Raw genomic sequence first — 103,770 nt, forward strand, 5'->3', positions numbered from 1 at the left:
TTGGCAAATTTGCAAGTGGCTTGGATGAACAGGTCTGGCTTAGATTTCCTCCTCTTGTAAGACTACAAGACAAGTGGACAGGAGTTTTTATTGCAGTTTCCACAAGAAGGAACAGGCAGCTAAGGTAAGCAGGCTTACCTGTGACATGCCCTACGTACCAGTCCTGATTCAGGGTAAGAGAAGATTACACAAAGGTGTGAACACCCAAGACGTGAGGATCATCTGGACCATCCTCGAGGCTGGTTAGTTGCGACATGATTCAGAAGTAGATTAACCTCCGTATCTCAGTTTCTTTAGCTGAAAAAGATGGTAATAATGTATTAGTCACACTTCTTGGTTGCAAGTGTTAGAAGATGACTCTGCTTTACTTAGGCAAAAGGGGGAATTTATTGGATGAATTTGGGGGCAACTCACATAATAGAAAGGAGGCTGACATACTGAGGCTCATAAAATGTGCAGAAATAAAGGGAGGTCAGGGAACAAGCAACATCAAGCAAGACTGAAGTCTCAGGATGTGTTTGGTTGGGAAATGGATTGACATCATCTCCACTGCACTCTGGGCGTTGCTATCAGAGCTGAATTCTCAGCACCACCACTGCTGCTCTGGGCTTCCCAGGTTGTGCTGATGATAAAGAACCCTCCTGCCAGTCAGGAGACATAAGAGATGCAGCTCCCATCCCTGGGTCAGGAAGATCCCCCGGAGGAGAGCATGACCCCTATATTCTTGCCTGGAGAATCTCCATGGACAGAGAAGCCTGGCGGGCTACAGTCCACGGGCTTGTAATGAGTCAGATGTGACTGAAGAGACTTAGCCCACTGCCACTCTGAGTAACTCTCAATAACTTCTGCGTCCTGAAAGTCCCACACACGGGGACTTCCTGTCCCCTCTGCTTCCAAGAATTCAACAAACGTCCACAATAAAGATCAGCCTCCCGAGATTCTCATTAAACAAGAGTATGCGTCTTTGGAAAACTGAGAGTGATCAGTATTGTTGGTTATTTAACTGAAGGGGGAAAGCAGGCACAGAGTGGGTTTAGAGATTTCAAGTTTAGAGTGATCTCATCTTAGATCCTGAAGCATCCTGGTGACATTTCCAGACACACTGATCATTTCTAATCACACCTTCCTCCCACCCCTGCTCTCATATACATATGCAAATTTTAAATTGCTGAGCTTGATGGTGAAGGACAGAGAAGCCTGGCGTGCTGCAGTCCATGGGGTTGCATTGCAAAGAGTCAGACACGATTGAGCGACTGAACAACAACAGCAATGTAAATCCTATCTCCCCTCTGATCTGGTTGCCCTGTGACCATAGCTGGAAGCAAGAGAACAAACTGTGACCAACTGAAGAAAGTAAGGTGAAGGTTTCCTGTCCAGATTGCAACTGGGCTCCGTGGAGCCTTGACAGGAACCACGATTAACCTCACTCTCAAGTGGGGGCGCTTTCTCTTGTTATTATCTTTGCTTCTATCTCAGTTTGAGTTGTCAGGGCACGCAAGACACCTCTTCCCAGAGAGCTTTGTTAGTTGTTGGCATGGCTCTTACTGTTCAGACTCAACTATTTTGTTCAGAGTGTTTCCTGCCTTGGGTTTGAAGTCACTGAAGTTATCATATTTAACTTGTCAGTGACTCTTGCGACCCCGTGGACTCTAGGCTGCCACGCTCCTCTGTCCATGGAATTTCCCAGGCAAGACTACTGAAGTGGGTTGCCATTTCCTTCTCCTGGGGATCTTCTCAACCTAGGGGTCAAATCTGGGTCTTCTGCATTTCAGGTGGCGTTCTTTACTGACTGAACCACCAGGGAATCATTAAGAGGGCTTGCTAAACATAGATTGCTGGGCCCTGTCCCCAGAGTCTCTGACTCAATAGGTCTGGGGTGGGGCCTAAGAATGTGCATGGTTAGTAAGAGGTCAAGTGGGGCCAACGCTGCCCATCTGGGCTGCACTTTGAGAACCACTGACTTGGGTGACTTGACACTGGTGCTGGACTGCTTTGTAAGCTTCTTATACTCTCCTCAGTAATTAATTGCCTTTCATAAAGAAAGCCAACACAACACTCACAGAGCAAAATTCTATGAGACTCAGAGATAAATATTGAAACCTGATTTCAGTTAGAAAGACACTTGACTACATGGAAGAGAAACTTGACCACAGAAGCTTAACCCGGTAACAGTTTCTTATTTTCTCACATTCTCCAGTAGGCCAGAAGCTGTCCAAAGCTGGTGAGATGATTCCACATGATCAGGGGCTCAGGTTCTTGCTAACTTTCTTCTTTGCCACCCTTGGTAAATGGCTATTGACTTCATGGTCACAAGATGGCTGCTGGAACTCCAGGTATTGCCTCTATACTCTAAGCAGGAAGAAGATGAAAGATAAAGAGAATACGCATGTGGTAGATTTTCTGGCAGTCTCTCTATAGACTCTGTTTCCATCTCATTGGCTGGAACTGTGTCTATGGTCACACTTAACTTCAAAGGAGTTTGAGAAATCAAATAGTTTTAGTTCAATACTTGTTGACCCCAATAAAATGAGGAAAAAGGTAATCAGCAGTCTGTTTCAGCATTCACTTGCTTGACTCCCAAAGGATCCCACACTGTGTATTCAGGCCATTTCCACATACTGAGTTAAACCAACTATGCAATAGCTGAAGGGCCAAAGGCAGGTGTCCCTACATGAGAATTTCTCATTGCAGGTAAACAGTGTGATGTGAAAGGGTAAACTGGTTAGATATGAAAGGGTTAGAACTGATTTCTTTTTACAACACTCTGTGAAGTTTTATTATGTTTATGCATATTGATTTTCCAAGACAAGGCTAAACATGCTGGGCTTCCCAACCTATTTGACAAGAGAAGCTTTAAAACAATTTTCCTGGAGTATTTCCCTGACCCAATTTCCATGAGTCTTTTGCCAGGAAACCGTGATCTATACAGTATCAATTGTAGGTTTATTTTTAGAGCCTCCCTATGCAGAAGTAGCAAGCATGCTCTTCTCGAACCAATGGAATAGTTTTATTTTTTCTAAGGGGAAGGAAATGAAAATAAGAGCAGTTGGTGAGTCAGGACGTGGGATGTGGTGTTCGTCTGGAAACTGTGTGAACTTGACAAGAGCTTGCCCTCACTGAAGTTCCTGCTCTTATGTGCAAAATGCGACCTGTAGGCTGTCAATAGGCTGCATCCCAACAAACTAAAAATCTGCAACTTCACAGCTCTTAGAAACATTAGGGAGGGATGTCTAAATTAATCTTTGCTAATGGGAGATGAAGGCTTAAGAAAGAAAAAGGCTTAAGCTAGAAAAGTCTTTTAAAAGTCAAGAATAGTTTTAAGAGGAAAAAAATACCTTAATGAGTGTGAAGGATGGCAAATGTTTCCCATGACTGCCTAAAAATTGCCAGAAACTTGGCGGCTTAAAAACAACAACAAGGAACTTCTCTTGTGGTCCAATGGCTAAGGCTCTGTTCTCCCAGCGCAGTGGGCCTAGGTTTCATCCCTGGTCAGGGAACTAGATCCCACATGCCTAACTCAGCCAAATAAATAAAATAAATTTAAAAATAATAACAAACTTAATTATCTTCTAGTCCTGGAGGTCATAGCTCTGACGTGGGTCTTACTGGACTCAGCAAGGTTGTCAGCAAGATCGTGTCCCTTTCTGGAGGCCCTGGAAAAGAATTCACTTTGTGCATTTTCCAGTTTCTAAAGGCTGCCCACATTCCTTGGCTTGTGGCCCCCTTCCTCCATTTTCAAAACAAGAAACACTGCATCTCAGTGACTATGCTCTCTGTCACATCTTCCTCTCTGACCACAACTGGGAGAGGGTCTCCCCTTTTAAAGAACTGTGTGATTACTACATGTGTCTAGGTTGGGCCCAGCTAGACACTCCAGGATTACTCCCCCTCTCAGTGTCCCTAACTTAACCACATTTGTTGAGTCCCCTTTGCCATGTAAGGTAATGCATTACAAGTTCCGGGGATGAGGATATGGACATTTTTGGGAGTGGAGGGTGGGCATTTTTCTGCCTACCACATGGTTGAAATCTATTGTTTAAAGAAGTGTATGGGTTGAGAAACTAAAGGAGGTCACAAAAAAATTGAAATTAAGCTTAATTTGTGGGGTACAAAGAAGTAAGGAGAATTGATGTGAAAAAAAAAAAATCCAAGAATGAAGATAAGTTACAACGTTAACCAAAATAGGACAATGCCAGTTACCAGTGTTAGAAGCATTGAGCAGAGGGGAGGCTTAGTGTAGGATTATTTTTCCTCTATTGTGAATCACCCTTTTACAAAACGGAACTAAATATCTAAAACTCACACCATTTACAAAGCAAGCCTGTATTATTAATAGCATTAAGTTAGTCTTGCAGAGCCTGGCTTGGCTTTTAGGGGTGGAAGGTCACTGAGGAGGGTCTGAAGTCATCACAAAGCCCCAGACAGCATTTGACAGAATTTATAGGAAACCCGGGAGATGAGGGCAGCCTCGACTGTGTTTATTGGCTTCAGGCTTTGGAATGGAAAGGTACATGGCATTTACTTCCAAGCTGAGAGTGGGCTTTTGACTAAGGGTGGCTAAGTCATGTCAGGTGTCAGGGTGGCTGACATGTCAGTCCATCAGGGATCAGTAATATGGGAAGAACAGAACTCCAGTAGAGGGATCCAAGTGCAGGGTGTACAAGGAGGCTCGCTCAGCCTTGGCACTGTTGGCATTTGGATCTGTGTGCTGTAGGAAGGTTGTCTGCATCCTTGCATCCTACTCACCTGATGCTAGCAGCACCCTTTCCTCAGGTTAACCAAGAGTCCCCAGGCATTGCCAAATGTCCCTCAGTGGGGCAACAACGCCCTCGTGGAGAAACACTGGTGCAGACTGGGAAAGGGAGAAGAAGTGGTAAGCCAGTAGGTGAAGCCCAAGCTGCGAATGTACAATGAAATATTCTTGCTGTTGTTTAGTCGCTCACTCACGTCCCATTCTTTGTGACCCCATGGACTGCAACCCACCAGGCTCCTCTGCCCATGTAATTTTCCAGGCAAGAATACTGGAGTGGATTGCCTTGTCCTCCTCCAGGGCATCTTCCCAACCCAAGGATCAAACCTGCATCCCCTGCATCAGCAGGCAGACTCTTTACCCCTGAGCCACCAGAGAAGCCTACAGTGAAATATTATTCAGCTATAGAAAAAGAATAAAATAATGCCATTTGTAGCAACATGAATGGACCTAAAGATTATCATACTAACTGAAGTAAGCCAGACAGAGAAAGACAAATATCATATGACATCACTTACTTGTTGACTCTAACAGAAAGGGCCCAAATGAACTTATCTACTAAACAGAAATAGATTTACAGATATAGAAAATAAACTTATAGTTACCAGAGGGTAAGTGGGGAGGAATAAATTGGAAGATTGGGATTGACATATACACATTACTATACATAAAAGTAGCTAACTAATAAGGACCTACGGTATAGCCCAGGGAACTCTACTCAATATGCTGTAAAGGCCTATATGGGAAAATTATCTAAAAAGAGTGGATATCTGTATATGCATAACTGATTCACTTTGCTGTAGACCTGAAACTAACACAACATTGGAAATCAACTCTACTCCAATGAAAGATTATTAAAAAAAAATGCATTTTGAGAACTTAGGCTGCCAGTACACTCTGCGAGGGAGTCTTTCCCACGACCTCTGGCTGGAGCTTGTGGGCTGGTAGGAGCCTCCAGGAGCGTCCAGCTGGTGTGCATATTGGTCTCTAAGTTGGCCTCCAGGTCAGGAGAGTTTAGAATCATTTGTTCAGGGGTGGCACTCTGGCTGTTGTTCATTCGCTATGGAAGCACAGGCTTCAAAAGGCAACTCACCTGGGAAGGTAACAGGCTTGTTTGCAGTATAAACAGCTTGGGAGCTATTATCTTATTTTACTTCATCTAGGCTAAATGCCAGCCCCTTCTGACCCCAGGTTTGTAGAGGAGGGAGAGGAGGACCATGGAGGCTCTAGATGGAAGCAGGGCTGCCTCACGTAGACACAGATGAGTTTGTCAAGATCGAAAAGAATGCATCCTTGGTGGGTGAATTAGAAAAGAGTTTCCCTCTGGGCTGGTCAGGAGCAGGGCTAGGAGACCAGCTGGTATATGATCTGCAGCCCTGGCCCCTCTCAGCAGGGGGCCCAGCCAAAAGCTGCCCATCATGGGGAAGCCAAGCTCCACCTCCCACTCTGCATCCCACATGTCCCAGGAGACTGACCTTCACACATAAAACCTTGGGACTCAGATGGGACACTGGGGAGCCTCCAACTAGGAGAGATCCTCAACTGTATACCAGCAGAATTAGAATTTCAAACAATACATGGTCAGAAACTAAGGCAATGATTCTGTAGGAATGAGTTAAAGGTAGTTTAGAAATAAGAGCTAGAAGGGGCTATATATGAACCTGTCCATTTATAACTTTAGGACCTAGATGATGAGGAGGCTGCAGAGGTGAATGAAAGCGGTGCACTTTTTTTTTTATTAATTATTTTAATTGAAGCCTAATTACAATATTGTGGTGGTTTTTGCCATACATTGACATGAATCAGCCACGGATATACATGTGTCCCCCATCCTGATCCTCCCTCTCACCTTCCTCCCCATCCCATCCCTCTGGATTGTCCTAGTTCACTGCCTTTATTGCCCTCTTTCATGCATCAAACTTGAACTGGTCATCTATTTCACATACGGTAATGTACATGTTTCAATGCTAGTCTCTCAAATCATCCCACCCTCGCTTTCTCCCACAGAGTCCAAAATTCTGTTCTTTATATCTATGTCTCTTTTGTGGTCTCGCGTATAGGGTTGTTGTTACCATTTTTCTAAATTACATATATGCGTTAATATACTGTATTGGTGTTTTTCTTTCTGACTTAATACACTCTGTATAATACGGTGCACTTTTATGAGTGAGGGCAGACCACTGAGGGTACTCCTGAGTTTCAAGCTCCGATGGTCCGAGTTTAAGAGATGATGTTCCCCAAAGCTACCCATGGTCAGCTGTGTGCATTCTGTGAACTTCCTTCGATAAGCCTGGAAAACCAGAAGTGCTAATCCTCTTCTTGGATGAGTGAGGTATCATTCTGACAAAGGTCCAGAGAAAGACATTCTAAATCAAGAAAACTCTCAGTAAGTGCAGAGGCTTCCCCGTGTTATAGATGGAGACTCAGAAGCACAGTCAGGCCAGCTGCCAACACTTGTAGGGCCTGGGGTGAGAGAGGACAAGGGTCCTTACAAGACAAACAGAGGAGACAGAGGGAGGAGATGGGGAGGCCAGAGGCTAGAGTGATGCAACCACAAGCCAAGGAAAGCTGGCAGCCATCGGGAGCTGGTTGAGCAAGAAAGAACTCTCCCCTGGAGACTTCAGAGGCAGCACCGCCCTGCCCATACCTGACTCCAGACTTCTGGCCCCAGCACTGGGAGAGAATGCTTCCTATAGTTTAAAGTCACCACATTTGTATTAATTTGTCATGACAGCCCCAGGAAATCAGGGCTTATTACAACAATTACTAATAATGTTGAACATTTATTAGGCCTGATTATGTGCCAGGCACTCTGCTAAAGAGACATTTATTTTTTATTAAAAAAAATTTTTTTTTTATTAGTTGGAGGCTAATTACTTCACAACATTTCAGTGGGTTTTGTCATACATTGATATGAATCAGCCATAGAGTTACACTTATTCCCCATCCCGATTCCCCCTCCCACCTCCCTCTCCACCCGATTCCTCTGGGTCTTCCCGGTGCACCAGGCCCGAGCACTTGTCTCATGCATCCCACCTGGGCTGGTGATGTTTCACCATAGATAATATACATGCTGTTCTTTTGAAACATCCCACCCTCACCTTCTCCCACAGAGTTCAAAAGTCTGTTCTGTACTTCTGTGTCTCTTTTTCTGTTTTGCATATAGGGTTATTGTTACCATCTTTCTAAATTCCATATATATGTGTTAGTATGCTGTAATGTTCTTTATCTTTCTGGCTTACTTCACTCTGTATAATGGGCTCCAGTTTCATCCATCTCATTAGAACTGATTCAAATGAATTCTTTTTAACGGCTGAGTAATATTCCATGGTGTATATGTACCACAGCTTCCTTATCCATTCATCTGCTGATGGGCATCTAGGTTGCTTCCATGTCCTGGCTATTATAAACAGTGCTGCGATGAACACTGGGGTGCACATGTCTTAAAGAGACATTTATTTTTTTAAACCAGCACTACCTCATTTAAGCCTCATAAGATATGTGCTTTTATTATCCCCATTTTACAGATGAGGAAAGTGAGGTTCAAACAGGCAAAGTAGCTTGCCGAAGGCTGCATGGCTTATAAGCTAGGTTTGGACCCAGTTCTGTCTGACTCCAAAGTCCTCCTTTAAGCACTCAGAGAAGTCTCCTTGCCTGGTTCATCCAGCTGTCCTGGAGACAAGCCCTGTGTCTGGTGGCTTCTGGTTGAGTGTCATGTATTCTCCCCCACCACCCACCCTGACTCCTTACTTAAAAAGAGGCCCAATTCTTTTAGCGCCCTCTCCCCGAACCCTAACCCTCTCCCCGAACCCTAACCCTCTCCGGAAGCTCTTTGTTGCCACCTCAAAGTGGGGTGTAAATTACAGCCAGCTATCATGCTAACTCAGTGGATCATGGGAACACCGTTTCCTGTTATAAAGAAACATTTCAGGCACACACATAGCTCTTTGTACCTCTTTAACTGCAAGGTCATTGGGGTTCATTCGCAGATGTTGCCAACATGAATCAGAGATCTGGAGGAACTAGCTGTCCTTGGAGAAGGACAGCCGTCAGGATGGTTTCTTGTTGGTTTCTTTTTGCTGATTTTGAATTCATGCGAAGACTATTTCCATGTCCCAGGAGACATAGTTAGAGAAGTTTATTTTCTTAAGACTTAAAATATATTCTTTGAGCTCGCCATGCTATCAGAATGTCAACACTGGACACTGCTGATGGCATGATTTAGAAAGTATTTCTTTCCTTTTCTGCTTTTGCCCTATCTTTTGGGAATTAAACAAGGTTTTTCCCTCTATCAGCTGATGACCCCAATATCTGTGTGTGTGTGTATGAGTGGGTATATGTGGTGGTGGTGCTTGGGGGAAGGGAATCTGGATGAAGTGGTCATTTTTATTTTGTTGCCTTTTATTTCTTTTCTTTCATACAAAGCTATCCCATTTTACAGGTGGAAACATTGAATCTCGGTGAACCAAAAGAGTTTTCTCCCGGATGATTCCTCCAGACAGACTTCATTACAAACACGGTGCTTATCCTCGCAAGAAGCCTTCTGTTTAGTGACAATGGGAGCTGTTGTACAATGAGTTTTGAGGTTAATTTTAAAGCAAGTCATGTGCCCCTCCTGGTGCTCTGACCCAAATATGAGGCAGAGACTCTAAGTCGTGCACAGAGGAAACTGCTATCTATCAGGAGGCCCCACAGGAGCAGGTTGCTTGATTATGGGAACTTGAGCCTTGGTCTCAGCCTCTGTAAGCCTCTATCCTTTGGGATTCCTGTGGTGTCCACTTAGGGCCCTGCCTGGGGAAGAGTGCAGAGGGGACCCCAGTCCAGAGCCAGGCCCAGAGACTGAGCCTGGGTCACTTCTGTACCCAGATACTCAGAGCCATAAAGAAATGCTCGCCTAGCCTCTTCTGTGCTCACCAACAATGTCTTCTTGACGCATTTGAGGGATTGAGGGTGAAAGGGAAGGACAGAGCTGGGGCTGCCCACACTCTTTAAGCCAACCAGGAGATGAGATGCATTAGTTCAGACAGAAGCTCTGGTTTCGTAAAATGAAAGCTTACTCTTGATCCTACCTTTCTGAACCCCCTTTTTTTTTTTTTCTGTTTGAGGTTCTTGTACACAATCACCAGCCCCAGGACCTTCCGTCCTCTTTTGTTTCTCTAAACTGAAGCCTGCTTCCAGGAAAGCATCTGATAAATTCACTTGCATTAAGCAGGATGTTTTTGTTCAGTTGCTAAGTCAAGTCTGACTGTGACCCCATAAACTGCAGCACTCCAGGCTTCCCTGTCCTTCACCATCTCCTGGAGTTTGCTCAAATTCATGTCCATTGAGTCAGTGATGCCATCCAACCATCTTATCCTCTGTTGCCCCCTTCTCCTCTTGCCCTAAATCCTTCCCAGCATCAGGGTCTATTCCAATGATCTGGTTCTTCACATCAGGTGGCCAATGTATTGGAGTTTCAGCTTCAGCATCAGTCCTTGCAATGAATATTCAGGGTTGATTTCCTTTAGGATGGACTGGTTTGATCTTCTTGCAGTCTGAGGGACTCTCAAGAGTCTTCTCCACCACCACAATTCAAAAACATCAGTTCTTCAGCCCTCAGCCATCTTTAATGGTCCAAATCTCACATCCGTACATGACTACTGGAAAAACCACAGCTTTGACTATATGGACCTTTGTTGGCAAAGTGATGACTCTGCTTTTAAATACATTGTCTAGGTTTGTCATTGTCTTTCTTCCAATGAACAAGTGTCTTTAAATTTCATGGCTGCAGTCACCATCTCCAGTGATTTTGGAGCCCAAGAAAATAACATCTCCCACTGTTTCCACTTTCCACCCATCTATTTGCTATGAAATGATGTGAGTAGATGCCATAACCTTAGTTTTTGAATGTTGAGTTTTAAGGCAGCTTTTTCACTCTCCTCTTTCACCCTCATAAAGAAGCTCTTTAGTTTCTCTTTGCTTTCTGCCATAAGAGTGGTATCATCTACGTATCTGAGGTTATTGATATGTCTCCCAGCAATCTTGATTCCAGCTTGTGATTCATCCAGCCAGGCATTTTTGCATGATTTCCTCTGCATATAAGTAAGCAGGGTGACGATATACAGCCTTGACATACTCCTCCTCCAATTTTGCACTAGTCAGTTGTTCCATGTAAGGTTCTAACTGTTGCTTCTTGACCTGCATACTGGTTTCTCAAGAGGCAGGTAAGGTGGTCTGGTATTCCCATTTCTAAGAATTTTTCACAGTTTATTGTGATCCACACAGTCAAAGGATTTAGTGTAAACAATGAAGCAGAAGTAGATTTTTTTTTTTAATTCCCTTGCTTTTTCCATGATCCAACTGATGTTGGCCATTTGATCTCTGATTCCTCTGCCTTTTCTGAATCCAACTTGTACATCTATAAGTTTTTGGTTCTCGTATTGTTGAAACCTAGCTTGAAGGATTTTCAGCATTATCTTGTTAGCATGTGAAATGAACACAATTGTATGGTAGTTTGAGCATTCTTTGGCATTGATTTTCTTTGGGATTGGAATGAAAACTAACCTTTTCCAGTCCTGTGGCCACTGCTGAATTTTCCAAATTTGCTATCATATTGAGTATCTTTTCAGATTTGAAATAGCTTATTTGGAATTCCATCATCTCTACTAGCTTTGTTCATTGTAATGCTTCCTAAGGCCCACTTGCCTTCACCCTCCAGAATATTTGGCTCTAGGTGAGTGATCATACCATCATGATTATCCAGATCACTAAGACTTTTTTTGTATAGTTCTTCTGTGTATTATTACCACCCTCAAGCAGAATGAACAGCTGTTTTCTTCTGGAGAACATTTGCATTGGGAAGACTTCAAGCAAAAGTGATGGGTCTTTGTGCAACTTCAGAGAGAAGTTAGGTAAGAGGGAAGGGACATGCCTGGGGGCAGCCAGGGCTGGGGGGAGGAGGGAAGGTAGGCAGGAATGTGGACAGGAAAGCTGGGCAGACGGAGAAAGCAGACAGGTCAAGGGAAGATGGGGAAAGAATAAAGGCAGGAAATTTGAGGGTGCTGGTGTCAGGTGGTGGTGGCTTGACCAGTTTGTGTATCTGTGACCCTGAACCTGAGTGTGGGCTGAGCAGAACCTCAAAGCAATTCACTCCTTCTTTGTTGAGATGGCCAAGAATCTCTCAGAAGAGATGTTCAGAACCAGGCTGGCTGAGAACTGATACTGCCAGATGGTACAGCAGCCAAAATATTTACTGTGAGTCCCACGCTGTTTGGGAAGAGGCCGAACTTACATTTCTGCCTCAGACCTTGGTGGGTCCTGCCTCCTCTGCTGCTGGCCTCTGTGACTCACCGGTGACTCACGGCTTATCTCCGCAGGGATTTCTCTCTCTGAACCAGCCTCCTCTCTGGCATTCCAGTGAGAGATGCCCTGTGTCGAAAGAAGTCCTGACTGCATTTCTGGGAGAATGGCCCTGTCTTACTTTCCCTGTAATGTGAGGAGTTTGGACTCAAAAATAATCTTGTGAGGTGAACAGAAAAGCAAGCATGCTCTCTGTTTATATGTGGGGAAGCTACGAAGGACCATCATGTCCCAGGTTTCCAGGGGCCCAGCAGGAATCTGGACCTTGAACTCGGGTCTTTCTAACACAGTAGGGACTGTCAATTCACCTGGAAATTATCTAATGACTCATGCAAGATCACATAGTTTCTTGCTGCCTCTAAAATCAAAATGTTGTTTTTCTATAAAATCACAATTTAAATATCAAAAGAAGTATCCTCAAGGGGAAAGAGTATTTCTCCCCCTCCACCCCCACCTTTTTTTTTGTTGTTGCAAAGCACTCATTTTAGTTAGAAGTTTAATCTCTGGGTGATAGACTGATTCTGTCAAAAAAAAAAATTAATGACTTTCTCATTTTACAAATAATGTTTATTGCAGAAACTCTGGAAATTTTAGAAAAACACCAAGGGGAAGATAAAAATCACCTGTAATTTCCCATTCAGGTGTAATTGTTATATACTTGTTATAACAATTATAACAGTATAATTGCTATTGACATTTTGATATCCTTCCTGTCTTTTTTTTCAGGCACCTAGAACCATCTTTTAAGAAACTGAAAAAAATGTGGTATAAACTGATGAATAACTTGCTTTTTCATTTAGCATTTCCGTGACCATTTTTCTCACATGATTCAGTTTTTTTCAAAGCACATTTGATCCACTGCATACTATCCTATGAATGGATAGTACCTAATTCATTTAACCCATTGGAGGGACTTTTAGATTGTTACCTTTTTTTTCTTTTCCTTTTAAAAAACTTCCACAATGGGCATCCTTGATCTTATAAAAAATTTAGTGATGTTTCCACCCAGTGATTTGTCTGAGTGTTGGTTTGCAAAAAATTTAAAATGGGGGCAGATAGAGAGGTATTAGGCATTAGCTTGATTTTTGTTGGTTGGAGAGGGAGAGAATTGAGGCCACTGGTTTCAAGTGTCTCCTCTGTAAAGGTCCCCTCCTTGTGATGTGCTCTCAATTCTGCTCCTCTAACGTGGCCTTCACACTATTCATCACGTCAGCCTCCTCTGTAGCTGCCACTGCTTTCAGCTGTCATCCTCTGCTCCCCCCTGGTCCCTGCCTGGTGGGGATGACTCTCATCGCAGCCCTCCTGGTCTCTCCGGCTGTTGATGAATGTTTTCTGTGTCCCAACTCAGTGCTTGAAAAGTTATTTCTAAGAGCAGCACGTCCTTGAGGGATCCTTGTCACGGTATCTAAAGTCAGGTGCTCAAAACTCTTTGGCAAATCACTGTACGGTTGGTTTTCCTGTGGGTGCAGCCCACTGCTCTGCCAGAGACACTCTGGCAAGTGGCGGGAAGCCCAGGGGTAATTGACAATGGTGACCTCGGGGTTTCCTCTCATTCCCTCGCTGGACCAGGCTAACATCTTCTCATCAGGCACTATTAGTTGGTGAGTTCTAATAACAAGGTTGTAATTCAAGAAACAGCTGAAGAGAGGTCATAAAATCAAATAAGGCCTAACTAAGCACTTTTTTTTTTTTTTTTACTGAGCACCTTTCAAAATTAAAAAAAAAAAAAAAAAGAATCTCTTGGGTTGCAGGCTTCTAAAAATAATTTCCAGCGCTGTCCTTCACCTTCACAATTATTTTTGTCTTCACTTCTAAATCTGAACAGCACTGAGCAGCAGAATTTATCCATTAAGTTCATAAGAGAACAGACAGCTCATTTATTCTTAACAGTGGTGGGATTTGACTGTTTACCATCATATGTTCGATTCTGAAATACATATGGGCCCACTTTGCTGAGATGACATTGATATCTTATTGATAACCACAATGCCTTTTTTTTTTCTGAACTTTTTCTTTTTTTGCATTTGTTTAGTTCAGGGACCTCCCCCTTTATTTACTTTTATTTATTTTAAAAATTTATTTTTTAATTGAAGGATAATTGCTTTACAGAATTTTGTAGTTTTCTGTCAAACATGAACAAGAATCAGCCATAGGCACACCCGTGTCCCCTCCCTCCGGAACCTGCCTCTCGTCTCCCTCCCCATTCCACCCCTCTAGGTTGTAACGGAGCCCTGTTTGAGTTCCTCGAGTCACAGAGCAATTCCCATTGGCTATCTGTTTTACATATGGTATTGTAAGTTTCCATATTGCTTTCTCCATACATCTCATGCTCTCCCCCCTCCCCTCCCCCCGTGTCCACAGGCTGGTTCTCTATGTCTGTTTCTCATTGCTGCCCTGAAAATAAATTCATCAGTGCCATCTTTCTAGATTCCATGCATACGTGTTAGTGCCTTTTTAAATTTTTTTATTGAAATATAGTTGATTTACAATGTCATGTTAGTTTCAGGTATATAGCATAGTGGTTCAGTTACACATATACATAAATATAGACATTCTTCTTTTACATTCTCTTCCAGGACGGTGTCCTTCTTGTGAAGGACAAGATTACTGCAGGCCCCCACCCCACTCAGAGACGGTGTGAGCGACCTCCATGCTAATCATCTCCTGTCCATTCACTCACAAAATCATTTATTCAAACATCTGAGACTCTCCTATGTGCCAGGCAAGAGAAAAAGCCCTCAGTCTTCCAGGTGGGAGACAAATAAATACATAACAATGAAACTCTTACAAGGGAAAATAAAGCCAAGTAAGAGACAGGCGTGTGTGAGGAGGGTCTGGGGGAGATATTTTAGATCTGCTACTTAGGGAAGGGGACGTCCCTGGTGGCTTAGTGGTAAAGAATCTGCCTGCCAATGCACAAGACCTGGGTTTGATCCCTGGGTTGGAAAGATTTCCTGGAGAAGAGATGGCTACCCACTCCAGTATTCTTGCCTGGGAAATCCCATGGACAGAGGAGCCTGGTGGGCTACAGTCCATGGGGCCAAAAAGAGTCGGATACGACTGAGTGACTAAACAATTACTACTTAGAGAAGGCCTCCAAATTTAGGGAAGTGGCATTTAAGGTGGCAAGATCAAGTCACGGAAATAGCTTATCTGGGGATGAAGAAGCAAGGACGAGGCCTCAGGATGGTAAGGGCTCTGAGAGGGAACCAGTGGAGTGTGGCCGAAGCCCTGAGCAAGAGTGTGGCGGGAGGTCTGAGGGAGTTTGGCAGGTCAGAAAGATCCTACAGGCGATGGGAAAGATCTAGGTTTTTATTGTTGGCGAGCAATTGTTTGGAGGTGGCCCTGAGGCAGGGGGAAGATGGTGACCCTGAGGGGACCTTGGTCAGCTCTACTATGCCATATTCCAAATGCCATTCACTGCAGACTCTGGAGTCCCTGAACCCAGCCGTGATAACCTTGGGTCCCAACAAGCTGGGAGCATTTAGCGATTATTTTTTTAAATTGACCTGTACAGTTGTTAACAATGTTGCTACTTTCTAGTGTACTGCAAAGCGATCCAGTTAAACATACACATGTGTCTATTCTTTTCCATTACAGGTTATTACAAGGTATTGAATATAGTTTCCTGTGCTATACAGTAAGTCCTTGTTATCTATTTTACATATAGTAATGTGTATACTGGAGAAGGCAATGGCACCCCACCCCAGTACTCTTGCCTGGAAAATCCCACAGATGGAGGAGCCTGGTAGGCTGCGGTCCATGGGATCACTAAGAGTCAGACACGACTGAGTGACTTCACTTTCACTTTTCACTTTCATGCATTGGAGAAGGAAATGGCAACCCACTCCAGTGTTCTTGCCTGGAGAATCCCAGGGACAGGGGAGCCTGGTGGGCTGCCGTCTATGGGGTCTCACAGAGTCGGACACGACTGAAGCGACTTAGCAGCAGCAGCAGAGGCAATGTGTGTACAGAAAAACATCTATTTCTGCTTTATTGACTATGCCAAAGCCTTTGACTGTGTGGATCACAATAAACTGTGGAAAATTCTGAAGGAGATAGGAATACCAGACCACCTGACCTGCCTCTTGGGAAATCTGTATGCAGGTCAGGAAGCAACAGTTAGAAGTGGACATGGAACAACAGACTGGTTCCAAATGGGGAAAGGAATATGTCAAGGCTGTATACTGTCACCCTGCTTATGTAACTTATATCAGAGTACATCAGTATATCAGAGTATATCATGTATACTGATATACAGTATATCAGTATATCAGAGTACATCATGAGAAATGCTGGAATCAAGATTGCCAGGAGAAATATCAGTAACCTCAGACACCCTTATGGCATAAAGTGTAGAAGAGCTAAAGAGCCTCTTGATGAAAGTAAAAGAAGAGTGTGGAAAAAGTTGGCTTAAAGCTCAACATTCAGAAAACGAAGATTATGGCATCCAGACCCATCAATTCATGGCAAATAGATGGGGAAACAGTGGAAACAGTGGCAGATTTTATTTTTGGGGCTCCAAAATCACTGCAGATGGTGATTGAAGCCATGAAATTAAAAGACTCTTACTCTTTGGAAGGAAAGTTATGACCAACCTAGACAGCATATTAAAAAGTAGAGACATTACTTTGCCAATAAGGCCCATAGAGTCACGACTATGGTTTTTTCAGTAGTCATGTATGGATGTAAGAAAGCTGAGCGCCAAATTGATGCTTTTGAACTGTGGTTTTGGAGAAGACTCTTGAGAGTCCCTTGGACTGCAAGGATATCAAACCAGTCCATTCTAAAGATCAGTCCTGAGTGTTCATTGGGAGGACTGATGTTGAAGCTGAATACTTTGGCTGCCTGATGTGAAGAACTGACTCATTTGAAAAGGCTCTGATGCTGAGAAAGATTGAAGGCGAGAGAAGGGGATGACAGAGGATGAGATGGTTGGATGGCATCACAGACTCAATGGACAGGAGTTTGGGTAAGCTCTGCGAGTTAGTGATGGACAGGGAAGCCTGGCATGCTGCAGTCCATGGGGTCACAAAGCGACTGAGCAACTAAACTGAACTGAGTGTGTATCTGCTAATCCCAACCTCCTAATTTACCCTCCCCCACCTCTTTTCCTTCCTGATAAACAAGTTTGCTTTCTATGTCTATGCCTCTGTCCCTGTTTTGTAAGTAAGCTCATTTGTATCAGTGTTGCCCTGCAGACCATGTGATCTGTGTGATTTCCCCAATCCCGGACTGCCACACTGAGTTATATGAAGTTACGTAATTGGACAAGGTCATAGGGTGCTCTGACACCACCATAGACTAGGTGGCACATGTATTTCTCACAGTTCTGGAAGCTGGAAGTCTGAGATCAGGTGCCAGCATGGTCGGGTTCTGGTGAGACCCTCTTTGGGGCTGCAGACTGCCAACTTCTTCTAGCATCCTCATATGATGGAAGGCAGAGAAGCAAGCTCTCCTGTGACTCTTAGAAGGGCATGAACCCCATAAATGGGGATTTCCCCCTCAGGATCTCATCTTATCTTAATTGCCTCCCAAAGCCCATCTCCTAAAACCATCACATGGGGTAGGGGGAATAGGGTTTCAACATATGCATTTTTCAGGGTCACACATTCAGTCCATGACACATGATATAATGTAAACTCAGATCTAATTGACTGGAAAGCCTGTTTTTCTTACTATACACCATGATGTCTAGTCCTTTCTGATTCCTCCATTCATTCATCAAAACACTGGTTGAACATTTGCTGTGCCTGGTGCCATGCTAGGCACACACTAGGGATTGGACACAAGTAAGAGACAATTCCTGTCCTCAAGTGTCTTACAATCAAATGGGCTGTTCAGAATCCATACTGCATCTCCCAGAAAGGAGTGAGATTATAACACAACCTGTACCACCCATATATGCACCCACATACACCATTTTAGATTTTCTGAAATGGAGATTTGTTTTATTCTTCTCATTTAAAGGATGCTGGCAGCTGCCAGGCAGGATGGGCCACTGCCAGGCATGAAAATCACCCATTGCCCCATTTGTCCTCAGATGACCTTGGTACTACCAATTCAGTTGGATATCGCTTAAATTTGGATCCTTGTCACTTAAAAAAATCTTCCAAGAGCTCACTGTATGGTGCAGGGCTGAAATGATAAGGTATCAGTGTGGAAGCCTGCCAATCACATGGAGAGCAGCAGGAACCCCGGGTGTTCAGTGAAGTGTCAGAGCCCAGTACGAGGCTCACTCATCCTCCGCCAAGGGCCACCATTCAGGTGGAGGACAGCTCTGTCAAGACCTTCCAGATGGCTCCTGAGAGAATGCGGGAAACTTCCAGTGATATCTTATTCCGCTCAGGAAAATAAGAACCACCAATTTAAACACATAAGCAGACACCCCAACATCCTTCCATATGCCTCAAAACCATCTCAAGTATGATAGCACCCGAGATATTCTCAGCATCAGTACTCTGCTTGTGTCCTTCAGAACAGTCACGATAATATGTAATTATTCGGTTTGCTTGTTTTTGTCTTTCCTCCAAAATGAGGTTATCTTTTCATTGCTGTTTCCCCAGCAACTGGCAAAATGCCCGGAGCAGAGCTGGATCATCACTAAGGGTGGGGGGAAGGGCATATTTCTGAGATGGCATTTACTTATTACCAGGGACTAAAGCAATTTGGAATGGTCTTCAGTGTTTGGGAAACTGACTCAAAAGTTTTACGGTAATGCTGATGAAATAAGTGTTGTGTTGATATCTAAGTAAATATATGCTATGGTCAGTTCTTTAAAAAACAGTAATAATGCAAAATGTAATTTTTTTCTGACTTTTATTAAAAATTATAGGTATGATTTGCTATTATCTTTTAGGACTTGGCAGTTTTCTTTACTCAATGGCATCACAGAAGGAAGAAATATACATAAAAAGCATAAATCAGATAGTTTTAAATCAGATAGTTTAATATTTGGGGATCTTTGTACAACTCTCCCAGCATCTCTAATCCATTAACTGAAACCTCTCACTAGACAATGTGCAGGTTCCGAACAATTTAAAGTCACACCAACATAGCGTGGAGCTAAATGATCACCCTGGTGGGAAGGGAAGCAGCTGTAATCCTGTGCTTTAGGAGCAGGTCCGAGGGGCTGCCTTCCGGGCAGCTCCCTGCAGGGTGAGTGCACCAGCCTGGAACAGGCGGGTCCATTAGAGCTCTGATGTCATGCTTACCTGGGCAGGTCACAGAGGCTCTCTGGGTCTGAGCTTCCTCGTTTGTAAAAAGGGGCTGACAGACGCCACTACCTGACACGAGGAGGAAAACACGTGTGTCTTATGCTCAGTGGAGCCAAGGTACACGACGCAAGTTTCAGGTGGTTGGTGCTGCCATGACATCGCCATAGACCAGGAGGCTTAGGACAACAAACATTTATTGCTGGCAGTTCTGTAGGTTGGAAAGGCTGAGACCAAGGTGCAGATTTGGTCATCTTCTCCCTATAACCTCACCTGGCAGAAGGGATGCTCAAGCTCTCTGGGGCCTCTTTCCTTCATAAAAGGCGCTCATCCCAATCACAAGGGGTCCACCCTCATGACCTCATCCCCTCCCAATCCCACCGCCTTAGGTTTCAACACATGAACTTTACAGGGACACAGACATGCAGACCACAGCAGGGCTCCCCACCTGACTCCCTTCTAGAACATCTGAACCAAGCTGTGTGCCTTCAGTGATTTGGAAGCATCAGGGCTGCTCGGCTCCGATGGGAAGACAGACTGCTGCCTCTAGAACAGCACTCCTTCTCTGGTGCTTTTATTCCATCAACGAGTCTTTTTCTTTTTAATCTGAACTTTGTACTTTCCTCTTCTCCTGCCTCTGAATCTACAGAAACCTCATCACTGATCCCACCACAGGTCTTGGGACACAAAACACATGCACTTTGATCTTGGGTTTCAGTGTGGACACTTGGCAGGTACTTGAATCCTTGACCTCTTTTCATAAAGGGCCACATTTAAACCACTGCCTATCTATTCTTTTCTGTACTGAGATATATTTAAAACATACTGCTAGTTCTTTCTCAAATATAGTCTCCAAACATCAGGCCCATGACCTAAGTTTTAAGACTCTAAAGCCCTGTCTTTAGTTTGGAGGAATTTTTCAGAAGGTCCAAGTCCTCTTTGAGTCTGCTCCCTCTGATGATTTCCTTCAGGTTTTTTTTTTTTTTTTTTTATATTTATTTATTTGGCTGCACTGGGTCTTAGTTGTGGATTTTTTTTTTTTTTTTTTAGTTGTGGCATGTGGGATCTAGCTCCCTGACCAGGGATTGAACCTGGGCCCCATGCATTGAGAGCAGAGTCTTAGCCACTGGACCACCGGAGAGGTCCCATGACTCCCTTCATTTTATGACATGAGTGCCAATTCTTGTAACCACCCTCCTGTCCTCCTTAGCTCTGCTCGAAAGGGAGAAGAGGAGGTGGGCATCTGGGCAGGAGGCATGGCTACCGATGGTTCTTTTAAGGCTGATTACTAGCAAGGAAGGAAGGAGTAATTCCAGAGAAAGAGCCCTGGGAACTCTGAGCAACATTCTGCACATTTTATCAATGGGAACACCCAAATTTTTACACTCTCCTCCCACTTTACCTCTTACTTTAAAAATAAGCTGTTTCTCCCACACATCCAATGGTTCTGTGAAATGTGTTGTGTCTCTTCCGTACTTGTTTCCTGAACTTGGAATGCTGTCTCCCTAGCAACTTTCAGCCACCATCTACTGAAATCTAGGTCATCTTTGAAGACTCAGATTGAACGAGCTTTTCTTAGTCACCTTGCTAGAAGGATTCTCTCTCCCTGGACTCCTATGGTTCTTGTCAACGTCATGCTCCCACCACAAACCATCCTGTGCGGGAGTCATCTGTGTGTATGTTTGATCCCAGTCCAGAAACGGCTCCTCTGGGGACTGGCATTTCTCACACATCCCTGTTTGCCCAATACCCCTCAGTCCTCTGCACCAGACACTCTCCCGGTGAACCACCTGGTCAACACGAAACACACACGCGGGAGACACACGGGATGGTGAGCACGGGCAGGAGTGTGGATGATCGAGAAGTGGATGCCCACTGACCACCACGTCACCAGTCACGAGGTCCCACTCTGCCCGTTCCTACAACTTCTGTCCCGGAGCCCAAGATGTCTTCATAAGCTGGGTGCAACATCCCACACCAACTATGGCAAAAGTCAGCCTGGGAACTTTCTCGCTTTGGTTAAGTGCCATAAGTATGTTGGGAAAGAGAGAAAATGAAGCTCATAAAAATACCAAGGACAACATGGATGAGTTTTAAATCTATGCCTGGAATGAGAATTAGTGAGAGCAGAGAGCAAACTAAGGCAAACACTATTCTGCTGCCATCTCCATCGAGGGCACTATTCTCCAAATTGATGCTGAAGAGGAGAAGCTATTAGTATTTGAAATCCTGGACTGATAAGGGAAGAGTGTGAGATATCTGTTTAAAATCAGTTCACGTGAAATATACCCATGTCTGTGGATGGATCACAGAACTACCGGCAGGGCTCTGCAGGAATGATGCGACAGACCAGAGGTTGAAGAACCTGCTGTTTTCCCAAGAGGGAATAAAGCAGATTCCAGAAATTCCGAAATAGTGGTGTAATGTAAAACTGGCACAAAATTTGGAATAATAGTCATACTCCTAACAATTGCTGGTTTCTTTTCAACTTTTAAAAATAAAAAAAAAAAAATTGTTTTTATTTGGCTGCATCAGATCTTCATTGCGGGCATGCAGACCTATTGGAATCTTCCTACACCAGGGATTGAACCCATGTCCCCTGCATTGCAAGGCAGATTCTTCACCACTGAGCCACCAGGGAAGTCTACTTTTCAACTCTTTTGATTCAACAAAGTATCCTACCCAAGAACTTCCTCTCCTTTGTGATAGGATTGTCAGAACAACTAGTCAAGGAACTAACAGTAAAACAACAGCTGATCTTTAGAGCGATCAGTGGTATGGACTGAAGGTAACAGATAACACAGCGTTCACGCTTTGCTGGATTTGGCTCCAAGAGCTTTGTATACTTTGTTCATCTATTTGACCCTTGTAATGAGCCTGTAGGGTAGGTACTGACATCATCCCAATTGGTAGATGGGAACACCGAGGCCAAGTTAAAGCAATTTGCCTAAAGGTCATAGTGATAGGATACCAACCAGCAGTGTGGCCTCTGAGCTGTGCTTCCCACATTAGGCTACACTGCCTTACCTGTAAATGGCAAGGCTGCTCAGAAGGGGAAGTGGGAATCCTCCCTTTTCCATACAGGTGTGTGAACTTGCCCTTCCACTTCCATACAGACAAGAGGAAAGGGTGGAAACCATCTGGCCTGCTCTGCCCTCTGACCCACTCACTTCTCTAAAAGGCGGAGGGTGACTTTCTGGTTGCCAAAGTTGGAGATACTATTGAGCATCATAGGCATCCGGGCACAAAACTTGACACAGAAAGGGAGCTTGTAGCTAAAGCTGGGTAAATTCCAGAGCTGATATTCAAAATATCTTAATCATCAGTTCATCACCAGACCAACAGACTAGGGCAGCCACAACAGCAGTGAGCTGGAGCTGACCGTGGTATGTCAACAGGGTATTTGGAGAGCCCTGGTGCTGTCTGTGTGTCCCCAGCCAGCCTCCTCAGTGACAGATAAGCTATGCTGATTTCCATCAGTCTGGTTTTGATGTCTTTTCAATTTGTTCTGGTCTGAGGGGAAGGACAAGGATGTAAGTAACCATCACCACCAAACCCCAACAGTCCTCTGCACTTTTCAAGTGATATTCCCAATACTAAATTCAGTTTCTGATGACATTTTGAAGGTGATATTAACAAACGAGAACATACTCAAAGCCAGGGTTAGGTCTGCACTAGGAACCGTGTGGTATGAAGTGGAGGAAGGGACAAGGGGCTGTTCATTTCCTCACTTCTATTGTGGGTACGGACGGACCCAGTAAGTCAGACTGGGGAAGGCGTGGGGGGTGGGGGGGGTGCGGTGCGGGGCAGGACCTGGGATGTGAAATGGTCTTTGGCAAAGAAACTGACAGAGCTGGACCCTTGTTACTCTAGACTAGGGGTCACAGAACTGCAGCCATAGGTCTTCTGTTTTGCAAATAAAGTTCTACTGGAACACAGCCAGGGCCAACCATTTACATATTATCTGTGTAATTACCTGTGTAATAGGCTGCTTTTGAGCTCTACCAAAGGTGGTTGAGCAGTGTGGACAGCAAAGCCTAAAACAGGCAGTAGCTGACTCTTTACAGAAAAAATGTGCAAACCTCTGGTCTAGATCTAGGGAAGTAATTCTAACAGCTTGGGGAGAGGAAGGGGGAGAGGAGGGAAGAAAAAGGAGTGGGCTCAGAGCTGGGGTCTTTAGTATGGAAACCAGGGAAGGCTTAGAGGAAGGAAGTGGGGTGCAGCCACCACCATGCCTAACGATGTGGGGATCCCTCCTAATAAGAGCTGAGCCACAGTATAACCTTCCAAACTGAATTATTTACATCATTTTTTCGGGTGACTTCCTAGATGGTGAAGAAAACAGACTTTTCTCCAGTCTTTCAGAATTAGTAGCATATTAACAATGTGAAACCAAGCACAGGTAATCAAAAATGTTTTAATGATTAATTTTAGAGATTATTTAACATTGTGGGTATATCTAGATGAGCTTAAGCACACTTTGACAGCACACTATTGAATGTTATAGTTTCTGTGTTGAAATATGTAAAGACATTCTCAAACTAGTACCTAGGAAGACATACATTTACAAATATACACATTCTAGATTTGATAAGGTAAATGTAAACAGATGCCGTGATTCCTTCCAAACAGAAAACCCACAAGACTAATTAAGAGAACCCAACTGGCTCCCTGTAACATGAATGTGCAAAATTAAAGCATGATAAACTGATATTTACATAAATATCAAACCATTCATTTATACATTGTCAATGACCTTCTCAGATGTGTCACGAGTGGTTCAATGAATGTTTTTTTCCTCCAGTGGAGAAGGTATTCAGAGGCTAAATTTCAACACTTTAAAATGACACACACACAACAGTCTTTATCTGTTTGACCACTGCTTCTAGGGTATGAGACATGATTTTAGGATAAGCAGTCTTATTTTTAAACAAGCATTTCTAAACAAATCTTTATAGAGTCGGAGCAGGAAAAAAAAACCTTACAGGTGCTATTAGATTCACATTAACCAAATCATCTCTACTCAGCTCTCCAGTTCTCTCATGCTGCAGCTATCTGCTTAATTTTACCTTGAATTTTTCTAAGGTCCTTCCCACCCCACCCCTCCCCATTCATTATGGTAAGCTAGGCACATTTTCAAAGGAAGTTTGTGTCAAAACAGATAGATAGCAGTATAGAAATCAATCCAAATTTGGACCCTGGCAACCAGTCCCCCCACTGCTCATCTACGGGCCTCTGTCAAATGGTTAACTGTTTAGTCATGTCTCTTGAAAAGTATACATCTTCTCTAAGTGGAAAGCAAAATGGGCTTTGTTTCCTGTATAAAAACACTTACACTTTGGAAATTTAAAATGGCCTACTCATCCTACACACTTCCTGAAATTTTGAAGACAAAGAATATATATTTAAGTTTCATCAAGACTGCTTTAGCTCCTCCCTCCCTTTTTACATTATTAACAGTGGCACTCAAAATAAAAAAATAAGATCTGTTAAAAAGTTAAACTGACTGTTCCACTAGATCTGAACCTGCCTGATTTAAAGCCACATTACAAAAACTGAAGGTGCCGATTTCACACGGACAAGTCACCTGAAGTTCTGTGTCACACGTTAAGTTTCATAATCACGGTTGTTGACTTTTCTGAACGGAGCTATTAGAAATGAATAAAAACTTGAAACATACCCTAATTGAACTAATAAGCTTTGGGCCCTGCTTTTTCAATTTTAAGGCATGTGTGTTTCTCTACTGTAACAACATTATACAAATTTACAATCACATGCATGATCTACAGTAAAAAAACAAAAAAAAGAAAAGTTTGGATTACAGTGTTATTAAATTGTGAATCACAATTCAGCACCTATCATGTTATAACTAATAAGGCAACAGCAGTGTCGTGTACTACAATAACACGCCCTCCACAGTCTAGCGCAGGGGTCGGTGAGAGCCCAGAAATGTTAAAAAATCTTACGTCTAATTGGATAATCTGTCTACGTTTTCTAGGGGTTTGGAACTGATGGAAGAGGTCCTACGTGAGTCACTATTGTAGGCTGACTAGTTACAGCAGCTGTTAACGAGCATCGGGCACAACTCAGATGTGCTTACAATCAGATGATGCGGTTCAGAGGCTGCCAACCCTCGGACCTCAGTCCTCCCGCTGCTTCCGTTGTTTCACATTGTTCTCCAGGGAAGAAAAGCTGCTGGTGTGGCCGTTCACGGCGGCCACAGAGCCGTTCTGGTGGTCCTTTTGGTGCTCTCTCCTCCGGGAGACCCCCTTCTTGTTGTAGGTCTGCAACACATAAGGGCAGATGGGGGCCACAGCAGGGATGGGGGTCGGGGTGGGGCCCAGCCACATCCCTACTGCCGGGGTTAGAGCCTCTGGGGACCGGTGTCACCATATTAAGAAGCAATGTCTGTGGTCAAGTGATCTGGAAAATGTGTGTTTTTTTTTTTTTGCCACTGGTTTCAATCATTCTTTCATTTTCTGAGGTTCAGCCTGGGTATGTTCACTGAGTCATGGGCAGAGGTATGGATGCTATTTGACAATTAGGTTGAAAATACAATTTACACTTCACTCGGCTCTGCCCTGCTGTCTCCTGCTGTCACTCACATCCTCTGCCTTCAAAACTGTCTCATGGCTTCAGCAACTGTCTTGGCCCCTTACTTACAAAGCACTCTGCCATGAATGGCAGTCAAAACAGGTGTGACTTCAGCTTCACTGGACCCCATCTTTTCTTTAACCTCCCTTGTATCTGTCACTGCCCTGAAGTGTAGCATGAGCTACCAGCCAGGCAGGAGGAAGATGCAACTCAGAGCCGCCACCCCAGATATGTCTGGGAAAAGTTGTCTGTCTGGAGGGGGCGCAGGGAGGGGCAAGTGTGCTGGGCACCCCTCGGCCGGGCATGGAGGGGGGTGGTGCTGCTGCATGTGAGCTGGCTTTCCTGCCTCTGCTCAGGGCCTCTTATTTTGCTCCTGTTCAGCCCCTGTGCCTGCCCGGAGCCAGGCCCTGCTGAGCAGACACACACGAGACCCAGGGGTAACGGGACGTAGGAGAGCCAACAGTGACCACACAAGGTCAGGGTATCAGCCCTAAACAGACCCTTCTGTGGGCAGAAACCTATACCACATCATGCACTTGGGAATGATTTGCGCCCCCAAGCCTGAGCAGTGGGGAGAGGAAGTGTAAGAAAACTGGGGAAAAGGGCTGATTTCTATCTGTAGCTGGGTACTGTAATGGAAAATTCTTCAGATATTTAATTTAGCCCTGGGGTTTAGGGCAGTGGGGCTGAGAGACTGAGATTGAGACTCACTATGCCATGTCTGCAGCAGCCCCAGGGAAGCAGAATGGGACAGCTCTGCTTTCCCACAGGGCCCCGGAGCCTCTTGTGCCAAAGCCCCAGAACTCCAAGGTCTGGCCAGACTTCAGCACCTTCCACAGTGGCAGTGACCCCACCTCCACCCCGCTCCCGCCAAGGCAGGGGCTCCTCAATAAAGGAATGAATGAGGGCCTTGGCTGCAAGGACCCCAAATCCCAACCACCACAGAAGAGTGAGATTTACCTGAATGTAGAAGTTTGTGAAGAGGGCGATCAGAGAAATCATGTATCCGATCTGGAAATACAACCAACCGAGAGGGAAGGTGCACGGCCAGACGACCCCACAGCTGGTCTGGATGATGGTCAGCACGAACTGAAGCTGGGTGGGGAGCAGACATAGCTGAATATGCGGCCATGGCCCACGGTCAAGGTGTCTGCCAAATGGGTGCTCTACCCTGCACCCCTGAGTTTGGGAATGGACACTTACTAACCTTTCTGTAGGTACAGAGGTCATTTCAAAATCAGGAGGCATATGCTAAACGTATCCCAAAGCTGTTATGCATCTGTATTTGTCTTACGTATACACTCCTCCCTTTCCAACTGCTTAAGTCACCTTCTCTAAAGCTCGGGGAATAGCCAGCAACACTTTCATTGTATATTTGGAAGTGCTAGGAGTAGATTTACAACATACACACATCAAAATCCTTATGTTGTACATTGTAAACTTATACCGTATTATATGTGAATTAGCTTTCAATGAAGCTGGAAGGAGGAAAAAAGGAAACATGTTTAAAAAACCCAACACACACACACACTTCAGGAATGCAGTACAGGAGATGTTTATTCTTCACAAAGGAAGGATGGGCATGGGGTGTATGTTTAGAGGGACCAGGAACCTCACTGCAGGATGTGCAATCTCATGGGACCCTTTCCCCATCCTTATCCGTGGACCTTCTGATTTGGTGAAGGCTGGGGTTGGGAGACAGACTTACTCTCTTCCTAGGATATAATGCTAATTCCATAGATTGTTTCTGACTGGTACATCTTGGGAAGCAGGGAAACAGCAAGAAGGGGTTAAGATAAGCAACAGCTGCTGGACGGGCATCTTTAAGGGGTGACAGTGAAGGGCCAGGCTCTGCCCCCTGGATTTCGGGCCACCTTCCAGTGTTTCTATGCAGGGAACTGGTTTTTTTTTGTTGTTGTTTCCTTTTTTTAAGGTAAGTATTCTAGACTGAGAAGTAACTGTAGTGGCGCATAGAATAAATACCGGCAAACCGGCTGCAATCTTCCACTTCAAAGGGCAGAGGCCAACAGGAGACCGGCTCTCCAGCCTGCTCTAAATGTGGCTTCAGCAGAACCACACTACGGGCAGCAAGTCAACCCTGGCATCACTTCTCATGTGTAAGGAGGAGGCTGATGAACAGTGACCCTTCCTCACAGGTGGGTGAGGGGACATAACAAGGACTGTCCAGAAGCCGGCAAAGAGGTGCTAATGAAACACCAAACACATAAGCAGCTCAGAAGGTCTTCTCAAATTTTCTTTTTTCCCCAGATGGTTATTTTTCAATATTGAAGACTGACAACTGACACAGAGGGATCTGAATCAGCTTGGTTTCCTTAGAAAAGAATGTGTTAAGAAGGCAAGACCAGGGCTAACAGTTTAACATCTAATGTCAACAAGTCAGCTAGCCCTAGACTATCGCCTCCGCATCCTCCTCTATAAAGTAGGGATAGTAACATGAAATTAGGCTACTAGAACAATTCCTGTAAAACTGCTCACTTGACATGAGCACGTGGTAAGCTCAAGGAAGGTCAGCATTTGAACAGTAATGATAGTATTATTAATCAGTTTATGAAAGAAATCACAAGAGGAGGAAAAGGCTGTATAGTATACTGACAACCAAGGAAAGCTTTAACAAGGACGGTGGGAAATAACCATCAAGTACAAACAGCTGCTGGGACATGGGCCCAGGAAGGGGGCTGTCACCTGGGGCACTGCAGTGCCATCCCCGCCACTACACGGGCTGAACGGTCACCCAGCACCTGCATCCTTGCTGCCTAGTAACCTACTAGCACCCTGGGCTCGTCTGGTGGGCTACAGTCCACAGGGTTGCAAAAAGTCAATTCATGACTGAATCGACTTAGCAAACCCTGGACTTGTGCTTCTCCCAGCAAATCCTGGCACTCCTGGAAACACAGGTACACAGATTGCACCTTGGATTTAGATTATAATTAGAAAACACGGACACACATGGATGTTCTGTGCACAAACTAAGAAGAAAGGGCTGAACTTAAAGTCAGAGAATTAAGTTTAGTCTTTGTTCTCCAATTCAACCAGATGCCTGCCCACCGGCGTGGTGTCTCCATCGACTGAAATGGATGGAATTCCCCGCTCTGCTTACTTCAAGGTGTTTAACTGGATCGAGAGAGAGGGAGGATGGGAAGGGCACCTCTCAGGAGCTAGTCAACAACACTGAAGCCAGGAGGGCAGCAAGGGCAGCCCAGGAAGAGCTGGGTGTACCCCAGGCAGCAAGTCCTGGCGGAAAGAGGCCGCATTACTCACCAGCTGCCCCTGCGTGATGTACTTCTTCCACCAGAGGTACGGCCGCATGGACGGGATGGACGACAGGCCATAGTACGAATACATGAGGACATGGATGAAGCTGTTAAGTGTGGCGCCAAAGTAAGCTGTAGGAACAGAGGGAATTGGCGAGGAGGATACATCAGTGTTCCGTATGTGACAGGTAACAAAACCCAAGATTCTTTTTAAATTCAAAAATGGAAAAAAAAAAAAAAAAGAATGTTTTTGAACAGGCAAACACTGCACCAGCAAGCTGGCACTGCATGGGCGTGTGATCAGAAATCAATTTCCATCTGGGCTGGCAGCCTTCAAGAGGCTTTAAGCCCAGGGTCAGCTACCAGGTGGGCATTCAGCCAGGAGTCAGGAACCACCCATCCCGCTGTGGCAGCTAAAGGCTTTGCCGCCAGGCTCCCACCTACTCCCAGAGGATGCTGCCCAAGTGCCTCCGATACGGCAGTGAAGCCTTTGGGAAAGATGGCCGCAAAGGGTGGGATGCTCAAAGCTGGCCGTCTCTACACATTTGCTGAGGTCTGGGGAGGAGGGCTGTGGTGCAGAGGCCATATATTCTTATCAGTAAGAGAGAGTCTAGAGCCCAGTTCCTTAGAGATGAGAGACCCGTTATTTACGTCACAATTTGTCATTTCCAGTAGAACCACCCGGTCTTTTTTCAGACTCTCCGTCCTCTGCCCCCATAGCCAGCAACCAAGCAAAGCAACCAGCTTTCCCCTCCCTCTGTGGTCAGGCTGGGTTATGACAGTAACTGGGGGTGTGACCCTGGATGAGTCACATCCATTCTCTGCTTGTTTCTCATTTGTCATCCTGTGGGATCTGACAGTTAAAGCCTTCTTCCAGTGGGGCTTTCCAGGTAGCTCGGATGGTAAAGAATCTGTCTGCAATGCAGGAGACCCGGGTTCAGTCCCTGGGCCAGGAAGATCGCCCTGGGAAAGGGAACGGCTACCCACTCCAGTATTCTTGCCTGGGAAACTCCACGGACAGAGGAACCTGGCAGGCTACAGTCCTTGGGGTTACAAGCAGTCGGATAAAACTGGGTGACTAACACACTTTAAAATGTGGGCAGGTGCCGTTTCTATTAGAAAGTTAAGGCAGGTAACCTACAGCCAGGGGGCGTGAGCTCTACCAACCGTTCTACTGTCTCAGGGTTCTCCCAAAGTGGAAGGAGCTGTACTTGGAAAGCCCTTGCTGGTTCTAGATTCCTCTGACTATGTGCATCCTGGTGGGCTAAGTTAATCAAGGGTGGTGCTATCCTGCGGGAAAACATGTGAGCAGACTGAGAGGATCAAGTTTGTCGGTGATGGACATCAGGAACTCTGACTGGGCCATATTAGCCCTCCTGGGTTGAACTCGACGGGGACAACTTAATCATAGGCAACTATGGGACACTTCCAGATCACAAGCTTTCCACATCCTTCTTAGAGAATTTACTTCAAATGTTGGTGTTTGTCCCAGAAGCTGCCCAGCTAAACACGTTTCAGAAACGTGAGGGTCACTATGTCAGAGGATGTGCAGACGCCCTGAGGTACTGCAGCAAAAGTTTGTTCTCTGGAACCCACTCCTTGGCGCGATTCCATCTTCCTGGTCTGTCCCTGCCGTGTCAAACACCTTCCAAATGTGTACACAAACAAGGATGAACATCCTGGAACAGAGAATTCTGTCCAGATTTGTTCAAGTGCCCCAGGTTGGGAATCTGGTCTTTCCTCATCCTGCCACATCAGCAAAGGATGTGCCTCAAATCAGAGAAAGGATCTGTTGGCTTGCTGAGTGCACAGGCCACGTGGAGTGTCATTAAAGGCAATCTGGACACCACAGTCAAATCTGGACACCACAGCCTGACCTAGAAACCTGCAGAAGCAGCACCTTTCCTCTCAGAGCCTTAGTTTCAACTCAGCCTCTCTGCTCACACCTGTCCCCAAAGCCGTTCAGACTCACAGTGGCCGCAGGGGACCCAGTTCATCACGAACCACCAGATGTTCAGCATGCTGGCGTGGTGGTACACGTGCAGGACGGTGATCTGGTGGTTGTTCTTGCGGAGGATGAAGAAGAAGGTATCCATGAACTCGATGAGCTTGGAGAAGTAGTACCACCACAGCACGCGGATGATCTAGGACGAAGGGGCCGTCAGTGTCTCTGCTGGGTTGTGCGCCCACCCTAGGACCTCACCGCACCACTGGCCCCGCTGAAGCTAGTCTCTCTGCAGGGCCTTCGACCAGAACACCTGGGGGGTTGGGGGGGTTGTGAAGGCAGGGCAAGCTCTACAAGGGCTTCATGCCCTTCACGACTTTTAACAAATTCCTGTAGGCTGCCTGTTCTCTCTGGAGCCATCAGGAGGAGGAAAACCATGAGAAAGGTACTTCCGATTTCAGGGGCTGGCGTGGAGCAGGTGACAGGACACACGGCAGAATCGGAAAGAAATCTAGATATCCAGTGCTGTGTTTTGCCCAGTTAAATGCCATACAGGGGGTTCTTCACGGGGGCTCTGAGGAAGTGACTGCCAGGCTGAGGGTAGACTGCAACCTTTTATTAAAAACAAAACCCTGAAAAATACTCCAGTATGGAAGCTGGACTCTACAGATCACACTCAGGTGATGATTAAAGACGTCACCCCGATGAACCTGTTTGTGTAAACAGAGAGCAAATACTGGTAAGCGCATGCACGCTGTCTTCCCTGGAAGCTGTTAACAGGACTCACTTTTGCAGACAGGGAGATTTTAGTTCCCCTCCTATACTTTCCAGGCTGCTTAATTTCCCTTACCACAGGCACACACCGCTTTTAAAATTCTTTCTAAAATATGTCCACAGGGATTACCTGGACGGCCATCTTGTCTCTTGTACAATTTCTTTATTAAGAAAACTAAGAGCCAGTACCTTCATGTCGGCTTCTCCTCCACTGCGTGTGCCCTGACAGAAGAAGTTGTACTGGCCTTCCCATATTCCCGTCACTAACTGGGGAAAAAAGGAAAAAAGAGAGAAAAAGCCAATCACCAACAAAATCAGAACCAGAAGACGCCCTGTTCAATTAGACTTCATAGGTTGAGAGTCTGTGCAGACTGTGGGCTGTGCGGAGTCAAGGGTGCTCTGGGCAAGAAAACCGTGCTGACAGGAGGGTGAGCCGGGGCGAGTCCACTAGGGACTCAGTTTCCTGAGGGGCGGGCCCAGAGCCCCGGCAGCCGCCTCCACAGGCCCTGCTTGGCCAGGCCGCCTTTCTTCAGAACCCTCCGTCACAAGCACCTCCCCGGTCCTGAGGCCCAAGGGATCCAGACATCTGTGGGCTCCTCTCTGATCAGATCAGGGTCTTGCCCTGCCAAAGCCTCGGGGGAAACCACTGGCTTTCTCAAACCTGAATGTGTAGGCCCAGAATGAAGTCAAGGGCATGTCGAAAGGCAGATGGGATGGGCGTCCAGCAGGTCTGGGGTGGGGCCCAAGAATTCCCATTTCTCGTAGGTTCCCAGGTGAACCTCAGGCTGGACTGGAGCCCTCACTTAAGACAGGCACTGCTGCCAGCCTGGGGCAGCTGAGCCCAGCCTCAGCCTCTTCCCTGTTTCCTGCGTCACCTGCAGATTCATGGCTCAGACCTCCGAGAACTGAGCTGTGCCCACAATGCAGAATTCACCTGCAGCAGAGTGGGCACTGTGGGGCCACAGAGAGGACCCTGACCTGGGGGGGCAGAGTGCAGGGCCACCAGCTCTCCGCGGGGGCCTCAGCTGCCACACCAGGTCATTACCTGCTGGGCGAGACCTAAGGACCTGTTCCAGAGGGAACGTGTGATCCGAGCCCCTGTGCATGTCCACACTGTCTATCCACTACGTTCCAGCCAGCCAGACACCCATGAGATGTGCCTCTTTCTCCACGTAGACTGCAGCTCACCACCTCCTTCTGAAGCTTTGGCGTCCTCAAGTGTTCCTGGCGGCCCTCCCTCTGGTGGTCAACAGGGCAGGGGAGGAGAAATTAGAGGTGGTCTACCTCACGCCTGAGCTCATCCGTGGATCCCACATGAGGAACCGGCCCCGGGGCCTCAGTGTGTGGTTCTTAGCATGTTCCCCAGTCCAGCTGCATGAGCATCACAAGGGAACTCAAGTGACATGCAAATGCCAGGGCCCCAGCTGGACCGTCAGAACCAAAACCCCAGAGAATCTAACAGTGTGGTTTATAAAATGTGGTTCCCACCCAACAGCAGCCTCTCCCAGGAGTACCCAGGAATTTGCTAGAAATATAGAATCTTGGGCCCAACCCTAGACCTACCAAATCAGACATTGTTCGGTGTGAAATTCCATGGTGTAAAAACAGGCTGTTTAGGTGATTTTCAATGCAACTGATATTTCACAACCACTGGCTTTAAACAGTGGTTCCCATCCCAGCTGTATGATAGGCTCACCGGGGGAACTTTTAAAAATGACTAATGCCTGGCCTCCTCCAGGCCACTGTGGGGCCTTTCACAACACACTCAAGGCAACTGGAATGTGCAACTAGGAGTGGGAGCCACTGGTTCCATGTTATCTGATTCCAGTAAGAAACAGTTCGCCTACCAGTGTTGTGAGAAAGAGTAACTGAGACACAAGAGAACCTCAAGGTTCTCCCACAGAGCATGACTTGGGGCAGGGGTTGCATACAGGGAACATCAGCTGATCACAAGGGTCTGAGGACAAACAGTTCAACTTCCATCCAGTCTGACCTCCAAGATAGAAGCTAGCAGTGGTTGTAGCCACTGTGCTCACTCTCAACACCCTGCCTCAATCTGACTTTCCTTCTACTAACTTCCTTTCTGTTATTTTTGCTTTGCATTGTCACCTTCTGCACCTGAAAAAAGCACGAGTTATGTGGCCAAAGACAAGCACAGTGATTCAGAACACACCATTTTATAATGGAAATAATCCAGGAGTAGGGAGCAGAATTTAGCAAGTCACCTAAATCCCCCTAGACCTTGATCATGTTTTACTCTAAGAGGAGGAGGCTGGATTAAATTATTTTCAAAGGTTCTGTTTTAATTTTTTACAGTACTATGTTAAGATTTTTTGAAAACAGGTCACATGTAAGCTATACTCTACTATCTTCGAAAAACCAGACCCACAGAGAATTTATTGGAAGGTGTAGTATCTTTCTGGTCTTTCCCTTTCTAAAGTCGTATCAGTTAAGCATACTGCATACAGACCTATTACAAGTCCCAGCAATCATGAAATAAAGCCTGAGTCTAAAGCAGAGACAGAGAGAGAGTGTGTGTGTGTGTGTGTGTGTGTGTGTAGCACTTGTGCTAGGCTGGAAACCTGAGGGGAGACAGAACTCAGTGTTCTTTGCTGCCCTTCCTTCTATCCTATGAGGGAACTGATAAATTATCTTCTGTGCTGGAGGGTACGGAAAAAGAACTTTTTGGAACTCCACTGGATTAAAGGATGGAGACAAAGAAGCCCAGGTCACAGGTGTGATCCTCTCCAGGTGGGACACGTTCTCCAACGGCAAAATCTGTTTCTCTTCTATAAAAGTGCACCGCACCCCCACCTCCGCCGCACCTTGAGCCCAGTGGGCTGTTTCCTGAATTGACGTTTCTGATCACAGGAGCAGAGAGTAGACAGTGTAGAAACTTCAAAGCGAACTCAACACCACTTCTGGGCATCTGCTCTTAGTACGTGCATTTTTTCCCCTTGACAGTAAGAAGGGGCAAATGTTTGCAAATACACCAGAAGAGAATGTAAAGTCTTTGTTCACAGATGCCTTCTCTTAAAAACAGAAACTTGAAGGACCTCCCTGGTGGTCTAGTGGTTAAGACTCCTTCCAAAGCTGGGGACATGGTTCAATCCCTGGTCCAGGAATTAAGATCCCACATGCTGTGGGGCAACTAAGCCCTCAAGTTACAATGAAGAGCTCTCCCAGCCAAAGAAATTTTAAGGAACAACAATAATAAGTTAGTTAGTGCTTGGGCTCAGTAGTGTTCGACTCTTTGCAACCCCAAGGTCTGTAGCCTGCTAGGCTCCCTGTCCATGGGGTTATCCAGGCAAGAATACTGGAGTGGGTTGCCATTTCCTCCTCCAGGGGATCTTCCCGACCCAGGGATCAAACTTGAGTCTCCTGAATTGGCAGATTCTTTCACTGCACCACCTGGGAAGCCCCCCAAATAAAGGTAGGCTTAAAGAAAAAAGAAACTTGTAGTTCTTTTATATCACGAATGGCGGTGGCGGTGGGGGTGGGGGGCGCACGCACTTAAAATACCATAAAACAGGAAACCAATAAAACTTTATTTACAAAAACAGACAGCAGTTCTTTAGGTCTTCGTTTCCTCACTCCTCAAATAGGATAAAGACTGTCTCCTGTTCCGCCTGTCATGGGAAGTTAATGAGATGAAGTGTGGAAGGCTTATATCACCCAGCCTGGCAGAAAAGATAACCACAGTAACTGCTGGAAACCATTACTTTATCCTTTTCAACTGCAATGCTCTCTGGCTCCAGCTCTCAAAATTTTCTCTATCCTTCAAAGGTCTGCTAAAATTCTATTTTCTTCATGACTGCTCCCGTGAGCACTCCAGCTCAAGCCTGGTCTCCTGCCTCCGGGCCTACCCTTCCAAGACTTACACCTACCTGCTTATATGATCTTTAAGCCCTGTGTCACTGGCTCTGTCTTACGCCATGCTGTCTTAAGCTCTTGGCGGCACTGGCTGCAGCTCCCTCAGCCACAAAATCCAGCACAGGGGGTACTCATACTTAGGAGATGCTGAACAAATATCTGCCCAACTAATCACAGAGTTCAAGGTGCTGCTTCTTGTTCCTTAAATCTAGACCTGATGCTTTATTTGCAGGAAAAAAAAAAAAGTCTTCTGTTCACAAGGTGAAAATCAGTCCTCATCAGATGTCCTACGGGGACATGGAAAGTTTTAATTCTTGAATATCCCTGGCTTCAAAAGAGATAGGATAAAAAAAGGAGCGGTGGGGGGCAGGGGGCAGGATAACTTAACACATGGGGATCGAGCACCGGAGTTTGAGTTGACTTGTCTAAGTGTCTCTGCCACCTTTTGTAAAAGTGGCCGGTATCAGGACCCTGGTGTCTCTGTTCCCATCAGAAGAAAACAGTGTGTCTGAGTAACAGCCCAGAGGCTCTCAGAGCCAAGGCCTGGCCTCCCCTCCAGCCTGCGAGGAGTGCTTCGGAGGAGACAATGCTCTCGCCAGGCCTGGCTTCCTCCCAAGAGTGGCTCTGGTCCGCCCCTGAAGGTTCAGCACACTGCAGCCTGGGGGAGGGCCCAGGGGGCGGGGCCAGCGGTGCGCACCGGAAGTGAGGGCAGCGGGGCTCAGCCTTGACTTCTGAGGATCACCCTGAGAGGGCAGGGCTGTGCTCCAATGGAGAAGCAGGCCACAGCGAGCAGCTGGCCACCACCCTCCGCAGCCCTTGATCCCGCCGGCCACTCCAAGAGCAACCGAGGCAGCTCCAGGTACCCTACACCTGGCTTTTCCCAATTAACCAAGACACACACAGCACTGCGGAGAAGCATCACGCCCCTTCTCTGGAGTAAAGCAAACTTCAGTCAGGCCAGGAGCATGTGCAGAGCGATAATTAAAGCCCAGCTAGAAGCGTTCTTCTCTCCTTATGAGGCAAATTCAATAAGCAAAGTGGTTTCATGCATCTTTTCAAAGAAGAAAACTGAGGGGAACATCACCACTGGGTCTGGATGATGCAGTTCATGGAGTGAACCACCTCGAGTTGATTTTCTAGGAGAGAGATGACTTTTCTCATCTAATACCACAATTTAACCACAAACAGGGCACATACCCTGTACTACGATAACCACTTCCATGGCACTTACTGAAATACTACCACAGCATCTCAAGAAAACAAGGTCATCCGAAACACTTTAAGCAGAAAACTGTCATCCTGTGTGGCCCTCATCAGTCACTCACTTGACATCCCAAGATCTCAGAGCAACAAGATGATCCCTTTTGAAAAGGGGCTAATGGTTTTAGTGATGAGAGTTTGATGAGCTGTGTGGTTATATCCATCTAAGCAGAAACGGAATGAAAGGTAAAGAGAACAGACACTAACCATGCTGAAATTCAACCATCCCAGGACCCGAGGGACTTTGCTAAAATAAGCAACACCACCGATAGTGTGTGAGGCTGACTTCTTCACAGATTTGACTGTCCCTGTGGGCGTGTACAAGCGTGTACTTGTTAGACCTGGAACAAGTTCATGTTTTTACTAAGGAAACAGATGAATACCGAAGTGTGTGGTCTGAAGTCACACAGCTTCTCGATGGCGCTGGTGGGATCAGCACCTGAGAAATCCTGACTCTGGGTTCAAATGTAATCTCCAACAGCACTTCCAAGCTCCTCTGACCTTCTTTGTCTGTTCTGAGTTCTTAATGAAAACGCAACAGAGATACGCTAACCATGAATAATTTTATGAAAAAGCAGACCTTTCACTGGATCTTTACCTTCAGCAGATGCTTGGTTTAAAATGAACCATAAGACCTAGAGACTGTCATACTGAGTAAAGTAAGTCAGACAGAAGGAGAAATATCATATGACATCCCTTACATGTGGAATCTAAAATGAAATGATACAAATCAACTTAGAAAGAGACTCACAGACTTAGAGAATGAACTTAGGGTTGCTGGAGGGGGGAAGGAGGGGGGGAAAGAGATAGTCAGGGAGTTTGGGATGGACATATACACACTGCTATATTTAAAATGGATAACCACAACGACCTCCGGTACAGCACATGGAACTCTGCTCAATGTTATGTGGCAGCCTAGACGGAAAGGGAGTTTGGGGAGGAATGGATGCATGTATATGGATGGCTGAGTCCCTTCGCTGTTCATCTGAAACTATCACAACATTGTTAATCAACTATACCCCAATACAAAAAGTCTAAAAAAATTAAAAAAATAAAATGAACCATCAGCTACTCCCAACGGAAAAGTACCTTTTCTCTAGGGTTTAGCTAGTCAATCTTGACAGTGCTATTATGGAAAAGGGTCAAATCAAAGCATGTGGGTGTGAATTTCACATCTCTCCTGTCCAGAGCAGAAGGATGCCCACTAAGATAATTTCATACCCATGACCTCCAAATGTGCTTTTTTCCACTTAGGACCAGGAACACCCCTGGGTTACAGCTGATTGCAATACTCTTGGTTACGTCATAAGGACAGGCTCTGTGCACTAGAGGCGGCTTCAGAACAAAGCACGAAGAAACAGCTTGTCCCCAGACCAGCCTGACACAGGTATGTCTGGCACTCATCCTTCAGCCTCGGGCCCTGTTTTATGCTGCAGTTTCTTTCTCTCACTGTTCAGTCTCCTGAGCGGTGGTTTCTGGTAGGCTGCTTCCACACGTCCCACAAAAAACACTCATTATTTTATGGGGCTGCTGGGGGCTGGGAGAGAAAACCCAAGCTGAGACAGTGTTCTGAGAAGGTGATGCACAATGGCCTGAATCTCAGACTCGAATCCCAGGTCCACCCAGGACTTTGCCTCTGCAGGATGGGGTCAGTAACCGTGTGATGAACACCGAGTGAGTGGGACCAGTACCAGGCACAAGGCAGGTACTGTATATGTCTTTGCTGTGATTCCAGACAAGCGTCTGCTCTTCCTGCCCAAATACTAGAAGGCTCGTGACTAGGTCTGCTCCTGCTGTATACAGAAGCCCCAGCAGAGCATCCTCTGTGTAATTTAAAGAGAGATCTCCAGCTTACCTACTGACTCCTGCTTTGCAAACTGAGTCTGCTTTAGCTGAGCATTTGTAGACTGGTACCTTGTTATACTTTATTTTTAGGGCTCCAAAATCACTGCAGATGGTGACTGCAGCCATGAAATTAAAAGACGCTCACTGCTTGGAAGGAAAGTTATGACCAACCTAGATAGCATATTAAAAAGCAGAGACATTATTTTGCCAACAAAGGTCCGTCTAGTCAAGGCTATGGTTTTTCCAGTGGTCATGTATAGATGTGAGAGTTGTACTGTGAAGAAAGCTGAGTGCCGAAAAATTGATGCTTTTGAACTATGGTGTTGGAGAAGACCCTTGAGAGTCCCTTGGACTGCAAGGAGATCCAACCAGTCCATCCTAAAGGAGATAAGTCCTGGGTGTTCACTGGAAGGACTAATGCTGAAGCTGAAACTCCAATACTTTGGCCACCCCATGCGAAGAGTCGACTCATTGGAAAAGACCCTGATGCTGGGAGGCGCTGGGGGCAGGAGGAGAAGGGGACGACAGAGGATGGGATGGCTGGATAGCATCACCGACTCAATGGACATGAGTTTGAGTGGACTCTGGGAGTTGGTGATGGACAGGGAGGCCTGGTGTGCTGCAATTCATGGGGTCGCCAAGAGTCAGACACGACTGAGCGACTGAACTGAACTGAACCTTGTTATACCGGGCTTCCCTGGTGGGTCAACAGTAAAGAATCTGCCTGCAATGCAGGAGATGTGGGTTCGATCCCTGGGTCAGGAAGATCCCTTGGAGAAGGAAATGGCAACCCTAAAGAAGGAAATGACAACCCACTGCAGGATTCATGGAAATCCCATGGACAGAGGAGCCTGCCGGGCTACAGTCCATGGGGTCGCAGAGAGATGGAAACGACTGGGTGCCTGAACAGCCTACCACCATCTTGTTAACACCAGCTGCAAGGCCGGGTTACCAAGGTCTGCAGGTCAGTTAAGAAGAGTCTAGCCTGGCTCTGGACCAACGCCAAAGCTTCGTTTCTACTGAAAGGCCTTCCCTCCCTGTCCCCTGGGTGTGCGGCTCAGGCAGAGGCTGTCTGGGCTGCATCCTTCTCTCTGAGTGCCCACTGCAGGCGTTCTCTAGGGCAGTGCCAGGTGAATGGATGGGCAAGTAACTGAGGCGATGCTTCCCCCCGAGAGAGGTTTCTTTCTGAGCAAGGAATTTCAGCTGTCAGGGAACTGTGTGTGAGAAGTGTTTGAGGCAACAGTCAGGCCTTTCTTGTAAGTATTAACATCACCAACATTTCAGCCTCTCTATACCTCTGTTCAATAGGCAAAAGCAGAAGAGTACTAAATGTCTTTTTCAAAATATTTTTGTAAACAAAATCATTTTAAAATAAAATGCAATAATTACTTGCCCAGGTCTTTTAAGTGTTTTTCCAAATCCGGTTTTTCCCACAATAACCTATCTATTTTAGGAAAGCCTGAAGGGAAAGAAAAACAAGGTTGTTTAGAATATAATGTTTCCAGAGCAACTGCTCTGCAGCTCTATTGAGGACCTTCAAAGCCAGAGGCGGGGAGGCAGGGCTGCCAGGTGCCTGGGGAGATGTGTCGACAGCACTGCCTCCAAAATTACAGACAGGCTGGAAAATAAAACACCTGTCCCATCAAATGCTCGATGTCTTTCATCTTCCCTGTAAAGAAGTCCCGGACGTTTTGATGAGAAGATTCAAATTAAAAAATGACTTCTGTTCTCGCAGTGCAGCCAACTGGACTAAAGCACAACCATCACCCCCACTGTGAGCACAACGCACAAATGCCATGGGGACCAGCAGAGGAGCTCCAGCACCACTGATGCCTAACTGCAAGGGGAGTCTAGTGTCAGCGGCTCAGTCGTGTCTGAATCTTTGCGACCCCATGGACTGCGGCCCGCCAGGCTCCTCTGTCCATGGAATTCTCCAGTCAAGAATACTGGAGTGAGTAGCCATTCCCTTCTCCAGGGCATCTTGCCAATTCAAGGATGGAACCTGCGTCTCCCACATTGCAGGCAGGTTCTTTACTGTCTGAGCCACCAAGGAAGCCCTGATATAAAGGTGCTGCTTCCCTGAGAAAGAACTCAGAAAAGAGGAAGTGAGCTTATATTCAAGTCCTTTTAAAAAAATCTCTCTTCTCTGGGGCAGATACATTTACCTGAGATGACCCCACCGATATCGGCTTCAGATGCTTACACAGGACACCCAACAAACCGTCCAGTTTTTGTTTTTAAAAAGAAGGTCAACATAGATATAATAATTGTCCCAGAGGCATGACCTCACAGATACAGCTGAAAGAACACTTTTTAAAGACTATTTTTAAAAGCAACACCAGCAAATGGTTAAGTTTGAGACCCAGTCACCTCCAACCACGGATAAAAAAGAAAAGTTTCCAGGTTATGGAGTGGAAAAAAGAACAAGCAGTGAATTTTTAGAGATATAAGATGCATAGTAACTGAAGCTAGAAATGGATGAAATAGCAGATTAGACATGGTTGAGAGTACAAGTGAATTAGAGGAATGCAGAAGAGAAAGAAAGATGCAAAAAACTCGAGAGAGAGTACACAGGTGTGAGAACGTCCAGCATACGTCTAACAGGAGCTCCAGATGGAGCTGATGGAGGAGGAGAGGGAAGTATGGAGAAGACAATGCCTGAGGACTTTCCAAAATTAAGAAATATATGAATCCTTGGCTTGGATGCACACCATCCTGAGACAAGTAAGAGTGAACTACTATTTAGATACATTTTGTTTTTATTCTTAAACACAAGTTTAGAAACATCTTGAAAGAAAAAGGTTACCTACAAAACAAACAAAAATGGGACTGCGGCAGACTTCTCTGGAATAAATGTGCAATGTGCTGGGGGAAAATAACTGCCAACTTAGAATTCTATGTCCTGCTAAAATATATTCAAGTATATATACACAGACATGATACTCAAGGACTAAGAGTTTACCTTTCACAGAAAAGGAACTATTTCAGAAGAAAACTGAAGCTCAAAGCAAAGAAGAGGTTTCACAGATGAACTGTGTACAAAAAAAAAAAAAATCAGTAAGCACGGACTGTAATGATGACTGTTTAGGGTCTCAGAAAGAGGTGGAATGAAACCCTGACAACAATATCATGGATGATGGGGGCTCAAAGCCCAAATCATCTATGATCCTTGCATTGTTCAGGAGTAGAAACAGCAATTCACTTTAGAATTTATTAAGTCAAAGGTGCATGTTGAAAACTTACAAATAACTACTAAATAGTAAGTAACTTTTAAATCAGCAAAATGAAAAAAAAGTTCAACAGAAAGCAGGAAAGAAAGCAAAAGAGCAAAGAAAACTTACACACAGAAGGTGAGAGAAATCATTCTAAAAATAATAATGAGCATACTAAGTGAAAATGGATTAAAATTTCCCCACTACAAGTGTCAAGATTCAATCATTAACTCCTAAGTGTATGCCTGGTGAAAATCACTCACTCCACTCATATCGGCACAGGGGACACATTCAAGAACATTCAATGCAGCATTGTTTTTTTTTGGGGGGGAGGTTTCTGATCAGAGAGAAAAAAAGTACTTTTTAGTTCCTTCTTAACTGCAAAAGCCCTTTACCTCAAATGCCAACATATAATTTCTAGCTAGTAAAGCACATGAGAACCGCAGCCTAGGAGAATAAATAGAAAATAACAAAACTCTGCTTATGTACTATATCAAAAAAATACAAAATGCAAAATAAGAATGAAGTTTCTGTGAAGGAGAAAGATAGTGTTGGGAGATGATTCTTCAAGGATCTCAACTCAACATTGTTAAACTGGAAACAACCTACATGTCCGCCCAAAGAAGAATGGATCAAATGACTTAATAAATTCTAACAGTTAAGTAATAAAGAGGAGTTAAAACTAATGAATGAAATCCCTAAGAGTCAACATATCGTCTCAAAACATAATGCTGACTGAAAAAAGCTACTTGAAAAAGAGTATATATAAAGCCATATACCACTCATGTAAGTTTAAAAAAAAACTGTCTCCGAATATCCTATAAGTTGTCACATATATATACATACATATGTGGAAAATGTACAGAAACATAGCCAGGAAAGAAATATGCACTTCGGAAGAAAGTTACATCTGTGAAGGGGCTACACTTCTGATACCTTTTTGTTATGTTTTCTTTTTAAACAAAAAATTCAAACCCGTAATGTCAATATTTGTTAGGTACCTAGATAAATATTTCTGTGATTTTATTTTCCATATTCTGAAGTAGTTTCAAACTTACAATTCTAAGTAGATTGAAAAAGGAAAGAAAAAAAATTAGTTGTGAATCTATGCCAATTCAGATCACCGATCCAGTTAGCGACCAATCATTTTCTAAAATTACATTTTAAATGTTCTGAATCTTTGATTCATGTCATTGAATTTTCTCACACTACTTCACCAACACACAGTTCTCACTGCAAGGGAATAAACACTGAAAAAACAATCGTGCTTTTAGTCTGTGATTTATCTTTGTTACAGTATTAATAAAACATGGTTCCAACATTTGCTTTTTTCTGTCTCAATGCTGGAGCCATGCTAACAATGGGACACAAAAGATGCGGAAGGAACACTGTAACCACAGTCAGTGAGGTGCATGTGAAGGACACAGGCTGGAGGGCACATCCCCAGGACACCGTGATGGGGAGAAGGCGTCCGGCTCCTTGGGACCGTGAGGAGGCAGGAGAGGCTGGGATCACTGCTTCAGAGCCAAGCCCTCAAGAGGACACAGAGGAACTGACCTTGAGACAGGTCCTCAGAATGAGACAAGGACTGTCAAACTGAGGCGGGCTTGGGTCTGAAGAAACTGGGAGTTTCTAGGGGGCAGAGACCCAAAGAAAGGAAGAACCTGGTCTTGGGGGTTTGAGTGGACAGGATACAGGAAGGCAGCCAGCAGTTCTCTTCATTCAAGTTCAAGGTCTACGCGCTGACTCTGCTTCCCACTGCTAGTGCCGAGTCCAATTCCTGCACGGGACGCTCCCCTCTGGACTGTGACAAACCAAGCAATTAGATCCTCCCTGCGTTGGTGACAAGAGCCCAGAGCCCAGGAGAGCATGGCAGACACACCAGAAAAGTCCCAGGTCAGGACAGAGCAGCCACCTGAGTGTTTGAGATGTTAACTAAGGAGTTATTCTGCTGGCTGAGAACAACAGGGGAAACCCGAGTCCAGTGCAGCCCTGAATAATGAGAGAAAAGTCACAGTCTGGCAGGTGGGGATTCTCTGATCTTGTGGATGAGGGAGGGGAAAGACATATGGATGATCTGAAAACACAGTGGGGCTTTCATTCAGATGAAACATGCCCTGCCCCTCGGGGGTAGGGTGGGTAGAAAGGCTTGCAAGATTTTTATGTCTGCTATGAGCACACAGTTTTACAAAGCTGAGTAAGTAATGCAAAATTAGTTGTTTCTCTTTTGTAACTTGACACTTTATTTTCAAGCCTTTACCACTGACTGTGATCTCAGACAACACCTAATCCCAATCTAAAACATATCATTGTTCAAACATACAATACTTCTAATTCAGAGATCTGTGACCTTTTTTCCTGGAAATGAACATCAAGTTCATGAGGTAATTAGAAGTAAAGCCATAGGTATACCTATGGCTGACTAATGTTGATGCTTGGCAGAAACAAACACAATTATCCTTCAATTAAAAATAAATAAATTTAATTACTAAAAAAAAGGTAAGCCATGTCTCTCCTTTTGATTTTCTTTCTACCAAATGCATAAACTATATCTTAAACTGAATTTCACGGTTTTAAGATAGTCATTTGGTTATTTTCCTTCTTCAGGTCATTTTAAAGCTTCAATGACTCCCCTTTCATTTTCTTTTTATCTCCCTCTTTCAAATAAGATTTCTCTTGTCTACTTGCAACAGTTAACTTTATTTATATTAACCCAGAACTTTGCCAAGCAGGTATGAATTCATACCACAGGATTAAACAAACAAAAATATCAATGGTTACATATTTATTTTTAAAATTCTTTACAAACCCAAAAACACAGATAAGCAGGAGAGTAAATAAAGACTAATGGTCATGACCACACCAATGGTGTGACCACAGGCAATGGCTCCAACTCTTGGCACATTTCCCTGAAGTGAGGGGCCAGCTGGGATCCCTTTTATTTGTTCGGTTATAAAACTCCATAATTGTCCTATGTTTCAGTATTCACTGGACTAAGTGCTAAGAAAAGAAAAAAGGGAAAAACCAGTAGCTACGATCAAATTTAGAAGTTGACAAAAGATATGTTATCAGGATATTCCTGATATGTAAGTACAGGAAAAAAAAAAGTCAGACAAAATCCAAAGTAAATATCATCTAATGTGGATACTAGGGTTAATTTTCAACTCGAGAATATCTGCTCTGGCTCTATTTTTATAAACTTGATTTAGGGATTATTGTCCCCTTATCCATTACCTCTCTATGTATTCTAAGTTGTGAGCTAAACACATTTAACCTCCTTTGTATATTTCCTACATCTCCACATTCAGAGCTTAGATACTGCTCAACGTTTTCTAATGTTCCCACCAAGCTGTCTCGGAGGAAAAATTGGTCCTTCCTATTACAACACTCTTATTAACAGATCCCCAAATTTAGTCACATGCACTTGGCATGTGACCCAGCACTTTCTTCCCCTCTTTACCAGCCAATTAGGGAGCTTAAATTATGAAGTTGTGATTATATCTCTAGGGTTTGAGAAATATATAAGGCAGATAACTTAAGTTCTATAAGATTTAGCAGTCTTAAATACTTTTTCTCTAGAATATTGCTATGTGTAATAATTAACTCTATAAGAGCCTTCATAAGGAAATGGCTCTCTTATCTATCAAGTATGGGAAAGCATGCGGTTCGCTCTGAGACACCTGACTGCTCACTGCGGCTTTGTTCCTGGAACAGAGAGATGAGCACAGGGCTGGGCCCAGGCCTGTCACTGCCCCTGCCTCCAGGCCCGCAATCTCCATCTCGGAGGCTAATTAAACTGCTTTCGCTCTAGAACAGGACAGAAAAGAAGCAAAAAAAGGGAGTTGTAAGCATTTCACAGACTGTTGGCATAAAAGCAATGAGAATAGCATCTATAAACTCTTCATCATAAAACCTTTACCTTGCCTTATGAAATTCACGTGGGGGAACCTGACCCAGGCCTTCCTCTGTGGCAGCGTCTCTAACCATCAGACACTTTGCTTCCCCCTAGCTCCTGCATCACAGACCCCCGCCCATCCCCACACAGTCAGGCAGACCCCCCATCACAGCTCGAGGCTAGTGGGGAAATCACTGCAAGATTCATATTAATTTCTCTCCTTTTCCTCTCCTTGGAGAATTGAAAGGTTAAAAATCTAAACAGGAGTACTTGTAAGTGTTTGTTTTATGTATGGCATCATTCTCTGCCCCAGAGATTTAGGAGTCGTTTTGTGCTGTAAACCTAAACAGTGTAGTTCTGCTTCTAAAATGCATATAAATCGTGCTTATCCCAGAGAGAGCTTTCCTCTCCTTCTACTTTAAAGCCTCACTGTGCTGTCAAAACAGCAGGCCTAAGTGCTGATTCTGATGTTATCTCTCACTCTTACTTAAGCCTTTGAGATCATCAAATCTGGTTTTCAACATCTTTGTTTTATAGAAGCAACAATCTGGCCTGAACTTACACAGACCATTCAAACCCTAAACACCAACTTCACTATCTACTCTTCTCAGCTCTTTATAAAAATAACTTATCCAATCTCCAAGCTGTTGACAGTGATCAGATCAAGATGGAGAGAGGCGGGCTGACCACAATTACACCAGACGCAGACTCTCCCCACTTCCTCCCCCCATTGCCTCCCAATAAGAATCAGGCATTTACTAAATGCTTCCTAATAAAATGCTCACAGATCTGTTTTTGTGCATTCTCTTCAATTTCTACTCTGTATTTTGCTTGCATGAGAGCGTTTCTGAAAATGTTTAATTCTGAGTATAACACAAAACATACATAACAAAAGAATCAGTAGCAAAGGCTTCTATTTTAGATATTTCAGAAGGCACATCTGTACAAATAACTCTAGTGTTTTGAAAAACTGATTTTAGAACATCCTCAAAATGCATTCCTGTACCTGTCCTCCACTCCCCCACCCCACCGCTGGCCTTCTCCAGTTAGGACTGAGATTCAGGCAGTGACACAGCTACCCTGAAGCAAGAGGAAGCCGTGCCGGCCTCTGCCTTACCTCACAGAACATATAGAGAGACAGCAGAGTGAGTCCGAGGTTGTACACCACTAAAATCCCCCGGCAGGAGAACGGTTGCCTCGTCTTCATATATTTTGGTCCCAGCCACACGATTAGCAAGTACAGAATGGAGCATACCAAGGTGGGGACATAATTGTCCAGAAGAAACCATCCTTTTACTCGAGTATCTGGAAAGTTGTAAAAGAAAAAATATTCAGTGATAATAAGGTAGATATAAAAATAATAAACAATGTGCTTTGAACATGAAAAAATTCTCTCTAACCGCAATGTTCCCAAGCCAAAAAAGCAACTCGAAGAGGAACTGAGTCTTCAGTATGTAAGCTCAAGGTGAGGCTCTCATTCATGTTCTAAATAATAATGTGCATATTATCAGGGGCTTTGCTAAATGACTCATAAAATCTGTTCTTAAGAATCTTAAAGAAAATGAGAAAGCTCAATTTTTCACTAACTGGATTGATTAACCAGGCTTGCTAAATTACGCATGGGTCAAGGAAACCCTAGAAATGGCAATCTTTGAGCTCCGAAGCTCTCCTTGTCAGCCCACTGTCAGCCAGTCTGCCTAGCATGTGCGGACTCAGAAAACGTGCCACTTGGCCAGCTCAGAGATTGTCCCTGATTCAGCAGGCCTCATTTGTGGAGTGCCATGGTCAACAGCAGCAGGGGCGATAACTTTTAAAAAGTGAGTGAAGCAGCAATGACTAGATAAGAGAAGAGCAGAAGTGTGAGAGAGAAGACCTACATTATTGACTCAAGGACATTACTGATGCAGAGGGACCTCCTACCTCCCTTTCTTTCCCCTCCCCTCGGCAGGAAGGAGGAGGAAAAGGACAGTGGACCAGCCCCTTCTTTGACCTCCGGGCTCCGTCATCTTGCTACTCTCTCTCCAGGGCTCTTTCCCTTGACCTTGCAGGACAAGCACAGCCTCAGTAGAACATGCGTCCTCTTGGGGAACCACTGTCAGTTTCCTTTCTTGCAGACACCCTAAGTTCTCCCAGTGTCTCTTTTTCTTGGCTTCAGAGGGAGACTCCCTCCACCCTCTCCCCACTGATGCTAGGGTGATGATGATGGTGGTTTCACTGATAAGTGCTTCTCAGAAGCCCTGTAGGGAAGTGGCTGCCCCAGCAAACTCATCAGTAACAAGAGGATTCTTAACACCTTTTGTTCTCAGCTCTGGGCCTTAAGCTGTCAATTCTGAGAACACAAGTTCCTACTTAGCAACTAACATCAGACCCTTATGTATGTTTATGTGTACATAACACAAACACAGTGAATGCACCTATGAAAACCCCCCATTTCCTTTTATTTAAAGCTATTTTGCATCTTGCAAATTTAATTTTAATTAAATTTAATCTTCTAACAGATCTTCATTTTCCTACGTCACAAAGTATCCAAGTACTTCCTGGGTGGCTGGTCCCAACCCCAGGTGGTAAATCCTTAGGGAGCTAGTCAATCATGAAGCCCTAACTCACCCCTGGGGGACTGGTTCAGATAAGAGCATGTGGAGCACTGTGGCCACTGAGCTTGAAGTGCTCTGGGGAAGAGTCTTCTGGTTCTTAAAACCATGCAAAGGATCAGACTTTTTCCTCCTCCTCTGGAGGTGCAGCCTGAAGCTGCAGCAGCCAATCTGCAACCACAAGAGATTGGGGGACCTGACCTGAGCACAGAGCTGCTGACACTCTGAGGATGTAAGGCAGGAAATGACAAGAACAGGGTCCTTGGGTAACATCATAGAGCCCCTAAAATAACTCAGATCGCATAATGTTGCTCTTGCTGTTGTTTGGTTGCTAAGTTGTGTCTGACTCTCTGCGACCCCATGGGCTGCAGTGTGCCAGGCTTCCCTGTCCTTACAACAGCTCAAACTCATGTCCACTGAGTCCGTGGTGTCATCCAACCATCTCATCTTGTCATCCCCTTCCCCTCCTGCCCTCAATCATTCCCAGCATCAGGGTCTTTTCCAATGAGTTGGCTCTTTGTATCAGGTGGTCAAAGTGTTGGAGCTTCAGCTTCAGTCCTTCCAATGTAAGCTAATAATTTTTATTACTGTTTCAGCCATTTAAAATTGGAATTTTGATCCCACAACACTGAAAGAAGGCATCATACCAACATGAGCACAGACGATTGGATCTGGCTTGTTCTTTTCCAGGGCCCACACACAGTAACTGAGCTTGTCCCCTATGGAACAAGTTTTGACAAGCAATGCCGCTAAGCAGCCTCTTTATACATATCTCTGCTGAGTCAAACGGCATGTGCATTTTAATTTCAACAGAAAACAAAACTGCCCTCCAGAGAGGTTACCCTGTTAAGACTTTCTCCACTTCCTATTATCACAGATGGCAAAAGCCTTATTGCATCTCTGCCTTAAGAAGTTCCTTTTATTGTTTTCTTTGTATTTTAAAAACCATGAGTAAAATGGAGACTCTATCTGTTTAAAAGCCTCTGGGAGTTTTCCTATGAATTTTTCTGTGAACCTCCCAAGTTCCCTCTTTACAGGTGAGACGTTAGAGATGACATTAGAAGAAGGTGTAATATTTGGAGCTGACTTACTTGTTCTAAAGGACCATGAAAGATGAGGAGGGTAAGAAGTGAGCTCAGGCACATATACTTATCCAGTGACGTGACGTATCACAAAAAGACGTTAGAAAGCCCTCAGAACTGTAAAACAGGAAGGGTTTTAAACCCCTATTGCCGCAGTGCATTTTGAAAACCGGATTCAGCTAGAGACTCACGAGAACTGAGCAACCTGTGCCAACAGTGGTGAAATCTGTGGCATGCTCAGGCTGTAAGCTTGCAACATAATCCGACCTCCACTGAGGTCAGCAGAGGGTCCCAGCACCTGTGTCTCTGCCCCAGCTGTCAGGGGACCTTGCACCTGTTCACGACCTCAGAACTCCAAGCCCCTGGTATCTAATCACTGGAAAGCGCGCATGGTTTCTAGACTGTCTTCATGCAATATTCACAAGTTGCCTCTAACAAGGAGTGGGAGGAAGGATGGGAGAGCAAGACTCAAAACCACCTTACCTCGGGGGCCGAGCCATGCCCGGAAATAGGTGCTAAGTGATGCATCGAAGTGCTCCATTTTAAAACCTATTAAGAAAAAGAGACATTGATTAATCTCTACTCAAAATGCTTTCTGTAGTTTTTTTTTTTTTTCCCCCATAAAACATGAACAAATTCTTTTCAGAGAAGACACTCTGGACAAGATTAAGTTCCTCATGTTCAAACAACTTCTTTTTTAAACTCACAAAACTCACAAAGTGCTAAGTTCTCATTTGAAAAGCAAAAGGAAAGACACAATCCCGTGAATTCACTTTCTAAATAAGTGAAGCGCCAGTTTTCTGTGCTTCTTTTCTCAGCTGCATAAAAATTCCCTCTGTGAAGCTGAAGTCTCAGACGGGAGAAGGACAGAACCGGATAGAAAGCGGGCAGAAGGGGGAAAGTCCATCATGGCAAACACGACTACCATGGGGAGAAAATGGTTCCTCTGCCGGGTGTTTTTATTAATTACTGTCCTAACATACTTCATGTCCACAGCAAAAAAATGCAAACATTTAAAATGAAAAGAGGCAGTAAGAAAAATCTCATTATTCTGGTCCAACACAATCCCTCAGACCCACTGTTAGCAGGAGCTTACTGGTACCATTTCTTAGGTATACTTCTGGAGGTTTCTCTCCTCTATGCACAAAAGATGACACAGGCTGAATCAGAGCTTCTGTAATTGTTGGTTGCAACCCATTAAAATTGATACATGATCAAGTCAACTTTGCATTAAAAGTAACAAACTAATCATAATAATCAGAGTGCTCTCTCCTTAAGGAGAATGAGTAAATACTGCCATGAATCTTCAGTGTTACTGTACCTTTATTTATGGGTATGATGTAAACTACATTCTTATGGAGGTAAGCACAAAAAGAAAAAAGTTGGAAAAACGCGTACACTGAGTACTGCAAGTATTACGACATCTTGGAGATTGTCTCGTAACAGTGGTTAGAGACCTACCTGCATCCTCAAAGATTTTAGAGCTCCCTACTTATCCCTCATTTGAGATTTACATTTACAAAGTTAGCGACGCATCTTTTCATCTGTGCCATTTATTTACCATATGTTCTATATGAAAGTCAGGAGGCACATGTTTAACTGTCTTGGTCATTACCATCACAGAAATAACCACAAGTATTTTTCCTTCTAAGGGCAAAGGCAAAATAGGTTTCATCAACTAGCAGTTTAATGCAACGTCTCTCCCTTGGCTGGCCACGCTGAAGCCTATGTCTTATCCTTTGTCTAATTTCATGGATTAACTAGTTTGGAATTACCTAATGGATTCTAGTAGTTACAACAACTGAATCAACCCAGCCTGGCTGTGAGAGGCATGGGCATAGCCATCAATGACATCTTGAAAGCCACAGCTACTCGGGTTCTGTTCCAACATCTGTCCTTCCCTGGGGGTTGACTCCGGAGGTCACGGACTCCCTTCAGCCAAGAAGCCACCAGCTCCCCACACACCGAAATGCCAACAATTAGACATGCCACCTTTGCCCCTCAGCAGTTACACAACCAGACAGAAGCACGACAGGCTGGCAGGGGGTTAAGCGGTTCCATGTGGGCTCTTTATCAGACAACCTGGGTTTGAAACCCATTTTCTCCACTTACCAGTAACATGACCTGGGACCACAGGAGTTATTTAACCTCCTAGCTGCTGCTGTTTAGTCGCTCAGTTGTGTCTGACTCTCTTGCAACCCCACAGACTGTCGCCCTCCAGGCTCCTCTGTCCATGGAATTCTCCAGGCAAGAATACTGGAGTGGGTTGCCATTTCCTCCTCCAGGGGATCTTCCTGACCCAAAGACTGAGCCTGCATCTCCTGCACTGGCAGAAGGATTCTTTACTGCTGAGACACCACAGAAAGTCCCTCCCATGTTCCTACCTGCCACATGTGGGAAATAATAATTGCCCCTTGGGGGCAAAAATTCCAGGCTGGGGCAGGAACACACACGTGTAAAATACGTAAAGTAAATGTTGGCATGAAAAAAGAAAGCACAGTAATGGGGATGGGATCGTGGAGCAAAAATTTCCTTTGGAAAATGAAGTTGCCACTTGCAGAAGGTAACCACAGAGCAAAGAGAAAGGGCACTCCAGTTCAAGGGCCGGCTGGGGGCAGTGGCCGGGAGACATCTGTCCCCACCCCCACCCCCCCCGCCCACCAGGGTTCACAGAAATCAACCCCAAGGCGTGGGCAGCACGTGGCCAGAGGCTGGCCGGAGAGGCGGCACCTTAGCTGTGCTCATAGCCTGTCCCCACATCCCCCTGCAGCCAGCTCCCCAGCTGCCCAGCCACTGCAGAGCAGGACAAAAGGTCCCAGCGAGTGAACTCCTCCCGCCGGGTGGCCCGCCCCGCTGGGTGAACTGGGCACTTGCTGAGCGGCCTGTGGGCTGAGCTGTACTCTTTTGTACTTTTCTAAAAGAAGAGGAGAGGCGCGGGGCCCTGCCAAGCCCTTGACACGCTGCCTGGTGATCGGGGATCACGGGAACGGCATGACCCACTTTGCACAATGTCCAAGTGCATGGCCGGGTCTGCGGCCCGCCTACCCACGGCAGATTCCCATCTTCTCAGCCACCCGTGGGCCAGGAACGTCACTTTACCACCAGAGTCATCCTACTGGCGGCTCGGGGCGAGCTCGGCCACGCAGGCACCCAGCTGCTCTGGACAATCGTACTGGCAGGGACCAAGCCCAGGCACTGGGCCACGCGAGAGGAGCTCTGGTCCCGAGCTCAGCAAAGAATAAGCCATTCTTTGATGTGACTGGTTCCCCACACTGAGACGGGAAAAGGGGATGCCAGCCCTCCCAGGAGGCTGGCCATGCTGACACCGGGCCAAGCATCACCTCCCCACCCTCTTTAACCAGGAGTCTCTGGCACCCACCCAACCTACGGGGGCTTCCAGAACCACAGGTCATGATGGGGAGGGGTCGGATCCATTAAAGAAAAAAAAAAAAATCTAACCACGACAGTATCCCCAAGTTCTTCACCAGGTCAAGGGCCACACACACAAAACGAGGACAAGGAAAACACACTAAGGGTCGAAACAGAGGCGGGTACATTAGAACAGATTTTGAAGAATCCCTCTTACGCACATTTTCCAAAAGACACTGTCTGTTGAACGTCACCCCCCACTATCAAATTCTAGTGTTTCTGGTAACCATGTGGCTGTATTACAATTGTGTCTCACTGTATGTGTCTCACTAAGAAAAGAAATTACTAACTAGGGCTAGGAATTACTCTGTATTAAAAAGAGGATGCGAGAGTTCATTGCACCCTCACCTAAATCAAGGATTAGTTCTGTGACCCCGGGCAAGTTCCTGGCACACCTGCTAAGTATTTCAGGATTGAGGTTAGCCTTAATAAGGGCCTAACTTCAAGAGATGTGTCGAAACTGCCAGAGCTCAGAATATTAAAAAACCTGGAACAGACAGCAGAGTACAAAAGGCCAAAACCTGAACCCCCTAAAGAGAACCGGGCTCCTGTGGACAATCCATTTGTCCAGGAGTCAGCTGTGCCCAGGAGACATGCCAGGTGAGTCACCTGCATGAGGCTGAACAAGCATTCTTTTTTCACTATGATCTAGAATCACACAGAATTTGCTGGAGGCTTGAAATAAGATACTACAACAAGTTTCCCAGCAAACCAGTCCCGCCTCTCCCTTCCCACTTGGCCCTGGAGAGGGACAACAAACTGCAAGCAAACAGGCGGAGAGGGTGGTCACAAGGGAAGGTGGCTGGGTTAAAGAGAGCTGCTTCCATCACAATTCTCGAGATGAAGTTATGAGTTTCAGGTAGAATGCAAATGCTAATCATCTTGGCCATTTATACCTGGAGCAGGAGAAAGCGAGAAAGCTGCTGAGCACATGAAAAGTACCATGATCTTAAGGCAAATCTGCTTTAAAAGTTACCAAGATTTTTTAAAAATTACTATAGTAAAGGAGGTTAATTTTCATAAACTCACAGCTAGGCTTCTTGCTGACACTAAAGCTTAGCAGTGAAGATTTATTTTCAGGGTCAAGGCTTGGTTTCTCTTGCTGCCAAGGCAGAGGTAGCAGTCTGCTTTGAAAGCCCCCTTTCCTGTAAAAATCAGTCAAGTCACACTGCTCCCGGTTTAAAAGTGTGTTTACAGCAAACACTTAACTACTGTTAACTTCCTCATCATGCCCTGTTCTATTTGTTTACTCATTTAGAATCTCACGGTCGGGCTAAAAATGAGCCAGCTAAGCCAAGCTTCCAGCTCCCAGGGGTCAGGAGAAGTCTCCCTCCACTTTCTGTTCTCTGACCCATTCACCCCCTTAACAGTCCACTCCTGTCAAGCAGGCAGGGGAATGCTGTTCAGGTCGCTGCCAACACCACAGAACATTAAATGGTGCTTTAATTTGGTAGTTACAACACTGTTTCTTGAATTTCCAAAGGTTTTTCTCAGCTGGAGAAAATCAGCTTAGGAGTGAGAGGAGGAAGCTAACCACACCTGCTCAGAAATGTTCAAATATAAAGCTATCCTAAAGACCCTCTGGGGGAAAAACATCCAAGTACTTCCAGATAGGCAAGCAAGTTGATGACAGAATCCCTTCACAAAGCCAGCACTTAAATAGATGTTAACTCCAGATTACATCTTGGCTTGGAAGAAATTGTCTGCCACATCAACAGTGGCCTCCTCACTCTGACAACTCCGGAATCTATGCCTTTTCTCCTTCTCCCACAGACTTCTCATACTTTCTTACCCTTGTTCTAAGGGCATGCCCAACTCCTGTTAATGCTCTGATGGAATCGTTTTCTCTGACTGTACACGTCAGAAAGGACATGGCTCTGTCTGGGCTTCAGACAAGTCGCTGCAAAGCTGGGGCACCGCCAATTCCGGCTGCAGGTCAGCACCGTGGTTGAAGGCTGAGGCCCTCGTTCTGGTGTAATGGACAATTGAGGGGAAACTAAGTGCTGCCACACTCAAGTATTCCCTTATACAAAAATCAGACAGGTTAGGGACTTCCCCGGTGGTCCAGTGGTTAAGAATCTGCCTTCCAATGCCAGGGCCACGGGTTTGATTCCTGGTCAGGGAACTAAAATCCCACATGCCACGGGGCAGCTAGAGAAGCCTGCAAGGAAAAATCCCGACTGCGGCAACTAAGACCCATCTAAGTCACATAAGTAAATAAATATAAAAACTTTTTTTTTAATTAAAAAAAAATTAGGTTAAAAGGGAAGCCCCCTCCATTGTCTCCAGCTCCTTGACTGGCCACCAGTTAACTGAAAAGCACTATTCTAACCACTGCCAGAGAAGGACATTCCATTCTTTTAAAGCGGTGGAGGATCACCCAGTGGCTCTGTTCTTAAATGAATCATCTGTGGTCCTTCCTCCCCGTTCTGTTTATGCTCTTTCCAAGGCCCAGGTTAGATGTCAAATGACTTCCCCTTGGCCTCTGGTAGCTTCTGGGGTATTCTTGTTCGCAGCTAAAGAATACAACATATCATCCAAGTTCTTCTCCTACTAAAGACCCCACACACCAACCCACTTACCCCACAAGCATCTGGAGAAGGGTTCACTGTAGAAAATTACTCTTGGATGACTTAATTTTCATTTGAAATCAGGAGAATAAGACAGGTGACATCTGGCTTGGGTTGAAGCACACTGTCATTTCGAAGAAGACAAAGCAAATCTAGACACAGAAAGCCCCTTGCCTGTGGATGCAGACCGGGCTGCTGTGGATGGATGGAGAGCTCTGCTCCCCCAAAGAGCTTAGAAAACAGAAACTCGTCAATCCACACAAGGCTGCGGGGAGACAAGGCAAAAGGTCAAGTGTCGGGATCAGGTCGTCCGGTGACTGGTTTTATTTCTGTGCTCGCAGTGATGCAGAGAACGACTCCCCTTCATATCACCAGTCATTGGAAAGGCAGCTGACTCACTAAGTTAACAAACGTTTAACAAGCACCTACTGTGTGCCAGGCAGTGTACGCTTGCTAGGAAAACGGCAGAGATGGACATCCCTCTGCCCTCCTGAAACAAAGTGGTAAGCAGTGTATTCACCCATGATGCTTGGATAAGAGACCCTAGAAATTTCTGGTGGCTCAGACGATAAAGAATCTGCCTGCCAATGCAAGAGACCTGGGTTTGATCCCTAGGCTGGGAAGATCCCCTGGAGAAGGGAATAGCAACCCACTCTAGTATTCTTGCCTGGAGAATTCCATGGACAGAGGAGCCTAGAGGGCTAGTCCATGGGGTTGCAAAGAGTCAGACACAACTGAGCGACTAAGATATAAGACCTACTTGGGAAGTCAGTAGGAAAATGGTGGCAATTCACCTTGGCATCATTTTCAAATACCCATCATTACTTTCACTATCTTAATCAGTGATAAAATTACAGGCTTATGTTTAAAGTGCTGTGACTGTCAGTCACACTGTAATTATGTGCTCATTTGTTCACAATCCCCATTAAACTCCAAGCTCTTCAAGGGCAGAACCTCTGGCCTTCTCCTTTGTATCTTCAGAGCCTGGAGCTATGCCTGACAAACTGCTAATTCCTGGCTGAAAACATGAATGAACAAACCCACATCTCAGAATCACCCAGAAGCTTTAAAAAACAAAATTTTCAGGGACCCACTTCTAGAAAATGATTTAGCAGTCAAGGGACTGAGAAATTTTTTTTTTTTTTTGAAGTTCCTTAGGTAATTTTGATGAGTAACCTTCTCTGGGAACCACTTCTGTGTATATAAACTGGGCTTTTGGACACTAATGAAATCTGCAGCAGACAGTATCCATATTATGTATCACAATGACAGTCTAGACTAGGACACTAGTCAAGGACAAAATGTTTTTGATTCTTACAAATTAAGTTACAACTCCCTGTTTGTTCTAGCTCTACCAGCGGGAGCAGGGGATGGGGTGGGGAGGTCATCTCTAAGCCCATTAAGTTAGAGATCAGTTATATTTTTAAAACATAGTATCACATAGCATATATACCATATAGTCAGCATGTATTAAGTAGTATAAAATCCGTGTCCACTCTGGAATGCTGTTATAAAGAATACTCCCCAGTAGTAGCTGGTTGTTGCTGTTGTTCCGTTGCTAAGTCACGTTCGACTGTCTGCGACCCCATGGACTGTAGCCCATCAGGCTCCTTTGTCCATGGGATTTCCCAGGCAAGAATACTGGAGTGGGTTGTCATTTCCTCCTCCAGGGGATCATCCTGATCCAGGGATTGAACCCAACTCTCCTGCACTGGCAGGCAGATTCTTTACCACTGAGCCTCCAGGGAAGCCCGTAACCAGCACTTCCCAGGCTGACAGGTGTGAATGGCGGCCAGGTCTGCAAAGCTCAGCCAGGGAGCATCTGCCATGCTCCCTGTGACCCCCAGCAGCTGTTCTTGGCACAGGATGGATTCAGTAACCACGTGCCTGGTCACACTGATCTGGGTAATACAAAGGTGCCACCGAGTGGCTTCCAATGCCAGAATTCATGGCACATACCTGCCCACAGCCAACTAGACGTCCTGCCTGGAAGGACGCAAGGTGGACAATGGGAAGAATCTGGACCCTGGCCAAGTGGCAGGCTCAGACTCTGTTACTGTCAGTCCTATACTGAGACACTTCCGATCGGTTTCATTTCCTGGATTAGAGGACTGAGATGTCTTCACGTGAACTTGGCATCTGCGGAAGGCAGCCCCTAAGATGGTCCCCAGCGATCCTCCCCTGCACTGGACCAGGTTCCGCGTGACCAGCGGAACACAGCAAAAGGGATGGGGTGTCCCTTCTGGGATGAGGTTATAAGAGCCACTGTGACCGGCATCGTGGTCAGTGTGTGTCTAAGATGACTAGCTGCTCCAGGGGACGCCAGCTGCCCTGTCGTGAGCCATTCTACTCAGGGCGGGGGGCATGCACAAAGAAACCGAGGCCTCTGCCAATGACCGCCTCGTAAGTAAGGAAGCGGACCCTCTGGACTGGGCCTGCCGGTGACTGTGGCCCCACAGCCAACTCATCACAGAGCCTGAACCAGAACCAGCCAGCTCAGCTTCTCGGGGCCTCCTGACCCTCAGAGACTGCGTGGGATAATAAATGTCTGCTGTTTTAAGCTGCTGCATTCTGCAGTAACCTGTTACTTAGCAATAGAGTAAACGAACAGGTCAGTGGGGGTTACAGGGGGTGATTCAAAGCCAACTCCCCTTTCCCTTGCTGATTTTCCTTCTGGTTACCACACTCAACTGAGGCACTGATTAGAAACTTGGCCCTAAAACACACTCACACACCTTGATTTAACTAGAACTGGGAAGGAAATGAAAAGGCTTGTATACTCTAAAGCATAGAATCTGGTTATGAAAAGAGTATAAAACTTTCATTGCTAGTCTGAAGCTTGACAGACAAGGGATCTAACATTTATTATCTATTACACACCCAGATTTTCAAAGACTCAGTGGAGACTTATCCCCATTTTCTACATGAGGAAATTAAAGTTCAGAGACTTTGAGTAACCTGGCCAAACAACAAACAGATCTATTTAGTTATTTGCAGGTTTATATGACTTAAAGCGGCCAAGTGTCCTAGTTTATTGTAACTTGGTTTCCTGGGACTCAATATGAGGGGGAAAAAAAAAGGCACTTAGGATAAGAGTTGGTTACTCTACTCTGTATGAATCTTGTGCTCTCTGCAAACCACCACACGGCTGATTTTTTTTTTTAAAGTACTTTTTAAAAGCTATCATTTTGACAGCTTGTGATCTGCAATGAATTTTGAAATGTAACCAATGAAAATGAAAACCACAAGCCTTTCTAGCCTTTAATCTCACAGGATCCAAGACAGACTTTTTCCCCCACAAAAAAGTCAAACAATTGTTGTTATGATAAAAGCCAGCAAGGAAAATTTTCAGCCTGAGATTTTGCAATTGGGTCCACAGAGGATGAGTGGGCAACCGCTCACCCCATCCAGCCTCCTGGGCCCTTGCAGATATGCAACCAAGTCAGGTGCTCTGGCATGAGGTGTAGGCAGGGCCACAGTCTCCTCTTTCTCTATACAGCCCAGAGAGAGCCTGCTGACACCACTGGGAAGTCCTGTATTAGCAATGCCCAAGGGATCTCCCTACGTGGTAGGTCAGGGGCCCACCTATCAGCAAGGTAGTACCATCCCAATAGCTCTGGCCCTTTCACCTTTAAAAAGATCCACATAATACCCACCAGAATGCTGTGATCATAAACACAATTGTTGGTGAGGACATGGAGAAACTGGAACACTCATACATCATTTGGGACTGTCAAATCGTACATCTGCTGTGGAAAATAGCTTGGTAGGTCCTTAAAAAGTGAAACACAGAGCTACCATATGACCCAGTAATTCTATTCCTAGGTATAAGTGCAGAAGAAATGAAGACAGATGTCCACATAAAACCCTGCACACAAATATTCACAGCAGCGATATTTATCATAGCCTCCCCCAAAAGGTGAAACCCCAATTTCCACCAACTGATGAATAAACAAAAGGCAGTATTGTATGTTTTTCAGCCGTAAAACGGAATGAAGTATTGATACATGCTGCAGCACAGATGAACCTTGAAAACATCATGCTAAATTACACAAGTCGGACACAAAAGGTCACATGTTATACGATTCCATTTTGTAGGCAATGTCCAGAATCGGCAAATCCATACAGACACAAAGTACATTAGTGGTTGCCAGGGGCTGGGGAGGGGAGGATGGGAAATAATTGCCCCTGTTGGGGTTTTTGAGGTAATGAAAATGCTCTGGAATTAGATGCACTTAAAATTAAAAATAAACATTAAAAAAACCAGAGATACTTTTTAAAAAAGCCGTAAAATTCTGCATTCTCAAGCTCACTTGTAGAAATCCTTATACTAATAAAATAACAGCAGAAGTGCATTAGGATTTACTTATATGATTGTCATCAGTGATATCAGCAGCAGAAAAATGGGGGGGGGGCTTTAAATATCCATCTAAAAGAAATTTGCTAAATTATGGGACAGGCACACAATTAAGCAGTATGTTGTTATTAAAATGAAGCTCCTGGGCATTTATAACAGAGAAAAGCCTGACGCTCCCACAAAAGCCTGTACATGAATGCTCAGAGCAGCTTTATCTATAACAGCACCAAATCAGAAACACCCAAGGTGGTCCTCAAAAGGTAATTAACAAACCCTGGGTACATCTTCAACACTGAATACTTCTCAGCAACAAAAAGAACACATTTCTGATACATGTAACAACCCAGATGAATCCCCAGAAAGTTAACTGAGTGGAAAAAAGCCAACACCCTTATACAACATTTCGAAATGACAAAATTACAGAGATGGAAAAGAGATAAGTGGTTGCCAAGGGTTAGAGATGGAGTGAAGGCAAGAAAGAAGGTGATGTGGCTATAAAAGGGCAACATGGACGGATGGAAACATTCTACTTTTCTCTAACAATGTCAGCAATAGGTTGTGGTACCAAACTACAGTTCTGCATCATGTTACCAGGGAGGAGAAATTAAGTAAAGGGTACTTGGGATCTAGGATCTGTGTGTTATTTCTTATAACTGCTTATCAACCTGAAATTACCTCAAAATAACTAATTACATTTTTTAAAAAAGATCCACAAAAGTGAGGGAAAAAAAAACCCCAATAAACAACAGTAAGCAACCAACGTTTTAAAAAATTCAAACACCTCCCTCGCACCTCCTACTGACACAGAGTTGTGACTTTCTGGCATCCTAAGAGTTTCTGCCAGAAGGGAACAGTGTGAACTATGACCTCATTTATGAAAACTTAACCTTTCACCTAAATGTTGGAGTTCCCACTATTTTAATTTTCATATCTGTCTAATTTAGCTTTCCAATATGATTTATCCAAACTACTCGGGTGATGGGAGTACTCTTTGAGCAGTTTAATGTTTTAATTTTTGGGGGGCAGTGTCTCTAGGCATATGGGATCTTCCTTCCCTGACCAGGGATTGAACCTATGCCCCCTGCCGTGGATGCATGGAGTCTTAACTACTGGACTGCCAGGGAAGTCCCCAGTCTAATGTTTTGACTAACTTCAAGGGACCATACCTCTCACACAGGCTTGTTTTCAGAGAGTAAGAAAATCATTAAGCATACCAAATAAAATCTTCCCGAATAAAATCAAAGCTTTGATTATTCGGGGGCATTCTGTGATCCTGAAGGGTTCCAGAGTCAGAATTCTGAACGCCCCATCCCATCTAACAGAACCATGGATGAGCAGGCACAGATAACTGGGATACATCTGTAAATCTATTATGCTTGTCTGGTTTTAAATAAGAACTTCATGTCCTCCGTTATTTCTGTGCCACTTTCTATTCTCCTACACAGAACATAGAAAACTTTAGGTAGCAATAGTTTTGAGCTGTCACATTCTAGATGTTTTTTGATAAAAAGCTTATTCCTCCAAAAGCTTATTCCATCATGAAAAATAAAAACTTCTTTCTTAAAACTGTCTTTGGGGCCATTTTCTTGTCAATCCAATGAAAAACACAGAGGTGAAGAAGTACTTTTATAAAGTGGAGGAGTTCTACCATTCTGGGATTCCAGTTCCCTGGGTGTGTTGCAGTGTAGGTGGCAAGTCGTGTTCTGCAGGGGGCCCTGGTGCCCCTGGATGGGAAGGAGGCTTCAACGCCCACAGCTGCCCGGAGCAGAGACACTGGCCAGCAAGGGCTGTGGGGCCTTTTGTAACCCTCTCTGGAAATTCTCCAGCAAGATTAGATCTCTTCTAAGCAAAGCTTTTCTCCTTTTCACCAAGTGCTACTTTCAACGACTGTGCCACTGTGTTTAAAACCCCCTTGACGACCATTAAAGGTGAAATACAGAGAATGAGGCCCTAAGGTGATTCCATTTTAGTGGAACTCCAAGTATTTCAGCAAGTCACATGAGTGTAACTGAATATTCCGACTGGCTGAGAACAAGATTTTCCCTTCATTTCAATTCTCCCCAAGTAACAGCATTCAACTCCAAGCTGTCATAAAAGCCATTTTGCTGTAAAAATGAAGATTCAGAAGCCAGTGATTGAATTAGCATGAAGTCAATTAGGTGCCCACCTACAGCCAGAACATGGAAAGAGAGGCACTAACAGGTCTGAAAGTGAAAATGAAGGACACAGTTAAGGAGGAGAAAAACATACTTACGTATAGAACTTGCAAGACATCTTTCCAGGAGAGCTCAATCAGGAAATTTCAAGAAAAGAATTTAGGCAGTAAAATGGCACACATTACTATTTAGCAACAGGCCTTTCGTGGGCATCAAATGTGTTTAAGGAATCACAGTAAAGGCAGAGATAGGCAATGTGGTCCTTTGGTCAGAGATCAAGCTATTGTCCAGCTGGGATTCAACATTCTTAGCTCATTTAAAAACAAAAATGTTCCAAGACAAGACATTTAACTGGGGGGGCGGGAGGACAGATATAAAAGAATACATGATATCCTACTTTGATCTGGGAAGATTATCACATGTTCCTAGAAAGAACCAAATAAATGCACTTGAAGAAAATTAATAGGACTACAGAAGCAGTGACATGTAAATGTATTATGGCTTTCTCCAATGATGATCTTCATATACATGAACAATTTAATATATGCCCTCAGGTTGGAGAAGGGAAGGGAGTGTGTCTTGATCAGCTCAGACTGCTATAACAAAAATACTATAGACAGGTGGTTTAAACAACAGACCTTTTAATTCTCACAGTTTGAGGGGCTGGCAAGACCAAGGTCAAGGTTCACTGAAACCTTCCCAAAGGCCTCACCTCCAAAGATCATCAGACTGAGAGCTAGGATTTCAACATATGAACCATGGAAGGGAGGGCGGGGGTGGAAGGGAGACATACAAACATTCAGTCTATAATAACAAAGAGGTGGTTTTAAGAGATAAAGGGAATGGCTGTTTACAGAGTCTAAAGAAAATTGCTACTTTTAAAAAACCTAGCCTCTAAAGTGAATCATTTTCATTCATTCACTCCCTCAAGTTATCAAAACACATAATCTCTACTTTACAAAAGGGCTGCGTTCCAGATAGTTGCTGTTCTTGCATGCATCCTCAGTTGTGTCCAGCTCTCTGAGACCCCATGGACTGTAGCCTGCCAGGCTCCACTGTTCATGGAACTTTCCAGGCAAGAAAACTGAAGTGGGTTGCCATTTCCTTCTCCAGGGGATCTTCCCAATCCAGGGATCAGTCTGTCTTTTACGTCCTCTGAATAGGCAGGCGGATTCTTTACCACTGTGCCACGCTGGGAAGCCCTGTGTTCCTGATGCTAATTTATAAACTAGTCAACTGGCCTTTGGAAAATTCTATTTTCTGTATTCTATTTTCCATAGAAATTGTGATATTTGTAGCTCTAGACCTTTTGGGGATTCCACCCCAATTGTAAAAATTTAAAGCAAAGTTAAAAAAAAATAAGGAAAAGGTGACCTTCTCTCTATCCCCAGATGACAGACAGTTTGGGTAAAACTGACAGTCTCCCACATTCTAGGAACCCTCAATTCCCAAATTAGGAACCCTTGCTGTAAATGGCTGACAGATCTCCAGCTGAGCCCTAAACTAATACTGAACTCATAATGAAGTGCCAACTATTCCTACAAGAAAATAATCTCGTGTAATGTTTCTCATGTGAGTTACTACCTTCCAGGTTCTGACACTTTCACAGTACAGTGCGATCTTCGGTAAGTTGTACAGACTTCAGTTTCTTGATCCATAACATGTGTAATAATGCCTGCATCCCACAGGATTCTTGTGAGATTTTATGAGACACTTGGGGGCAATGCATGGGCACCTCAATTCAACTCCAAGCTGTCAAGACACACGTGGCAGCTGTCTTTATGATCACCAAACAGACATTCCCAGCATTGTGGGAGGCACTGGGACACGGATCATAGGACAGTAGAGCCGCCTCCAGAGAAGTCAGAGTCTCACCAGGGAGACAGAAGTGGTAACGAACAAACTGGAGGAGAGGCCCTGACAAAGGATGTGCAGAGTCTACGCAGGGACCGGTGGGTCACAGGGGCACGTGTGAGGCTTGCCAGTGGGAAATGGGATGGGAGGAGGAGAGAGGAAAGTGAAAACCTATGTTGGAGAAGCAGGTAAGAGCGCTAGTGTTTGCTTTTACACTGGGGGCGGGTGGAAGGCTGGAAAGAGGGTAATTATCAAGGCTGTTAAGACTGTCCACGCAGGAGATGGAGGGCACTGTGAGGCCACAGCAGGCGGGGGAATCAGGCAGGGGCCATAGGAGAGATGTCGGGAAAGTGAGGTGAGGGAGAGGAGGAAACCCACGCGTTCTGACTCTGCAACCCACAGGCACGACAGTCAATGAGTCAGGGAGCATAGCGTCATGGGGAGGGGAGAAGGGAGATAGGGAAAGTTCTGAGGATGTTAGAAATGTACTGCCAGCTACTAATTTTATTCATCACAGACCCATCGTGCCTGCTGAGTCAGGAGGCAGGCCGTGCATTGAGAGTTACGGAGTGCAAACTAGTGAATGTTCTCTATAACGACATGTTCTCTTATAGGGAAAAATCTGTGAGATGAACTGGGCACTGAGTCTGTCATGTTAAGTATAAGAAGCTCAAGGTTAAATAAGCTAGGACCTAAGCCACACATGTGTTTAGGGATTTGTGCTCTTGCTAAGAAAACACCAAGCCAGCTACGCTCTAACATAAATTACACACTTCAGGGAGGTTGAAATATTTAGCAAATTGCTATTTCACTCCACTAAATGGTGTGCTAATGACGGCTATGAAAAAAGTTTTCCAAAGTTACTCCCCCATCCCATCTCTCCAAAAGAATCTGAAAGCCACTTAGGACAGCCCAGCCCACCTTTAAAATGATTTTTCTTATTTTCAAGCCCTTTTCTCTGAAGAGCAGTATGATGATGCTAATGGCAGCTAGCAGTCCTTACTATGTGCCAGTCGTTCTGCTATAATTGTACTAGGATGGCCTCACTTGACCTCCACCAGCCCTTTCCACATCCCCTTCTCACAGGGGAGTACACTGGGGCAAGGTCATGTCCATAGCAGGCAGACTGACTCCAGAGCCTGTTCTCTTAACCACTCACTCTAGTTCCTATGTTACAGTAAAAATAAAACAGGGATGTTTATTACAGAAACTTGAAAAAATAGAAGAGGGCTTTTTTTGGGGGGGAGGGGAAGGGGTTCATTTTAAAGTAGAAAGAAAAAGTCTCTGAGAGTGTGGCAAAACCTATGATCCTCTTTTTTTTTTTTAATTTTTTTATTAGTTGGAGGCTAATTACTTCACAACATTTCAGTGGGTTTTGTCATACATTGATATGAATCAGCCATAGATTTACACTTATTCCCCATCCTGATCCCCCCTCCCATCTCCCTCTCCACCCGATTCCTCTGGGTCTTCCCAGTGCACCAGGCCGGAGCACTTGTCTCATGCATCCCACCTGGGCTGGTGATCTGTTTCACCATAGATAGTATACATGCTGTTCTTTTGAAACATCCCACCCTCACCTTCTCCCACAGAGTTCAAAAGTCTGTTCTGTATTTCTGTGTCTCTTTTTCTGTTTTGCATATAGACCTATGATCCTCTTTCTGCTGTTTACAAACAGTGATCTTAGGCAAGTCAACCTCTGAAAGCCTCAATCGGCTCACCTGAAGTATTCCCTTTAAATGGAAGTAAAAATAATACCTAATTGGATGAAATGGTTAGTGTGTAGCATTTAGCACAGAGCTATGGTGTTGGAGAAGACTCTTGAGAGTCTCTTGGACTGCAAGGAGACCCAACCAGTCCATCCTAAAGCAAATCAGTCCTGAATATTCATTGGAAGGACTGATGCTGAAGCTGAAACTCCAATACTCTGGCCACCTGATGCGAAGAACTGACTCATTTGAAAAGACCCTGATGCTGGGAAAGATTGAAGGCGGGATGAGAAGGGGATGACAGAGGATGAGATAGTTGGATGGCATTACCGACTTGATGGACATGAGTTTGACTAAGCTCTGGGAGCTGGTGATGGACAGGGAAGCCTGGTGTGCTGTGATCCATGGGGTCGCAAAGAGTTGGACATGACTGATCGACTAAACTGATACTAACACTATATAATAAATATAGAAATGAAATATATTTCAGTTTTTTATGTGCTTAAACAAAGCATATACTTGTATAATCTTGCATTTCAACACTGCAGCAATTACTTTCTTCATAAACCTAATCTGAGCTTTGGAGTAAGTAATATTTACATAAATGTCTTCATTATTCTGTTATTAATCATTTAGTCTGTTTCCAAATCTTTAGCATTCTTAATTAAGGTTGTGATGAACATCTTTGCACATAAAACTTTAATTGTGTATTATTTTCTTGAATGAGATTCCCAGAAGTTGGCCAATTATGTCAAAGAGTCTTCATATAATATATCTTGCAAAATTTCTTTCCAAAACATTTTCACCTATTAATGTTCCCACCTGCAGGGAATTTGTGAGTAGTCTATAAAACTGCATCCTGGCCAGGACTGGGTAATGTTATGAAGGAAAAAGAGGTGTTTTTTTCCAGTCTGATACAACATGTTCTATGTTATTAAAAATATAAATCATACAGAAAGCCCAATAGCTGAATAAATATCAAATATATGTATGTAGTCATTTCTGGCTAATGGTTATAAAAGAAAAATGAATAATAAATTCTGTGTATCATCTACTTTCTGAAAGATTGATTTGTGAATATAAACTGGTATTTAATTGGTCACTTAAAGTTTTTCTGGGCTTCCCTGGTAGCTCAGTTGGTAAAGAATCTGCCTGCAATGCAAGGGACCCAGGTTCGATCCCTGGGTTGGGAAGATTCCCTGGAGAAGGAAATGGCAACCCACTCCAGTATTCTTGCCTGGAAAATCCCATGGACAGAGGAGCCTGGTGGGCTGCAGTCCATGGGGTTGCTAAGAGTTAGGCACGACTACTAACTCGCACAGGTTATTAGTAAATGGAACTGTCTGCATTCCACAAAGATCCTCCCCTAAGCCCAGGAATTTAGTCTAGCTAACAATTTTTAAACCAGAGAAGCATGCATCTTACACACACAATAGTGATCTTGCATTTAAAAAAGTACACACCAAGTGTTTAAGTATCTATTTTGCCTAGGAACATGGGCTGTTTCTTAAAAAACAGAATCTACAAACCCAGTCACAAAGGACCCCCACAAAACACCGGTAAACCCAGTTCTAGTAACAGAGGCTCATAAAACTAGCTTTTAAAAAGCTAAGTGTTTTCTGTGTTTAAGAACTTTAAGTAAGATGATGCTTCCAAGTGGTTTTTAACTATGTACATAACATCCTGGAGAGGACAGGCCACTGTTTGCTCGTTAGTAGCCACGCCAGCCAAATTCAGTTTATGTCATTAGTATTATTGTCAGTAAAAAGCATCATAAAACAGCTTTTTTTTTTTCGAATCCCATGTGGAGGCACTGCAGTCAGAAAAACAGTTTGACTTGCTCAGAGAGAAAGTGCCCATGCATTTCACAGGATACAAATGAGAAGCCCCAAGGAGTCCTCTCACCATACCCACAAAAAAAAGTTGAACCCAAAGCTTCAATTGAGAATCAACCAACTGTCACCTGCATCATAAAAATCCTCCTGACGACAAGTGGGACACCCTTGGGGGAAAGGAAGCCCCAGTGAAAGAAAGCCTCAATCCACAAAATGTCAGGCGGGCACTGGGATAAGCCACCCCAGGTCTAACAGGATGAAACAGCGTTAACTCTGGCCTGATTCGTTCCAGGATCAAACAAACCTTGGATCATCACAGGCTGCAATGCCTCACTAATGAGTTAAGAGGATTTTGTTACAAAAATCGTGATGTTCTTCCTTTAGAGAATCCCTGCCATCAGGGTGGTAAGATCATTAAATATAAAGAACACAATGATGACCATGAGAATAGTAACTATCACTGAACACTCAGTGTGTTTAAGTGTCACTCCAGGCACCCTGACATGCACCACTTATTTCAAATCTTTCGTAACCTTGTAAAGGGTTTTTTGCCCATTTTACAGAGGACGGAATGGAGGCTCACACCCTGGAAGGTACTATACACGATGACAGAGCCTGTACTTGCTTCAGAGGATACAAACTAAGCTCTTAACTACTTCTCAAACTAAAATCAGACTAAGTTTAACTTTGCCAGGAAAATACAAAAACGCATCCCAAAGCCACCTACAAATATGTGTAACACACTGCTGGGTTCTAAGTTAACAAACTAAGGTTTTGTAAGGAATGATTTATGCCCAAGGCATCCTAACTACCAAGACAGACGTGTGCAAAGCAGAATGTCCCTGGGCCCATGGTTACGACACACTTCATTTTGTTTTTCTTCCCCATTCAAATGAACCAGAAAGAAGTTTGGCGTCCGCACGCAGCATCAGTGCGGTCCTATTAAATCTCATGTAGCAAGTCTGCTTAGAAATGATAGAAGAGCAAATAAAGGTGATAACGTAATTTCAGTGAGTCTATGACTGAAAAAAAATCTCACATGGAAACTTCTGGTTTGAGTCCCCTGCGGGATAAAATGATATGGAATGTGAAATGTGTCTACCATGTGCAGCCCTGGTCAGTTTCTAGAGCCAAGATGAGTAATGAATCCTCAAATTTCTTTAAAATATTTTTCCAGGAGTCAGGTACAGATGTGAGCTGGACCATAAAGAAGGCTGAGCAACGAAGAATTGATGCTTTTGAACTGTGGTGTTGGAGAAGACTCTTGAGAGTCCCTTGGACTGCAAGGAGAGCCAACCAGTCCATCCTAAAGGAGATCAGTCCTGGGTGTTCACTGGAAGGACTGATGCTGAAGCTCCAATACTTTGGCCACCTGATGTAAAGAGCTGACTCAATGGAAAAGACTCTGATGCTGGGAAAGGTTGAGGGCAACAGGAGAGGGGGGCGACAGAGGATGAGATGGTCGGATGGCATCACCGACTCAATGGACATGAATCTGAGCAAACTCCGGGAGATAGTGAAGGACAGGGAAGCCTGGAGTGCTGCAGTTCATGGGGATGCAAAGAACTGGACAAAACTTAATGACTGTGTATGCTTAGTTGCTTAGTCATGTCCGACTCTTGTAATCCCACAGACTGTAACCTGCCAGGCTCCTGCATCCACGGGATTCTCCAGACAAGAATACTGGAGTGGGTTTCCATTTCCCTCTCCAGGGGATCTTCCTGACCCAGGAACTGAACCCAGGTCTCCTGCATTGCAGGCAGATTCTTTACTGACTGAGCTAAAAGGGAAGCCTGACTTAGTGACTGGAGGACGACAAACAACAACAACGGAACATATAATCAGTTACAGATCTATCTCTAGATATTACATCAACTGATGTAATGAAAAATATACATTTTTTTAGAATCCACAACTGTCCAGTCTATTAGAACAAGGATATACAGGTAAAAGATATAAAAAATAAAGACACCTACAGCAATGCGTTTGGGATAATGATCTAGTCTAAGACCAACAGAAAAAGCTGAGGAATGCTCTATCATCAGATCAGCATGTTTCCATCTACAAAGAGGATCAAGAAACAGTAGAAATAGCTTGAGGTTTGACACAGAAGAACTTTCAGAGATGTGCAAACAGCAGAAATGGCCCGTGGGGACATTGCATAAATAAGCACTCTCCCTCAAAGGCTGGAAGTACAGATTAACCTGAGGCCAAGGACTATTTTTTGGACACTAATAACCTCACTCTCTTGAAAAAGGTAGAAAGGCACTGTGCTAAAGGTTGCCAGGTCTCCTGACTCTGTTCTGCCCCCAGGCCCAGTTTCCAAGGTAAAGATCCCAGCAGCAGGTTGATTTCTGTCAGGAAGGTTGGTGCCCAGCTGGTCCTTCAGGATGCCGTGTGCACCACACTCTGTTTACTCCTGACCAACCTCAGGGGTTTAGGGTCCTGTCCAAGAACAAAACCATGTATGGAGAAAAACTACAGCACTGGAGAATCATTTGGGTATTACTCTTCAGAACAAATTCTAGGTTAAGATAGCCATTACTGTGTCACAAACCAGGCACATGATACTTACATCCAAGTGTCAAACCTTATCTATTCCAGTGCCCACATCTTATCTACCACGGGAACTGAGGATAGGAGCCCGCTGTGGATGCACAAGCGTCCCAACCGTTCCAACCGTTTACATACACTCTTCTTGTTGGAGTGGACTGGGAGGAATCTCCAACTGTCCAGTCTATCTGGAATCACATGCATGTAGAAAATTAAGACCACAAGGAACCTGGTAAAAGAAAAGCAGCACCAAAGGGGCGAACACAGAGTGGGGGAGGGAGAGATCTGGGGCTGGGGCACCCAGGGAGACCTCCCCGGAGGAGTGGAGCTGGGGCCCATCCTTAAAAGAGCAGTGGGAGTGGTCAGGCCAAGGGATTTGGGAAAAGGGCTTCCCTGGTAGCTCAGATGGTAAAGAATCTGCCTGCAATGCAGGAGACCCGGGTTCGATCCCTGAGTCGGGAAGATCCCCGGGAGAAGGGATATGGCAAGAATACTCCAGTATTCTTGCCTGGAAAATTCCATGGACAGACCATGGGGTTGCAAAGAGTTGGACACAACTGAGTGACTAACGCTTCACCTCTCTTCATGCCAAAGGAAGGACTCGATCCAAGAGCAAAGGGGAAAGGGGGCTGCCACGCCCTGAGAAGGATGAAGCGGTCACATGGGCTATGATTCCACCTTCACCAGAAAGCTGACAGCAATGATTTAAAGCATTCTGAAACATGTGAACACTCCATAAATGTTAAATGAATTGATTCTCAGCGGAATGGGGGCAGACTTCATACAGGTGGCATGGGGCCAGGTTATTAACGGTTAACAAGTCAAAGACCTAAGAGGCCAAATGTGGATGGCTGTTTGAGGCTGAAGCACAGCATGCAAGGAGGCGTGGAAGGATACAGGGGGTGAGCGCGGTGCACCTGGGCAACAGCACCATCTCTAAGTGTGCTGATGCATCCCCCGCAGCACCTCACACACATCCACCTCTCCCAGCCACACCACCACCCCTGACCGCGTTCTTCCTCCGGGTTCCCCAGATGGCCAGTCTCAGCTATCACCCTGTTCCCGCTGTCTGCCACCCCCCATTTCCGCCCTGCACCAGAGCCACCAAAACTGACAGGCCCACTACTGCCTGAAGCCTCTCAACGACTGTGCTCCTTGTTCTGTGCTCCTTGTTCTCTGCAGACAACCCACACCCCTCATTTGCTTAGGGCCCCTCCATCACTGGCTCACCCCAGCTTCCAGCCCAAGCCTGCCCTCCCTGCCCTGCCCACAGCCCGACCACACCCACCTCCTGCCACCTTCTCCTTTCTGCATGCAGGCCCTGCGCAGGGAAAGTTCCCTCTGCCTCGTGCCCCTCATCCCCCTGCCCTCACCTCTGCATAAAGGTCCTCAGAGAAATCTCCCCTGACTCCTCTCCCCCAAAGCCCCAGGCTTGGTGAGGTTCCTCTGTTTACACTCGAATCACATCCCAGATATGATCAGCCCTCAAGGGCAAGGTTCACATGGACGGACAGCTTGGCGCTGGGCCCATCACAAGGTGGGATGGATGAGTGGTGCACGGTCGCTGGGCTGGATGGAGAGCAGACTGGGCACAAGATGGGGAAGATTTGAAAGTCTTCTGACCTTTATGTCATTAGGCAAAGACAGCCTGGTCCCACGTGGCCTCGCTGGCAACACTGCAGTCTCCATCACTGCTCCCAGCACCAACCAGGGCAGCTGACTCAGCTTTAAGACCTTCATCAAAGGGCAGCAGCAAAAAAGGCTGGGTCTGCTTTCCACCCCCCTGCTTCTGGCCGTGTGAGAAGCCCCCAGGCCAGCAGGATTGCTTCATCACCTAGCTCAGCAGGACGACATGGCTTCCACCGCACTGGCTCGGAAGTGCGGTCTGTCCACTGGTTCACGCAGCAGGCGGGACGGTGCCCCTGGTCTGTATGCGAAAGACGGTCCCTCGCTACAGAGGGGCTCTGACTCAGGGCCCCAAATTTATCCCAGTTAGAAACAGGACACTCCTCCCACTCTTCCCCCTTTACCCCGCTGGCAGCCAATTCACTCGTGGCGATTACCATCACCAGATCCAGAACTTCGATGCCTGCCCCCTCCATCCCAGTGCTGGCTCCTGGGGTGCATCTTCAGTCAACCATCCCACAGATACTCCTGCTGCCACATCCTCCCCTGTGGAGCCTTAATCCTGGACAAATCTAACTAGCTGAACTGACATGTTCTACTGAGATTCAGGCTTGTCAGTATGAATTCCCTGAAACACTCTCTCTCCTTCAAATGTCAAAGTGCCTGTTACCTGCTACAGGTGGATGAAACTCCACACATTATGCCAAGTGAAAGAAAACAAGATGCCAAAGGCTACATATTGTATGATTCTCTTTATACAAAATATGCAGACTTTGTTGTTCAGTTGTGTCCAACTCTTTGCAACCCCATGCACTGTAGCACGCCAGGCTTCCCTGTCCTTAGAGCAGCTCAAACTCATGTCCATCGAGTCAGTGATGCCATCCAACCAATTCATCCTCTGTCGTCCCCTTCTCCTCCTGCCTTCAATCTTTCCCAGCATCAGGGTCTAAAGATAGAAAGATCAGAGTTGCCCAAAAGTTGGGGGTGGGGAAGGGCAGGGCAGAGAATGGCTGATGGGCACAGGGTCTCCTCTGGGGGGTGAAAATGATCTGGGATTAGACAGAGGTGGCTGGGGTGCCACAGTGTGGGTGAACTACATGCCACTGAATTGTCCACTTTAAAATGGTTCATTTCAGGGACTTTCCTGGCTGTCCAGTAGTTAAGACTGTGAGCTTCCACTGCAGGGGGCACAATGCAGGCTTGATCTCTGATTGGGAACTAAGATCCCGCATGCCATGCTGTGAGGCCAAAAAATCTTTTCAAAAAAGTTTATTTCCTATTATATGATTTTTGCTTCAAAAAAAAAATTCAAATACTTAAAAAAAAAAAACAAACCAAAGCTACTTTTCCCCTCCCAATCCATAAAGGGAGGCTCAGCATCTCCTACTTGCCTGCCTCCTTCAAGAACTGATTGCTCAACTCTACTTCCCCCTTTATCTTCAATTTTTTATTAGCTGATAAGTCTGTTCGCGTCTCCCCAACCTAAAATCCTTCTCTCAACTCTATTCTACCCTTGAACATCACCTAGAACCATCTCAAGATTTCATAAAAAGCAGTCAACTTCAAACAGCCTTCACTTTCTTAGTTCTGTTTCTGGTGGTAAAACAGTCTACAGATGCTGAAATCTACATGCTACAAACACTTCTAAAAGTGACAGGTAAGATATACACAAAACTCCTATAAAAATGCATCGGCGAACTTGCAAGAAACTCTGAGGTCAAGATGGAAGCAGGCATGAGTCAGTAAAAGGAAGCTCTCAGATTCCCTGGGAGTTGTATCCTCTGGGGAGACGGGAGCCACACAGGGCTATTTAAAGGTAAATTAAAAGGAAGTGGAAAAACTCTGTTGCATTAGCCATATTCCAAGTGCTATAGTAACTACTACCCATGACTGGTGACTACTATACTGGACAATGCAAAACATATCCCACAGAAACACCTGAGCACGTGGAAGCAAGCGGCTCATTGATTCAAGACATCACAGAAACTGAGGTTATAAACAGCCTGAAAGAAGTCCCCAGAGTAAAGGATAGGGCAGGCGGATGCCGTGTTGACAGTTCCCAAAAGCAGAACGCTACATGGTCAGACATACAAAAAGGCCAGAAGGACCTTCTGGTAACACAAGAAAACAATAAAGCTTAAATGGTTACAAAGAACAAGGTGGAGATGTGGGGATGTGATGCTTGGCTTCCCTGATGGCTCAGAGGGTAAGCAAAATCATTGTTAAAATCAACAGTAATTAAAAAAAAAAAAGTTAAGAAGTATCTATCAAACAGACATGAACAAAAAAGAAATTAGCTATTTTGAAAACGATTCTAAAAGACAGCCAATCGGAAGGCCCAAATACAATAATGTACAGAAGGCAAAGAGAATGAGATTTAAAAAACAAAGTGAACATCTAAAAAGGTATTTACACCACACTGAGACCTTCTTAAGTTACTCCTTTCCGTTCTGGATTTTAATTTTAAAAACTGATGATATGGCATTTATGCAAGCAATCAGCATTGTCAGAGGACATAAATTTACTTTTAAATATTACCCTAAGGGTGGTACTTACAGACCTTAAAATGACCAAAACCAGTATACCCCATGAAGTTCACATATGAAGGTGACCTTCAGAGATCCTCCTGTGACATAAATCAAGAAATTTACTTAGGCAAACGATTCAGGAGGCTAGAGTTGATGAAATAACACCCTCCACCCCAAGGATGTTTTCATAGCCAAGTAGAAGGTTGGCTCTTATTTTAAAATACAGTAAATAGGGTCTAGGTAGAACAGGGGTTCTCAAATTGTAGGCCAGATACCCAAGGGTTCTTGGGTCCTTCTCAGGGGTTCTGTAAGATCAAGAATATTTTTGTAATGTTACCAAGAGATGACTTTTTCAATCTCATCTCATCATTAAGTGACCTAGAAGCTACAGGAAGTGTGATATCTCAGCAGACTGAATGCAGAAGCAGAGAAGAGGAGCCAGCTGTCTTTCATTAAGCCAGACACCAAAGTGATGGACAAAAACCTCAAACTGTTTTCACTAAAGTTTTGAAAAAAATTTTTTTTCATGAAAATATAGATCATGTCACCATATAATGAGCAACGGCTATTTTTAGATGTTGCTAATTATTTTAAAAATCAATGTCTAATAGGATGAATGTCAACAGGTAAAAGCCACAACAACAAAAGCTCTCTGAGGTTCTCAGCTTTTAAAAGTGCAAGTCCTAAGAATAAAAAGTCTGAGAGCTGCTGTATTAAAAATTGCAAACAGAATTTCTCCTCCTCTGTAAGGTTTCATCTCTACACTGGCATTATAAATTTGGCTTCTCAACTTATACGCAAAATTCCCAAATACCTCAAAAAGCACCAGTGAGCAACAATGAATAAAACATACAATATATATAATTTACAGCACTCTGTGAAATAAGTTCTTACCGATTTCCCAGTAAATCAGACTGTATATAGCAGGCTGGGCTGATTTTCATATTAGCATATGGGCTAAAACCTCTGAACGTTTCTTTAGCATGATACTAACTTTCCTTTCCAATGAAGATACTCTTCATGGAAATTCATTCACCAAAACCTAAAGTTTTAAGTAATAAATAAGACCTGCGCATCCCGTAGTGAAGTCACATTAGGTAGAATGTATTAACTCATCAGCCAGTATACAGATGCTAAAGAGCTTAAGTACTAACACATGTTATCATATATATATGAGAGAGAAAGCTCAGAATCAGCATTTTTCTGCCACAACAAAATACCTTTTAAAAAACCACACTTTCCATATGCCTATCACCTCAGTTGTCCAATTGTCACCGGGTCTTCAGTTCTCTGATTCATGATGCTAACGGGCTCAAGGGAGCTTCACGCAGGAGGTTTCCCAGCCTACTCAAGGGAGCTTGTCTTCCCTGTCCGGGGTTCACTTTCTTCTTCCTCTAAACCGTGTGTCAGTGGCAGGTACGTCCCTGACATCACCTGGGAAATGCAATTACCAACAGGAAAGCAGGGTCCCCACTGAATGGAGAAAAGCAGGTCAGCAGAGACAGAATGAATATGAGTAAGAGGGAGACATTTACAGGCCACACCCTTCTCTCCAAAATAAGAATCTGAGAGTGACATTACAGAGCTCCAAGCATGACTGCCATCGTTTATTCCTTTGACAGAGAGCAGTGCTAACCAGAGAAGGAAATTCATGTGCCGCTGAACACTCAGTTGCTATAAAGGTGCATCACGCCCTCCCATCTGTCTGTGAAGAAACCCAGGGCTTTCAGACCAGAGCTCAGGGCATTGAATTCACCTCAGGTCAAGGCCACAGAACAGCTATTTGCAGGTTTCTCTATAAAATGTTTTTCTATTTGCTTTCTGAGATTGGAATACATCAGAGAAAATGACTGCACGCCAAGCTGACCATCTCATTAAGGGAAACAATTTGATTTCAAGAGAAAAGAAACATCATGACTGTTTCGAGGGGACAGTAGCTGAAATGTCAAGAAGCGGCTCTGGGGATGGGACCAACACGTCCTCTCCCACCTCCTGATCAACACGGCTTAACTCTGCTGTACTTGGTTACACTTCCTGGATACTGTGGGGGCTCTGTCTTACCGGGGTACCAACTGATGTGAAAGACAACGCACGAGGTAGCACCCATAAGTCTTATTTAACCAAATCAACGGGCAAAGGGAAGAAAGAAGAGAAAGCTGAGTTGGTTAACTTAGAATGAATGGGATCTTCCTTCTAAGAAGAAGGAAATCATCTTATTTCCTTTTCTGGAGAATGAAATGGAACTCCTTGAAATTACACTGATTTTCTTCACATGTGGTTTATGGACACTGTGCATGGTAACTCACTTCAGTCGTGTCTGACTCTCTGTGACCCCGTGAACTGTAGCCCGTCAGGCTCCTCTGTCCATGGGATTCTCCCGGCAAGAATACTGGAGTGGGTTGCCATGCCCTTCTGCAGGGCATCTTCCCGACCCAGGGATCGGACCCAGGGATTAAACCTATGTCTCTTACGTCTCCTGCACTGGCAGGTGGATTCTTTATGACTAGGACCACCATTATCGGTCAACTCATCTTATAGGCTTTAAATTTTTGTCAAAGTTAAATTTAGTACAATCTTCACTGAAAACGTGTAAATGCAAATTACATGGTGCAACTGCCACCAAGTAGAAGGTCAGTGATCAGAGAGGGAAGACGGCAGCAACAGACAAGTAGGAAGGCAATGAGTGTGGTGCTACAGAAAAACACCTCCATCGCCGATACACTTGTCACTTCAACCACTGCAACCAAGTTCATTATAAAGAACAAAGGAATTCAGAAACCAAGGACTTTCAGGACGTAACCAAGTCTAAAACAAGTGTATATATAGTTCAGTGGCAAACTGATATTTAAAAAAACAAATTTTATTATCTAGCAAGTACCATCCATTTCCCTTTTGCTAGGACAAGCCAAGTGTTGTTTAGGCTCCATCCTCCCCAGCTCAGTAGGTGAGATCTGATAGGGTCAGGACTCAGGGTGTGTATGTGTGGTGGGGGGTAGTGACCACTAGTGACTGGCTGGCTGACAGACCAACGGGAGCCACAGAGGCTTCTGGGAAGATGACATGCAACACAAGGTGAACTATGCAAGGGTCGTGAGATTATGTTATTTCTAGTTTTTTAAAACAATAATTTAGTATTGACTTATTTTTATTTGCTAAAATTTTTTTAAAGGTTCATAGAATTCAAGTGGCAGAAAAAAAAATGTAGACAAAAAACACTAGGAAAAAACTTCTTAATGTTAAGGAATGTGACCTATTAAATCCTTCAAAAGAGCTGCTGAGTTTCTTCACCATAAAAAAATTTAAAGAAAAGGAACAGATAAGTCATGACCAATGACACCCAGTCCTGTATCCCCAAGCCCACACTCAAGCACTGTTTCCACGCGCTTGTGCCACCGACATATACATGGTGCGTCTGCACCTCAGACCCAACAAGCCAAGCCTCCCTGCCTCCTGACTCCATCCAGGTGATTCTGCTCTTGCCCAATCACCTTCCAGGAACCCAGTCCTGAAAGCACGCTCCCCCCTGCATGGATCCCAGGCCAGCCCTGTGACTCCAGTCACCCTACCCCCATCCTGTCCTATCACCTCTTTGCCAGAACCTCCCTTTGCCTATCAACTCCCTGGCCTCCAGAACCTCCCCGCATCCAATCCTTACATCTTTCACACTGATCTCTTAAAGCTCAACTCATTCACTCAGCACACACTTACTGACCGTGTCTCTAGTAACCAAGGACCACAAACTTAGTGGCTTGTTGTTGTATTAGTCGCTCAGTCATGTCCAATTGTGTGACCCCATGCACTGCAGCCCACCAGGCTCCTCTGTCCATGGAATTCTCCAGGCAAGAATACTGCAGCAGGTTGCCGTTCCTTTCTCCAGGGGATCTTCATGACCCAAGGATCGAACCTGGGTCTCCCGCACTGCAGGCAGATTCTTTACCATCTGAGCCACCAAGGAAGCCCCAGAAGTTCTTTTAACAACACAAGTGTATCTTATAGGTCAGAAGTCCAAAACGGGTCTCACTGGACTAAAATCAAGGCATGGGCCTGACTGCTTTTTGGAGGCTTTATGGGAGAATCCTTCTCCTGGCCTTTTCTAGCTTCTACAGGCTGCCTTCTATCACTCCACTCACAGTTACCTCCTCCGTCCTCAAGGTCAGCAACATTGGGCCCAGTCTCCTCACACCCCATCCTTCTCATTCTTTCCAACCCCCCTCTCTTCCACATTTAAGGACCCTTGAAAAGTGAAAGTTGCTCAGTCATGTCCTACTCTTTGCGACCTCATGGACTACATAGTCCAAGGAATTCTCTAGGCCAGAATACTGCAGTGCGTAATCTTTCCCTTCTCCAGGGGATCTTCCCAACCCAGGGACCAAACCCAGGTCTCCTGCCTTGCAGGTGGATTCTTTACCAGCTAAGCCACGAGGCAAGCCCCTTAAGCACCCTTGGGGGTTGGTTATACTGAGCCCACCTGGAAAACCTAGGACACTCCATCTGCAGCCTTAATGCTCCACACAGTCACAAGTGATGGGAAACTGGGACACATCTTTGAGGGACTTTATTCTGCTGCCCACAAGCACCTGATATGAGGACCTGGGCATGGCCAACATGAAACGCAGACTTTGCCGTCAAGCTCCAGTCAGTCCTTTAATACCAAATGTTAATTGGCCCCCAGTGCTTAAAGAGTTAAGCCTAAACCACTTAATCTTACAGGGAAGCCTTCCTTGATTTCCAAACACTCCCGCGGGATTTACTTTATCTCCCTGAAGTCCCCTCGTACTGATCTCAACCTGCAGAGCTGGGAGCACCCAGCTCACCCACTTCTGCTCACAGCCACCCCAGGGCCTGCACCGCGCTCGCCCCAGCAGACGCTCTCCACGCTCCAGCTCACACACCACCTGCCCTCTCCGACGCCCAACAAAGCCCTGTGGCCCCAGCTGGCCATTCGGCAGGGACACAAAGAGTTCAGGCAGGGGGGTGCCCCCGCGCTGCCGCCAGCTGACTGTGCGGCCCGGCCCCGCCATCTGATCTCTCCGCCTTGCTTTCATCAGCTGTCCGGTGAAAAGCAGCCCAAACTATTTCTAAATCTGCTCCCAGTTGTAGGAAATCCTCCATCCCGAAAGCCACTATCCAATCAAGGTCAGCATCACATCAGCTGAACTACTGCACTTCCTCCTGATGGAGGGTCCCTGCCTCTGGTCTTGGCATTGCTTCCCACTTCCCAAAAAGCATCTTTCCAGGTTACGCCTCTCAAAACCAGTTAAAGGCTCTTAGGACAATGCTCAGATCCCTCAATGCGGCCTCAGGCCCCTGCATCCTCCTTTGCTTCTCCTTATAATCAGTTCCTCATGTGCTACCTGCCTCCTCCTTCACAGCCTCTGCCTGAACGCCTGCTTCTGCTCTCCAGCAGGCAGATGTCTGCTCAGTCTCCTGGCACCCTTCCCCGGCCCCCTGGGTCTGATTTAGGGGGTCCCTTCCTGTCTGCCCACAGCACCCCACACTGCGCTCTCAGTGCTCGTCACTATGGTACCAGCATCTGTTCCCTGTCAGTCTCTTCCACAGACTCCAACTTCCACGTGGGTGGCACAGTCACTCTCGTCCACCCTAGTACAGGCCGGGGGGCGGTCACCAGGATTCCGGGTACAGCAGCAGGACTCTGAGCTGCCCACAGCCACTCAGAACCAAGATGAGATTTCTCAGTCTGTCTGCAGATTCGTGAGGCTGCATGTTTAAAGTCCTGGCTAACGGAGACATAAGCAACACTGTCGAGGGTTGGTTTCTGGGAACTTCCCTTAAGAGAAAACACGACTGAATCCTCAGCACCTTCTACTGTGTCTCCTTCTCCATCCTGCTGCCTCTGAGCCCGACACACAGTGAGCTAGGAGCCTGCAGCTGGTCATCCTTGTACCCTTTCCCCAGCCCTTTGTGCAAAATACAACTAACACCTTGTTTTGAGATGCCATCAGTGGAGCCATTATTCTGGGGTCTCTGTCACTTGCACTCAAACCTAGCGGCAACACACAGCCCTCCCCACAGCACCAACAATGACCTACTGCGCCAGCTTCACACCTCACCTCTCCCACTGGGTTATGATCTGTCAGTAGGTGTACTGTCGTGTGTCTCTGCAGGATCCAAGCACTAGAGCAGAGGGCAGCAGAGAACACGATGGGGAGTAAGTGCGTATGGTCAGTGAATCAGTGACCACGTGGCAACTGAAGCAGACAGGCTCCGTCCAACCTACATGGGCCACCTTAACTTGGCTCAGTGTTGAGGCCAACCAAAATTAGGTTAAAAAGAGAGTGTCAGTTTCGACCATTATTTGACCAGGGAATAGCCGAAAGGTTAGACACCGGCGTGCGTTCTCTTCCTTCTTTGGACACAGTGCCACAATAAATCCCTGGTTCATTCCACCTACCAGGTAACATGCAAATAAAATAAGCAAGGCCCTTTAACAGAGCACGTTGAAACAGCAACCTCTGCTCCTGGCAGACGGCGGGGGGACGTCTAACAATTTGCTCTATTCCCTCAGCCTGGTTGGGGGAACGGCAACCCTAAGCAGGGACTCCAGCCCCCTAAGGCTGCTGTCTCCCAGGGCCGGCTTCCCCGGGTGGGCTCCTCATCTGTGCAGTGTTACAAACTCTCAAACTCCTCAGGCTATTGAGGCATACTCACCCTTCACAAAGCCATAAGCACAGATTCCAGAACTGATTATACCCAGAAGGTACACAGAGAAACATTTATGCAAATAATTGCCAGATACCTACCACATGCCAGACAGCACACAGGTACCAAGGATACACAGGGAACATGCCAGACCTGGAGCAGAGAGGGGAGGAAAGCACTCGTTGTCCTCCCCTGATGAGGAGGAGGCTGACGCACACAGAGGTCAGCTGGCTATAACCAAGGTTACAAGAGTCAGAAGGGGTAGGAACAGCTAACTGAGTAAACAGCATCAAAGGTTCCAGGGTGTGTGAATCTGACTTACAATGAACAGGGCCTTTTCTGCTGTTTAGTTGGCTCTGCTTTCGTGTGTTTTTGTCAGTGGGGAGCAATCGAGGAAGCAGTGCTGAGCAGAGATGGAGCTGACAGGGCAGGTGGGGAGAAGTGAGTCTGTGGGGTGTTCAGAGTGAGAAGTGCAGGCAGGAAGTGAAGCGGGATCAAGGATGGCCCTAAGGGAAAGTAAACGAAGCTTTCAGTATGGAGTGTGTGGATCCCACTGACGTGTCAGAAGATCTCCGTGACAGCCAGGTTGGGACCTGAACACAGAGGCAGAAAGGAGTCAGGGGAAACCAGCTGCCAAGGGCTGGCGTGCTGTGAAGGCAGGGCGGCAGCGGACACAGCAGAGCCCGAATGGACAACACTTGGTGACTGACAGATAGAGGAAAGGAGGAAGGATGTGGTTGATGGGAGAAGGACCCTGGCACTGATGGCCTGGGCAAACTGGTGCCGGGGATGCTTCGGGTCGTGCCGGCAGACGGGAGACAGGTTTGGAGGGCGACCAAGTGAATCAGCTGATGAGAAGTTGGAGCTTCTGATGAATCTGGAGCTCAGAAGACAGAAGTGGATTAGAAATAAATGTCTGAGATGGACAGCAGGTGGGCAGGTGGATACGTGAATCCGTGGACAAGGAAATCACCCACTGAGATTGGGTTTCCAACAGTACTTTGCAATGATTCACCTACATTTTGAATTTTGGAAGTCCTTTATAACATGCCAGTCTCATTTGTAAAAAGATGGTAAACTCAAGCATGGAGCTCCGTACCAGGGCCGGATGTAGGGCACCCACCATCACTCTGTATTCAGAGCCACCTTCCTCTGGGGTTACTGAGCCTCTTCCAAACTACCATGTCGTGCAAAGCAAACAGGAAGGAGCTGCCATAACAAGCACAGTACATAAAGCATTCTCCGGGACATGAGGTCCCGAAACACTGTATTTAAGGGCTTATTTGGAGAAGCTCTGACCTGTTTCACAAGGCAACCACCTTCTTGGATGAAGCAGACTTGCAGACAATCAACGGCTGCACTGATGAGGACAGGCGATCCTCTGCAAGTCTTTAACTGGTCCCTTAAAGACCCGGCTTCAGGAGACTGAGCTCTACTTCAACCCCATTTCTAACATACAAATCAGACTGCAATTGCAAGTGGCTGGGAGATAAACATTTAAGAGGCTTTTAAGCAACATCATCTGCTGTGAGCAGCTGCTTGTAATTCTAAATCTGACTGCAGCCTCTTAACTGATGTGATTCCTTGAATATTCAAAATAAATTATCATGTTCTCCAAGATAACCCATTACAAAATATACAAAGGCAGTGTTACAGCCTCAGCTGAAATGAAAAGAGAATGGAGGGACATAATTAACAGAGATAAGTTACGCACCCCCTCGAGAGAAAAGGTCTTAGATTTTAAATTCAAACAGTGTAACATAAGTAAGGATATGACAGGAAAACACATTTCTTTTTTATAAAAAAAAAATTCAATCTAAACCCCCACATTTTATAATTGCTCAGGTGCAGGGTGCGAGGGGGGTGATAAGAGGAACAGGCAGAGTTAAAATGTATTTAAAAAAGGAAAAAAACCTACTATCATGTGGCATATTTAAAAGCAAACACAACCCAGTAATTATCTATCATCTCCTCTACAGCCAACAGTTATTTTACCACCTGGTTACATTCCATGCTAATATATAAACCATTCTGAATTCTGTGATCCTCGTATTTTAGGGATTATGGTACTTAGAGCCATCATAATATTGTCAGACCTAGGGACCCACACCCAGAAAGAAAACTAAGAAGTCCTAAAAGAGAAAGAATCCCAGGAGAACTAAAGGGGTGGGGAAGGTGTTAGTCTCAACAACCTGAACAAGCAGCCTTTAAATCAGGCCCGTGTCAGAACGACCTAGATGTTCTCAAAACACACACGATGTACATCTCTACCCAAGGGAAAGCAGGAGGCTCCCTAGAGGATGAGGGTGCCCTTGCCTCCCAGCCCACACCGCTCAGGTCTTACACAACTTGTAGATCAAACCCAGGTGGGCCTGGGGCCAGACGAGGAAACTGATGCTGGACACCTTCGACCAGGCTGGATCTGAACCCTGCCTCTGCCACCTGCTAGCTGGGAGGCCTTGAACAAGTCACCTAACTTTCTGTGCCTTAGTTTCCTCATCTGTAAAACTGGGGGTACCTACCTCATGGGGGGGCTTTGGTGGTGAAGTACCTTAGAAAAGTACCTAACATGTAGTATATTTAGCACCCACAGATCAGCCTCATCCTCCTCCTAAGTCCCAAAGTATTACACTGCTCAACTGCAGCATCACTTATTCTTCTGAAGAACATTATTTAGCTGACTCAATCTTCTATTATAAACAATGCTTCAGTGAACGTCCTAGTCAATAGAGAGATTTTTTTTTTAATGATGCTCACCAAATTCAGTCAGTCCCCTACTTAACTTTTATGTATAATACTGATAGTCTCAACAGCCCCTCCGCCCCAAAGTAGGCACAGATGTCTCAGAGGTGCAGCGATTGGCCCACCAATGCCTGCCAAGTTCTCAGGGCACAGCTGGACCCCTGGTTCCATGCAGCTACTAACCTGAAAGGCCTCTTCTCCAGTCCCCTTCCTACTGCTCTGCTAACTTTTAAAAGATGTAGTAGATACTTTTAATAAATGCACTTTAGATCCATAGTAAACATTTGGAAGTTTTGTAAGAGGTAAACTCAAACTTTCACAAAGGTACACATCAGCTCAAAAACAGGGTAGACACAAGTGTCAACAGCTCCTATAAATATTAAGGTAATGTACTTTTTCTGCCAAAGCCTGAAGCAGAGGTACCCTAAATGCTACCCACAAGGGACATTAGCACATGGCGAAACTTCCCAGTGAAGCAAATGAATAATTACTGAATTCGGTGTCATGAGAACTATTCTTTGGGGAAGGAGAAATTCACAACAATTACTTTGTAGGAGCATGTGCCGTGCCAAGACAAAAGGAACAGGTACTCCAGGATTCAGGATAACTCAGATAAGGACCGGAGTGGCCAACTCTCCAGTGTGGCTCTAATTAGGCCTGTTTAGTATGCACGTATCAGAGGTTAGCTCTGACAGGGTGAAAGTGTTGACAACAGGGGAAGAATTGTAACATAGAGATGGAACCTCTAACCAGCATATGTTCACAAGAGGGCGTGAACTTAGTAGTAGGACTGTCATTTGAAGCTGCAGTTGTTTCAAGAAAATGGTTATTCTAACCAGAGAAAGCATGAGAGTCCCAGCACTAGAAATCTTAAGTGAAAAACTATTCTCTAAACCCCAGTCAGCAAGAAGACATCAAACAAAAGGTACTGAAGTCTAACAAGATACAAGGAACACTGAGGTTATCACACACCACTGCGCTCAAATGGGACCAGAAGGGGTGCGGGCAGGGAGGACAGGATTCAGTCTTCCTAAAAACTCCGCAAGTATGACTATTTTCAATCCAGGGGCCACACAATTTTAAAAGCAAATGTATTCGAGTCAAATAAAAGTATCCTCATGGAGGAAACATTCCAGAAGGAATCAAGCGGCTTGGTAATGGTAACATTTATGGGTTGAAATCAGGGTGGGATGGGAAGGCGCGTCTATGACACAAACCCCAACATGAGGAGGATCTACCTTTCTGAACAACTAACTCTGCTAAGCCGGAATAACTCCAGCGGTTACGTTTAACTTCTTAAAGAGAAAACTGTAATTTCCACCCCTGATTTCTGACATCTACCTTTCAAAGACCTAAAGGATTTCAACTTTCATTCTCTATCCCTGATCAAACAGAAGCAAAGGATTTGCTCTCTGCAAAAGCGAAAATAAAAAATTTTTGTTCTGAAAGGATCCTGAAATTCACCTTGGTATAACTGTTTAGTTTTAAAGTAAAGGGCCAACGCCCAGAGTTGATTTAAGGTTGATGGCCGATTTAGGATAACAAACCAGGGCAGCCAGGTTCTATACAAGGATGAGGCACCCTACCCAAACCACTGTGCCTTCCAAACCTCTCAGATTACTTCCGTTACAATAAACAAAGGAATACGCATGTGCTTTACTATAATCCAGTATTACAATGTTTATTTTATGTGAGTTTAGGTAATTCAGTGGATGAGAGGACCCAGAGGTCTTGGTTCTTACTCTGCCAGCAACTGACTCCACAAGTTCACCAATACTGAGACTTTCCTTTTCTCATCCACAAGCACGTTGATTTCAGCAATATTAAAATGGGAAAGAGGGCTCGTGTGATTTTACCATGTCACTGATTACAAGCTTTATCACTAGCCAGGTATGTTAAAATGTGAAAAACTGTCTGAAAATTGATGAGATGTGGTGGAAACACGTCCTTCGAATGTAGCAGACAGACACTGGCTGCAAAGAGGAATGGGGACCAGAGGGGGAGAAAGGGCCTGTCTGGATGGATCAGGGGCCCTTGAGATGCTTCCACTGCAGAACAAAGCCTCCTCTCCCTCCCTCTATGACACTGCAGTTCTTCTAACCCCCACGCCCGCCCGAGAGCACCGTTCCTCTTGCTGGCCCTCAATCCAGCTGGTCTTCAAGTTGCATAGATCTTCTCCTAGAGACATTCTCAAAAGATTAGCGCACTCCAGCCTGTGCTTGTGGCCATGGCTCCAGCCGAGGCCTCACCGCTGCCCCGGCCTACTCCAACAGCCTCCAAGTCCGCCCTCATATCCCCTGTGTCCATCCTCACCAATCCATCCCACGCATTCTGACAATACTCACGTCCCTGGAGCACAACATTCACGATACACTCCTTCCAGTCCAAAAGCCTCAGTGGTCTTGTGACATCTCAGGAAAGACAATAGGCTAGGAGGGCAAGACCACCCAGGCTAGAATGCTTTATGACCTTGGGCAAGCATCTAAACTTCTGAGCCTCCATTTCCTCACCTGTAAAGTGAGAATGCTTAGAGTACCAACTAATAGTACTTGAGAAAAATCCATGTAAAGGCTCAGTGCAGAGTCTGACACGTAGTAATAGTTTAATAAAAGTTAGCCCTTATTATCAACAACTTGTCCTTCTAACCTTTCTTTCCACTTCTGCCTGTCAGCTTCATGCATCTGGGCTACTTGCTTTAATGTCCAATGGTGCACTTGTCTGCTCTCTAAACTTTCTCTCCTAGAATGCCCGTCCTCTGTGCACCCGTAAGATTCCTCTATGAAGGGTAAGGTGAAATTCAAATGTGGATTCCATTCTGTTTCATTTAATTGAATCCTCTCTTTGATGGGGCCCGACATCCTTAGAGGCCCTTATAGCTGATACTGGCAAACACCACTATATCCACAGAGAAATTCCCTGAAGGTGTAGTTTAGCAGCCAGGTAGGTGAGGTGAAACTTAAATCCACATCCTCAGTTTGGGATGGGATCCAGGATATCAGATTTCCACTCTTCTAGTTATTACTTCAAGTAACCAAGGCCTAAATCAAGGCCAAGGACCCTCTCTGGAAAGTGGTGGAAGTTCCCACATGTGAATATGGTAACAGGGGGTTCTAGACTGTAACTGGCAGTCATCTTGCAAGATCAGCCTATGGACATAACAAACATCTGAGAAGACTTCAGAGAAACAGAACATAAGTTCTGCCTCTGGGACTTTTCAGGTCGGGTGGTCATTTAAGCCCATCTGGCACTGGGTTCTCTGTCTCTTGCATCCTAACCAACTGGGCAGTGTGAGGTGTTGATAACCTGGCAAGCTCTGCCATAAAGCTTTCCCAGATACAGTAAGACAAGTCCCTTCCCCCCTCAGAAATCTGCTTCTGATCCCCTTCTAGTCTAAGGTGCAGATTAAGTACAGTGTAAAAGGATTAAAGTATAAGCCACTTCAGAAAGCCCTTTGGAGTCAGAAACTGTGTTGTTCAGCTTTGTATACAACCCCAAGACACACACACAGCACACACTCAGTAACTGACAAGCCAATAAATTAATAGAGTGAATCAAATGTGGGCTAAAAGGAAAGAACAGACTTTACAGATGTGAAAGATGGCAAATTGTTAACCTTGGATGGCTTGAAGATGAACCTTTAATCATGAGGTTAGATTTTTAAGTTACAGAGTAACAGAGTTACAGAAAGGGCAGGGCCCACTGAACAAATCCAAGCAGCACAAGGACAGAGGACAGGGCAGGTAAGTTGCAGGAGACAGATCTACATGATTTGGACAAGTCACCTGGCATCTCTGGGCCTCAGTTCTCAATTCTTTATAAAACAGGTAGGGGACATCACTTCCCACAGGGAGGCTGTAAGAATTATCTATGGAAAGCAACTATTAATAGGAAGGTGCCCACATCAGTAATACCTGAAACTGAATGTATGCAAAGACAAACCCATTGGGTCACTAATGGAAACAGTAACTGTTCCCATCAGTAACATAAGAGTTGGTAGGCACAAAGGAGGGCTTAAAAATAATTAGAATTTTTCTTAGGGGAGAGGGACAGGATGTGGCTGAGTGAGGGGCTGAGTAAAAAGTAGAACCATCATTCATACTCTCTACTATCTACTTAGGCATCAAAGTCACCCTAGAAGATGGTAAACAGCTTTGCCGTGATTTCTGTAATTTAAGTTGGAAATAAGACACCCCAGGACTGATACTCACTTCTACAAACAGAAGGACAATCAACAGTTATGCTGAGAGAAAACAAGGAGGTAGTGGCAAAGAGATCCTTGCAAACATCCCCAAATTAAAAATTCTGACACCTCCCCCCAGGCCCCAAAGAAAAAGCTCAGTTGATCCCAGGGAAAGGGATAACTCACCTCATTTTCAACTGCGGCTTTGCTGGAATACGTGTCTGTGAAAACCCAGTTTTAAATATTTTCTCAGTTATTTGAGATTCTCCAGCTTTATTCCGGGCCACATCTGCTAAACCTCACTTCCCCTTCCCCAATAAGAAAAATAAGTGAAGAAGAAACATTTATCAAACCACTATTTGGCAAGCCCCCATCCTGGGCACTTTCAACTGTATCATATCATGGAATCCCTAACAGTTCTGCAACATGAAACCCGTGGACAGAAACGATTTCGAAATTGAGTCAAGAAGCTGAGGACAGAATCTGAAGTAATGAGGTACTGTTCTTGAAAAAAATATCTGACCATCAAATCTTAATACATTCTCTACTTTCACTTTCAGCTAAGTTCTGTTCTATATTCTGTAAAACTAGCCATCAGTAACCATCAGTAACATTCCTCCTTTCGTTTTCAGTTAGAAACAAAACAAAACAAAACAAACAAACAAAAAAAAAAAATGCGAAAAACAATCTGTCCAGAAAAACTTCCTGCCGATGAAAAGTTATAATCTAGGGTAAGAATGTAAAAGGGACACGAGTGACATTTCTCTTTCAAGATTTCCCTGGAGAATCGCGAACAGCATCCAAGCGGACAGAAAAAGTGATGCTCTTGTCCCCTCACCGCGGATGGAAAGTTATAGGGTTCATCCACAGCCACCGAACGCCAAACAGGTTGTGTCCGTATCTCTAGATTCTGCCCGGCTGTTGGCTGAGAGGTGCAGGCAAAACAAGTGCAAACCAACAGGTTATCTACTGAGTGGTTAGGGAAACAAAACCTAAGTTACAAAACCTAACAAGCAACACGAGCTCTTCCGTGCCACCCCATAAAGAAAGCACTTCCTGCCACCGGTCCCGCTATTAAAGAATTAAGGCTCACTCTCCCGTCGCAACCCTAGGTTCCGCAGCCCAGCTCGTAGGTCATGCACTGGATTCTTCCATTCGGGACTCCCCACCCCCACCCCAAAGTGGGCCAAGTGCATCATCCAAATTTGCAATCAAGAAGCCAAGAGCTGAGCTCAACTACAGTCGTGAGCAGGGGAAACCATCACCCTAAAAGTGCAAGGGCACGGAACGGTTGGTTGCAAGACACAGTTCTGAAGAGCAAGTCTTGCTCCAGGCACGACTCCCTCTACCCCGAGGCGGGCTTGTGAACGCTGGGGTAGGGTGGGGGGCGAGTCTTATCTGCGTTTAAACTATAAAAGAGGACTTTTCCTTGCTACTGGCGGCAGACACGACCCGGCCGCGAGCCGCTCCAGCCCGCGACCCCACCGCTCTCGCGCCCCGATTCCCTCAAGAGCAGCCCAGGTGGTTCCCGAGTCCCCGCCCCCGCGCTTCCCCACCGGCCTCATCCTCTCCGAGGACCGCTGGCTATCTGGTTTTAATAAAAACCGAAGCGTTCCCAGGCTAGCGGGCTCGCCTCCGGGGCGGGGGCAGAGGCGGGAGGGCAAGAGAGAAAACGAAAGGCCCGAGGAGACCGACCCGCGCCGCGACCCCCGGGCCCCGCGGTGGTTCTCCCGGCTCACGCGGGTTTTGTTCTCCGAGGAAGCGCTATCGCTCTCGGGGCTCTTCCCTGGACCTCCGGCCGCGCGTTCCTCTAGTCCGGGCGGGTGAACCCGAGCGCAGAGCCCACCCGCCCTGCCTCCCGTAGACGAACCGGGTGCGTTCCCGCCGCGCCAGTCAGTGGGCACATCGCCTGCCGGCGGCTTCCACCGCTGAACAGGTGAGACAGCATCGCGCCGAAACGGCCGAGATGCCTGCCGTCGCGCCCTGAGACCCGGGTCCGGCGGGCTCCTTCGCCACGCGGTCGCAGCGCGGGCCGGGCCGGCAGTAGCTCGTGCGCACCGGTTCAGAACCCAACCGCCGGGTTGCATCCCTCGGTCCCGGCCGCGCGCCGGCGCGGGTGTCATGGCCGAGCGGCGGCCGGCCGAAGTTTTCCGGAGCCGCCCGCTTACCTCTTAGGCCGAGCGCAGCGGCGGCTCGGAGAAGCGGCTAGGCGGCGGTGGCGGCGGAGCCCGGGGACCAGCCGAGCGGGGAGGAGGCTTGAGAGAGGTATCGGCCAGCAGGAGCAGCGGCGATGGGAAGAGGAAGGCGCCGGGTATCTACAATCAGAACGTGGGCTGACCGTGACGTCACAATGGCGCGGCCAGCCAATCGCCGTCCGGAGGCCGAATCTAGCGCTATGATGTCATGCGGCCTGGGAGCCAATCGTGAGACAATAGAACTTTCGTGATTGTAAATTCCAGAATCCGATGCAGTGGAGAGCCGTGGTCCGGGTTGGTCCCCTCTGGTTCACGTGTCTCTGGGCGATTTTATCCGCTTTCTTCCTAATAAGCCTGCGTGGAACGCAGAGCCTGCGCAATAGCACCGGTGAAGTTCCTGATGCCCTGAACTCTGCTCTCTCAGTGCCAGGCGTGGCAGGGTTGTGTGGCTGCGTTTGGACGGCAGACGCCCACTGTGGTGCTGTCTCCTCGCGGGTTCTGGAAGGGAGCCAGTTCTTGATTTCAGGTGAAAGGGTTAAATGCCTACGGAGAGTACCAGAGCTAACGAAATAGGGCAGCAACAAAAAAAGCGCTGGAAACTGATGCTATAGCTTAACTCCCTGTTGATAGATTTACCGTGATTTTTATTAGGGATTCTGATTTTCCCTTAGTGATCACTGCCAACTCCATTTCTCTTCAAGACTTTTTGTATGAAATAAGGTGATGGAGTAAGTGACATCGTTTCAACTAGACAAATACAAGCACAAAAGACAAAGTGCTTTGTGTTCGGGGCATGAGTAGATCCTTGCTGTTTTTCATTGATATTTGGATAATTTAAGGCCTTCATCATCCTAGTATCCTATGCTTTCTTCATATCAGGTCTCAGAAATTAAACCTTTCTCCTAGTGCACTCTAATTGTACTTCTGTTACCCAGTGCCCATGGATCCAACACAGCCACCTATTTAATGCAGGCAAATTTATTTTACATACTTAACAATGTGATGTTTATCATGTGCCAGGTGTGTTCCAGGCACTGGGCCATTGCCCATTGCCTTAAGAATTTTTGTTCGAAGTATATACAAATTAGATAATGTAAACATACACAAATAACTGAGTTTTTAAATATCTGATTGCCATTCTACTCCACCAACACTGACTGCAGTTTTCGATATTATGCTTGGTGTAAAAAACTGCAAGAATTCCCTCCCCATGTAAAATGATACAGTCAGGAAACAACTACTGTGCAGAATGGTAAACTGCCTTGACAGAAGCCAAGATACATAAATTGATGAATAACTTTCTGTCAAGGGGCATGTGAAAAAGCATCTGTCAGAGGCATAGAAGAGTTGAGCAAAGATGCCTCCCTTACTCTTTACTCTTCTGCTGGAAGTTCAAGGCCAGAGCTGGTTCAACTCTGTCACCCTATCCAAATCTATCTTTCCAGGTTTTAAAACTTTCAAATGTAACTTGATATTCCAAAAATCTCAAGTTTTATACCACACAGAATTGTTTTTATTGTGTTTACCTATCAAAATGTTTTAAACCCATACTATCAAAATATCTGTTGTTGTTGGTTAGTCCTTCAGTTGTGTCCAACTCTTTGCGACCCCATGGACTATAGCATGCCGGGCTCCTCTGTCCATGGAATTCTCCAGGCAAGAATACTGGAGTAGGTTGCCATTCCCTTCTCCAGGGGATCTTCCTGAGCCAGGAATTGAACCCAGGTCTCCTGCATTGCAGGCAGATTCTTTACTATCTGAGCCACCAAATCTATATTTATTTTTAATTATGGAGTTATATGGGCTTCCCGGGTGGTGCTAGTGGTAAAGAATCCACCTGCCAATGCAGGAGACATAAGAGGCCTGAGTTCGATCTGTGGGGTTGGAAAGATCCCTTGGAGAAGGGCATGGCAACCCACTCCAGTATTCTTGCCTGGAGAATCCCATGGATGGAGGAGCCTGATGTGCTTACAGTCCATAGGGTTGCACCGAGTCAGACACAACTGAAGAGATTTAGCATGCATGCACATGGACTTATGTAACTGTCATCATACATTAAATATTAAATATTTTTTTCTCATTTTAAGATAAAAGTGAATATAAAGTTTATTATAATTTTATTCCTATCTCCCAAAGGATGTTTTTTCACATGCTCTTGACAGACGCTTTAGTTATTATCTGTGTATCTCGGTTTCCATTAGGGCGTTTTTCACTCTGCATTGTAATTTCCTGACTGTCACATTGTGTTCAGTCTGTAGGGTGCTTGTACCTCCACTTTGAAGACCCCTACTTTAGATTGTAAAGTCTATTGGAAGGGAGTTTACTGTGTGTTGAATTTTGATCATTATTTATTCTCAGATATTACAGTCCTGATAAATAATAAGAGCTTAGTAAATATGTTTTAATAAGTATGTGAGCTCTTATCCTTGCCTCACCATCATCACACTGGTACTTCCATTTCCTGCTCCAGAACTCGAAAACTCTCTCAGATATATATGTCCCAAGACTGTTGACTCCTCTCAAACTTAAGCTAGTAAGGTCGTGCTCTTATTCTCTCCCCATCCAGAGACTTAGGGTTCCCAATACATATATAATTCAGGGAGGAACTTCTGCCCCCACCTAACTCATCTCACACCCTGCAGTGTAAACTGGCTGCCATGACCTCAGTATGAGTTACTCCATCTGGTTGCACCATCATATTCGTGGATAAAGTTGTAAGAAATGGCTCTCCAACTTAACCGTGGCTATTTTTTTTTTTTTTTCAAAATCAAAAGAATGGCTAGGATTCCATGCCAGAGTTCAAGAAAAGTATGTTAGTGTCAGAATCAACTTCCTCGCCAAGTTGGGTCCTACACGCTGTGGTGAAGTCATTCCAAACCTAACAACCAACCTGTCAAAAGTGAACCCAAGTAGGTGCCATACAAAGCCCTGTAACTCCTGCTTGATTCCATAAAGCATCCATGGTAATCCCCCAAAAAGTGATCGTTGAATTACCTTCATGTAATAGTTGACTATTTTATTCCTTCTCCTCTTCCTCCTCCTGCTTTTCTTCTGGCAACGTTTTCCCTTCAGTGATCCCAGACCTCCTCCAACCATACACTTCCATTTGTATCAGAAGGTTGCTTCAGTATTGAGAAATATTGGAAATGTTTTTCTATTGTTACAGTATCTGAAGTTGAATTAGGAAATACGATTGAAAGTTTCACCAGCATTCCATTTGAAGGAGTGTTGTTTGATTTAAAGATGAAATACTATATGTGCTGAGAAGGTATTTGCACAACTCAGTGAAACCTGTCCTTTGTAATAAAATATAAGCCCCTGTTTGCCTCTGGACATTTGAATTCTGATTAAAATATAGGCCAGGTATAAGCTAGTTAACTGGTAGCTCAGATGGTAAAGAATCTGCCTGCAATGCAGGAGACCCAGGTTTGATTCCTGGTTTGGGAAGATCCCCTGAAGGAGGACATGGCAACGCACTCCAGTATTCTTGCCTGGAGAATTTCATAAACAGAGGAACCTGGAAGGTACAGTCCATGGCGTCCCAAAGAGTCAGACATGACTGAGTGACTATCCTTTCACTTTCGTAAGCTAGTTTATAGCTAAGGGTGACGCTATTCAATCTCTGCCTTTTGTTTTTCTTCCCTGTGATTCTACTTTTTTCTTCTTTTCTAATTTGTGTTTTCTGTTATCTTGTTGCTGGGGTTCCCATTGGCCTGCTTTGTCTTTGCTGGAGAGAGAGATTAAAAGGCAGTTTCCTTTCCTTCTCAGACCCTGGAATTAGTTCTATGCTTCCATTGTTACTTTGCTGCCACTCCTCTTTATTGCTGGTCAACATGTACCCAGATTTATCTCTAGTCCTCTCATCTTGATGGATGTGAGCTACTGGAGGGCTCTGCCCATGCCTGGCTACCATGTTGCTACCCAACAGCTAGCAGAACCTCTGGCAAATAGCAGATGCTCATAAATATCTGCCGAATGTAAACAATTTAAACTATTTCTGGATTCTCTGGTCTTGTCTTCTCCACTTCATTTTAGAGTATTTAGTTCTCTCTCTAGGAGCAACTGGATAATGAAAGAAAGGATCTGTGTCCTCATCTTTATCTTTACTTCCCAGGTGATGTTATCACTGCCCCTTTAATGGCTTTAGATTCCATCTATAATCTACTAACTCTCAAATGTATTTTCTCCAGCCTGGACCTTTCCCTTGAATTCCAGACTTACATTCTTAACTGCCTATTAATGACTCCTTCTCTTGGGTGTCTGTTTAAAAGGTATCTCAAACTGAGAATAATAAAAAAATGAGCTCTTGGTTTTTCCCCAGACTTGCTCCCCCTGGGGTGTTCTCAAAACAAACACCTTAGAGTTATGTTTAACTCCTCTCTCTCTTTCACATCTTATCTCCATGCATCAGCAAAATCCTCCCCAGAATAATCTAACCCAGAAATCTCTGAGTCTTGCATCCTGACTTCACTCTGATCTCTGTAAGTGTCCTCTTTTTGGGGAGTTCTCCTTGATCACTCTCTAAATTTTTAACATCTCCCTCTTTGCCTCCCCCATTCTGGAAGCTTTTCCTCTTTTTTTTCCTCTCCCTAGCACTTATTGTCAGACATAGCATAGGTTCACTTTTAATATTTATTTATCTTCATGCCATTAACTTACTGAGAGCACAGACTGTTCTCTTCACCACTGCTTGAAACCTCAGCACTTGGAACACTGCTTGGCACCTGGTAGGACCTCAGGTAATACTTACACCTATTCAGTGGATAAATTGAGGAACAAATGAATAGAAAACTGAAATGCAGATCCATAAGATATGTTTGTACTAGGTACCACTTGGCCAAAAATGAAATCTAAGAAAAAAAAATACCAAGTACAATAATTTAAAAAATTACTCTTGATGGGTATTATTTTTCTGTTCTGTTTTTTCCTGCCACCTTTCTGAAATGTTAAAATCTGAAAAGTTAGGGATTTCCCTGGTGGTCCAGTGGTTAAGAATCTGCTTGCCAGTGCAGGGGACATGGATTCAATCCCTGGTCCTGGAAGATCCCACATGACGCGGAGCAGCTAAGCCTGTGCGTGCACCCCAACTATTGAGCCTGTGCTCTAGAGCCCGTGAGCCGCAGCTACTGAAGCCCACGTGTCGACAGCCAGTGCTCCACGATAAGAGAAGCCACCATGATGAGAAGCCCGAGCACCACAACTAGAGAGTAGCCCCTGGGGCTCTCCACAACTAGAGAAAAGCCCACACGCAGCAATGAAAACCCAGTGCAGCCAGAAATAAGTAAATAAATAAAATTTTAAAAAATCTGAAAAGTTAACACATTCCAAGAGAATACCTAACCTTTTAAAAGCACCGTTTTAAAAGAGGATAAAAGACTGTAACTCTGGTTATGATGAAAAAGGCATACCATTGTCTTAAATTGGTGTGAATTTGGGATGTCTTAACTGTGGTGTTGGAGATTCTTGAGAGTCCCTTGGACTGCAAGGAGATCAAAGCAGTCTCTCCTAAAGGTAATCAGTCCTGAATATTCATTGGAAGGACTGATGCTGAAGCTGAAGCTCTAATACTTTGGCCACCTGATGCAAAGAACTGACTCGTTGGAAAAGAGCCTGATGCTAGGAAAGATTGAAGCCAGGAGAAGAAGGGGACAGCAGAGGATGAGATGGTTGGATGGCATCACTGACTCAATGGAAATGAGTTTGAGTAAGGTCGGGGAGTTGGTGATGGACAGGGAAGTCTGGCGTGCTGCAGTCCATGGGGACACAGAGTCAGACACGACTGAGCGACTGAACTGACTGATTGACTGATTCTTCTATAAATGTATCAGTTATCTTGAATATCAAGTACTTTCTCTTAAAATAGAGACTGTTATGGTAATCATTTAGATGATGAGTCAAATTGGGTACCAGTTCTTTCTCTTTTTACTACTCATACATTTCTAAAACCTTTTCCATTTACACTCTCCTTTTATCCTTTCAGCACCATAATGTGATGAGAAAATTGGGCCAGAAAAGACTTAAGTGACACACCCAAGGTTACAAAGGCAGTTAGTGCAGAAGTAAGATTGAATTCAGGTCTCAGTCCTCAACCTCTTTACAAGCTCAGCTATGCTAAAGACATGATCTTATACCAGGAAAGATTCTCAATGTGTCTTTTACTTTTCTGGTTATTGAAAGAGAAATGTCTTAATTGATCTATTTCATTCTACAACATATGAAAGAGCTAAAGAATTCTAGAAAGTAGACAAAAGCAGATGATAACCATACTTCTAGCTAAAAACTATGTGCAACTGGCAAAGAGCAGTGATGTGGTTCTGTTGTTAAGAGCATGTTTGTGTGGACTATGTCCTACTTGAGCAGTGGGTTCTAGAAGTGTTCTAGATGGCTTGGATGTTGGTGATATAGTACAGAATATGCTTTGCTCTAATTCTGACATTTATAAAACAAGTTTCCCAAACATTAGCCATAATTGGTTTAATTATCCTAGGTTATGCAGTGTATTAGTTTTATGCATAACATATCATAAAATTTATTCCTCTTGTGTACCCACAGAGCTAGATGTGTTCTTACATGTCAAAAACTGGCAATGCCATTTCATTTCACAATCTCAAATTTCCTCAAGAATCAATATGGCATCTTAAGTCTCAAATTAAATCTACAAGTGTATGTTGCTGTGCAGTTATGTCTGCAAACTATTGCTTGGCGTCTGGTGGTGAAGCACATTAAAAAAATTTTTTTTTCATATATTCCCTAATGTCCAGTTTACTCAGTCGACTCCCTTTCGGGTTTAATGGTTTTGTAGTATTGTCTTCTGATCTGAATGTTTAAATGATGCATTGACTTGCATCAGATGTATTTCAATAGAATGAATACATCCTATTGTCAGATCGATACCCTATACACATAAAGTTATTTAAAGTCTAGAAAATTAGAAGTACAATAATATCTTGTTATTTGTGTATTTTTCTGATCAGTAAGATTAATTTCTACATAGTCTTAATCTGTATCTAATCTTTTCATTTTTCTCTGCAACTTCCTGCACCCTTTTTACTTTCTGATGTGACCTAGGACAAAATGTTTCTTTCCTATTCTCCCTGTAATCAGAGCATTCTGTACGGGCCTTTGTTTTATCACTTATAATGTTAATATTGTAATCATTTGCTTATACTTCTCTTCTTTAAAGCCAGAAGATGTGTCATTTATTTTTGTTCCTCTAGCATTATGCTATGCCAGAAACATAATAGATATTCAATGAATGTTTACTGAACAAGGTTTCCAAAGACTGTTTACTTTCTTATTGATAAAGACATCAAATAAAACAGAGTAGGCTGTTTCAGGATACGCATGAGAGACTTTGGGAAGGCCCAGGTTTATTTCAGCAGTTAAATGTTCTTTCATAATGTAGTACGCAGCTTCTGAAAGTGCCTCCAGTAATCTCTGGCACCTGATATTCATGTCTCTGGACTAGACCTAGTAACTTGCTCCTAACAGAAAGAACATGGCAAAAATGAAGGAATGATATTTCCAAGATTAGATAGGAAAAAAGTGATTTCTGGGATTTCCACAGTTGTCTGGTGGCTAAGACTCCAAGCTCCCAGTGCAGGGGGCCTGGGTTTGATCCCTGGTCAGGAAACTAAATCCCACATTCCACAACTAAGAGCTTGCATGCCAAAACCAAATGATTCCATATGCTGCAAGGAAGATCAAAGCTCCTGTGAGCTGCAACTTTGATCCAGCACCACCAAATAAATAAATATAGCTTCTTGACTTGCAGGCTTTTTTGAAACAAGTACCATGTTGGAAATGCTCACATAACAAGAAACTAAGGGTGGCCTCTAGCCAATAGACAACTAGGAACTCGAATCCTCAATGTGACAGTCTACAAGGAACAGAATCCTGACACCAACCACTTAGGTGAGCTTGGAAGTGGATCCTTACCCACTGAAGCCTTGAGATGATTACAGGCCCCGAGGGCATCTTTTATCCTGACTTGTGGGCATCTTGGGTATAGTCTGTGAAAAGCCCTGGATTAGAGAACCCACCTAAGTAAGCAACACACTGATTTCTCATCTATAGAAGCTTTAAGTTAAAAATGTGAGAATTCCCTGGCAGTCCAGTGGTTGGGACTTGGCGCTTTCACTGCCATATTGTTGTTTTTGTTCAGTTGCTAAGTCATGTCCAACTCTTTGTGACCCCATGAACTGCAGTACGCCAGGCTTCCCTGTCCTTCTCCATCGTCCAGAGTTTGCTCAGACTCATATCCATTGAGTCGATGATGCTATTCAACAATTTCATCCTCTGTCACCCCCTTTTCCTCTTTGCCTCACTGCTCTGGTCTGGGTTCAATCCCTGGTTGGGGAACTAAGATCCCTCAAGCCAAGTGGCTTGACAGAAAAGAAAAAAGAAAAAAACCCAAAAAACTGTTGTTTCAAGCCACTGTTTTGAGATAATTGTTACAAACCAATAGATATGCATTCTATGGTGGTGCTAGTGGTAAAGAATCTGCCTGCCAATGCAGGAGACATGAGACACAGGTAGGGAAGATCCCCTGGAGGAGGGCATGGCAACCCACTCCAATATTCATGTCTGGAGACTCCCCATGGACAGAGGAGTCTGGCGGGCTACAGTCCATGGGGTTGCAAAGGAGTCAGACACGACTGAATCAACTGAGCACGTACACATGAAGATAACATCAGTAGTTTACTTTTAAAAACAGAAATCAGAGACAGAAGAATTGAAATAAAATCTATTTACCTTACTTGTCAGAACAATCTAGGTATGCCTAGTATTTTGATAACTAGGTCAATATTCCACCTGCAAGAACTTGCCTTTCCCATTATGGTTTTCTGTTATCACACAAAACAATTTTACACATTTGGGGAGAGGCTGCCACATTTGAAAAGGAGGAGATAGTGATCAAGACAGGCCATCCTGGAAACAAATTAAACTGCTACTGCACTGAATGAGGGCTTACTGGAAAGAGACCCTCATTTTCGTTCTGACATCAATAAACATTTTTTCAAGTCAGGGGGTTAGTCAAGTGCCTCCAATTTTTATTTATTACTTTGAATTAGTTTTTATTCCAATACCAAAGAAAGGCAATGCCAAGGAATGTTCAAACTACAGTGCAATTGCACTCATTTCACATACTAGCAAGATAATGTTCAAAATCCATCAAGTTAGGGTTCAACAGTACCTGAACTGAGACTTTGCAGATGTACTAGATGGATTTAGAAAAGGCAGAGGAACCAGAGATCAAATTGCCAACATCTGTTGGATCATAGAAAAAGCAAGGGAACTGCAAAAAACCCTAACTACTTCTGCCTCATTGGCTACGCTAAAGCCTTTGACTGTGTGGATCACAACAAACTGTGGAAAATTCTTATGGGATGGGAATACCAGACCACCATACAAGTTTCTCTGAAACTTGTATGCAGGTCAAGAAGCAACAGTTAGAACCAGACATGGAACAAGGGACTGGTTCAAAATTCGGAAAGGAATATGTCAAGGCTGTATATTGTCACCTTGCTTATTGAACTTATATGCAGAATACATCATGTGAAATGCTGGGATGGATGACTCAGAAGATGCAATCAAGATTGCTGGGAGAAATATCAACAACCTCAGATGTGCAAATGATACCACTGTAATGAAAGAAAGCAAAGAGGAACAAAAGAATCTCTTGATGAAAGTGAAACAGGAGAGTGAAAAAACTGGCTTAAAACTCAACATTCAGAAAACTAAGATTATGGCATCCAGTCCCATCACTTCAAGGCAAATAGTTGGGGAAAATGTGGAAATAGTGACAGATTTTATTTTCTTGGGCTCCAAAATCACTGCAGATGGTGACTGCAACCATGAAATTAAAAGACACTTGCTCCTTGGAAGAAAAGCTATAAGAAACCTAGACAGCATATTAAAAAGCAGAGACATCATCTTGCTGACAAAAGTCTGTTTAGTCAAAGCTAAGGTTTTTCCAGTAGTCATGTGCAGATGTGAGAGCTGGACCATAAAGAAAGCTGAGTGTGGAAGAATTGATGCATTCGAATTGTGGCATTGGAGAAGACTCTTGAGAGTCCCCTGGACAGCAAGGAGATCAAACCAGTCAATCCTAAAGGAATCAATCCTGAATATCCACTGGAAGGACTGATGCTGAAGCTGAAACTCCAATACTTTGGCCACCGGATGTGAGGAGTCAACTCATTGGAAAAGACCTTGATGCTGGGAAAGACTGAGGACAAGAGGAGAAGGGGGAGACAGAGGAGGAGATGGTTGAATGGCATCACCAGCTCAGTGGACATGAGTTTGAGCAAATTCTGGGAGACAGTGAAGGACAGGGAAGCCTGGTGTGGTGCAGTTCATGGGGTTGCAGAGTTGGACACGACTTAGCGACTGAACAACAACTTTGAATTGAGGCATTACAGGTTACTATCAAAACACAAACACAAACACAAACATTATATGGTAAGAATAGTGTATTGTACTTTCATTCACTAATGAGTGTACCCATTCAGTTTACTGGATCAGCCAATTAAGAAGTAACTAAGCTCTGAAAGCATGAAAGCCTGGAAAGTTGGGTTGTAGTTAAATAAATCAGGAAAAATTCCCATAGATTAGGGATTAGGGGGTGCTATAGCACAAGAAAGAAAAAAATGAATATTCAAGGTACATTCATGAATAGCCTGTTCACTTTTTAAATTAACTAGGGCATTTTGCAGGGTATCTGAAAGTCACTGGATACTACGTTGATACTTACTGTTTTTAGAGGACATGGTGTGTGCCAAAAACTGAGATAATAAAACTACAATACTTGGTTAAAAATAAACGATGATGTACCTTAAGAAGTGCTTAAAAAGGTGCCACAGAAATTCAGATATTGGAGAGAATGACAAAAGGGTCTTGAGGCAGCAGAGCCTTTGCAAAGGCTGTAGTTAAAAGACTGCCCATCTCTGCCTTTCCCGTCTCAACTTAAAAAACCCTTTTTCAGATAGGTCTCTCCTATTACCCCGGCTAAAATCAGTCCCGTCTCAGGAGTCGCTCTTGCCTCGGCCACTAGTTTACGCTGAGTTCACAGCACTTTACACAACCTGCGATCGTTCTGCTTACTAATTTTATCCCTTCCTTCCCAACTAGCCTTTAAACTTCGGCATGGCAGAAACAAGTCCGCCTTGTTCACTGGGGTGTGCCGGGCATAAAGTATGTGCTCCATAGACACTTGCGGGATGACCCAGTGTAAAATGTGAAGTCAAAACAGGGTATTGGTGGAGGGATGGAAAAACGCTGCGTGTCCGGACATGGATTCCTAACGTAGCCCTTCCTCCGAAGAGCTCCGAGCCATCTTTACACAACGTGCTCCGAGCCTCCAGGAGGGATCCTCGGGGGTGGACAGGCGCTGTGTCGCCAGTCAGAGGGGCGGGCGCGGCTTTTCCTCCCCCACCCCAACATCCCGCCCCCGAGTCTGGACCGCACCCCTCCTGATCCTCCATCACTTCCGGGCCCCCGCACCCTCACCCGGCCCGGGGACCAGAGCCCGTCCCGGACCCGTCCTCCACTCGCAGGGCGTGGGGACCGTTAACTGCCCGCAGCCGCGCAGGGCGGTGCCGCCCCCGCCCGGCGCCCTCCGCAGCACCCGCCCAGCTCGACCGCCGCGGTCACCCCATTCATCCAGCGGCCGTGCCCGCCAATCACCGCGCGCCCTTGGCGCCGCATCTGGCGGTGGGCGGGGCCGCGCCCGGCGCGCGCTCTCGTCCTCTCCCCTCCAGGGCTCGCGCAGGCCGGGGTCACTCCCGGGCAGTGGCCAGCCTCCGCCCCTCGGTGACCCTGCGGGGACTTGGGTAGGGGTGAGGAGGCTTGGGGTGACGGGGCGGAGAGCAGCGCAGCCTGGAAGGCGGGGTCTTGGGTTCTGAGGGTAGTCAGGGCCTCGGAGGAAGAATGGAAAGTGGTCCTCATCTCGCAGCAGCCAGCCCCTCAAGAGAAACCCTAAGATCCCTTCTTAGGAGTTGAACATGGACATCCTGGATGAAAGCCAGGAATCCTAGCCCCCGGACCTCCAGGGCTGGAGGCTAGAAACAAAGTGGCTCTGGCTCTCTCCTCGCCTCCTCGTCCCCCCGCACCCTCCCCCCCCCCCCAAAGCAAAAAATGTTTCAAAGAGGCAAACACGGCAGACACACGTACAAAGTTTATTGTTAGGGACACAGCGCAACATATGGGAAACCACACAGACAAGCAGTTTATTTATTTAAGTCAGAAGCAAGACAGAAATACATACTCCGAGAAACAGGGTGTGGGCATCCTCTCTGGTGAGGAGGAACATAGTAAAGAGATGATTTTCATTTTTATTTTAAAGGATTTCATTTTCCCAGTTAGACATTTGAAAAAAAAAACTTTTTTTTTTTTTTTTGGCTGAGACACATGGTTTGCAAGATCTTAGTCCCCGTCCAGGGATGGAACGGTGCCCCCTGCAGTGGGAGCTCAGAGTCTTAACTAGTGAATCTTTAGGGTAGTCCCGTAAAGAGGTGAGGCAATGGCACCCCACTCCAGTACTCTTGCCTGGAAAATCCCATGGATGGAGGAACCTGGTAGGCTGTGGTCCATGGGGTTGCTAACAGTCGACTGAGCGACTTCACATTCACTTTTCACTTTCATGCATTGGAGAAGGAAATGGCAACCCACTCCAGTGTTCTTGCCTGGAGAATCCCAGGGATGGGGGAGCCTGGTGGACTGCCGTCTATGGGGTCGCGCAGAGTTGGACACGACTGAAGTGACTTAGCAGCAGTAGCAAAATAAAGAGGTAGTTTAAATCCCTCATATAGCATAATCCTTCTGGGTCTTTGTTTACCTTTGACCAATTATCTCATTTCTTTTTCACACGTGACCAGTCTTAGGACACTTGCCAACATGTGTGTGCATCTTTTTGCTAAGATGGATCCCACTACAGAAGCCTGTGAAGGTATGTCCACCATTATTATGGGGTGGTGTCCTCTCGCATTTTGATCCCCATGGAGCTTTACCACAGATGTGCACCTAAGGAAGTTTTCCTTGACCTCAGGAGTGGTAATCTTATCTCTTTACTTCAGCAGAGCTCGGCTTCTGCCACTCTTTTTGTTCTTGGAGTATCTGGGTGAGAACAAAGTTTGTTTTACTCCACTTGACAAAACACCAGCTGTCCGACCCAGGGTCCCATTTGTTTCCTTACTTCAGTCCTGACTGCAGTGGTCCCATGCCCCTTGGACCCAGAGAGCCCTGAGGAACATCCAGACTGGCACAGAGGATGCTCCCAGTCCTGAGATGGGCCATTGGGTGGAATTGCGTGGGGTGGGAGAAAACGGGAAGATGAATGAACAAGAAAACATGTCTTTGGGCAGCTCAACCCAAGTGTGATGCTAGGGAAGGGCTGGCGGAGAAGCTTGAAGTCCTTAGGCATCTTTCACAGTCATCTTTTATAACCCAGGAATTAGCCTGCATCGTAGACTTTGCTAATGCTTGTCCAGGCGGCTGAAAGTGGGGATAAAACAAAAGGCTGCTTCTGTTCAGGTAAAGTTACGTTTATTTTTGTATCTTCAAAAATTGATGATGTTGACAATATCTCTCCTAGTATGTTTCATAAATGGGCTTTTGGTTTTCTTCTGAACTATCTACCGTAATGTCTTATTCACCATTAGGTGAAGGATTAAGAGGAAAACTAGTGGCTTTTCTGTTGGTGACAAAGGTCACTCTCTCCTCCCTCACCCA

The 103,770-nt window shown here is 45.2% G+C and overlaps 1 protein-coding gene across 1 annotated transcript; it reads right to left on the bottom strand.

Annotated features, from left to right (window-relative positions):
• Nucleotides 1-23,699: 23,699 nt before the first annotated feature.
• On the bottom strand, nt 23,700-90,288 carry ELOVL5 (ELOVL fatty acid elongase 5). The gene is made up of 8 exons (XM_043907733.1): nt 90,013-90,288; nt 50,129-50,194; nt 47,090-47,277; nt 32,077-32,154; nt 31,141-31,312; nt 29,176-29,300; nt 26,857-26,991; nt 23,700-25,586 (listed from the first exon to the last, which is right to left on the bottom strand). The coding sequence occupies exons 2-8, from the start codon at nt 50,184-50,186 to the stop codon at nt 25,443-25,445; spliced, it is 900 nt and encodes a 299-aa protein (XP_043763668.1). The 5' UTR covers nt 50,187-50,194; nt 90,013-90,288; the 3' UTR covers nt 23,700-25,442.
• Nucleotides 90,289-103,770: the final 13,482 nt, after the last annotated feature.

This window comes from Cervus elaphus, chromosome 7, assembly GCF_910594005.1.
Source record: "Cervus elaphus chromosome 7, mCerEla1.1, whole genome shotgun sequence".
In the NCBI taxonomy this organism is placed as follows: Eukaryota; Metazoa; Chordata; class Mammalia; order Artiodactyla; family Cervidae; genus Cervus; species Cervus elaphus.

Bases quoted from the DNA above. Each gene is read 5' to 3' on its own strand.
- ELOVL5 (XM_043907733.1), bottom strand. From the start codon at position 50,186: ATGGAGCACTTCGATGCATCACTTAGCACCTATTTCCGGGCATGGCTC. The intron at 32,155-47,089 runs GTAAGGCAGAGG...TTTTTTCCCCAG, and splicing joins CTCTCTATATGTTCTGTGAG to TTAGTGACGGGAATATGGGA. The intron at 25,587-26,856 runs GTAAATCTCACT...TATGTGTTGCAG, and splicing joins TCACAAACTTCTACATTCAG to ACCTACAACAAGAAGGGGGT.